The 114,908-nt window shown below is 44.4% G+C and overlaps 1 protein-coding gene across 1 annotated transcript; it reads left to right on the forward strand.

Annotated features, from left to right (window-relative positions):
• Window positions 1–24,448: 24,448 nt before the first annotated feature.
• LOC124607470 (regucalcin-like) lies at window positions 24,449–89,012 on the forward strand. Its single transcript, XM_047139865.1, has 5 exons — window positions 24,449–24,608; window positions 46,103–46,309; window positions 65,132–65,344; window positions 65,424–65,536; window positions 88,788–89,012. Exons 1-5 carry the CDS (start codon window positions 24,449–24,451, stop codon window positions 89,010–89,012), a joined length of 918 nt encoding a protein of 305 aa, XP_046995821.1.
• Window positions 89,013–114,908: the final 25,896 nt, after the last annotated feature.

The raw sequence follows: 114,908 nt of genomic DNA on the forward strand, positions 1-114,908 counted from the left end.
CATAATCAGAAATTTAAAAGGCCAGCCTTATCTTATAACAGTTCTTTATTTAGGCCGAAGGCTCAAAGAATCTGAGATTTCCAGAGCAAACAATTTGTATTCAAAATCCACTGAAAGCCCAACACTTAAAGTAAAACAACATTAATTTAAAAAAAAAAAGCAAGGCCTTACGTAAAACAGTTCTTAATTAGGCAAAACTCAACCAAAACAGAAGTTTAAAATGGAAAGCCTTATCTTAAAACAGTTCTTTAGTTAGGCTGAAGGCCCAAAGACACTCCAAGAGCGAACAAGTTAAATTCAAATCAGCTGTAGGCCCAACACTTAACATTCAACAACATTAAAACCTTTAAAATGCCGAAGGTCTTACGTGAAACAGCTCTTTAAATTAGGCTGGAGGCCTAATGAATTTTACACCTTAACGGCAAGACAACCTTAATTTTAAAAAAATCGGCTAGAAGCCATACAAGTACAAACAACAAAAACAATGAAAAAGGCAATACACCCAAGGGCGCTCAGATGTTCGAGGGGCAGTCCGGAATTCAAACACTAACGCTCGCTTAGGTGAGACAGGCAGTCGGGGCAACCATTCACGATTTGACGACAACCCAACCGACCAAACAGTCAACGGACCCACCGACAAGATAACTTCCACTTCACCCGACCAGGGCACAACAGGGAGTTCAGCGGAACAACGTAGGAGATATTGGCGTCCACAATCAATCATACATGGAGCTGTCAAACTACACACGGTGCTGGACAGCAACAACACAATGAGGAAACTACACTGCCTGAAATTTACGACAACGGCCATGGCAGGTAACTGGAATGTTAATGGCCACAAGGCAGAAGATTCCGCTGGTGCAGTTCAAATAACCAAATACATTGAAACTCCACCGGAGGGTGGCTAGAATTTTCCAACTTGAAAACCACTTTGTTGCTCGTGGGAATATCCCAATAGCCGACAACGAATTCCAAACGACACAATGTGGACAGTCTTGACTTGCTGGTAGGTTACATCAAAACTCAACTTTCGTGTCCAGGGTCGGTGAGCCATTGACCTCTTAGCAATGGGAACAGCCTCACACTCTCCGACACCGCGTAGAGACCGCCAGCGGGCCCCGGCCAAACTACGCCCCGCCGAGAATCCCCTCACTGCTCCACGCCAACCGACTGACTGGTCACACACCGCCCAGCTGGCAACTATTAGCGCCTAGTCAAAGACAGTCCAAGGTGCGAATATCGATACACACCGCTGCTGCCACCCGCGAAAGGAAAGGATAGGAGCATAATCGCGATAACCGCGGGAGACTAAACACAGAATAGCAACGAAGGTTTAATCCAGCGCATAGCATGAGCCAGCCACGGCTCAAATGCATAGAGCGGCGCCAAACCACCTCTCTTCCAATGCACTCCCTCAGCCGGTAAAGTCATGGCGACTGCGACTGTGAAGGGGTTACTCTGTTTGACGTCCTTCCTCATGGTGCAAGCATCAACTTTAAAGTATACTGTGCTACCTTCAGAACATTGAAGAAACAATCTAAGCGTGTTCGTTGCCTCGAAAATGGAAACGAACTTCTCTTTCTCCATGACAGCACAAGGCCTCACACAGCCTGCTCACCCGAGAGGAGCTCACGAAACTTCACTGGAATGTCTTTCATCGGCCCTACAGCCGGGATCTCCACCTTCCGCCTTCCATCTGCGGGTCCAATGAAGGATGCACTCAGCGGGAAGCAGTACCTGGATGGTGTGGAGGTTATTGATGCAGCTGGACGTTGGCTCAGACGTCAACCACCAGAATGGTGCCACACGGGCAGATAGGCCTTGTCATCGCATTGTACAGAGATTATGTTGAAAAATTGGGTTTTGTAGCTAATAGTGGAGAATAATTTGGTGTATTGGAATCCTGAATAAAACCAACCTGCTTTTAGAAACAAATGTGTTGCATTACTTATTGAACACCTCTCGTGTCTGCAATACTCGCATACTACAGAGAAATTCTGGTTAGCGGCAGATGACAAACTGTGGCCAAATATCAGTTGTACTGGAGACGACAAATAGCTACACGAACATCAGTATTTAGTATTAAGGTACATATTTTGTTAATAATGTTATGAATTTAAATACCATGCTAAACATTTACTTACTGTTCGACAAAAAACAACATGAGTACACTGACGATGACGGAACTTAACCGAAACAGGTATGGTTGTTGATGTAGGAAACTATGATTACTGTAGGTGGAAATCTATTTCCAGAATTATAATTGGATAATTACGTATATATACATAAATGGGATCGTACCAGCTCGGACAGCTTTGCATATACACTCAAGCTTATAAATCAAGGATGATGGCAGAATGTGGTGGCACACTACGTGGCACTACACAAAACTGTCGCTAATAGCATAGGCACATAGGGAACACACACGACACAGATCTGTAACTCCACGGTATTGGGGATAAGTTGAGAAAACCGCCCCGAAACGCCATTGTTTCCTGCACATGTACCCCGACATCAACATGGGATGTGATCACCATGCACACGTACACAGGCCGCACAACGGGTTGGCATACTCTGGATCACGTGGTCGAGCAGCTGCTGGGGTACAGCCTCCCATTCTTGCACCAGTGCCTGTCGGAGCTCCTGAAGGGTTGTAGGGGTTTGAGAACGTGCAGCGATACTTCGACCGAGAGCATCCCAGACGTGCTCGATGGGGTTTAGGTCTGGAGAACAAGCAGGCCACTCCATTCGCCTGATATCTTCTGTTTCAAGATACTCCTCGACGATGGCAGCTCGGTGGGGCCGAGCATTATCATCCATCAGGAGGAAGGTGGAACCCACTGCAGCCCTGAAAAGGCGGGCATACTGGTGCAAAATGACGTCCCAATACACCTGACCTGTTACAGTTCCTCTGTCAAAGACATGCAGGGGTGTAGGTGCACCAATCATCCCACCCCACAGCATCAAACTACGAACTCCATACAGGTCCCTTTCAAGGACATTAAGGGGTTGTTATCTGGTTCCTGTTTCACGCCAGATGAAAACCCGGCGAGAATCACTGTTCAGACTATACCTGGACTCGTCTGTGAACATAATCTGGGACCACTGTTCTAATGACCATGTACTGTGTTCTTGACACCAGGCTTTACGGGCTCTCCTGTGACCAGGGGTCAGTGGAATGTACCTTGCAGGTCTCCGGACGAATAAACCATGTCTGTTCAGTCGTCTGTAGACTGTGTGTCAGGAGACAACTGTTCCAGTGGCTGCGGTAAGGCCCCGAGCAAGGCTACCTGCAGTACTCCGTGGCCGTCTGCGGGCACTGATGGTGAGATATCGATCTTCTTGTGGTGTTGTACACTGTGGACGTCCCGTACTGTAGCGCTTGGACGCATTTCCGGTCTGCTGGAATCTTTGCCTTGATCTTGAGATCACACTTTGTGGCACACGGAGGGCCCGTGCTACGACCTGCTGTGTTTGACCAGCCTCCAGTCGCCCTAGTATTCTCCCATAACGTCATCAATATGTGTTATCTGAGCCATTTTCAACACACAGTCAACATTAGCAGGTCTGAAAACGTCTGCACCCTTACTCGCTGCACCGTACTCTGACATGCACCAACACACCTCTGTGTATGTGGACTGCTGCCAGCGCCACCGTGCGACGACCGCAGGTCAAATTCAGCGCATGGTCATAACCGGCAAACCGCCCACCATAGCGTTGTTTCACCATGTATCAGCATTATCCTTAATTTATGAGCATGAGTGTAGTTTATTCACTCCTGACACAGGGAAAAGAGCAGAATCAATGCTTTACCTGCCACCCTTGGTGTGGCCTGCCTGAGTGATTTTCGCAATTCCCTAAGTAGCTGACGGAATGGTTCTCTACATGTGCCCGAGAAACACGCCACACAAACTGTTGAACTGTAGATACGAACTGCAAACGCTGCTACTGGCACACTGAGCGGCAAAATGCAGTTTCAGTTGTGCTTGAAGTTGTGCGACAGTAATGAGCACGTATGAGTTAAGGTACGTTTACAAGCACCATTTCCGCAAGAAAGAAAGAAGGAAGGAAGATCAGGGTCTAACGTTCCGTTGACAATGAGATTATTAGAGCCGGAGCACAAGCTTAGATTGTGTCATGGATGGGGAAGGAAATGAGCCGTGCCTGTAGAAAGAACCATCACGGCATTTGCCTGGAGCGATTTACGGAAATCACAGAAAACCTAAATCAGGATGATCGGACGCGGAATTGAACCGTCGTCCTGCTGAATGCGAGCCAAGTGTGCTAACCACCGCGCCACCTCGATCGGTACTTACTGGTAGTTTGCCGAGGTGTGGCCCAAATATTGCCGGTGTTGTCCGCCGGAGGTGGAGAAAGTCTCTTACGGTTGGTCCATATCTACCTCTACCTCTGCCTCTGTCTTTGTACGTAAGTGCTACCGTTTCATACTGCTCCCTCTTTCTCGCTTCAACAACGGGGCTTTGCCGAGTCCCGTGAAACGACGTGATTTCGAGTTCGAAAGTTTACGTAGATGCATTCGATTTGTTTGTTGTCTACCGGAATGGAGAATCGGAGAAACGAGAGAATCGTCAGTTTCATAAGTGCGGAACATAGACGACCAGAGATAAGAAAGTAGAAACTTCAAGACCGCAATATGGAAAAGACAGTTGGCAAGATGTTGCCGATGAGCACGTAATCACACGTGATTAGTCCCGCAAAAAATTTCGAAGTCTTCGAATATATGTAAAATACGAAGAAAATAGCTGAATCGTCGGTGCTAGCGTCGTTTTAGGAGATGTGCAGCAGTCAGTCATAACTGTGTTCCACAAAAGATCTAAGATTTATAAACTTGTTGTAAGCTTCATTACATGTGTTTCGGTGGTCAGTGACAGCGGTTTGTCAACTGTTATTTTTAATGATTACTTCCATCACCCCATGACACTGATCGTAGATGTCTAAAAATTTCGAAATTGCTAATTCTCTCACAATGAAGTATTAAGATAAACGTTTGATTGATATTTCAAATTTACCATAATGAATTCCTTGAGTAATTCTACGAAATCGTGACAGTCATCTAGTACTGAGCGGCATTTAAATGACAAGTGTACTTCAAACACGTACAGAGTGGTCATAATAAAACTTTTGGTATTTGAGAGGGTCCCCAATAAAAAAAAAGTGACAGTAGGAAATTAAACTTCTCAGCAACATTTGTAAGGACATGCAGATGGGAAATAACGAATAAACCATTGAAAGAAACACATTTTAATTTCCACATGAGACGGTAACATTTGATAATTGTGTACTGTGTTTGTTCCAGGTTAAAAACACTACTCAGTGTGACGATCTTCTGCATCCACGACAGCTTAGAACCTCACTAGATACTGCTTTTCTGCTGCCCAAAACACCTCAGGCGGGATGTTGTCTACCTCCCTCGCTTTGTTTATCTTCAGCCTCCAATGTGTGTTAGTGTCTCGTTGGTAAATATCATATCATATCTTTTCATTTAATTTATTGCATATTTTAAGACTTGTTGCCTGATATTTTAAAAAGCATTTCGTGCATAATACAATTTTACTTGTAATAGTTGACTGAAGGCACGAAGAAACTGGTATAGGCATGAGTATTCAAATACATTGTTTTTAACAGGCAGAGTATGGCGTTGCGGCCGGCAATGCCTATACAAGTGTCTGGCGCAGTTGTTAGTTCAGTTAGTGCTGCTACAATGCCAGGTTATTAACGTTTAAGCGAGTGTGAACGTGGTGTTATAGTCGACGCACGAGCGATGGGACGCAGCATCTCCGAGGTAGCGCTGAAGTAGGAATTTTCCCGTGCGACCATTCACGAGTGTCCCGGGAATACAAGGAATCCGGTAAGAATCAAATCTATAACATCGCTTCGGCTGGAAGAAGGTCCTGCAAGAACAGGACCAATGATGACAGAAGAGAATCGTTCAACGTGACAGAAGTGCAACCCTTCCGCAAGTTGCTGCAGATTTCAATGCTGGGCCATCAACAAGTGTCAGCGTGCGAACTATTCAACGAAACATCATCGATATGGGCTTTCGGAGCTGAATGCCCACTCCTGTACCCTTGATAACTGCACGACACAAAGCTTTATGCCTCGCCTGGACCCGTCAACACCGACATTAGACTGTTGATGACTGGAAACATGTTGCTGATCGGACGAGTCTCGTTCCACATTGTATAGGACGTGCACGTGTATGGAGACAACTCATGAATACATGGAACCTGCATGTCACCAGGGGACTGTTCAAGCTGGTGGAGGCTCTGTAATGGTGTGGGGCGTGTGCAGTTGAAGTGATATGGGACCCCTGATACGTCTAGATACGATTCTGACAGGTGACACGTAAGCATCCTGTCTGATCATCTTCATACATTCATGTCCATTGTGCATTCCAACGGACTTCGGTATTTGCAGCAGAACAATGCCACACCCCCACGTCCACAATTGATATAGAGTGCCCTCAGGAACACTTTGCTGTGTTTAAATACTTCCGCTAGCCACCAAACTCCCCAGGGATGAAAGTTATTGAGCATATCTGGGATGCTTTTCAACGTGCTGTTTAAAAGAGATCTCCACCCCCTCGTACTGTTACGGATTTATGGACAGCCCTGCAGAATTCATGGCGTCAGTTCCCTCCAGTACTACTTCAGACATTAGTCGAGTCCATGCCACGTCGGCTTGCGACATTTATGCGTGGCCGCGGGGGCACTACACGATATTAGGCAGGTGTACCAGTTTCTTTGGCTGTTCAGTGTACATTGGATAAAATTTGTTTTGAGGAATAAAACACGGGTAACAACAATGAGTTTCAAAGAAAATTGAATTAGTTGTAGAAAAGGGGTGTTAAAATAAGAAATGTTAGCAACTTAAAGATAGGAAAGGGACGATCAGCAATTTTTTTGCTTTGTGTCGCTATTCCAGGTGGCAGGGTCTCGGCAGAAACATCGAGCCTACCCACCTAAACTAGCGTGCAAAATTGTGTCTTCTTATATTGCTAAATGAAATACATCGTGAGTGAATCTGTGTACCTGTTTATACTGTCTATGGAACTAGTACTATTTACTACACGTTTTAAGTGCTTATGTAGAGCATACCCATTGCAGTATTTGTCTTCCTTCAACTAAATGTAGTCCTACATATTGTACGGGGTGACAAGTACTGAACTATACGAAAAAACAAACGTAAATTAATTACAAACTACTGCCTGCACACACTTTACTTGACATGTAAACGTCACTACAGATATTCAGATTTAGGTAATGACATGTTCTATATGCCTGCCATCATTGGCGATGATGTGGCGTGTCGTGCTTGTTACGTGAAATTACAATGAAATGAATATCCCTAGCTGCATACAGGCGTTGATGAAAGTCAACGGGGACAGTGGAAAATGTGTGCCCCGACCGGGACTCGAACCCGGGATCTCCTCTTAGATGGCAGACGCTCTATCCATCTGAACCACCGAGGACACAGAGGATAGTGCGTCTGCAGGGACTTATCTCTGGCACGCCTCCCGTGAGAGCCACATTCCCAACTTATTATCCTGCACTATATTCATAGTGCCCCTGCCCGCTATACTCACGCTTGTTGTGTGTCTGTTTGAGAACTGCCGCATGGATTTTTGGTCTATAGGCGTCATGCAATGTTCTTGAAACCTTATCAACGATGTTATCTAGAGCACACCGTCTGGGTCGCGTAACATTTCTTTGATGTCATTATATTCTGTTACAGGTCTTAATGTGTGTGAGGGTATCGCAATGTATTGCCACGTCTTCAGGGGAATCATATGCCCCAGATGTGATCGTAGCGTTGCTAAGGCCCACGCGGTTTAAATGTGCTGGGTACGGGACGTGGCCGGTCAGAAACTGAACCATGTCGCGTGCTTCGGCTGTAGCCGTTCCGTATACTGGGAAAGAAGGAGAAAGCGCGACAGCCTAACGTCGGTCGTCTCCTCTTCCTGCTACCATGTGCCAAGGCGCCAGCCGTTTAACTGACTCACGTCTACTATGTTTTCCACTGTTATTTCTAAGACCTTGTCGTGGCTGCTCCTCTTTAGCCAATATGTCACTACTCTGTGGCATATAGTGAAGTCAGTGGGGCAACTGTCCAGAACCACACACAAGGCTTCTACTGATGCGGCGGCAAAAGCATCCGGCACTCTGAGTAGTATGCTCCTCGCCCCACTACGTTTCTATAAGTCGCCAGACACAGACGGTGCGCCCATGCGCATGCTGCAAAGTATACTATGGCTTTCAACAGAGCTGTGTGATGCGTTCGTAGCGTCGTCAGAGGTAGTCGGTATTGTGTGGTATTAGCCATGCAAGTTTGTGCATTAATTTCGTCGCCTTGTCAATAGCCAGTCTTGTTTGCACACTGAAAATAAGTGACGCGTCAATATGTATTCCTAAATATCGTGTTACTTGTTTCTTCTTTATGTTAATGTTGTCTAGTTTAATAGTTGGGTTCCTTTTCAGTGTCCCTTTGAGTAATAGATATACTGTTTTGTTTGCAGCTATTTTGTGACTGTTTTGGCTACACCAGTTAATTATACTCATGAAAAGTTATGTGGTTTTCGTCACTTAAAACTTCCGGGCTATTACGCCATGGTCGATGATTAAAACTTTCTCCTACCGTTTCCTCTCTGACTGCGGGAGACATCCTCAGAGGTAAAATGGCGAACTGCAACAAGAACTCGAGGGAGCGCCGATTATGTAGGCAGTGTAGAGGGCGCCGCAGTCTGTCTCGTGACGTCGGCTGCAAGATTATCGCTGGTATTGCCAACATTCTCCATTAACAGTAATCGATCGTCAGTACTATGTTGCAATGTTGACATCCAAATTTTGTCTAATTTAACACCTTCCTCTTTTCCATTAAAATTATTATGGTGTTTATAGATCTCAAGGCAAACCTACGTTTATAGCATTTGTAGACGTAGAGAAAGGGTTTGACAATATTGACTGCAATACTCTCTTTCAAATTCTGAAGGTGGCAGGGGTAAAACACAGGGAGCGAAAGGCTATTTTCAATTTGTACAGAAACCAAATGGCAGTTACAAGACCCGAGGGGCATGAAAGGGAAGAAGTGGTTGGGAAGGGAGTGAGACAGGGTTGTAGCCTATCCCCAACGTTATTCAATCTGTATATTGAGAAACCAGTAAAGAAAACAAAAGAAAAATTCAAAGTAGGAATTAAAATCCATGGAGAAGAAATAAAAACTTTGAGGTTCGCCGATGACATTGTAATTCTGTCAGAAACATCAAAGGTTCAAAAAATGGTTCAAATGGCTCTGAGCACTATGGGACTTAACAGCTGTGGTCATCAGTCCCCTAGAACTTAGAACTACTTAAACCTAACTAACCTAAGGACATCACACACATCCATGCCCGAGGCAGGATTCGAACCTGCGACCGTAGCAGTCGCGCGGTTCCGGACTGCGCGCCTAGAACCGTGAGACCACTGCGGCCGGCAAACATCAAAGGACCTGGAAGAGTAGCTGATCAAAATGGACAGTGTCTTGAAAGGAGGATATAAAATGAACATCAACAATAGCAAAATGAGAACAATGAAATATTGTCTGATTAAATCGCGCGATGCTGAGGGAATTAGATTAGGAAATGAAATGCTTAAAGTAGCAAATGAGTTTTGCTATTTGGAGAGCAAAATAACTGATGATGGTCGAAGCAGAGTGGATATAAAATGTAGACTGGCAATGGCAAGGAAGAAGAGAAATTTGTTAACATCGGTATAGATTTGTCAGGAAGTCGTTTCTGAAAGTATTTATATGGAGTGTAGCCATGTATGGAAGTGAAACGTGGACGATAAATAGTTTAGACAAGAAGAGAATAGCTTTCGAAATGTGGTGCTACAGAAGAACGCTGAAGATTAGATGGGTAGATCACATAACTAATGAGGAGGTTATGAATTGGAGAGAAGAGAAATTTGTGGCACAACTTGACTAGAAGAAGGGATCGGTTGGCAGGGCATACTCTGAGGCATCAAGGGATCACCAATTTAGTATTGGAGGGCAGCTTGGAGGTTAAAAATCGTAGAGGGAGACCAAGAGATGAATACACTAAACAGATTCAGAAGGGTGTAGGTTGCAGTAGGTACTGAGAGGTGAAGAAGATTGCACAGGATAGAGTAGCATGGAGAGCTGCATTAAACCAGTCTCTGGACTGAAGACCACAACAACAACAGATCTCAATAGCCTCCCTCCACATGCGCGCACGGTAATTCGATGTTCTCCATATGACACTCGTCTCAGTGAATTTCATTTCGTGATCACCCTCTTGGTAAAGATGTTCCGCTATGGCAGATTTATCTGTATGTCCTAGGCGCAAATTCCTCTTGTTTTCAACGAGACAGGTGTTAACGCTTCTTTTTGTGGCATCAATATAAACCACTCCACAACTACAAGGAATCTTGCACACACCCGGTGTAGCCAAAGGATGTCGTATATCTTTTGCTGATCTTATCTTCCTGGTGAGTGAGAAGGTAGTTTCCACACCGTACTTACTCAACACTTTCCCAGTGCCATCTGTAATCGAACAGATGAATGGAAGTAGAACTTTCCCTTTGGGCTGCCGTCGTTTCTCATTGGTCCTGATTCTCTCCCTGCCTCCTTGTCAGAAGGATCCGACTACAAAGATTTTAAAAATCACTAATCGACTGGTGGAAAGCGTCTTCATTCTCCTGTGACAATAGGAAGCTACTCTGCAAAACGGAAGCGTACCCTCCTAGGCTCTATGAACTACCTAAAGTGCACAAACCACACGTTCCTTTGATGCCTATTGTGAGTGCTCTCCCACCCACGAATTAGCTGGACACCCTGCCTAATTGCTACAACCTTATGTTGGTGGAACGGATAGTCATATTAAAAATTCATATCATGTAGTTGACAAACTAAAAGAAATGCACGTGGGCCAAAGTCATATCCTTGTTAGTTTTGATATCGTGTCGTTATTTACCGCGATTCCAGTGAATGAAGTTATCTCATGTATAGATGATTTTTCCAGCAGATATTACGTAGTTATTCAGACACTGCTTCACCACGACCTGTTTTCAATACAATAATTATTTTTATGAACAGATTTACGGGGTGGCTATGGGTAGTCCTCTTAGCCCAGCTGTTACCAAGTTGTTTATGGAAATCTTTGAACAACAGGCGTTGCAGACTGCTAGAAAAAGGCAGCAAGGTGGTTTCGTAGTATGCGCACACGGTGCAGCGGAGTTCATTGTCTTCCTGGTACATCTCAGTAGTATCAATCCGAAAATACAATGTGCTATGGAGACGGAGAACAACGGCCAGCTAAATTTCTTGACCTCAGCCAACGTGTTTAGGAGGCAGATTGGCTGTATGTTTTGGGTCAATTGGAACCCTGTTCTCTTGTTTCTTGATAATGACCTCGTTGGCTGTTTTCCAAAGAGCAGTTACTCTACCCTATTCTAAAGCGTCGTTTAGCATGTCCATCAGAAAGGGGGTGATCTGTGTGGTTGTATTTTCAAGAGTTTACTAAAGTATTTCATATGGACCGGGCGCCTTTTTATTTTTAAGTCTAGCTATCGCTATCGCTATCGCTAGCGCTACCTCTTCACTGGCGAAAGGGGTGGTAATCCCACCGTTTTCGTAATTTCTAATTTGATCATTAATGCGGTATGGGGTTGTTGGTTTTAGCGTAAAGACTCATAATAAGACGCCACCGCCTTATATGGGGTACCTAGTTATTATTACTGTTGGTACCTGACGTCTACTGGCAAGTATCTGTACTTGTTCTATAGGCGTCACAGCGTCACCTTATGACTGGGAGCAGTTGGTCAGCTGCATTCGTTACGGCTGCATGCGTTTGTTTGTCTCTGCCATCTACAAAAAAAATTGTGGTGTTACGGAAATCAGGGTGCATCGTTGTTCGGAGATGGAGATTTTAACTTCATAAGTGCTTTATTTATTTCGTTTTAATGGTAAGTACAAGTTCTTTCAGTATTTATTCCCTTCCGTACACGCCGGCCGCGGTGGTCTCGCGGTTCTGGGCGCTCGGTCCGGAGCCGCGCGACTGCTACGGTCGCAGGTTCGAATCCTGCCTCGGGCGTGAATGTGTGTGATGTACTTAGGTTAGTTAGGTTTAAGTAGTTCTAAGTTCTAGGGGACTGATGACCAGAGATGTTAAGTCCCATAGTGCTCAGAGCCATTTGAACCACTTCCGTACATCTGTATAGCATGTCATTATGAAGGGAAGTGAAGATGGCGGGGAGCTTAATTTGGGATAGTTAGTGATATGTACGAGGCTTGTTTTTTTAAGTAAGTACCATTCTGAAATTAAAAAAAGACGTGCAAAGATATCTCAATAATTTTATTTTTACATGAAAGCCTGTACCTTAATCTACTTTTCTACATGATTTCCGTCAATATTGAGGTACTTGTCACAACGTTGTACCAGTTTTTGAATACCCTCCTCATAGAAGTCTGCCACCTGACTTGTTAACCACTGCATCACCACTGTTTTGACTTCGTCATCGTCTTGAAGACGCTGACCGCCCAGGTGTTTCTTCAAGTGCAGGAACAGATGGTAGTCACTGGGCGCAAGATCGGGGCTGTACGGAGGGTGATCTAGAGTTTCCCATAGAAAAGATGTGATGAGATATTTGGTCTGATTCGCCACATGCGGACGGGCATTGACTTGCAGCAAAACGATGCCCTTGCTCAACTTGCCACGTCTTTTGTTCTGAATTGAACGGCGCAGATTGTGCAATGTCTTACAGTAAGCTGCTGCATTGATTGTCTCATTACGAGGCAGAAATTCCTCAAGCAATACTGCTTTTGCTGCAAGACAATGCCCGTCTGCATGTGGCGAATCAGACCAATGATCTCATCACATGTTTTCAATGGGAAACTATAGATCATCCTCCGTACAGCCCCGATCTTGCGCCCAGTGACTACCATCTGTTTCTGCACTTGAAGAAACACCTGGACGGTCAGCGTCTTGAAGACGATGACGAAGTCAAAACAGTAATGATGCAGTGGTTAACAAGACAGGCGGCAGACTTCTATGAGGAGGGTATTCAAAAACTGGTACAACGTTGTGACAAGTGCCTCAATATTGACGGAAAATATGTAGAAAAGTAGATTAAGGTACAGGCTTTCAAGTAAAAATAAAATTATTGAGATATCTTAGCACATCTTTTTTTAAATTCAAAACGGTACTTACTTAAAAAACACGCTTCGTAATATGAGGTACTCCATATTTGGAGGAGCTTATTTAGAAATCTATTTTTATGGTCGAATACGTTCTTTATAATATTTTTGAAATGAAGATATAATATATTATATATTTTTCTTATTAAATGGCTTCCCTGAAGGAAATAAGGATTTGGGATAAAGACCAAATGAACGGAACCGTGGAAGTCGTTTTAATGTAAGACATGGACTTCTTAAAAACAGCTAGGCATTTCTGTGTACCACAAACAACGTTAGAAAGCTATTCAAAGCAAAGCCGAGAATCTGACAATGAAAATATTACTACAAAGTTAGGAAGAAAGTCTATATTTGCACCGGATACTGAATGTGACCTGATAAGGCATTGACTGTTAGTGGAGTAGCGACTTCTTGGGTAAACCTGGACTGATTTAGGACGACTGGCTTACCGCTTAGCGGTGACAAATAATATCCCAAATAAGTTCAATGAAGAAACTGAGACTGCCGGTAAAAAGTGGTTGCAGGGATTTCTAAAACGTCGTTCATCAACACTGTCTCTTAGAGTGCCACTGGGAATTTCGATGTCTCGTGTGAAATAGTTTTCTGAGGAGAACGTGAATATGTTTTTCAACATATTTGAACCGGAAATGCAGACAATTAATTTCAATCCTAATGGGATATATAATTGTGATGAAACAGGGATCAGTGCAGTGCAACACAAAAACACTAAAGTGATTTATTTTAAAATGAAAAATGTCAGTGACATCAGCAAGCGTGACTTCCTCATTACTATTGTAGCTTGTACGAATGCTTCTGGACATTACGTTTCACCTTTAATTACATTTACACGAAAATACATGCAAGTAGAGCTCATGGATGGAAATCCACCAAGGTCGATCCATGCCTGCCATATTTCAGGGTGGAGACAGGCAGATATTTTCACGCAGTGGTTCAGACATTTTATCGCAGTGGTAAACCCGACAAAATCAGACCCTGTGGAACTTACAGTTGATGGACACACTCCCACACTAGAAATATGGATGTCATTTAGCTTGGAAGGAAAAATCGTGTTTCAACTGTACGCCTTCCACCCCACACCTCTCATGAGAAGCAACCCCTAGGGTTGGCATCTGTGAAAACGCTCAAGACTTTCTACTGCCAGGAAACTGAGCCGTCGTTAAAATATAATTTCCCTCGCACAGGTACGATACGCCAGATGGGAAAATTATTAGCAGCACATATTCCGCGCTGCAACTCCTGTAACGGCAGTTAACGGTTTTAGAAATAGTGGAATCTATCCGCTGAACCGAGATGTGTTCAGAAGCTGTCACTTTGCCGTATACTCTGGAAATGATGCACTTACCGAACGCCAAGATCAACAGTCACCAGTCACTGATGATAGGCCTACAACTTCAGCAAGGGATATTTTGAGTGCTGCAGACGTGTGTTTCATGCCGTACAATTCTAATGCCACTGCTGACGACTTGGCAGGTTGTTCTAAACAAAACTCAACCATTTCGTTACCAAAAATTCATTCGTAAAGTGGGATAGTGCGATCTGCAGAGTTGTGTCCTCTGCCATCTATTTCTAATGCCGCTGTCCAAAGAAGTTCTAGAGCAGGTTCAGCGAAGATCATAACTTCAACGCCACATATGCAGTAACTGGCAAGCAGTTAAATGAAGAAGATCGTCAGAGTTGATTATCAAAAAACTGCAAGGCCTACACAGACTAAAGGGTCTCAGAAGATTACGAAGAGTTCCTAAGCACAGGGATTGTCAACTAGTCATACCAAACAAATGGAAAAAAGAGGAAGAAAAGTTTTAGATCTTTGAACTCCACCTTCTCCAGAAGAGAATTTCTTCTCTGTTAGAGAATGATGATTGCGGGAACAGAAGCGAAGATGAATCTCGTGCTGAAAGTGTGTATTGTGTAGGGTTATTTTCAGATTATCGGTTAGGTGAAGAGTGAATCCGTTGTCAGAAAGGCCTGAAATGGTCTCACATAAACTGTTCAAGTAATCTGGAAAAGAATTTCATGTGCCTGAAGTGTAAATAACTAAATAATAAACCGTATGTGAACATTTCAGTTTTTTTCCTTTGGTTTACTTTAGTTGATGTAAAGTAAGAAAATAATTTTCATTTAAAAGTTTTTTTTTCCTGCCTGAAAAACTTAAAACAGTGCATTATCTGAATATGGAAACTTCGTTAAACTATTTCTAGTAATAACTGATTTTATTGTCATATTTCTAACTGAAAAATGTAGAAAAAAGGTACCACATTATAGGAGACACCTCCGTATTGGGAACCGTTTCTGGGATTTTCTAAAAATAAACCACAAAAGAAAGATTTACAGTTAACAGGCTAAAAGCCAAATAAACCTAATTTTAGAATCCCATGAGACAAAATCAGAAGCTACCCCATGTTAGGACACTTTTACTCTGTTTCTTCCTCATCAGGGAGGAGCTTGCTCAGCAGAAACTCTGCCGAGCTCTGTGTCGTCGTACTGTCCGCCTGCTTTAATGTTGACAGAACTGTTGGGGTCGTAATTCCTTCTGTCTGTAACTTAAAGTTCTCCGCATATATTATTCTGTAGTTGTGTCTTAACAAAGTCGTGCAAATGGCTTTTTCTTGTTTTGTTTTTTTAAGTTCTTTGTTGTATTTTTGTATCGCCTCACGGCATGGTTCAAGTCTGAGTTGTCTTTTTGGGCTGTCTTGGCTCTTTGATAGTAAATTCTTCTGTCACTTGTTTCCGTAGTCTTGTCAAATCTATAGACCATGGCAGTCCATGTTTCCGTCGGGATTTCGCTCTCTGAATGGCTACTGACTGTGCTCTTTGGAGTAAGCTTGTTAGAACACGCGTTTTGTAGTCTATGCTACCTTGGATAGCGTGTAGTGGAAAATGTCCTGAGGTGACTCTAATTTTCTGCCAGTTTTCCCCGCCTAGAAGATGTGTGTGCTAATGTATGTATCTGTGTGAATGACTGTGACACTGTGGTGACTGTGTGTTGCTTTGTCCAGTACTTCCCATTTTTTTAGGTGTGCTAGTGAGTTGTTTGCTAGTGATACGTCTATGTTACTGACTCCTCCAGAGTTACCACCATATGTTGATACAAAGCGGTTGCACTCATTTATGATGCTAACTACTACATGCCCTCTAGTATGTGTTCTGTCAGCGTACCAGGGATTGGAGCGGGCGTTAATATCTGTGAGTATAAGTAGTCTTCTACCTCTGGAAAATTGTGCAGCTTCTCTGATTAGGTCTGGAAGAGGTTCGATGTCGTAGGAATACTGTGCATACACTGAAGTGATTATCCATGTGTCGCGACTGTGGGTAATTTCAGCTGTGGCTGTGTGCTCCGAAGAGCAGTGTACAAGCATTGTTACCGTGAAGGTCATGTTCGTTGCTTCAGTTGCAGCCTTTGCGTCTTTTGCCCCTGTAACTGTTATGCAATGCTTTGGAAGCTCTGGAATTTTTCCACCATGTTCCTGGAGACAGAGTCCATCCACTCCCACGTTCGATGCGTACTAATGTGCAACTCATACATATTATTGTATATGTTCATAATGATTATTTAGTGTAATCGAAACACTGATATGTAGTCTCTTCGGCGTTGAAAGAGAGGCGTACTTGTACTATTACAGAGTCTTTATAGATTAAGTTCAAGCCCTCTCCTCTCCGTGTACATGCCGCCCCCAAGAGGCTGCAGAGCTCATTTTTGTCGGGTGGAAGGTTTACAGTTTGGAGAATCATCCGATCTGTTTGCTCAGTGGTCGGGTAGCGTACTGTGTGTCCGTTTCGATGGTTGAGACGTGTGACTACGTGCAGTTCTGTTTCAAATATATCTTTATTTTCGAGTCTACAGATACGTAGGTTTGTCTCAATGTTATCATAATCGATTACATTTCCGGATGGTGTTCTTTATCAGTTAGGAGTCGGTCTGTGGAATCTGTATCTGTTTCTGATATTTGCTTGGGATACTCTGTGTCTGCCAATAATATACATAACCCAGATGCTGCAGACTGTCTTTCTTTGCAGTGGTTGTATTGTCATGTGTTTTATATGTCTGTATGGATCTCGTGTCTTTGTATGTGTTTGTGGCATCTACGTGCACTACTGTTGCCTTCCTTCCGACTAACGATTACTGGTGTTGTTTTATCTTTGATTTATTTGTATTCTGCTCGCAAGTTGATGAACTGTCTATTACAGGTGCTTGAATGTGCTGACTGTGTATAGATCCACCATAAGTAAAGCGAACTGGTTTTATGTAAGGTTTACAGTTTGTTGTCACACTCTGATTTTAATCTTGGTGTTTCTGCTGTGAGTAAGTTTGGAATTTGTATTTTATTACTATTCTGAGGCGTGTTAATGTGCATGCGAAGTTAATATGTATCCAGTTTGATGGCTATTTCATTAATTTCGGTGTTCTCATGCTGAGTACTGCAATTATTCCATTGATGATTCGGCGTGTTTACATGTGTGTGAGTGTGTGTGTGTGTGCATTATCAGTATCTAGATGTAAGATTTCCGCTTCAAGCTCCTCGATTCTGAGTAAGATCCCAGTTTGAAAAATGGCTCATTGGTAAATGTAATCCTTGATCTGCCTGGCTACAAAGTCATCTATGGCATCTTGCACACATGCATCGTCGATATACTCTGTGGTATGAAAGTACCTCTGCTGAACTGCATCACACGAATGAAGCGATGGCAGTTTGCCTTTCTCTAGGTCTACATTTGGTACAAGTCCCATCTGTTGCTTCAGGCGACCACGGGATGCCAAGCTCTGTTTCTGGTTGATGGTGACTTATTCCTAACTATAGTTTCAGGTTTACAGTCTGTACCTATGTCTGAGATGGGGGTTTTTGTATAGCTAATGTGGCTATATTCTATATTAGTGAACGTTGTTAGTTATTTTATATTCTGTGCGTTCAATTTGTCGTTCATATAATTCCCTTTATGTTGGGCATTCAGGTCCTCCAGCCTTGTCACAGCCTGTTTCGATGTTTGCACGAAATGCACCCAAGAGCTGCTTCTTCACGGCAATCTGCCCTTCTGTGGTCTGGTTTCGTACATCTCTCAAAGACTTGTTCTCTGTCACAGCGTTTCAGAGGATGGCCTAGGCCCCAGCAGTTGAAACACTTTTGCACTGCTACAAAATCCTTGGTGCCTAGTGCCTCGAACTCTATGTGCACACTCTCAGTTTGTAGCAGCAGAAGAAGGGCCCTCAGGGTGATTTCTAAAATATTGTTAACATTACGTTTTCCTGTAGGTCTCGCGTTAAATTTAATATTTACTTCCTCGTTGAATTCGTCCTTGGCGATGTGTTCACTAAGGCTCATTTCATAGAGCTCTTCGAGGAAGTATGGGTCAGTTACTGTGGTATGTACTTGATATACTGCCAAAAACAATCTGATTTTCCGACGCTCCTCACGACTGATATCTTGTAACAGTGCTGTTTTCTCAATGATTTTCGTTTTGTCTCCCTTCGCTTGTGCCTCTAGAATTATTATTTTTATAGTTGATCTGATAATTTTTATTTTGACTTAACTTGTTTAGAATAATTAATGGTTTTCGTTATAGTATTACACACAGCCTTTGTATCCTGGTTGCTTTTTACTTTGAAAAATAAAACACTGGTCTGCTTTGCTTTTGCTTGGACTTTCCGCTCCTGCACTTTTTTTTTCGGCCTTCTAGCTGAGCCGGCGGCTGCCACTGCTGCAAAAGACATTTATTTATTTCATTAACAGTACAGAGTAACCCACCGCCTTGAAATGTAAGGTCGGTCAGATGCTTCTGAATCTATAGCTAAGACTTCTCATTGCTACAATCTTACTGGTATACAGTTGTTAATGCTTTTTTTAATAATATAAAGAACATAATATATAAAGATTTCTCTGAGGTTACAGCGAATTGAATGCTTAACAATTGTTAAAATGGTTCTATATAATTTGTTGGTACCTAATTGATCAGAATATAATTTATATAATGCAAATGTCAAAGAAAAATAGAAAAAAGAAAATGTAACACAATGAGCGTGGTGAAAATAATTTGTAGTATGTAGAGGGAAGTGATATGGTGTATTTGGATGTGTAATAGAAGAGTGTACTCGGCGACCATTTTCGGATGCGTCCCACTCTCTCTGCCATGTTTGAATCCGCCATTGTTTCATTTGTGTTTTTTTCATAATGTTGGTTCCCGTAATTTCGGTGACTTTATCGAGCCTGTCCCGCTTAAGCCAGTAAAGTGCAACTCTATATCGTATTGTTATGTCTATAGGGCAGGTCCCCATCACAACGCAAAGTGCCTCTAGTGACGTGATGTTAAAGGCTCCGCTCATTCCGCAAAAGACAGCGAGGTGAGCTTGCTTTCGGATACCAACTCTGAGGTAGGCAATTTCCTCTTCAAGACGTACACTGATCAGCCAAAACATTATGGCCACCTACCTAACAGCCAGTATGTCCACCTTTAGAACAGATAACAGTGGCGATGCGTCGTGGCGTGGAAGCAACGAGGCCTCAGTAGGGCGCTGGAGGAAGTTGGCACCACATCTCACAAGTCACCCAATGCCCGTAAATTCCGGGGAGGGTGGCTATGAGCTCTGACGCTGCTTTCAATCACATCCCAGATATGTTCGATCGTGTTCACACTTGGCGAGTTGGGGGGGTTCGGCCCATTAATTGGAACTCGCCACTGTCTTCCTTGAACTTCTCTATCACACTCCTAGCCTTGTGAGATAGCGCATTATACTGTTGAAAACTGTCACTGCCATCGGGAAAAGATCATCGTGAAGGGGTGTACATGTTCTGCAACCTGTGTACGACACTCCTTGGCTATCACGGTTGCTTTCCACGAGCTCCACTGGTCCCAAGGATTCCCATGTCAATGTTCCCTTGATCAAAATGGAATCGACTATGCAACGCTTCGCCACAGCGACAACGACTAGTGCCGATGGTAACGTCTCCATTTCAGTTGTAGTTGCTGATGTCGTAGTGTTAACATTGGAACATGCATGTCATCGTCTGCAGAGGCCCATCATTAGGAGTGTTCGGTGCACTGTGCGTTGGGACACACTTGTACTCTGCCCAGCATTATAGTCTGATGTTAGTGCAGCCACAGTTCGCATATTATCTGTGGCCTAAAGGACATTGTGTATATATTGTATATATATCTCCCTAGCGTCGCCTACCAGCGATTAATGACACTAACACTATTAACAAGACAAATCCTGCAGTACACAGTCTAAACATAATTCCTATGAAGTTGAATACCCATACGGTAAAGTTTTCCGTCTACATTGGCTCATGCAGCGAAAGTTTAATTATAACATCTTGCACATCAAACTTCTGCATGAATCACCACTAACCAAAAGCTGAAGGATGCTTTGGCTGTAACCGGTATACAGTCTCATACATTGGTTTTGGTCTTACCAGTTCCCAGACCAATCGTTTTTGCAAAATGTTCAAAATACTGTCTTGGCGTTTCGGCGATTCCTGGGAAACGATGTACCCAGCACCATTTCACAAGTTGAAGTTCCGGAAGCATGAGTAGCTTAAAGTATAACTCATCCACAAAGCGAGATTTCTCATTTTATTGTTTATTCTTCCTTGCTGAATTTTCTCATTTTCTTCTTTTTTCTTCCTTGTGAAATCCAAACGCAGCACGGAGCTTTCATACCCTATGCCTTCTCTACTGTGTTATCAACGTACACTGTCCAACATATCCCTCCTCGACCTCAACGCTCTTGTCTCCTGTCGGAGCAAAATCCTTTCCGTAGTTCAGCCACTTTCACGATGTCCTCCTCAGTAGGAGGAAACTAACTATGAAATAACCTCCTGCATTGTTTAGATAACTAAATGACATCCACAGGTTCAGACTATAGTTAATGACATATCTACTAAGGCAACAATAATGACTACAATTGTCCCTGTCAGCAATCATTACTGTAGCATATCCTTCTTTCCAGTCGGATCTTTCTCTTTTATCAATATTCACAGTGGTTCAGTTTATTTAAACTTCCTTTCCCCAGAACTTGCTATATTAGAAAACATCTATTTTGCACCTTTAAATCCTTTCCATATCAGTCACGAACATTATTGTTATTATGCCAATATTATTTAGCATGTAGTATTACTTAGTCAGAGGCAACGACCTTGCCGCAGTGGATACACCGGTTCCCAGCAGATCACTGAAGTTAAGTCCTGTAGGGCGTGGCCAGCACTTGGATGGGTGACCATCCCGGCTGCCATGCGCTGTTGCCATTTCTTTGGGGTGCACTCAGCCTCGTGATGCCAATTGAGGAGCTACTCGACTGAATAGTAGCAGCTCCGGTCAAAGAAAACCATCATAACGACCGGGAAAGCGGTGTGCAGATCACACGCCCCTCCTTTCCGCATCCTCAGTTGAGGATGATACGGCGGTCGGATTTTCCCGGTGGGCTGCATGTCGGCTGATGAAAGAGTGCTATTACTTTCTCGCATTATCAGTACAAACAGTCAAATCATTTTAACACTACAAGGGGCGTTCGATAAGAAATGCAACACATTTTTTCTGAAAGTAAACTGATATATTCACGACTCCAGTACATCATACTATTCCCCACTTTTTTCGACAAAAATGTCTATTTTTCGCCTCCCCATCATCAATATACTGTTTCCCGTGGAGCGTATTCTTCATTGGACCAAACAGATGGAAGTCAGAATGTGCGAGATCCGAGCCGTAGGGTAGATGAACAATCCAATAAAGTTTTGTGAGCTCCACTCAGGTGTGAGCCCTTGCGTTGTCATGGAGGAGAGGTTGGTTGGCATTTTTGTGGCGATGGACACTGTCAAGTCGTTTCTTCGGTTTCCTGAGCGTAGCGCAATACGCTTCCATCATGAGGGAGGACATTGAACAGAATAAACCCTTCAGAATTCAAGAAGATCGTTGTCATGGCTTTACCAGCTAAAAGTGCGGCACTGAACTTTTTTCTCGGAGGAGACGTGTTGTGGAACCTCTACGGATCGCCGTTTTGTTTCCGGTTCGAAGTGATGAACCCCTCTTTCATCGCCTGGAATGATGTTCGACAAAAAATTGTCACGACCAGCCTCGTAACGCGCGAGTAACTCCCCACAGGTGGTCCTTCGTCGCTCTTTTTGGTCTCCTGTCAGGCGGCGAGGAACCCAGAAAGCACACACCTTTCACTACCCCAAGTGGTGGATGAGTGTGTCAGCACCACCAACACTGATGTCCGATTGAGCAGAAAAGTATTTGATTGTGATCCGCCGATCACCTCCAATGAGTTCCAACATTGCAGGAGTCACAGCTGTGTGCGGCCGATCGACACATGGGAGATAGGACATACTGCGCGACCTTGTCATGATGATCACAGACACCTCGCCCAACGATTCACCGTGCTTTTGTTCACTGCCAGGTCTCCGTAGACATTCTGCAAGTACCTATGAATATCTGTGGCGCTCTGGTTTTCCGCCAAAAGAAACTCAATTACAGCTTTCTGCTTGGAATGCACATCCATTACAAATGCCGTTTTCAAGTCCATTCACAGGGTCGCCACTTATTCCACGAAGTCCTACAGCAAATTTTGCATTTTTCAAACTTAAGTGTCTGAGAGAAAATGTATTGCACTACATACTGAACGCCCATTGTACAGGGTGACTCAAAAAGAATACCACAACTTTAGGAATTTAAAACTCTGCAACGACAAAAGGCAGAGCTAAGCACTATCTGTCGGCGAATTAAGGGAGCTATAAAGTTTCATTTAGTTGTACATTTGTTCGCTTGAGGCGCTGTTGACTAGGCGTCAGCGTCAGTTGATGCTAAGATGGCGACCGCTCAACAGAAAGCTTTTTGTGTTATTGAGTACGGCAGAAGTGAATCGACGACAGTTGTTCAGCGTGCATTTCGAACGAAGGTGTTAAACCTCCTGATAGGTGGTGTATTAAACGTTGGTATAAACAGTTTACAGAGAATGGGTGTTTGTGCAAAGGGAAAAGTTCTGGACGGCCGAGAACAAGTGATGAAAATGTAGCACGCATCCAGCAAGCATTTGTTCACAGCCCAGGAAAATCGACTCGCAGAGCTAGCAGAGAGCTGCAAATTCCACAATCAACTGTATGGAGAGTCCTACGAAAAAGGTGAACGTTTTCTGTGCCATTTCAGCCAATAAAGTTTTTGGTCTCTTTTTCTTCGAAGGTGCTACTGTAACTGGACTACAGTATCTGGAGATGTTAGAGAATTGGCTGTTCCCTCAGCTCGAACAAGAAGCACAACAATTCATATTTCAGCAGGATGGAGCGCCACCACATTGGCACTTATCTGTCCGTAACTACCTGAACGTCAACTACCCGAGGCGATGGATCGGCCGCCAGGCAGCCTGTGACAGAGCGCTTCATCACTGGCCTCCAAGAAGCCCTGATCTTACCCCCTGCGATTTTTTCTTAGGGGGGTATGTTAAGGATATGGTGTTTCGGCTACCTCTCCCAGCTAACAGCAGCTATCCAAACTGTTACACCTGATATGCTACAGAGAGTGTGGAACGAGTTGGAGTATCGGGTTGATATTGCTCGAGTGTCTGGAGGGGGCCATATTGAACATCTCTGAACTTGTTTTTGAGTGAAAAAAAACCTTTTTAAATACTCTTTGTAATGATGTATAACAGAAGGTTATATTATGTTTCTTTCATTAAATACACATTTTTAAAGTTGTGGTATTCTTTTTGAATCACCCTGTATTTATCACCAAGAAATTGTTATTTTTTAGATAATTGTGATGTAAATAAAGGTAGTATGTGTGTGAAGCCCTGGCCCGATGTAAGAGATACCCTGATGGCCTAAATCAGATCAAGTTAAGTAAATAAAAAGTAATTAAAAAGCGGGAGAGCAACATTAACTTTCACTGCAGTTCACTTTCCTCCATTTCACGGCTATACTGTGTCCGCCTGTGTGATCGTACCTTTTAGGTATTATTCTCGCATCTGGAAATTTTCATTGTTAGGCAGCGTAATTATAACATGTGATTTAGATTGATCGGCAAGCGCTACGTGTAGGACAGTTATAGAGCCTAGAGCACTACCTCACAGTGCCGAAAATCCACTTAAGACTCACATCAAACAGTTCTTCTGTTTCAGTATTAAAAAATATGTCTTTTTGTTCTTATTTCAAGTTGATCCAATTTGGCATTCCATTGACGGAGCCCCTTTCGCGTTGATTAAGCAGTATTTTCCTCACTTTCCAGCCAGGGTACAATGCCAGTGGTGACAGTGGAGAAGATTACCGAACCCTCCAAGTTAGGAGAGGGGCCATACTGGGACGCAGAGAAGAAAGTCTTGTACTTCGTCGACGTCGGGTCAAATCGGGTGCATAAGTACGACCCGGCGACTCGTACTCTGAAGAGCCTCACTCTCGGTAAGTACTGTTTTACTCGTTTGCACACAACACACCGATGAGCCAAAACTTTGTGACCGCATGCTCAGTACAGTCTTGGTCCAAATCTGGAACGCAACACAGCAACTATTGTACGGGGCACTGAGTCGACAAGACTTTGGTGGTTTTCCAGAGGTGCTGAGGAACTTTGATAATTTCCTTTTTTTATTTCGTCCGTCTCAGTTGCATTGATATAAAATTCAGCTGTAGCTGTTACCGGTTTCATGCTGCTACAGTCGTTTTCAAACCACACGTCTGAACATGACTAACTACATGTCATAGAATAATGTGTACAAACAGTATGTATGTCCGTACCGTACGTATTCATATGTTTATAGACATACCTTGTTATTAAACGTAGCTATTCATTCAAAATGTGCCAAAAGGCACAGCATACGGCGGACAACAAGTATTCTCACTGATCTTAGCCTACACGTCCGCTGCTGTCGTCTGGCAAAACCAAACTGACAAATATTATCTACTGTAGTCAACAAGACACCTCTGTAGGTGCTGTCTCATACTTACGCGCTTGTTAGTGTGGCTGCCTGTTAGTTTTCTATGATGCTGCACCAACCATTGTGTTTTTTATTGATAAGATTTGAAAAGCAAGAAGTATCAAATTTACGGTATAGAAAATGTTGACATTTTTGTTTTACAAAATAATGTGGCATCCTCATGAAAATATCACTTTTACTTTACAGGAAATGTTAATTTTTTCTCGGAAATGACGCAGCGTCCAAATGGAACATACAAAGCCAGGAGGATACAAAATAGCGTACCCTCCTGTATACAACCCAATGTTTGTGTAGCAGGGTAAAGTACCAAGCATTACTACCTTGCATACTGACACACACGGCACAGCAGATTTTTGTGTGACCGATGCGTACTGCATCATGCAATCCCTGTGTGAGCGGAAAGCATATATTTTCAGTCTTTGTTCGATTTCTACGTTTGTTACAGGAAATAACTGGATTGAAAAACGTAATGTATGTTGTTCCTCATTGCATTAGACACATACTGTCTAAAATAAAATGAGGAGAAAGACATAACGCAGTTACAGCTTTACAAATTACATTATTGGCGTAGCCTTTGATATCAAACCCAGTAACGCATTAAATAAACGTTACACAGCACCATAGTGAAGACCATCCAGCATAATCATCAAAGGTGCGAAGGCCAATTTCAAAGACATTGATGATACAAACACAATAATCGTAGGTAAAAATATTATATAAAATGTTGATTGTATATCATTACATAGGACTACATTACAAAGACCATGTTACAACTGTTATCCGCCATCACGAGGCGTGCAGATTTTGGTCATACAGACTTGAACAAGAGTATTAAACGATTACGTATGCGCGCACCCTAAGCGCGATAGTAATACAATAACATACGCTTTTCGCGCAGGAAGGGAATAACCACAAGTACCGCTGACACATAAGTCACAGCAAATTTTTGTGTGACCAATGCATACTGCATCATCCAATGCCTGTCTGAGCGGAAAGCGTAAGTTGTCAGATATTTTCAGTCGTTGTTCTATTTACACTTTTCTACAGGAAATAACTGGAATGAAAAACCGGAAATCGGTTATTTCAGAAACCGGTTATTTTCAGCGGTTTTAAGTCCGGTGGTTATAACCAAAAATCGGTTGTTTCGGCCATAACCGGCATGCCTCCATGCTTCGAGCAGCCGTCCGCCTGGATGACGGCGATCAGGACGCGACAATCGAGCTTGGTAAATAAGAAGCGTGGTTCATTCGACCACGCGGCAGTTTTCGAGTGGTACGCCTTCCAGTCTCGAAGATACCTTGCCCCACTGCAATCGCAACTGATGATGTCGTCGGATTAAGATAACACGTCGGGGTCATCTGCTGTGGAATACCATGTTCACCACTGTGCGCTAAGCAGTAAGCTGCGAACGCCTGTACCTGCTCCAGCATTGTATTCTGTAATTCGATCTACCGCGGTTCGGGGGCTGTCTTTCTTTACAGACCGGACAATCCGCCGACCTCCACGTTCCACGATGGGACATGGAAGCCCAATAACTTGTCACCTACTTGTGGTATCACCGTCGCACAACCACATTTTATAGACGATCACGAGAGACTCTGACAACCGATCAGCTTCCCGTTTCCGAGATCCGATTTCCAGCTGCCAGGCCATGACAATCTGACCAGTTCATCAGAGTCGTTTGTGGCAGTGTGTTGTCCCATTTGCAACCCACATCGTCCCTAGAATGACTCCCCATTCGTCTATGCAACCAGTCACATTACAGTGACCGACGCCTATGTTCGACATAAGCATACAATAACCACTTGCACAAGGCAAGTGGCAGTACTAGCAGTGAAAGGGATACAGAGCGTGTTAGAGGGACATGCAAAACAGCACAGTACTTGAAACTTCCTGGCAGATTAAAACTGTGTGCCGGACCGAGACTCGAACTCGGGACCTTTGCCTTTCGCGGGCAAGTGCTCTACCAGTTCTGCATGGTTCGCAGGAGAGCATCTGTAAAGTTTGGAAGGTAGGAGACGAGATACTGGCAGAAGTAAAGCTGGGAGGACGGGGCGTGAGTCGTGCTTGGGTAGCTCAGTCGGTAGAGCACTTGCCCGCTAAAGGGAAAGGTCCCGAGTTCGAGTCTCGGTCCGGCACACAGTTTTAATCTTCCAGGAAGTTTCATATCAGCGCACACTCCGCTGTAGAGAGAAAATTTCATTCTAGCACAGTACTTGTAGTAATGCGGAAAAGGAGCGATTTATCTGACGTCCAAAAGGACATCGACTTTCTTGTAGGGTGGGGGGGTGGGGGGGGGGGGGGAGGAGGGAAGAACAATTTCCGAAACGGCTAAATTTGTAGCAGTTCACGTGGCGCCTTGGTTTAAATATACAGTGAATGGCAAAATGCCTCGACGCAAAACCAGCACCAAGAAAACTTTGATGCACCACGGGCCACAGATGACAGGGGTGAACGATGGCTGTGTAGATTTGTACGGATAATGGAAGTGCTACTGCTGAGCAACTGACCGCCCAGATGAACCAAGGGCCTACCAACAATGTCTCTTCGACGAATGTTCGGCGAACGTTGATGCCAATGGGGCTCAGCAGTAGGCGCCTGGTTCTTGTACCCAAGCTGACGGTTGTTCCGAGCGGTTCTAGGCGCTACATTCTGGAACCGCGCGACCACTACGGTCGCAGGTTCGAATCCTGCCTCGGGCATGGGTGTATGTGATGTCCTTAGGTTAGTTAGCTTTAAGTAGTTCTAAGTTCTAGGGGATTGATGACCTCAGAAGTTGAGTCCCATAGTGCTCAGAGCAATTTGAACCATTTTTTGACGGCTGTTCTTGGGCGACGGAGACTGGAATTCACACGCCAGTGCCGCAACTGCACGTCCACTGATTGGCGACAGGTGACCTTTCCAGATGAATCACGTTTTATGCTCCATCGGACAGATGGCCGTCGGCGTGTAAGGTGTGAAACATCTGAAAGCAAGCAACCTGTGACCAGAAGGGAGCGTTATGCCCTCGGGAATATTTTCGTGGTGTTCCCTGGGTCATCTCCTCATTTCGGATGGCACAATGGATCAACACAAGAATGGATCTAACCACTACATGCGGTTTGTTTTTGCCCTGGCACGATGGCATGTACCAAATGGACAATGCAACATATCACACAGCTCGGAGTGACGTGTGTGATTCGAAGAGCAGCAGGGATGGTTTACCGTACTCCCCTGGCCACCGAACTCTCCTAATTTAAACTCAATCGAGAATCTGTGGGACCATTTCTATCGGGCTGTTCGCGCTATGGAGGAAAGGCGTTGTTCTTTTCAAGGGAACACTATTGAGGACATTTAGAGTACCGGTATTTGAAGCTGACTGCTGGACGATTCTGTTGCCTCCAACATACCTTGCACGCAAGGACCACGGAGATAAGATAGGAGAAATTAGGGCACATACGGAGGCACATAGACAAACGTTTTTCCCTCGCTCCCTCTGGAACATGAAATGAAATGACTAACAGTGGTACGGGGTACCCTCCTCCACGTGCCGTAAGGTGGACTGCGGAGTATCGGTGTAGATATGGATCCTCAAGCGCAGACCTAACGCAGCTGGCCACGACAATAGTGTCGGCATGGCTCCACAACCCTGTCGATACATTCCTCACTAACTCTGCACCTATCGCACTTCGCTATTCGGGCTTTTGAGAGGCGGTCACAACGTGACTGTACACTGCGTTTTCCTCACTGTGTCACGTGGCCGTGACACAATCAGGCGGCATGCAGCCTCTCTATGGACAATGGTTATAATGTATTTGGCTCATCAGTGTATTTTCTAGTGCGATATTTTATCAAGTTGACAGGATGTGTATAAGAGAACGCTGTGAAGCACTCACGACTGTTATATTTTTCAGTAATTATCGAAATAAGAATTACCACTAACCATTGGTGTGAAGCGATCTGCGATATGAGGTTCATTGTTCGAAGTGATCAAAAAGGAATATAGGACGACAGTGACTACATATATTGCTTATGAAATGCAGAAAATAAGTAATTTACAGTAAGACACAGTTTGGATGGTTCAAAGACCAGCTGTTGAGAGGTTTATTGCAAAAACTGGACAAGTCCAAAATTGTCACTTTTCAGGAATAAAAAAAAGAAAACTTCCCCATTTTAAACTGAACCACGAAAAAACTCCAAACGATATTCATAGCATAACAAATAGAAGCATCCTTTTCAATAATTCTCGTTGTTAAATACACAGTCTTTAGTTAATTCCTAGAGAACATTTTTTTCCTTCGGATTTGATCGGTCTTCGTAAAAAATTAAGAGAAAAGCTCTAATATTGTTCACTGGTCTAATTTATGCTGACTGGGAATACGTTACAATGAACACAAGACAGTGCCGTTTTCTTTACAACAAACTGAAAATAGAATTCCTGTTATTCCTATTGTTCCCATATTACGAGGGTCATTTAATAATTAAAGACACAAATTGGTCTGGGGAAAAAACTGTTTCTAGGCCAATTTTGGTACTTTTACGGCTTTAAGTTGGCATCACTGGGATGAGGCATGATCAGCTGATGTATCAACATTGTTTTGTTTATAACCTCAAAAATAACGTTTGAAGATGGCGCCTCCGCTTGAGACGTCCACATTAGTTGAGCAACGTTCTGTTATTAGCTTTTTACTTGCTGAAGGCGAGAAACCAGTGGATATATACCGTAGAACGTCTAAAGTTTATGATGAAGGTTGCATGAATCGTGCAAATTTTTACAAGTGGGTAGAGCAGTTCAAAAATGGTGGCGACTCAGCGACTCATGAACACCATTCTGGCCGATCATTTGCAGTTTCAACTCCCTCACTTGAAAGTCGAATTGGTGACATAATTCGTGCCGACCGCCGTGTGACTGTGGAAATGATAGTTGATAAGGTTCAAGTTAGTACTGGTACAGTTCATATCATTACCTGTAACGAGCTGAAGTACCGTAAAACATGTGCAAGATGGGTCCCAAGGGAGTTGATGCGGCTATACAAGGGAACAAGGTTGAGAGTGTGCACAGAGCTAAAGGAACGTTATGAAAGCGAAGGTGAGCACTTCCGCAACAAAATTTTGACTTGTGATGAAACTTGAATTCACTATTAAGACCCAGAGTCAAATAGACAAAGCATGGAGTGGAAGCACACCAATTCACCTGTCAAGAAAAAATTCAAAACCCAAGCATCTGCAGGAAAAGTCATGTTAATGGTGTTTTGGAATGCTGAAGGTCCAGTTTTTTTCTGATTATCTCGAATTGCAGAGTACGATGAACAGCCAATACCACTCGCATTTTCTTTTAAACAAGGTGAAGCGAGCCATGAGAGAGAGAGAGATGTCGTGGATCTCAGAGGAGAGGTGTGATTCTGCAGCAAGACGACGCACGTCCTCATGTTGCTCAACTAACCCGTGAAACCATCGACAAATTGGTTGTAAAGTATTGCCTCATCCCCCTTAAAGTCCTGATTTGGCACCCAGTGAGTTCCATTTGTTTAGTGCACTGAAGGAGGCATTACGTGGGAAGAGGTTCCAGGACAACGAGGACGTGAAAAAAATTGTGGGAAATTGGTTCAAACATCAAGATAAAGAGTTCTTTGCAGTCGGAATAAAAAAGCTCGTAGCCCGTTGGAACAAGTGCATAAGTGTTCAAGGAGATTATGTTGAAAAGTAGAAAAGGCATTGTTTTGTTGAAATAAACGCTTTTTTTCTCCAGGCCAATTTGTCTCTTTAATTACTGAATGACCCTCGTAGATGCTATTCATCCTCGTACCCATCACTGTTACCATTATCATCATAAACAGTATCAACTTCAGTCTCCTGTTCTTCATTACAATTTTCATCTGGGGTACCATGAAGCAGATCCTTGTAGAAAGCTTTGTTTTCTTCTTCCGTCTGTCTTTAGATGGCTGAATACCTGCGGTCTTGTTGTACAGCTGATGTAGAACAAAATTAGTATAATTTATTCTGTAGTAGGATTTCTCTTAACAATTATGTGTCTATTCCTCCCGTCAAAGTAAGAGCTTCGCCATGAAACACAGAACCTATCTTCCACACCATTGCGAGTCATTCGTACCTGCTGCAGTTTCAGTAGAGGTTTAGGCGTTTTCAGACACTGGCTCAGTAGCACGTTTGATGTCTATGAAATCATCACTTCGCATTATTTTCAGCTACAATGTATGAGGGTGATGTATGGGCTTCAACAGTTTTCCTGACTAAGTTTTAAGAGTATCTGCAGTCTTTGTCTTCCGCTTCTCATGTCCTGTCAATGAGAAGTCTTGATCATTTGCTAAATAGCTGTGCCGTCGCACTGGAAACAAACATGTGACCCTCTTGTAGATCTTCAAGATCTGCACTTGACCGTAAAATAATTGAACCGTAACTATGTTTTGGTCTTCCGCGGACACCCAATACTAAGCAGAACAAGCTCATTTGTTCCATTCTCCAATAGAACGTTGTTTATGTAGTTCTAAATCACGGATGTAGCTCCGTTAGGATCTTTTCTTCGTTCATGTTCGAGATGGATAAAGTAAAACTGAGTCATTTGCCAGAAAGCAAATTCCAAAAAAATTGTACCATAATTGACGTGCACAATAAATGGCATTTGACTGCAAGTGCAGTAGGAACAAGTTTTGCGTGTAATCAAATGAAGTATCGTTAATGAGTCCTTGTTTTGAATTTAGAATATAGTTAGATTTCATGCTTACAAAGTGAGAGACCTTTCCAAGTGTAACGTCTTTTACGCTACTCATTGACTCTTCGCAAAATCTCTTTCCTCAGCTTTTATTTTTCTGTTCAGTGAGTTACATACTGTACATGTGTCAGATCTGGGATATTCCAAACGTACTTTACATTTTAATCTTCTATTGCCCTTTACAAATGTTTTTTTTTTTTACACTCTGTGACTATCAAGACAATTGGTTTGTTTTTAGATACTCTGTGGAAGACTTGTAACATTATCTCTGTCAACTACATCTAAAAACACCTATGCAACTGTTTGTTTATGTAAGTTATTCTCGATGTATAATGAGCGCTGAAAGTTGTGTGTGAAGTTTAACATGTATCAGACTCTGCACAAATGGGCCATAAGAAAACTATAAGTTCTTCGATATTTCGCCAATAACCACACATAAAAATCGATAACTAATTAAAAATTGCACTTTTTTATACATTGCAGTAAAGTCAGCAAAACAAAGCAGAACCTCACACAGCGAAAACATTATGTAAAAATGGCATAGTACAAAGAGAAAACACACTTGAAAATGGCAATCATTTACCTAAACGCGTCGTGTAAAATATGAATGAAAGAAAGTAGTGAGTGGAAGCAGAAAAGTGATTTAAAAACAAACCCATAAAAGTTTTAAACACTGTTCAGTAGTTTTTATATGGAAGAGTGATATAATACCTGTATAAAAATTAAAGATGCTTATGACTTATTGTTAAGTCTCCTAGCAAGTATTTCCAATTTGGATTATAACACAGAGAAGTATGAACGTCTTGCTTTAGCGCACATTAAATGAGATTCAATCACCTGATCAATCAGCTCTGGTATCTTTTTTGGTCTGTTTTTCGTGGGAACCTCATTTGTCTTTTGGAGACTGCCCATGCATTACAATACTGCTCTAGATTCTTTACAGCATGTGCTCGGTTATTCCTTGAAAGCTGAGGAATGCTACTTTACAAATTGGAATATCCCTACCTTCAATTCTCAACTTGAAGGATAATTGAGCTGCATGATTCCTTCTTCGCGTGCAACTCTTGGACACTACCTCTGTTACGTCCCATAGTGCTTAGAGCCATTTGAATCATTTGAACGCTTCCTCTGAATGCGCTGCTTAGTAACAAGTGCAGCAACGTGAGAATAGAAGATGTACAAATCCTGGACTTGCCCGACATTCGTAGAAATAATTAGGGAATAGCCTTTTTTTGTGAAGACCAATATTTTCAAATGGATATTTCTTTGGATCTGTGGGGTTTTTGTAGACGAAACGAATTCCACTGTAAAATATGTGTGGTGACACAGAAGAGCAAGGAGGTATTAGTCAAAAAGTCCTTTTTTGGACTTTTTTTGTAGTCAGTCCCTCAATTAGGTCTCATCTGGGAATGTAATAGGCTCTCCCGGTGCGTGTTGTTTATGAAAAGCTCTCCAGTTTGCAGCCAGGTGACGGTGTTAAAAATACCCCGACGTTTCGACGAGTATCACACTCATCATTTTCTGGCGAAGTGTCGAGATAATGCCCACACAGAGATGCGAACTGCTCACCCGCAGTCCCCGCGGCCGGACAGTACCCGGCTGACTGTAACCAGGTGGAAGGGGACATATTGCCTGTATAATTATTACGTCACCAGAGACTGATGAGGGCGACATTCGTCGAAACGTTGCGGTATTTTAACACTGCCCCCTGGCTGGAAATCCGAGAGCCTTTCATCAATTAGATCTCAGTTAAAAATTTTTAAAACCTAGTGTCTCTATGAAATGCAGAAATGCAACCTTCTATTACACAGCTGTTGAGTCAAGAATCAATGTCGTCACACAAATACAGTGTCTGCTTAGCGATATTAACCCGTTTGATCCCAAGAAGATTTTCCATTCAACTCTTTTAAGAATTCCTTTTTAAATCTTATGTTTGGAGTGTAGATAAACCATAAATACCAGTTTCATGATTGTAACAATATATTTAGTGCAAAAAATTGGAGGTTCCAAAAATGGAGCAGTGGGAGCGGGAGGGTACAGGTACCGTGCATGCAATACTGTGAGAAACGAATGTAAATTTTTTATGTTTACGTTTATTTTTCTCAGTACATATTTTATACAGCTCATTTACAGATTATACAAAATGTGAATATATAACCAAATAAGGAATGCACAGGATTACACTGTGTTTTAGTGAGTTCAGTTTTAACTTGCATGAAACTGCGCAAAACAATTTGCAAGCAAAGGAATTTTACATTTCTTACATTGTTTTGTTGTGTTCCTCTTGGACTGGCCACATCTTAGTTGTTTGCCTAATGGTACAATCAGATGATCTTGTCCATTGTAGCGAACATCATTGAGCACCCTTTTATGTAAGGCTTTTGGATTTCGCACTGGATGGGTAGGTGACTGGTGTGAGCTGTACTTTTGAAAGCAGCATTTGACCACATACCTTGTGAAGCCAAGGAGATCGAGTGGACTGACCTTACACTGTATTGTTTGTCTATATAGCATCCAAGCATTGTTTATTGATGCATTTAGCGGAAAAGCAAGAAGTTGGTAGTACCATTTCTTCGCTCTGAAATTAATCCTGTATTTTCCAATATTTTCATCAAGTCTGTCCACTCCTCCCATGTAAGTGTTGTAGCTAACAACTGCAGCAGGAATTATATCAATAAACTTCTTCGCACTCATACTATATCGGTTGAATCCACTTCTGTTTGAGGCGATGGTAACAATGCTGTTGTCGTGGTAGCGAATAAGTCAATCCAGATTTACTATCGGTTACTTGGTCATACGTTCCTCTTGGAGATTTTTTTATTTTATGAAGGTCTGCAGAGGAGCACCCTCTGTTCTATTTGAGTGAATTGTTCCTGTTCCAGTGCAGCCCTTTTCTGTAAGTGCATCCAAAAGTGACAATGAAGTAAAAAAAGTTATCAAAAAAGAAACCATATGTCTGTTCTTTCTGAAATGGAAGTTTTGATACTAGGTCTAACACAACTGAACCACCTACACCAAGCTCAGGTCTTGTGTTTCCTGTTGCAGCATCCTGGTATGGTTCAGCTTGAACTAGGTACCCTAGTCTTGTGCAAAGACACCAGACCTTATAACCAAACCTAATCGGTTCACCTACCATATATTGCTTTGTTCCATGTCTACTATAATACAGAATCATAGCCTCATCAATACATAGCAGTCTTTCGTTATTGAAAGCTCTTAGCCACCTACCATTCAAGAGTTTCCAAAGGGCTCTCACTTTTGAAAATCTGTCATCTTTGTATAAGCTGTTGTTATCACAGGCATGTATATATTTCACAATTTTTTCAAATCTTCCCCTTGACATTGCTTTTGACGAAGCTAGATTATGGAAATCCTCGTTCATTTCCCAGTATATTCTATCTGTTGGTAAAGGGTTGTAACCTGTCAGAAGAAATATGGCCAATAGTACTCTTATTTCTGCACTTGACACATTGCACGTTGTATCTCCCTGCTGATGAGCATAAATATTTGTGTAATTGTCTAGCATGTCCACAATAATGTCATCATAAAACAGTTCAAATCGCTGTACTGGTGACATTTTTTCCGTAAAATATTCTGGAAGTGTCCATGTCATCATCTGCACTTCATTTGTATCATTCTCAGTCCATCTCCTATCAGCCGTCTTTCTTCTGCCGGTAACAGGAATAGTATTTGATGTGGAACACTCGGCACTGTGAACACTATAAATATGGGCAGCACCAGAAGTTGAACATGATGGCTCATTAGACGCCGTAAGACCTATCTGTAATATAAAACATCAACTTTCTAGAAACTATAAGTAATATTTATATAGTTACAGATAACCAACTTAGAAAATCCTAATAAGTGTATTTCCTAATCAAACTCTTCAATTCATAGTACTGTCTAATATTTAGCTCTTGGGTAACAATTTCCCCCCACAATGTTTTGTAAGTTTTGCTTCTGCTACAGACCTTAGTTGGTTGCCACTTAGATGATTTATTTCACTTTCACACTCGTCACGTGAATCTTCATCTGACGGCCATGGGTCATCAGGGGGATTCATGTACAAATCAGCATAAGAAAAATCAATATCATCTTCCAATAATGCTATAATTTCATCGGCAGTCAAACAAAAATGCAAGTGCCTTACTGTTATTTCAATGTACCCATCAACCCCCTGTTCCAAGCATGGAACAATCAGCTACAATGCATTATAACCCACTGTTGAGAACAGATATGAACAAATAACACACACACACACACACACACACACACACACACACACACACACACACACACTATCATTCTTGTATTTATACGTCATATTTAGAAACTATAATATCGTTATCCACTGTCAAATATAGTAAAACTTACTTGCCCTTTCCTTGTAGTCATTTTTCCATAAACAGCAATTACTACTGCACCAACAATGTTGAGATGCAGATGCTCACAGCACAACAGTTATGTGTAAAAGCAAGGAGCATGTAGAAGGCCAGCAGTGTGACAAACGTACCAAAAACTAAAATCCCTGTGCACAAAAAAATTACAAACTTTTGTCCAAAAATGGAACAGTGGGATAAAATGGGTTAAGTGGAACGACCGCATCCGCTGATTCGAAGCTACAGCAAATGACAACCGTCGATTCACTGGTTGACTATTCGAAACTGTAGTTTCTCTTCCAAAGAGATAGCCTACAAAACAATTTACTGCAGAAATTGAAATATTGTCCTAGTGTGTGGGAGCCATAACAGGTCGGAATAGCTATAGATTCTGGAGGTATACGAACAAGAGCTGTGCAAATGGTGAAAGGTTTGTTTCACGAGCGAAGGAGTATAACAAAGGCGATCAAAAATATTAACTGGCAGCCTCCCAAAGAAAGATACCGAATATCTCGCGAAAATCTGCTTACAAAATTCGAAGAATCGAATTTTACGGCGAAAATTACCAACATTTTTCAGGCTTCTGGGTATCGTCTCGATGCAGATCGGTTAATATACTAGACTAACAATAGGCATCATAGAGGCGTATAAACAATGGTCTTTCCTGTGCTAAGTCAACGATTGGAAACGGGAGGAAATTCCAGGTGGACTAAAAATTTCAATCAGCAATACAGACTACAGTTATTCGCAGAATACAGGGTGTTGCAGGAGGAATGGTCAATATTCATGGATATGACAGGAACGATCATTCGAAGCAAAAAAGTCTACGAAACTAGGGCTGTAAAATCGTACCTCAAGAGCTACAAGCACTCCTTTATTTTAGATAATCTGAAATATTTTTTCTTGTACTGCAAGCTCTTTGCTTTCCATATTTTGTGAGCAGGTAGTATAGACCAAAGCAAGAAAAAATTGTCTCGTAAACGTGCATACGTCAAGAGCTATGAGCACGTGTTTGGTATGAGAGACGTGTTTCATTGTAGCGAAGATGATAAAGTGCTGATAGCTCTTAAGGTATGCACTTTAGAGCAGATGTCTTAAATTTTTTCTTGTTTTAGTCTACACTATCACCTCTCAAAATAAGGAAAGCTCAGAGTTTGTAGTATAAGAGATCTGTCCCACGGTATCGAAGATGAAGAAATACTCATCGCTCTTGAGGTACGTATTTTAGATCCTATGTTTATTAGACTGTTTTGCTTCGAATAATCCTTCATGTCATATCCCTAAATATTGAACATTCCTCCTGGGACAAATTGTATAGATACAGACGGAGAAATAACATGATAAAAGAAATTTCCGCCATTTGACTGTAAATTGGTTATTTCACTCAATCAATTTTTGGCATTATAGCCATTCCTAAGTATATGTTGAAATGTTACATTATATGTCTCCCGTCTGTGACAAAAAATTTACAGTGAAATGCCTGAAGTTTCTCTCAAAAATTTCTACATGGCGAAGAAAAAATCATTAACATATGATAAAGATGAGACAACGAATAGTTGATAAACAGGTAAATCGTAAATTATGTACCTAGAGATGGCACCCTGTTCTTTTGACCCCTGCACGTAAATGTTGGTCATACACCACGTTAAATGATGTTATCCTTACACACGGTAACGTTACTGTTTCCTTAGAAGTCTTCTTACACATAGAAGGTGTGCTTTGGTGTTCGATAGTCACGCATCACCATTTTGTTAAAAATGTTGCTTTATGCCCAGGTCCATAACGTAACAGTCGTCTTCATAACGCTGTTGAAATAGTTCAGTCAGTTGATCCATTAGAACATCCATTTTAATATCGGCCAGTTGCACTTTATATGGTACAGGCACAGGATTTTTTTATACACTTCAAGACAAAAAAAGACGCACCACAAAGAAATTATCCGAATGGGAGGCTGGTCATCGGCGCTCGGCTCGATGCGCGACTAGTCACTGAAACCAAATCTACTCCAGTCAACGAGATTCCAGGCCGAAGACAGCCGTGGGATACCAACCTGATTGTATGAAGCTGGTATCTGTACAGATATCATTGGTGTCGCTCGCCATACAGACCGACAGCCAGGAGCGGTGGTCTGGGGTGCCATGTCTTTTCACAGCAGGACCCCTTTGGATGTCATCTGCGGCGCCCTTACGGCACAGCGGTACGTAGACTATATTCTGCGCCCCGTTTTGTTGCCCTTCATGACAAGCCATCCTGGGCGTACTCTTCAGCAAGATAATGTCCGCCCGCACGCGGCGAGAGTTTTTACTTTTTGTCTTCGTGCTTGCCAGACCCTGCCTTGGCCAGCAACGTCGCCGGAGCCCCTATTCAGAGCGTTTGGAGCATATTATGGGCAAACCCTCCAACCAGCTCTGGATATTGACGATCTAACTCGCCGACTGCAATAACGTGGTACGATATCCATGAGGAGGATATCCAACAACTCTATCATTCAATTCCAAGTCGAATAACTGCTTGTATAGTCAGAGGTGCGTTACTGACTTGCTCGATCTGTGAAGCTCATTCTCTTTAGTAAATTATAGAATTTTTCTGAAATTGTTATCATTTGAACAATTTTAATAAACATTTTTGGAGCAGTGATCAAAAATTTTTAAAAATTTTTCTTTAAAAAATTCAGTCTTGGTCACACCACGTATGCTTCAAGAACATAGGTGACCGGTTTCGGTCATATCACATGACCATCATCAGACCTGTAACCTGTAAATTACAGGTCTGATGATGGTCATGTGATATGACCGAAACCGGTCACCTATGTTCTTGAAGCATACATGGTGTGATCAAGACTGAATTTTTGAAAGAAAAATTTGTAATCATTTGTTTGTCTGTACATGTACGACGGTCGCTCCAAAAGAAATGCACACTATTTTTGTAAAAATACAGTTTTCATTCTGCATGTGTGAAAGTTTTACAATGTGTAGGTACATCCTTCCCGCTTGTTTTCAAACTTAGTTCAACCTGTTCCCGTGAGTGGCGCCGTCACAACATGTCTTTAAGATGGCTACTACACTTGGCGTTCGTCAGAAGCAACGTGCTGTCATAGAATTCCTGTGCTGTGAAAACGAGACAGTGGGAAACACCCACAATAAGTTGAAAAAGGTGTATGGAGATGCTGCTGTCGATTGCAGTACAGTTAGTCAGTCGGCAAGCAGGTTACGTGATGAAAGTGGGCACGGCAATATTGAGGATTGTCCTAGTAGCGGCAGGCCTCGTACTGCACACACTCCAGACAATGTGCAGAGTGTTAACGAATTGGTAACTGCTGACAGAACGCATCACAGTGAACGAATTGTCACACTACGTTGCGATTCGGGAAGGAAGTGTTTGCAGAATACTGAAAGTGTTGGCGTTAAAAATGGTTTGTGCCAGGTGGGTTCCCAGGATGTTGACAGTGGCTCACAAAGAAACGAAAAAAAAGAACGGTAGGCAGCGAACTTTTTTGGAACAGTACGAGAATGATGGAGATGAATTTCTTGGAAGAATTGTGACAGGTGATGAAACATGGCTCCATCATTTTTCACCAGAGACGAAGAGGCAATCAATGGAGTGGCATCATGCAGATTCAACCAAGAAATAAATTCAAAACCACACCTTCTGCTTACAAAGTTATGGCTACGGTGTTTTTCAGTTCCGAAGGACTCTTCTTGTGGACATGATGCCAAGTAGAACCACCATAAATTCTGATGCATATGAGACGACACTGAAGAAGCTTCAAGCTCGACTGAGTTGTGTTCGACCACATCGGCAAAAGCAGGATATTTTGCTGTTGCACGACAATGCACGGCCACATGTCAGTCAAAAAGCCGAGGAAGCGATCACAAAATTCGGATGGACAACACTGAAACACCTGCCCTACAGTCCTGACCTGGCTCCATGTGACTATCATCTCTTTGGGAAACTGAAAGATTCTCTTCGTGGAACAAGGTTTGAAGATGATGACTCCCTTGTACACGCTGCCAGACAGTGGCTCCAACAGGTTGGTCCAGAATTTTACCGTGCAGGTATACAGGCGCTGGTTCCAAGATGGCGTAAGGCAGTTGAGAGGGATGGAAATTATGTGGAGAAATGAAAATATTGTATCTACACACTGTAAAACTTTCAAACACGTAGAATAAAAGATGGATTAAAAAAAAAATAGTGTGCATTTCTTTTGGAGTGATCCTCATACGTCGCATCTACCAATTTCCGTGCCATTCGCATTATCACTTCGTGGTGCATCTTTTTCTTTGTCTTGGGGTCTATAATAATACCATCTTTCCGTCTATGCTTGTTACGGTTATTTGCAACTAACAAAGTATATTGTGAGTTTTTATCAAACGCGTGGATGCATGCCTCGCTCACTTTACCCGTGCCTCACGGATTCAATGCACCATGTGTCGTCGTTTTTCATGTCCTCCTTCCTCCGTCCGTCATGCTTTATTTCGCTGCCTAGGTAACAGAATTCCTTACATTCATCTATTTCGTGATCACCAGTCCTGATGTCAAGTTTCTCGCTGTTCTCATTTGGGCCACTTATCATTGCTTTCGTCTTCAATTAACTTTCAATCCACATTCTGTACTCATTAGGCTGTTCATTCCATTCAGCAGATCGTCACTTGCACTGGGGATAGCAATGCCATGAGCAAATCTTAACATTGATGTCCTTTCACCTTGAATTTTAATTCCCCTCTTTAACCTTTCTTTTATTATGTAAGTACTGTGTGGCGGCCAGCAAGTGAACACGGCAGAAAAGGCTTGAACAGCATGGGTACGTCGCTTGGATATGATGCCTGCTCTGTTTCTCTTGTGAATATGCAATGTTTGTTTCGCTTGCTTGGGAGTTGTACAGTGTCAAGCATTTAAACTGCATTGGGTTACTGGCGCTGGCGCTCAATCACACAAGATGAATGTGCTCTTTACAAACTGTGGCTCTTTATCAGTAGTTGAGACAGGTGTTATCTCGTGCTGCCTGTTGGACGGCCGTCACTGTACGTTAACTCAAGAACATTCAGCAGTTTCAGTTGCTTCTGAGATTCATTTTGATCGATATACAGTTTGTTGGGCCCTTTAAGTTGTGTGATTAGAGTTATACGAGTAGTTGTTAACTTGATATTTAAACTGTATGCTACTGTTACTGTTATCGAGTTAACGGAGTGTCGGCGCCACGTTACTTCCTTAACTTCCTTATTGCCTTAATCTTATTTAATAAATTACTTCCTAAGTAATGGTCTTTTGTATTGTTTAAATTACTGTACATTTGGGAGGGGGGGGGGGGGGGCATTAGGCGATTATAAAATTTTTGAGGGATGGTATTTGTATTCTTTTATATGATTTTACATTTTGGGGGCTTTTTATGGGCTTATTGTAAAATTACAATTCTGTTGGTCACCCCTCGTTTCAGTATTCATATTGAGCAATGTTGTTACGCACACCTCTCGAACCCGGCACTACCGATTCCTCTACCGTACATTATCGCGTCTTTCGAATATGACGACTTCTTTATACTAGTACCTTTAAAAACTAATGCCACTGATGGAACTATTTTTGTTTTCCCTTGCAAGCCTTGAAGTCCAGTTCTGTGCAACAAAGGCCGTGAAAGTTTTCACAAAGCAGTTTTTTGTTAGTTTTTTTCCTTGACGTAATGACACATTTAAACATATCATCAGTGTGATATTTATCGTGTGCACGTCGTCTTCTTTCGCAGCTATTTGAGTCTCATTCCGCTCAACGTTGTGGCCCTCCTTTCGTCGTTTGCTCAGGTTTTAAAAATTAGCTTAAGTGTCGAGTCACCTTTTTCTTCAGGTCTGTCACTCCTTTCCGCTTCTCATCGCCAAAAAATATAACAGCGGTCATTGAGACTAAGGCCCTTTTCGCGATTATTTTCTGTGCTTGCTCTCCGAAGTAACAAACCGCATTACTTTGAACTGAAACATGGATGTACACTGCGAAAGTGGAAGAGGAAACGCAGTGACACTGCACTGGCTGAATGGGGAATGTGTTAGTTCAGCAGTTACAAAATCGAGTCAAAATGACAAAGAATTTGGCAGAATGAGCCCACTTATCTGTATGACACTGCACTACCTCTCCCTTGGATGCATGCACTGATTCGGTTCGGAAGGTGACATGCAGCCGTTGTGCCCTCTCCTGAATCACGTTGGCCTATAACAGTTGTAAGTGGTCCTTTATATCCTAGATACTGGCTTTCGGACGGAACTGACTTCCGAGCCGGTCCCGTCCATGTTCAATTGGGAACAGATCTGAGTTTTTGGCTGACCATGAGAGTACCTCGCATCATGCAGATGGTTCATAGAGAGACGCGCCATGTGTGAACGAGCTTTGTCCTGCTGAAAAATTGCTTCATGATAGTGTCACATGTGAAGTAACACGTGGTGACACAGGCTGTTCTTGATGTACAACTGTGACCGCAAGAGTTCCGTCAATCAATACCAGTCGGGAGCTGAATTCATCCCGATAGCTCCCCACACCTCGACGCCAGGAGTACACAGCTTTGTTTCTCCAAAACACGGGATGTATGGAAACTCCTCCCGGGTAGCCGCCAAAGTTGATGGTGGTCATCTGGGGTAGTGCAGAACAGCGACTCATCGTTGAACACGTCACAACGCCATTCATGGGTAGTCCATGCTTCCCAGTCATGGTACAACTACAAACGCAGCTCTTTGTATAGTGGTGTTAATGGAATCCTACGAATAGGCTGGTAATTCCCTTGCTAGGCTGTTGCTACTCACCGTTGGATGACACGGAATGTTGCTCATAATCCATTACTTGTTCTCAGGGTGTCACAGATGTAGAGGAGTTATCACGTATTTTGTTCGTAATACGGCGATTCTTCCTTTGGTGGTCAGACTTGGTCGACAAGAACCTTGATGGCTTGTATCCCTGTCCTCATGTTCCCGTGGAGTCCAGCACAGGCCACTGTAGCAGGATTCCATCAGTTGGCCAAATGGAGATCCACCATGAGGCCCCTTCCATCTCTTTTACTTGCTGATAACGATGTCTCATACGAGTATGCAGTATCTCCGTGTCCTTCAGAGTCATCACTCATCTGACGCTGTTCACGTCATTTATACAGGGTGACTCAACCTAAGGCTTGCGCCGCAAACATTTCGATATTGGGAGGCTTCATTGATATCTGGATTTCACAGATTGGAATGATAGGCTGGGGCCTGCCTACCCAGCCCATACAGTGTTACGAGTTTCCAATGTGTAGTTACTTACAAAAGATCCATATATTTCATTGGAACAATGTCCATTGACCGTACCACAACGGAAGTAGATTAAATCAGAACGTCATTGGTGTTCGTTGCAGGAGTCTGGGTGCATGTAGTTTACGAAATATCGTAGTTTGCACACTGTGAACACCGACAGTGGTTTGTTCCGTGTTGTAGTACGAACGAAGGTGAATTCCACATAGGTGCATGTCTGCAGTCTTACGTCTCCGAAGTTCTGTTGTTAAACAGGACATTACCTGCGCCAAGCGAAAAACAAAGGTGAATATAGTACATCTGTGGCATCAGACACTTAAAGAACCAATGCACACTCAAAACCTATACTCAAAATGACCACCCCCTGCGTCAATACAAGCTTGCAGAGTGCAACCCAACACTTGCTGCACACCTTCTACACTGAAGCGCCAAAGAAACTGGTATAGGCATGCATATTCAAATACAGATATATGTTAACAGGCAGAATACGGCGCTGCGGTCGGCAACGCCTATATAAGACAACAAGCATCTGGCGCAGTTGTTAGATCGGTTACTGCGGCTACAATGGCAGGTTACCAAGATTTAAGTGAGTTTGAACGTGGTGTTACAGTCGGCGCACGAGCGATGAGACACAGCATCTTCGAGGTAACGATGAAGTGGTGATTTTCCCGCACGACCATTTCACAAGTGTACCGTGCATATCACGAATTTGGTAAAACACCAAATCTCCGACATCGCTGTGGTCGGAAAAAGACCCTGCAAGAACGGGACCAACGATGACTGAAGAGACTCGCTCAACGTGACAGAAGTGCAACCCTTCCGCAAATTGCTGCAGATTTCAATGCTGGGTCACCAGTAATTGTCAGCGAGCGAACCATTAAACGAAACATCATCGATATGAGCTTTCCGAGCGGAAGGCCCATTCGTGTACCCTTGATGACTGCAACATCCAGAGCGTTACTCACCTCCTGGGCGCGTCAGTACCGACATCGGACTGTTGATGATTGGAAACATGTTGCCTGGTTTCACGAATCTCATTTCAAATTGTATTGAGCGCATGGACGTGTAGGGGTATTGAGACAACCTCGTGAACACATGGACCCTGCATCTCAGCAGGCTGGTGGAGGCTCTGTAATGGTGTGGAGCGTGTGCAGTTGAAATGATATGGGACCCGTAATACGTCTAGCTACGACTCTGACAGGTGACACGTACATAAGCACCCTGTCTGATCATCTGCATCCATTCATGTCCATTGTGCATTTCGACGGATTTCCGCAATTCCAGCAGGACAATGCGACACACCACACGTCCGGAACTGATACAGAGTGGGTTCAGGAACGGAGATGCCTTGCAACGTGCTGTTCGGAAGAGATCTCCACACCCTCCTCCCCCTCCCCCCCCCCCCTTGTACTCTTACGGATTTGTGGGCGGCCCTGCAGGATTCATGGGTGTCAATTGCCTCCAGCACTGCTTCCGACGTTAGTCGAGTCCAAGCCACGTCGTGTTGCGGCACTTCTGCGTGCCCGCGGAGCCCTATGCGATATTAGGTAGGTATAACAGTTTCTTTGGCTCTTCAGTGCAGCATTTCAGAGGAAACTGCAGCGCAGGGGGCAGTAATACGCCGTTTCGTATCAAGTGTAATTGTTTGAAGAGGTTGACCACGGTGACATGTGTTAGGATATCTTTCGGCGTACACTGTGCACGAACGACCCTCATGCTTCCTACATTCACCATAAACCATGTGCATGTGCACTTTTTTTGCATTGGGAAATACCATCTTCAAAGCACGTCACTGCTTCCACTATCATAAAATACGTGACAGTACCGCTGCAATGCAATCGCAGTGTACACACAACAAATGCAAACAAACTTAACATTGTTCCATGGTATCCGGTAGATGGTGTACAACAAACAGCTGTCGGTGTCTACGATGTTCACATCACGATAACTCGTAAACTACTTGCACTAGCTTCCTGCAACAGACACCACTGACATTTTCATTTACGCTACTTTTAGGATTTTACTGTCAGCAGGCATTGCCCCATCTAAAAATTTGTAACTGTTGTAAAAAACTGGACTTTTGTCACCGTATCAAAATCTGTGTATTAGGCTGCAAATACGCTCCATTGCCTACAATTCAGTTCTGCGAAAACTAACGATAGTATCTTCTATATCCGAAACGTAGGCTGCACAAGTGTTAGATGATTCACTGTGTATACCACACTAGACCTAACAACAGTAATCACAATCAAAGCTAATGCACTCTGGTCGCCGTTCTACCTGTCATAGTGAATGGTAATTTCAGTGTTTCAGATACCTGCCAATTGTGTGTACTTGTATGAAGTTGCATGATCTGACCATGTCTTCTGGATGCTTGACATTTTTTGTCAGCCAGCATATTTATTGATGTGACCAAGTTAGTTCTCGCGATGCCTGGGTCTGCCATTCGCCCTTTCGAGTTACAGAGCGCCATAAAACTGCAGTGCCGATGACAAGAAGTTCTTTGTAACGCATCTGAAAAAGGATAATAAAATTGACTGATAGCAAGTTTATGATGATGGTCATTTTCTCTGAAGGAAAACCACGCAGAAAGATTAAAACTGATTTTTTTTCTTTATAGATGGCGTAACTTTCATTATTCCAGCTAGAGGCGAGGCAGACAAGTTCGTTATAAGCATGTATCGTGACGTGGTGCTGATGACGTGGAATGGGGAGAGCAGCGAGCCAGCTGCTCTGGAAGTGATCGCGACGGTGCACGACGAGGACGGAAGTCGGGACAACAGGATCAACGACGCCAAGGCGGACGCTGCCGGCACTCTCTGGGCAGGTAAATACTATCATATCGGCCTACTTCGTTTCGCAGTCGTTACAGAAAGTTAATAACTCTTGGAATCTTCTAGAAGTCTGTCAGTGAGTGACTGAGTTAACTGCAGTGAAATATCGGCGAGAATAACAACAAAATGGCCGCCATCAGTGTTACCACGACATCATTAGTCAGAAACGAAAATAAACAGTGTCAAGTGGTGCTGTCAGACCAAACCACCGCCTGTCGCACCGTTCATTCTCCTTGTAACTGCCGGTAACTGCCCTTAAGAGGAGACGTTCATGAAAAACACACACTATCCAAAAGACGCACCACAGCCACAGTTTTTAAGATACGAAGGTCAAATTTTGTACCATTCTTTGCGTGAAATTAACACGTTTACTGTTAAGTTTATTGGATTATATATATTTAACATTTTTACGGTATGTAAAAAATTTATTTCAAAAAAATAATATGTACCTCTTTCACAAAATTTATTCAATAATTTCCTACAAAACTTCCTGTTTAATTTCCTTCCATACAGTTAGCTTCTCTCATGAGGTTTTTTGAATGTATCGAGTAAGAGAATTTTAATGATTTCTTTAGTTGTAATTCTGTAAATATAAGATATATAATATGTGATTCTTGAGTTTCTCCCGGCGTATTTGATAATCAAAATATCCACGGGTATGCTGCCGGTCTATAGTGTCCAACGGGCACAATATTTCGGCGATCATACATGTCGCCATCATCAGGTGAACTGACGGACTGAGCTCCTGTGAACGTGCCGGCACGGAGATCCGTACGCTATGGCTGCTCAGAGGGAACTGGGTTCGGTCGCGGCGGCGGCCGATTTAAACACCCTCCGCCCGCGGCGCGCTCCCTTCGCCGTCCGCGCCCCGCGCCACGGTCGCGCGGTGGAACAGATTGCGACGGCGTCTGAGATGACGTCGGTGTGATGGCTCTGTCCGCCGTGGTCGTCACAACTATACGTTTGCTCGATTTACTCTTGATTAACCCGATCGCTGGTTCCCAAGCCTTGCTAAGATTATAGCCACAGTCACGGTTTATGAGGTCGTCATTGGTGCGAATTTCGATGGCCTCTCTAACAACGCTGTCCCAGTATCTCGACGTCTGTACCAGAATCCTCGTGCGGTCATACTGCATGGCGTGATTTTCCGACAAACAATGTTCAGCGACCGCCGACTTGCTCGGATACATCAGTCGAGTGTGCCTCTGGTGTTCACGGCATCGATCCTCGACGGTACGCATCGTCTGACCAATATACGACTTGCCACATTGACACGGAATCTGGTACACGCCGGCCTTCCTCAAACCAAGGTCCTCTTTGGCGCTCCCCACCAGTGCACGAGTTTTATTTGGAGGACAAAACACAGTTCCGACCCGGTGTTTCTTAAGAATGCGGGCGATTTTCCCCGAGAGTGCTCCTGTGTATTGAATAAATGCAGTGCCTACCTCCTCCCTCGTGACTTCATCCATCTCAACAGGTTGTGCTGCAGTGGTTGGGCGGAGAGCACGTTGAATCTGCCACTCTGAGTACCCATTTTTTCGAAATACTGCGAACTGTATTTCGGAAAAAATGGGTACTCAGAGTGGCAGATTTGTACTCAGGAACCTCTTTCCGTTCAAGGCTTCTCTTTTGATTTCTTATTTTCTGCCTTTGTTCTCTTACCAGGTCTTCAGCCGACATTTCATTTGCAGAGAGGCACAGTAAATCTATTTTTCTTAAGATGTTTTGAGTGAAATTTCCTATTTTAGAGCCTGTTTTCTCTAATACCTTCGCCCCCCCCCCCCACATTCTTATCTTCCAGATAGTCGACGAGGATTATCCCTTGCGAATCCCAAAAGACAGTCGCCATAACCTCTCCGGCCGAAGGAATGGTCTTTGCCTTTTTTGGTGCAGATTCTCCCTTGGCAACCCATTGTTTACAATCTTATTTGGTCTCAGGAGTGTAATAATGGATCCATGTTTCATCCACGTGACGAAACGACGCTTAAAGTCCTGCGGATTCTTCCTGAACAGCTACAAACCATCCTAGCAACACTTCACACGATTCCGTTTTTGGTCAAGCGTGAGCAATCGCAGAACCCATCTTGCGGATAGCTTTCTCATGTCCAAATGTTTATGCAGAATATTATGTACCCGTTCATTTGAGATGTCCACAGCACTAGCAATCTCACCCACCTTAACACTACTGTCATCCATCACCATATAATGGATTTTATCAATGATTTCTGGAGTTGTAACCTCCATAGGGCGTCCAGAACGTTCAGCAGCATTTGTGCCCATATGGCCACTCCAAAAATTTTTAAACCACTTATAAACTTTTGCAATCGAAGGTGCAGAGTCACCGTAATGTTCATCAAGCTTCTCTTCAGTCTCCTGAGGCGTTTTGTCTTTCATAAAGTAATGTTTAATCACCCAACGAAATTCTTTTTCGTCCATTTTTTTTTTTTTTTTTTTTGGCAATCACTCGATTTTCTTGATTCACACGAATGCTAAACACAAAGAAATAGACCAGTATGGTGTGCGCTCTTTCCAAAGATGCTACTAACTAAACATGACCTCGATACGCGCCGATGGTGCCATCTCTCGGACTTTGCACGGACTTTTCAAATGCCCCTCGTAGTTGTGCTGATTCACTGAGCCTTTTTGGATGATGTGGTCACCCAGGGAATGCCACGAAACTTTCTCCAGATCATAACGCTCACTCCTTCGATCCTGACCCTTTGCTTTCTGACATTTATGCGGTACACGCCAATGACCAGCTGTTCCATGGAGCATAATACGTGATTCATCTGGAAAGGTCACGTGTCGCCATTCAGTGGACGTGCAATTGTGGTACAGGTGTGCGTAACCTGGCCTTCATCGCCGATGAAGAGCGGTTAGCATGGGTGCGTTAACCAGGCGCCTCGTGTGCAGGCCAACAACCAGCAACGTTCGCTGAACGGTGGTTGAGGACGCAGCGTTGGACCGTTTGGGTGGTCAGTTGGTGAACAGTTGTGCGTATACTCGCCGGTACATGTCTCCACAGCTGTCATTGACCCCTGTCTTCTATGGCCTTTGATGCACCGTAATTGTTAGTTGTCTCGGTGCCAGTTTCAGATGGGGTCATTTTGCCATGTACGGTATGCTTTGACCATGGCAGCACGCGAACTATTGACAAACTTTGCCGATTCCACCCTTGGCCCGAAAGCCAATGATCATGCCCTTTTGGACAGATAAATCGCTCCCTTGCTGCCATACAACGACTGCTCTGTTTACCACGTCGACTCGCTTTATGTATTCTGCACTTCTGATGCTGCCACTTACCGTCTGTGAGTCGTTATTACACGATGAAGTCGAAAATAGCCCTTGGTCTCATTAATATAACTCGACGGCGTGTACGTATATTAAGATTTTGTGAGTGTATATTCTTTTGTGCCCCCCTTAAGGTTTCTGTTATTTTTGCGTTGCGTGAGCTTATTTTCCTTAATTTTTACGTTATTATCTGGGGTGTTAAGGCATTCGGAAAATTGAGCCCGAATTGCTAGTTTGTTTGGTCGGTCTCGCGGTAGCGTGCTCGCTTCTCGGCGGGGTCAGGGATTTTTCCTGCCCCGAGATGACTGGGTGTTGTTGTGTCGTCTTCATCATCATCATTCATCCCAATTACGGTCGGAGGAAGGCAACGGCAAACCACCTCCATTAGGACCTTGCCTAATAAGGCGGTGCGGGTCTCCCGCATCGTTCCCCTACGCTCTGTAAAGAAGCATAGGACTTCATTTCATTTCATGGGTTCTTTTAGCTGTGCAGTTCACACTGTTAATAAAATTAAATTACAGTCGGCTACAGACCACAATTTGCACAACTCCCAGCCAACAGGGCCGTCCGCTGTGACCGAGCGGTTCTAGGCGCTTCAGTCCGGAACCGCGCTGCTGCTACGGTCGCAGGTTAGAATGGTTCAAATGGCTCTGAGCACTATGGGACTTAACAGCTGTGGTCATCAGTCCCCTAGAACTTAAAACAAACCTAACTAACCTAATGACACTGCGATCGTAGCAGTCGCGCTGTTCCGGACTGAAGTGCCTAGAACCGCTCGGCCACCGCGGCCGGCCGCAGGTTCGAATCCTGCCTCCGGCATGAATGTGTGTGATGTCCTTAGGTTAGTTACGTTCAAGTAGTTCTAATTTCTAGGGGACTGATGACCTCAGATGTTAAGTCCCATAGTGCTTAGTGCCGGTCCCACTGAAATTCTGCACCGAAGTTGAACGTGCCTGCAGTAACTGTGGACCGAGTTTAAGAGGTTTCAGCACCACCTGTATTTAGCACGCGGACAGCTTCACACATTGAAGAGCCAAAGAAACTGGTACACCCGACTTATAACGCGTAGGGTCCCCGCGAACACTCAGAAGTGCCGCAGCGCGACGTAGCATGGACTCGATTAGTGCCTGAAGGTACGGAACTGACACGATGAATCCTGCAGGGTTGTCCATAAATCCGTAAGAGTACGAGGGGGATGAAATCTCTTCTCAAAATGTCTCTGAGCACTATGGGACTTAACATCTTAGGTCATCAGTCCCCTAGAACTTCGAACTAACCTAAGGACATCACACACATCCATGCCCGAGGCAGGATTCGAACCTGCGACCGTAGTAGTCCCGCGGTTCCGGACTGCAGCGCCTAGAACCGCACGGCCACCGCGGCCGGCATCTCTTCTCAATAGCACGTTGCAAGGCATCCCATATATGCTCGATAACGTTCATGTCTGTGGAGTTTGGTGGCCATCTGAAGTGTTTAAACTCAGAAGAGTGTTCCTGGAGCCATTCTGTAGCAATTCTGGAAGTATGGGGCGTCGCATTGTCCTGCTGGAATTGCCCAAGTCCGTCGGAATGCACAATGGACTTGAATGAAAGCTTTACGCCTCGCCTGGGCCCGTCAGCACCGACATTTGACTTGATGACTGGAAACGTGTTGCCTGGTCGGACGAGTCTCGTTTCAAACTGTATCAAGCGGGTGCACGTGTACAGAGACAACCGCATGAATCCCTGGACCCTGCATGTCAGCAGGGGACTGTTCATCCTGGCGGAGACCATGTAATGGTGTGGGGCGTTTGCAGTTGGAGTGATATGGGACCCTGATACTTCTCTGACAAGTGACACAAACGTAAGCATCCTCTCTGATCACCTGAATCCATTGTTCATTCCGACGGACTAGGGAAATTCCAGCAGAACAATGCGACACCCCATACATCCTGACTTGCTACCGAGCGGCTCCAATAACACTCTTCTGAGTTAAAACACATCCCCTGCCCAGCAAACTCCCGAGACATTAACATTATTGAGCATATCTGGGATGCCTTCCAACTTGCTGTTCAGGAGAGATTTCCATTCCCACGTACTCTTACAAATTTATGGACAGCCCTGCAAGCTTCATGGTGTCACTTCCCTTCAGCACTACTGCAGACATTAGTCGAATCCATGCCACTTCGTGTTGCGCCACTTCTGCCTGTTCGGGTGTGTCCTACAGGATACTAGACAGGCGTACCAGCTTCTTTGGCCGTTCAGTATATTTACTGGCCAACCGGCCTCTCCCCTGGCCTACCATTTCAGTGTTACAGCTTGTGAGGCACAGCAGCTCTACAGCCAGCAGCACAGCTCATCGCCCCGACTCACAGCACTGAGCAGGTGGGCTGTTGATGCCTCTAGCCGGTGCCACCTAGATAAAGGCGACCCATGCGCTGAACAGTCCACCTATAACACACATCTCAATAACGCAGGGGCGATTATCATCATCTTAACAATTAGGAACTAATACACTTCTGGCCATTAAAATTGCTACACCAAGAAGAAATGCAGATGATAAACAGGTATTCATTGGTCATATTATACTAGAACTGACATGTGATTACATTTTCACGCAATTTGGGTGCATAGATCCTGAGAAATCAGTACCCAGAACAGCCACCTCTGGCCGTAATAACGGCCTTGATACGCCTGGGCATTAAGTCAAACAGAACTTGCATGGCTTGTACAGGAACAGCTGCCCATGCAGCTTCAACACGATACCACAGTTCATCAAGAGTAGTGACTGGCGTATTGTGACGAGCCAGTTGCTCGGCCACCACGAGCAGACGTTTTCAATTGGTGAGAGATCTGGAGAATGTGCTGGCCAGGGCAGCAGTCGAACATTTTCTGTATCCAGAAAGCCCCGTACAGGACCTGCAACATGCGGTCGTGCATTATCCTGCTGAAATGTACGGTTTCGCAGGGATCGAATGCAGGGTAGAGCCACGGGTCGTAACACATCTGAAATGTAACGTACACTGTTCAAAGTGCCGTCAATGCGAACAAGAGGCGACCGAGACGTGTAACCAATGGCACCCCATATCATCACGCCGGGTGATACGCCAGTGTGGAGATGACGAATACACGCTTCCAACGTGTGTTCACCGCGATGTCGCCAAACACGGATGCGACCATCATGATCCTGTAAACAGAACCTGGATTCATCCGAAAAAATGACGTTTTCCATTCGTGCACCCAGATTCGTCGTTGAGTACACCATCGCAGGCGCTCCTGTCTGTGACGCAGCGTCAAGGGTAACCGCAGCCATGGTCTCCGAGCTGATAGTCCATACTGCTGCAAACGTCGTCGAACTGTTCGTGCAGATGGTTGTTGTCTTGCAAACGGCCCCGTCTGTTGACTCAGGGATCGAGACGTGGCAGCACGATCCGTTACAGCCATATGGCTAAGATGCCTGTCATCTCGACTGCTAGTGATACGAGGCCGTTGGGATCCAGCACGGCGTTCCGTATTACCCTCCTGAACTCACCGATTCCATATTCTTCTAACAGTCATTGGATCTCGACCAACGCCAGCAGCAGTGTCGCGATACGACAAACCGCAATCGCGATGGGCTACAATCCGACCTTTACCAAAGTCGGAAACGTGATGGTACGCACTTCTCCTCCTTACACGAGGCATCACAACAACGTTTCACCAGGCAACGCCGGTCAACTGCTGTTTGTGTATGAGAAATCGGTAGGAAACTTTCCTCATGTCAGCACGTTGTAGGTGTCGCCACCGGCGCCAGCCTTGTGTGAATGCTTTGGAAAGCTAATCATTTGGACATCACAACATGTTCTTCCTGTCGGTTAAATTTCGCGTCTGTAGCACGTAATCTTTGTGGTGTAGCAATTTTTAATGCCCAGTAGTGTATTGGTGAGGGACTAGTCTTGAATAGCTTCTTTTTTCTTTTTTTTTAGAAACTTTCACATTTGTAAATTCTGGGTTGTTGTTGTTGTTGTTGTTGTGGTCTTCAGTCCAGAGACTGGTTTGATGCAGCTCTCCATGCTACTCTACCATGTACAAGCTCCTCCATCTCCCAGTATCTACTGCAACCTTCATCCTTCTGAATCTGTTTAGTGTATGCATCTCTTGGTCTCCCTCTACGATTTTTACCCTCCACGCTGCCCTCCAATACTAAATTGATGATCACTTGATGCCTGTGAATATGTCCTACCAAGCGATCCCTTCTCCTAGTCAAGTTGTGCCACAAATTTCTCTTCTCCCCAATTTTATTCAGTACCTCTTCATTAGTTATGTGATCTACCCATCTAATCTTCAGCATTGATCTGTAGCACCACATTTCAAAAGCTTCTATTCTCTTCTTGTCCAAACTGCTTATCGTCCATGTTTCACTCCATACTTCATACAAATACTTTCAGAAACGACTTCCTAACACTTAAATCTATACTCAATGTTAACAAATTTCTCTTCTTCAGAATCGCTTTCCTTGCCATTGCTGGGTATTACATTCTATAACTATTTCTAGTAGATCCTTGTGAACTTTAATTTGAGCTACTCTAAAGATCTTGGTGTCCGTCCATTTACATTACAAGTGGTTCAAATGGCTCTAAGCACTATGAGACTTAACATCTGAGGTCATCAGTCCCCTAGACTTAGAACTACTTAAACCTAACTAACCTAAGGACATCATACACATCCATGCTCGAGGCAGGATTCGAAACTGCGATCGTAGCAGCAGCGCGGTTCCAGACTGAAGCGCCTGGAACCGCTCGGCCACATTTACATTACCCCACCTATTGTTTCCCAAGTCACGTTATTAAAAAAGCAGGGTTGTTACTCTGAAACGGTCAAATAGATCCCCTTGTCTAATTAACTGACTCAACTGGCGACAAGACGAAAACCTCTACTCGTTTTGTCTTCCTTTCAATTGAGAATCGAGAATCTTGCCGTTAGTGTACTGAACCACTAATCCAGCACCTGATAAAACAGTTCGCCTTTAAATTTCTACTAGCTGTTCGGCTGACATCGTAATAAGCCCCTCATATGTAGTGCTCTGTATCACCAAAAAAAATCTTCTCTAAACACGCCACGTGAAACACACTTAATCACACGGTGTTTCTTTTGTTCCGTATCAGGCTACACTTTCACTGCAAGAAAAGACCTAAAATGAAACAGGAAATAATAAGACGTTGTAAGAAAAAATTCGCTGGCAAGTGTTACATTCATAACCCAATAAGAAATTAGCGTTTAGTGTCCTGTAGCTTCTGTGAATTCAACAAGTACAGTGCTGAAACATTCGTGGAAACTCAAACTTGCGAACCCAAAGACATTAAATCCTTATACAGAGCGTATCTAGAGCAGGGGACACGCTTCATGCATAGTGTTCAGTTTTTAATCTCCCATTATAAAATTTAAGAGATATTGATAACGATGATAAAAATAACGCAAGACTGCCTAAACAGTAAGTCAATGAGTGCTAAGTTATGTGTAAATTTAAGGTCATGCTTCACGTTGTTAACTTCATACTACTGTATAATCATAAAGGAACTTACTTGTCTTTGTTGTTTTGCTGATCGTTGAACTTCTCTTGGGGACAGCCCGTTTCCACTTCTCCTACTTATTGTTCTTCTTTTGGAGATGAAAATACTTGTCCTTTCGATCCTGTCGCATAATCTCCTAAATACGCGCCCACACAATATCTGTAGGGCATTTTGTCTGTTACTAACAATAATTTGAAGTGAGCTTCACGCAAATAATATTTAAAATACTTTAAAGCTCCCACACTCTGCAACATTCAAGTATTTCCAATCTCAACATATAGTTACGCAACACTAGTCGTTTGCTGTTATGACTACTCTTGGTTCACCCATCATCATGCTTTTCGCAGGCAGCGGACAGGCTTGTATTAAAAAGCCGTACCTCGGCTAGCCGCCACTGCTCAGATTTCTTTTTCATAGAGACATTCTACATTGAGCCGTCAAAGGAGCTGGTATAGGCAGGCATAATCAAATACAGAGATATGTAAACAGGCAGAATACGGCTCTGCGGTCGGCAACGCCTATGTAAGGCAAGTGTGTGGCGCAGCTATTAGATCGGTTACTGCTGCTACAATGGCAAGTTATCAAGTTTTAAATGAGTTTGAATGTGATTTTATAGTCGGCGCACGAGCGATGGGACACAGCATATCTGAGGCAGCGAGGAACAGGGGATTTTCCCGTACGACCATATCACGAGTGTACCGTGAATACCAGGAATTCGGTAAAACATCAAACGTCCGACATCGCTGCGGACGGAAAAAGATCCTGCAAGAACGGGAACGACTGAAGAGAATCGTTCAACGACGCAGAAGTGCCTGTTCCGCAAATTGCTGCAGATTTCAGTACTGGGCCATCAACAAGTGTCAGTGTGGTGTCACAGCCAGACACCACACTTGCTAGGTGGTAGCTTTAAATCGGCCGCGGTCCATTAGTACATGTCGGACCCGCGTGTCACCACTGTCAGTGATCGCAGACCGAGCGCCACCATACGGCAGGTCTCGAGAGACTTACTAGCACTCGCCCCAGTTGTACGGACGACGTAGCTAGCGATGCACACTGACGAAGCCTCGCTCATTTGCAGAGCAGATAGTTAGAATAGCCTTCAGCTAAGTCAATGGCTACGACCTAGCAAGGCGCCATTAGCCTTACATAACTTGTATCTAAAGAGTCTCACTTGTATCGTCAAGAGCGATGTATACAAATGATGGATTAAAGTTAAGTATTCCAGAAGCTACGTACTTTTCTTTATAGCATTCATTACGTATCCTGTTTCAGACCTCACGCCAATCTGCGTGAGCTTAACGCGTGCCTTTCGGCTACTTCCGAGTGGCGTGGCTGTCTTGCTACGCTACTACAGTCAGTGTGCGAACCATTCAACAAAACATCATTGATATGGGCTTTCGGAGCTGAAGGCCCACTCGTGGACCCTTGATGACTGCACGACACAAAGTTTTATGCCTCGCCTGGGCCCGTCAACACCGACATTGGATTGTTGATGACTAGAAACTTGTTTCCTGGTCAGATGAGTCTCGTTTCAAATTGTATCGAGTGGATGGACGTTTACAGTCATGGAGACAACCTTATGAATCCATGGATCCTGCATGTCGGTAGGGGACTATTCAATCTGGTGGAGGCTCTGTAATGGCGTGGGGCGTGTGCAGTTGGAGTGATATGGGCCCCCCCGTCTAGATACGACTCTGACAGATGACATGTGCGTAAGCGTCCTGTCTGATCACCTGCATCCATTCTCATTGGCCAATTCCAGAAGGAGAGTGCGACACGGCCCCCGCCCCCCCCCCCCCCCCGTCCAGGATCCAGGATTGCTACAGAAAGGCTCCAGGGACACTCTTCTGTTCTGAGTTTAAACACTTCGCTGACCTCCAAACTCCCCAGATATGAACATTATTGAGCGTATCTGGGATGCCTTGCAACCTGTTCAGAAGAGATTTCATCCCCTCGTACTCTTACGGATAATTAGTCGAGTGCATGCCACGTCGTGTTGCGGCACTGCGTGCTCGCGGTGACCCAACACGATATTAGGTGTACCCGTTTCTTTGGCTCTTCAGTGTCTTTTCTTGTACTTTTCACCTAACTGGTAGAAACCGTTGCAAAATTAGGAGATAGATGAACAAGGTAGATAGTTTTGAAAACTATGATCACGACGAAAGAAGTCATTTTGCCTGGATGCGCGTTGTGTACGGCTTCGGAGCCACCTTACCGTGGCCGCTATCCTGTCATAGAAAACTGTGACGGGACACTGACTCTTCACGTGAAAATGGAAACGAGATTCGTGTTCTTTGGTCGATGTAAACCGACATACATGAGTGCTGAAGACGTCGCCGAACCGCCGCCACTATCGCACGGTCGGTGAGCGCTCGCGTAGCGCAGTCGCATAGTCGGACATGGGCGCAGAGCCGTGCCAGACGTCAAAAGAAGAAGGCGCAGCTCTCACGAAGCGATAAACGCGACGAGTGCTATTCCGTCTGGACCCACGGCCGATCTCATAAAGTAACAATTTTCGTTGGTTTTTCCTTGCAGGAGAGTGATGTGGCTGTCTTGTTGCCCTACGCATCCACGCTGGAGAACTGGTAAAACTGGGACAGGGATTTGTCAGGCACTACGGTAAACTACCTGCTGTTACAACGCAAGTCTGTACCCAGTCGTTGGTCTGACCAGAACTAAGTTCGAAGGGTTGCACTGTATATAGTTTCTCAAATAGAACTGTGTCCTATGAGATACCGTCAAAGCGTGTTTGCACTCCACAGCTACGATGGACCACTGATGTTCTCGACGCCTTCCAGCACTTCCTTAGCTTGCTATTATCTCGCCCCCAGGAACAAAGTCCAACACGATAGGAAAAAAGCGCAGGTTACTCCTGTATATGAGAAGGGTGCTGGAACAGGCCCGTAAAATTGATGATACTGTGGTGTACGTGAGGATGTCGCACTCATGTGACTGTAGGAGCGTACGGGATGAGCTGGACAGAATTTCTGTTTAGTGTGATGAATGGCGTAAAAAGGTAAACTCTGTCCGCAGGCCCATCGACCAACCGCCGTGTCATCCTTTAACATTAGCATCATTGTACGTGTTATGGAGGTGCAAGAGGTCAGCATACTGTTCTTCATCTACGTCCACATGTGTACTCCCCAAGTCACTATATGGGGCGTGATGTAGGGTATCTCGTATCACTTCTAGTCACTTCCCTTCCTGTTCAACTCGCAAGTAGAGCGAGAGGAAAACGATTATGTGTATACCTCCGTACGAGCCCCAGTCTCTCTAATCAGATCTTCATGGTCCTTACAGGAAATCTACGTTGGCTGCAGTAGAATCGTTCTTCAGTCTGCTTCAAATGCCGGCTCTCTATATTTTTTTTCAATACTGTTCCTCGAAAAGAACAGTGGCTTCCCTCCAGAGATATTCGAGTTTCCAAAGCATCTCCGTAATAATTGCGTATTGTTCGAACCTACCAGTAACAAATCTAGCAGCCTGCCTCTGAATTGCTTCGATGTCTCCCTTTAAACTCTGTCTGGTGCGGATTCCAAACACTCAAACAGCAGTCAACAATGTGTCGCACTTGTATCCTACATGCAGTCATCAGTCATCCTTTACGGACGAACGATACTTCCCTAAATATTCTTCCAATGAATCAAAGTCAACCATTTGCCTACCCTACTACAATCCTTACAAGCTTATTTCATTTTGTATTGCTTTGCAACGATGCGCCCAGATATTTAATCGACGTGACTGTCTCAAGTAGGACACTACCAATGCTATATCTGAACATTATGGCTTTGTTTTTTCTACTGTTCTTCATTAACTTACATTTTTCTACACTTTGAGCTAGCTGCCATTCGTCACAGCAACTACAAATTTTGTCTAAATCATCTTGCATCCTTCTACAGTCACTTCATGGCGACTCTTTCTCGTACACCACAGCACCATCTGCAAACAGTCGCAGACTGCTGCCCACCCTGTTCGGCAGCATTTATGTATAGAGAAAATAACACTTGTCTCGGGCGCTCCTGACGATACCCTTGTAGTAACTGATACCAAATGTAGCGGGTGAGTGTCAGGAGGTTCCGTATTAAATCTCGGCCGAGCTTTTCAAATGATTTATTCGTACCCACTACAGTGCTTCGTTGACCTCGGTCCGTGTCACAGGCCCCGCAATGCTGAGGCCCCTGCCCAGTGGCCTGTGCGACGCAACGCTGTGTCGTGCTGGTCTTGTTCGTCAGAGTTCCGATTACGTCAGGATGGCTGCGCCGGCAGCCGACTCAGCGGCCACCATCCCCGTTGACTCCACACTGCTCCGCCGGGAGCCGTAGGCCAGCCCCGCTGATGCTTCTTCCTCGGCTGGCGGCAACGACAGCCCATGATCCTGCGTCGGAATCTGCGGACCCTCGCCACGAAAATCTCCGGCGTATGTCGGGAGCCGAGACGACTGTCCGCGGTGGCGACCCGAAGAGTGGCCCGCCCTGGCTGGCTGTGGACTCCGCGTCGGCCTCTGAGGGTCGAACCAACGACCTGCCGTGGACTGGGACGCTGTCGCCCCATCTGATGCTGCGTGTAGCCCGGCGGTTTGACACGCGCCACCGTCCAGGAGAGCTGGCACACTTGAATCAATCTCGTTACAAAATAACACCTGTTTATACACGGCTGCACGCCTCTGTTTCACTAACGCATCGCTCCGAGTCATGTACGCCCCACACCCCAGGTGCGCCAGTGGGCCCCTTCTGCCTATAGCTTGCGCCATGCGAACCGCTGCGTTTACTCTTTTCAACGGTTCGATGGCCCCGTGGCCTCCATTCCACTTCGCAACTGCTGGTCAGCCTAACTTACTGCAATCCGGACCGCACCTGGCTGTAACTTGTGCGCTCCGAAATATTGCACCAAATCTAACATCCCTATCTTAAACTGTGGTGCCGTTACACCCTTGTCTCTGATGAACACTCGCGTTCGAGCACAACATACTGGGTTCTGTTGCTTAAGAAGTCTTCGAACCACTCACCACACCTATTCCGGTATGCTTGTATCTTCATTAACAGTCGGCATTGTGACACCATGTCAAATGTTTTACGGTAATCTAGGAATGTGGAATCCACCTGTTGCCCTTCATCCACAGTTCACAGTATATCATGTGAGAAAAGAGCAAGCTGAGTTCCGTACGAGAGATGCTTTCTAAAACCGTGCTGATTTGTGGACCAAGGAAATTCATTATATTCGAACTGTTCAAGGGTACTGCAGCGAACCGATGTTAAGGATATTGGTCCGTAATTTTGCGGGTCCGTTCTTTTACCCTTCTTATACACAGGAGTCACTGTGCTTGTTTCCAATCCCTTGGGACTTCGCTCTGGGCGAGAGATTCGCGTTAAATGCAAGCTAAGTAAGGGATAATTTACATCTACATCATACTCCGCAAGCTACCTAATGGTGTGTGGCGGAGGGTACTTTCGGTACCACTATCAGATCCCTCCAACCCTGTTCCACTCGCGAATAGTGCGTGGGAAGAATGTTTGTCGGTAGGCCTCTGTATTGGTTCTAATTTCTAGAATTTTCTCCTCGTGGTCAATATGCGAGATGTATGTGGGAGAGAAGTAATTTATTGTCCTACTCCTTCTGAAAAGTGCCGTCCTAAAATTTCAATAGTAAATCTCTCCGGGATGCACAACGCCTCTCTTTAACGTCTGCCAGTGGAGTTTGTTTAGCATCTCCGTAACGCTCTCTCGCCAGCTAAACATCCCATGACGACAGGCGCTGCTCTTCGTTGGATATTCTCTATCTCCTCTATCAGTCCTACTTGATAGGGATCCCATATATAAGGACAATACTCAAGAATCGAGCGGGCAAGCGTCTTATAAGCGACTTCTTTCGTGGATGAGTCACAGTTCCTTAAAAGTCTTCCGGTGCATATGAGTGTGGCGTCTGCTTTTCCCGTTATCTGTTTTATGCGGTCACTCCACTTAAGGCCGCTCTGGATAGCTACTCCTAGATATTTTACGGCAGATGCTGTCCCTAGCTGTTCGTCATCAATAGTGTAGCTGTACAGTAACCCCCCTACCACTCCTCCCACCAAGGAAATATCCCTGGCAGTACCGAGACTCGGACATGGGTCCTCCGTATGGCTGTCAGTCGCACTGACTGCTGAGTAGCTTCGGGGGCAGTACGTACTGAACGACCGCTAGCTCTAAATGTAGAAAAATGTTAAGTAACGCGGATGAGTATGAAAAACAATTCTCTAATGTTCGAATACAGAATTAATGGCGTGCAACTTGAGGCAATCTCCTCAACTTTTATCTGGGCGCAACGTTGCATTCTGATATGAAGGTGAACTAGCACATAAATCGATACTAGGGAAGGCTAATGATCGGTTTAGTGGGAAAATGTTTAAGCAAGCATGGTTCAACTGTAGAACATTAGTGCGACCTATTTTTGAGTACTGCTCCAGTGTCTGGGACAACCGTCAGGTCGGATTAAAGGAAAACATCGAAGGCGTGCTGGAACTTATGGAGATTATGCCGACTATTTCAACAACAGAAGATGTGGCCGGGACGGTGCTGATGGATCTGCACTTATATCTTGACATTTACCTCGCTACCGACGGCAACTGTCTGTAGAGTGAAGTAAAATTCACGGAGGTGATTTCACATCACGATTGCTTGCATACTAGCAACGTACACTACTGGCCATTAAAATTGCTACACCACGAAGATGACGTACTACAGATGCGAAATGTAACCGACAGGAAGAAGGTGCTGTGATACGCAAATGATTAGCTTTTCAGAGCATTCACACAAGGTTGGCGCCGGTGGCGATACCTACAAGGTGCTGACATGAGGAAAGTTTCCAACCGATTTCTCATACACAAACAGCAGTTGACCGGCGTTGCCTGGTGAAACGTTGCAGTGATGCCTCATGTAAGCAGGAGAAATGCGTACCATCACGTTTCCGACTTTGGTAAAGGTCGGACTGTAGCCTGTCGCGAAAGCGGTTTATCGTATCGCGACATTGCTGCTCGGGTTGGTCGAGATCTAATGACTGTTAGCAGAATGTGCAATCGGTGGGTTCAGGAGGGTAATACGGAACGCCGTGCTGGATCCCAACGGCCTCGTATCACTAGCAGTCGAGATGACAGGCATCTTATCCGCAGGGGTGTAACGGATCGTGCAGCCACGTCTCGATCCCCGAGTCAACAGATGGGGACGTTTGGAAGACAACAACCATCTGCACGAACAGTTCGACGACGTTTACAGTAGTATGGACTATCAGCTCGGAGACCATGGCTGCGGTTACCCTTGACGCTGCATCACAGACAGCAGCGCCTGCGATGGTGTACTAACGACGAACCTGGGTGCACGAATGGCAAAACGTCATTTTTTCGAATGAATCCAGGTTCTGTTTACAGCATCATGATGGTCGCATCCGTGTCTGGCGACATCGCGGTGAACGCACACTGGAAGCGTGTATTCGTCATCGTCATACTGGCGTATCACCTGGCGTCATGGTATGGGGTGCCATTGGTTACACATCTCGGTCACCTCTGGTTCGCATTGACGGCACTTTGAACAGTGGACGTTACATTTCGGGTGTGGTACGACCCGTTGCTCTACCCTTCATTCGATCCCTGCGAAACCCTACATTTCAGCAGGATAATGCACGACCGCATGTTGCAGGTCTTGTACGGGCCTTTCTGGATACAGAAAGTGTTCGACTGCTGCCCTGGCCAGTATATTCTCCAGACCTCTCACCAATTGAAAACGTCTGGTCGATGGTAGCCGAGCAACTGGCTCGTCACAATACGCCAGTCACTACCCTTGATGAACCGTCGTATCTGTAGAAGCTGCATGGGCATCTGTCCCTGTACAAGCCATCCAAGTTCTGTTTGACTTAATGCCCAGGCGTATCAAGGCCGTTATTACGGCCAGAGGTGGCTGTTCTGGGTACTGATTTCTCAGGATCTATGCACCCAAATTGCGTGAAAATGTAATCACATGTCAGTTCTAGTATAATATGTCCAATGAATGCCCATTTATCATCTGCATTTCTTCTTGGTGTAGCATTTTTAATGGCCAGTAGTGTACAAAGTCTATAGTGAAATTTGATCCTGTGTAGCAAAAGGTCGTCTATAGAAAACAGGACGGCAAAACCTTATCAGGTATATGATGCGATCTTCGTTCAATACGACGTAGCAACGCTTGCCAGTTTGTGCAGAAGGTAGAGTGTTAGATTAAAGTACTAGAGGCGGATAGTTCGATTCTGGAAGCAGTCGTATTTGCTACTGTCTCTCTTCTTAATAGTTATATAGAAATTACAGCAGGTCTTGTGCGAAACATGTGGAATCACTTAATTCTAACACAGAAATAAGAGTAAAATCATTATTTTCTGGACAGTTTGATTTTTAGGGCTCACGGTGTCCTCTCACCACGTATTACACTTCCCATCAGCGAGCGAGGTGGCGCAGTGGTTAGTACACTGGATTCGGGAGTACGACGGTTCAAACCCGCGTCCGGCCATCCTGATTTACGTTTTCCGTGATTTCCCCAAATCGCTTGAGGCAAATGCCGGGATGGTGTAAGGGCACGGCCGACTTCCATCCATCGTTAATACGATGGGACCGATGACCTCGCTGATTGGTCCCCTCCACCGAATCAACCAACTAACAGTTCCCATCTACATGACTATTGTGCAATTGCTTGGCAGAAGGTTCATCGCACCACCTTCCAGCTATTTTTCTACCGTTCCAGTCTTTAACAGCTAACAAAGCACGGGTAAAACGAACACTTAAATCTTCCCGAGTGAGCTCGAATTTCATTACAATGATCATTTTTCCCTATGTGGGTTGGCGCCAACAAATTATTTTCTCATTCGTAGGAGGAAGATGCTCATCGAAATTTCGTGAAAAGATCCAGCCGCAATAAGAGATGTTTGTTTTAATGATTGCCATCCCAGTTCGCATACCATATCCGTGGCACTCCCACCCATATTTCGCGATAATGCAGAACGACCCGCCCTTCTTTGAACCTTTATGCCCTCCGACAACCCTATCTGATGCAGATCCCACACGGCGCAGCAATACTCCAGAATGGGACGGACAAGTGTAGTTTAGGGAACCTCTTTAATATATCCGTTGTATCTTCTAAGAGTTCTGTCCTATAAATTGCAGTATTTGGTTAGCTTTCCCCACACCATTATCTATGTGATCGTTCCAGTTTAAGTTATTCATAACTCTAATCATTAAGTATTTAGTTGAATTCAAACCTTTAGATTTGTGATTTATCGTGTGACTGAAACTTAGCGATTCCTTTTAGTACTCATGTGGATGACTTCATACTACGGTTTCTGGACCATTATTAGCTTTGCTCCCCGCTTCTTCAGTTATAGCCCTTCCCCGAAGTAAAAAAGAAAAGAACACCAGTTCCATCCCACTCCTTTTTGGTCAATCCCTCCTTTGTTATCCTGCACGACTGAATTCATATTTCTACTTGGCAATTTCCCTTCAGTCATAAGTATCACACATCACAGGATTCAAGTGCGTTGCTCCGCAGCACCAATATGCAAAATATGTTTAGGAAGACCAAGCTTGAGATGAACCGATGGCCCGAACAGACAGGCCAAATCCGTCAAATACATATTCTACTACATTGGAAACCAAATTATATTGAAAATCGATACTTGTTGATATGTCAGTACCGTGTTGCAAAATAGCCCATCCTTAACAAGTTTTTACTGAAAATAAGAGCAGGACGCATTTTATTAGAGCCTTTTTTTTTTGCACTACTAGAATGCAAAAAAATCTTGCTATGAAGTGCAAGTAGGTGAAATTTTCTGCACCAAATACAATATTGTTAATACACGTTTAAAAAATTGAGGAAGTTCTCTCTAATTCTCTACCATTTCTTATTCTTGCACCACAACTTCATGATTACACGATATACAGGAACCTCCAAAGAGTGCAAGTTATTTGTCAACAGTTATTTAAAATTGTTGATTATTTTTGTTTCAGGGACATTGGGACCAATAGTAAATAATGAGGTCACTCCAGAAAAAGGAATATTGTTCAGCCTTGCCAAGAACAGAAGTACTAAAACGCACGCAACAAAAATCAGCATTTCAAACGGCTTTGCGTGGAGTTCGGACAACAAAACCATGTATTACATTGATTCTCCCACTAGAAAAATAGATGCTTTCGATTTTAATATTACCGAGGGCAAAATAGGTAAATCACACATACAATTCAAGTAACTCTCGTATTCTCAAATTGAGGTTTGTCCCGACTAAAGCGTTTTATTTTGCAGGCAACAGAAGAACGGTTTTCGACTTCAAAGAACAAGGAGTGGAAGGGCTGCCAGACGGGCAAACTATTGATACAGACGGAAACCTATGGGTGGCGTGCTTTGGCGGCAAGCAGGTAGTATTTTCATTTTTGTTGTGTCAGAGACTAACCTTCGTAGCCGAGGTAGCCAAAACACGTGTGTGTGGTGGCTCTAGACTCGAAAGTAGCTCGTTGGAACCTTTCTAGTATAACAAATTTTCGCTGACAGTGTAAGACTGTCAAAGCGAGGAGACGTGACAGCTTGAAGTTCCTGTTCTCTAGACGTGGAGCGAATGTCATGGGTCAAATTCGAAACCTCTCTGCAGTGTGTCGTGGAATGAGGACATGAGACACTGTTAACTGTGATCCGTCATAGTATTACATTCCTCTCATGCCTAGTCCCTAACCCATACTGATACCATGATTGTCCAGAAAGTAAGTTTCGAACGGTCACGAAATGGGAACCACAGTGAAAATCGGAAACTTTCTATTTGCAACACGTTAACTGCATCTTCCAGCAACTTTTCTACACAGTCGCCCCTCCGTAGCGTTATACCAACTTTACAATACCTTCGTTATAGAAGGCAGCCGCCTACGCTTTCCGACAATTCTAAATGCTGGTCTGCAGCACGTTGTCTGTGCCAAAAAGGTTGTCTTCAAAGCCAGTGGTTCATGTCAGCAGAGATGAACGCCAGAGGGGACCAAGTTCGGGCTGTATGGTGGGTGATCTAACACTTCCCATCGAAAACGCTGCAGGAGCGTCCTCGTTGCCCCAGCAGTGTGAGGCCGAGAACTGTCATGAAGAAGGAAATACATCAGTTACGTTACGTGGGTTTGCATGGAAACAGTGGAACGATCTCGGCAGGCAACCATACTTGGCAGGAAACACTGTTTTCTAGGCATTTTTACGTGCTCACTGTCCGCTCAGAACTGCAAAGCGCAACGTGACACGGTCGACTAGCAAACTACAGACCCTTCCCAACACATCTGTGTAAAGCTTCATCGGATTTTCATTGTGGTTTCCATTTCGCGACCGATCGAAACCTACTTTCTCCATATTATAAATGCATAACTAACTCTGTTAAATATTCACAACTAAACCACTGAACGAATTTCGATGGAATTTGGTATAAATATAACTTGAACGCTGAGGAAGGACACAGGCTCCTTTAGAAAGCGTGTGGTAGAGAATATTCAGTGAACTGAAGAGTACAACGGTAATTACGAAAACGTATTTACCCTTAGAAGAAATCTGTTTACTCTCTGAGTTTTAAACTTTATTTTGTGAAAACACTTTTATTGTTTGATATAGTATAGGTCATACGATTCAACGTAATGAATACAATGCATATAGAATTCTCAAAGTGTTTAATTCATACTTCCATATTAATACTGCAAGTGTGAAAGTAGCTATGTTACAATTTCGTGCCTAGAGCGCCGAATCGATTTAGACGACATTTAGTATGGAGATGGCTTGAATCCCAATGACAAACAAAGGCTACTTCAGAAATTAAAAAAGTAACAACAAAATTTTTTAAATTTGTTGTATGATGTACGTGTTGTATAATGTATAGCTATCAGCTGCCGCGCGGTGTAGCCGCGCGGTCTCAGGCGCCTTAGAACGGTTCGCGCGGCTCCCCCAGTCGGAGGTTCGAGTCCTCCCTCGGGCATGAATGTGTGTGTTGTCCTTAGCGTAAGTTAGTTTAAGTTAAATTAAGTAGTGTGTAAGTCTAGGAATCGATGACCCCAGCAGTTTGGTTCCGTAGGAACTTACCACAAAATAGCTATTAATCAACCACAATATTATTGCACCAGGTGCGCCAGGGAGCGAGAGCAGTTTGGCTGCCTTATTATGAGATAGCACCTGATTGGGATTGATAGTATAAGCAAAACTGACTGGAAAGCTTTGATAGTTGGATGAGATTTCCACAGTCATAACTGTAATTGTTTACTCTAACGTCACCGTATGTTTCCGATAACGGCCAAGTGCAATAATATGGTGGCTGAGTAGTAATTGCCGGCGGTTGTGGCCGAGCGGTTCTACGCGCTTCAGTTCGGAACCGCGCTGCTGCTACGGTCGCAGGTTCGAGTCCTGCCTCGGGCATGGATGTGTGTGATGTCCTTAGGTTAGTTAGGTTTAAGTAACTCTAAGTCTAGGAGACTGATGACCTCAGATGTTAAGTCCCATAGTGCTCAGAGCCATTTGAACCATTTGAGTAGTAATTCAGCAGTACAATGCACACACACACACACACGAATCGTCAGCAACGCTTTGTGTGCACTTCATCGTGCACATTGGGGCACTTGCCAGGCGTGCGGGTGGGGGAGGGGAGGGGGGTAGCACATGTCACGAGTTACGCTTCTCGGAACAGCACACTCATGACGGCGGCTGAATTCATTAAACGTACAATAACTTACTCAGCATCGCTCATTATAACAAAACTACTGAGATGTGACTCTACCGCAGGTAGCAGCTAGTATCCTTATATAGCAGCAGATGCATCGCCTGTGACAAATGAGCTTGGTTCCGTACAGCTTTACTGGGTAAACCCTTTCACTGAAGGTGGCAAGCTGTCAGTTTCGTCATGCATTAACCTGATGTGTAAGCATCTAGACTAGTGGTAGCCAAACGGATCGCTACCGCCCACTAATGGGCGTTTCAGCTTTCATGACGGGCAGCATGTGTTAGAGATTTTAAAAACATTTTCATTAGGTTCTTATAAAATTTTGACATAAAGTACTTGGGAAATAATAATTGTTACTAAGTGTTCTAACTTGCTGTAATTCTGCTTGATAAATTTCGTAAAGTAAAGTTCCATCCTTACTTCCTAAATCACCACTGCTGTGGAAACAGTGTGCAATTAGAAAATGTTACTAGTAACAGGGATACAAAAGTGCACGGTTGGTAAAAAAGGTTGACTATCACTAATCTGGACAGTTTCCAACCTGTACCATAATACAATTTCTGATGATCTCCCTCGCAGTTGGTGTTGCAACCACGCTTAGACAGTTAAAGTATGGTTTTTGGTATGATTACGGCTAGCTACCATTATTAAATGAAGAGATGAAATGACGTCACTGTGTGTTTACCACACTGAGAAGTTTACACTAATACACCTCCGATATTAATACACATAACTACTTCGAGAACGGAAAAAGTTTACATTTTTAGTCAGGACGGAGATCTCGCCTGGATCACGCCTAAACGGGAGTGAAGCACTTGGCGCACTACAAAACCTGTTATGTAACTTAGTAAAATTTTGTACCTTCTCGTGTATTCTCTAGCGACTGTCCCCGTCATTTGCTCATCAAGGACATCCTGATATTTTCCATATAAAACTGTATTAATGTTATCATTGTTTATTGTTAAAGTTGTGACAATTTGGCGCCCTTACTGTGGGTCATTCCCACTCTGATCTATATGAAGCACCTAGCGAGTAGCTCCTCACACCACAGACCAACTACAGGCGACATATGGCGCGGTGTATCCACTTCTCAAGCTGTCAATCAGTGGGTACATCTCCCCTCCACAGTTTGGTAACTGTACAAGCCACTGCTTGTGAAAGTATTGGGATGTCTAAACCTCGATAATACTTTTAAAAAATCTAACTAAAGAAAACACGTGGAGGTCCGATTATGACAGTGCACACAACTGTGAGACAGGGAGTTCAATCACAGTGTCACCCTTGGCACTATTTGAGAGGGTGGGCGATGTGCAGGCACCGGCTTTCGCTCTCCTCTCTTCTTCCATAAAAACACTAACACAACACTTTGCAGCAAAGGACACTTCAGTATAAGCAACTGCAAACCACCTCCCAGGGACGTCAATATGGGATGACCTAATGCTCAAGTCCTGAGTGTGGGAATAACTTTGACTTTAAGGCAGAAGGGATGGCAGATACTTCAAACTGGTGTCTTCTTTCGTAAAACGGCGCTGGAGACACCGAGACACTGTCATCAAAACGATGTCTGCTGTAGTATTGTAACACAACGTTGTCATAATCAAACCAGTCATCAGATGGCAGAAGACGATCGCAGCTGCAGATTCATGTATAAAAGCATAGACGTAAAATACCTTGTTTGCTTATCATAATTTCCTTTCCAACGTCGTTCACTCCTCAAAATAAGTGACGTGTTTGTTCTTCACGCTAAGCAGTGGACAATACCTACAACGTGTAGAAAATCGGTGAAAGAAGCAGTAATGTCGAGCAACCACACCTCATTACGGACATAAATGAATAATTCAAAACGACTTAACTGTTTAACAATGGTGTGCGTGATAAAACGTTTGGAAAAAAGGAAGATTCGTGTTTAACTTCCTTTCAAAGACAGTATCATTAGATAACCGATTCATGGAAATAATGGGAAGCCTAAATCCAGATGTCCAGTCGGGGATGCGGGCCTCAGCCAGAATGCTACCTCGGTGTGTAACGCTCAGGGGAAAAGGCAGTCTTCGCCATTATACACTGAGCAATAACTGACCTCTCCATTATGTCCCATAAATGATCGATGGGTTTCATGTCGGGCGATCTGGGTGGCCAAATCATTCGCTTGAGCCGTATGAACGTTCTTGAAACCAAACGCGAACATTTGTGGCCCAATGACATGGCGCATTGCCATCCACAACAATTCCATCGATGTTTGGGAGCATTAAGTCCACGAATGGCTGCGGATGGCGTACAAGTAGACGAGCATATCCATTTCAAGTCAATGATGGATTCAGCTGGATGAAGGGACCCAGTCCATTCCGTGTAAATATATCTCACACCGTTACTGAGCCACCACCGGCTTGCACAATGCCTTGTTGACAACTTCTGTCCATGGCTCGATGGGGTCATGGGGTCTGCGCCTTACTTGAACCCTACCACCAGCTCTTACCAACTGAAATCGGGACTCATCTGACTAGGGCACTGTTTTCCAGTCATCTAGGGTCCAACGGATACAATCACGACCCCAAGAGAGGTTTTGCAGGCGATGTCGCGCTGTTTGCAAAGACAATCGCGTTCATCTGCCACTGCCGCACCCCATTAACGCCAGATTTCGTCGTACAGCGTTAACACATACGTTCATTGTAGGTCCGCGGTTATTTCACGCAGTGTTGCTTGTGTGTTATCACTGACAACTCTATGCAAACGCTGCCCTTATCGGTGATTAAATGAAGGCTTTCGGCGACTCTGTTGTCCGTGGTGAGAGGTAATTTTGGTTTTCTCGGCACTCTCTTGACACTGGGAGTCTCGGAATATTGAATTCCCTAACGATTTCCGAAATAGATCGTCGCGTGCGTCTAGCTCCAGCCACCGTTCCGCGTCATGAGGCCATAAAAACGTTGGAAACCTTTTCATATGACTCACTCTCGTACAAATTGCAGCTCCACCAATGCATGGCCCTTTGATGCCTTGTGTGCTACCCTCTTTATATCTTGTATACTACTGAAAGTATCATGTCCAAAAATTATTTTTAAAAGTGGAAGTATCTAACCCAAAATTGTTTCCTTTTCAATTAGTGAAAGTATCAAAGATAAAATTGTTCCAAAATAATTATTCAACAAACCCGCATCTGACTGCGTCTGCGAACTTGTTTTGTGCACTCCTCCATTTTGCCAGTAATGAAACATGTATTTGACTCAGCAATCAAGTTTAAGAGAATAATGCCGTTTGTTCAAATGGTTCAAATGGCTCTGAGCACTATGGGACTTTACTTCTAAGGTCATCACAAACAAAAAAAAAACAAAAAAATCCACAGGATGAGTCACTAATTGTATTCCCTCCTTTCTATGGTGCCACATCCAGGAAAATAGGCAGTCCTGGGAAGACAAGGTATAAGACCTATTTTCGAACCTCCTAAGAAGATAAAGGAGATGCTACATCTTGTTAAGGACAGTCTCGGCCTTAACATCCCTGGTATTTATAACATCCCTTGTGAGTGCGGAAACAGTTACATCGGTCAGTCCATACGTACCGTTTCCGAATGTTGTGCAGAATATCGATGGCATATTAAAAATCGAGAACTGGAGAAATCTCTGACGAAACAAAAGTTTCGTTTCAGGCTCCGACATACTGGGATTGTGTAATTGAAAAGGCTGTAGAAATAATGTTCGAGGCGAATTTTAACCGTGACAGCAGATGTAATCCTAGCGGTGCATAGAAGTGAACTCTCGATAGAGAAGCAGAGACATTTGTTGCAATGTTTTCGTTATTACAGGAGAGGCGGTGCCACCAACGTAGACGCTGGTACGATTTGCGACAACACTACATAATTAACGACTAATCACAGGCCGTCTATGGACTACATAAAACTACCAGAGCAGCAGTTAGGACAGGCAGTTGTTCTTTAAGAAGACGATTGAGGTAATTGCCGAAAGCTCGAGGTTTTACCCTGAATTGACGCTGAAAGAATTCAGAAGATGTCAATGCAACAGTGCCATCACGAAAGAGTTAATTCTAATATTAAGTAATTTGTTCTCCTTTAGGGTTTGACATCCATATTCAAAATTATTTCTGTAGTATGGACAGACTGGTCAAGAACGTCTTAAATAGCGTCAACTTCCCAAAGCGTTAATCCTCTGTGTACCTCTGCATGGCTGCTCTACAAATCACAATTAAGTGCGTGGCAGGCAGTTTATCCAACCATCTTTACACTAATTCTCTGTTCTTTCACTATCTATCAGCGCACAGAGAAAACGAACACCTATATCTTTTCGTGCGAGCTCCGATTTCTCTTATTTTATTATGATGACCGTCTCTCCCCATGCAGGCTGGCTTTAACAAAATGTTGCCCCGTTCCGACGACAAAGTTGGTGACTGAAATTTCGTGAGAAGATCCCACCGCAACGAGAAACTCTTTTATTTTAATGACGTCCACTACAGATCCTATATCATGTCCGTGACAACACCTCCCCTATTTCTTGATAATACAAAACGTGCTGTCCTTCTTCGAACTATTTCGATGTACTCCGTTAATCCTATAGAGCAAGGATCCCACACCATGCAGCAGTACTCCAAAAGAGGACGGACAAGCGTGGTGTGGGCAGTCTCTTTAGTAGATCTGTTACATCTTCTATGGATTCTGCCGATAAAACAGTGTTTGGTTTGCCTTCCGCACAACGTTATGTGTGTGATCGTTTCAATTTAAGTTGTTCGTAATTGTAATTCCTAGCAACTGAGTAGAATTGACAGCCTTTAAATTTTTGTGTTTTATCTTGTAACCGAAATATAATGGGTTGCCTTATACCCATCTACATCTACATCCACATCCATACTCCGCAAGCTACCTGACGGTGTGTGGCGGAGGGTACCTTGAGTACCTCTATCGGTTCTCCCTTCTAATCCACTCTCGTATTGTTCGTGGAAAGAACGATTGTCGGTATGCCTCCGTGTGGGCCCCAATCTCTCTGATTTTATCCTCATGGTCTCTTCGCGAGATATAAGTAGGAGGAAGCAATATACTGCTTGACTCCTCGGTGTAGGTATGTTCTCAAAACTTCAACAAAAGCCCATACCGAGCTACTGAGCGTCTCTCCTGCAGAGTGTTCCACTGGAGTTCATCTATCATCTCCGTAACGCTTTCAAGATTACTAAATGATCCTGTAACGAAGCGCTCTGCTCTCCGTTGGATCTTCTCTATCTCTTCCATCAACCCCATCTGGTACGGATCCCACACTGGTGAGCAATATTCAAGCAGTGGGCGAACAAGCGTACTGTAACCTACTTCCTTTGTTTTCGGATTGCATTTCCTTAGGATTCTTCCAATGAATCTCAGTCTGGCATCTGCTTTACCGACGATCAACTTTATATGATCATTTCATTTTAAATCACTCCTAATGCCTACTCCCAGATAATTTATGGAATTAACTGCTTCCAGTTGCTGACCTGCTATATTGTAGCTAAATGATAAAGGGTCCTTCTTTCTATGTATTCGCAGCACATTACACTTGTCTACATTGAGTTTCAATTGCCATTCCCTGCACTGTGCGTCAATTCGTTGCAGATCCTCCTGCATTTCAGTACAATTTTTCATTGTTACAACCTCTCGATATACTACAGCATCAACCGCAAAAAGCCTCAGTGAACTTCCGATGTTATCCACAAGGTCATTTATGTATATTGTGAATAGCAACGGTCCTGCGACACTCCCCTGCGGCACACTTGAAATCACTCTTACTTCGGAGGATTTCTCTCCATTGATAATGACATGCTGCGTTCTGTTATCTAGGAACTCTTAAATCCAATCACACAACTATTCTGATAGTCCATATGCTTTTGATGGCTCTGAGCATTATGGGACTTAACATCTGTGGTCATCAGTCCCCTAGAACTTAGAACTACTTAAACCTAACTAACCTAAGGACATCACACACATCCATACCCGAGGCAGGATTCGAACCTGCGACCGCAGCAGTAGCGCGGTTCCGGACTGCGCGCCTAGAACCGCTAGACCACCGCGGCCGGCCCATATGCTTTTACTTTGTTCATTAAACGACTGTGGGGAACTGTATCGAACGCCTTGCGGAAGTCAAGAAACACGGCATGTACCCTGGGAACCCGTGTCTAAGGCCCACTGAGTCTCGTGGACGAATAGCGCTAGCTGTGTTTCACACGTTATCTTCCACAGAGACCTTACACTAGAGACAGACGAGTTACGAGCTAATATAGAAAGGCAAGGCGTACATTTTGTTCAACGTCTACAGAGGGGTTCAAAAGATGATACAGAAACTTCCATCTTGCATTTTCAGGAAAGACCTCCCAGAAAATGCTGAAGTTGTAGTGTGCAGGCGTGACGTGAAACCTTACGTCCCACTGCCCATGAGATATATCTGATGCTTATTATGCTTTGGGCATATGTCATCGTGCTGGATTTTGGTTTTTTGGTCATCAGTCTACAGATTGGTTTGATGCGGCCCGCCACGAATTCCTTTCCTGTGCTGACCTCCCAACGTCATCAATTATTTGCTTGACGTATTCCAATCTCTGTCTTCCTCTACAGTTTTTGCCCTCTACAGCTCCCTCTAGTACCATGGAAGTCATTCCCTCATTTCTTAGCAGATGTCCTATCATCATGTCCCTTCTCCCTATCAGTGTTTTCCACATATTACTCTCCTCTCCGATTCTGCGTAGAACCTCCTCATTCCTTACCTTATCAGTCCACCTAATTTTCAACATTCGGCTATAGCACCACATATCAAATGCTTCGATTCTTTTCTGTTCCGGTTTTCCCACAGTCCATGTTTCACTACCATACAATGCTGTACTCCAGACGTACATCCTCAGAAATTTCTTCCTCAAATTAAGGCCGGTATTTGATGTTAGTAGAATTCTCTTGGCCAGAAATGCCTTTTTTTGCCATAGCGAGTCTGCTTTTGATGTCCTCCTTGCTCCGTCCGTCATTGGTTATTTTACTGCCTAGGTAGCAGAATTCCTTAACTTCATTGACTTCGCGAGCATCAATCCTGATGTTAAGTTTCTCGCTGTTCTCATTTATACTACTTCTCATTACCTTCGTCTTTCTCCGATTTACTCTCAAACCATACTGTGTACTCATTAGACTGTTCATTCCGTTCAGCAGATCATTTAATTCTTCTTCACTTTCACTCAGGATAGCAATGTCATCAGCGAATCGTATCATTGATATCCTTTCACCTTGTATTTTAATTCCACTCCTGAACCTTTCTTTTATTTCCATCATTGCTTAAGCCTCGATGTACAGATTGAAGAGTAGGGGCGAAAGGTTACAGCCTTGTCTTACACCCTTCTTAATACGAGCACTTCGTTCTTGATCGTCCACTCTTATTATTCCCTCTTGGTTGTTGTACATACTGTATATGACCCGTCTCTCCCTATAGCTTACCCTTACTTTTTTCAGAATCTCGAACAGCTTGCACCATTTTATATTGTCGAACGCTTTTTCCAGGTCGACAAATCCTATGAAAGTGTCTTGATTTTTCTTTAGCCTTGCTTACATTATTAGCCGTAACGTCAGAATTGCCTCTCTCGTCCCTTTACTTTTCCTAAAGCCAAACTAATCGTCACCTAGCGCATTCTGAATTTTCTTTTCCATTCTTCTGTATATTATTCTTGTAAGCAGCTTCGATGAATGAGCTGTTAAGCTGATTGTGCGATAATTCTCGCACTTGTCAGCTCTTGCCGTCTTCGGAATTGTGTGGATGATGCTTCTCCGAAAGTCAGATGGTATATCGCCAGACTCATATATTCTACACACCAACGAGAATAGTTGCTTTGTTGCCACTTCCCCCAATGATTTTAGAAATTCTGATGGAATGTTATCTATCCCTTCTGTCCTCCAAAGCTCTTTTAAATTCCGATTCTAATACTGGATCCCCTATCTCTTCTAAATCGACTCCTGTTTCTTCTTCTATCACATCAGACAAATCTTCACCCTCATAGAGGCTTTCAATGTATTCTTTCCACCTATCTGCTCTCTCCTCTGCATTTAACAGTGAAATTCCCGTTGCACTCTTAATGTTACCACCGTTGCTTTTAATGTCACCAAAGGTTGTTTTGACTTTCCTGTATGCTGAGTCTGTCCTTCCGACAATCATATCTTTTTCGATGTCTTCACATTTTTCCTGCAGCCATTTCGTCTTAGCTTCCCTGCACTTCCTATTTATTTCATTCCTCAGCGACTTGTATTTCTGTATTCCTGATTTTCCCGGAACATGTTTGTACTTCCTCCTTTCATCAATCAACTGAAGTATTTCTTCTGTTACCCATGGTTTCTTCGCAGCTACCTTCTTTGTACCTATGTTTTCCTTCCCAACTTTTGTGATGGCCCTTTTTAGAGATGTCCATTCCTCTTCAACTGTACTGCCTACTGCGCTATTCCTTATTGCTGTATCTACAGCGTTAGAGATCTTCAAACGTATCTCGTCATTCCTTAGTACTTCCGTATCCCACTTCTTTGCGTATTGATTCTTCCTGACTAATGTCTTGAACTTCAGCCTACTCTTCATCACTACTATATTGTGATCTGAGTCTATATCTGCTCCTGGGTACGCCTTACAATCCAGTATCTGATTTCGGAATCTCTGTCTGACCATGATGTAATCTAATTGAAATCTTCCCGTATCTCCCGGCCTTTTCCAAGTATACCTCCTCCTCTTGTGATTCTTGAACAGGGTATTCGCTATTACTAGCTGAAACTTGTTACAGAACTCAATTAGTCTTTCTCCTCTTTCATTCCTTGTCCCAAGCCCATATTCTCCTGTAACTTTTTCTTCTACTCCTTCCCCTACAACTGCATTCCAGTCGCCCACGACTATTAGATTTTCGTCCCCCTTTACGTACTACATTACCCTTTCAATATCCTCATACACTTTCTCTGTCTGTTCATCTTCAGCTTGCGACGTCGGCATGTATACCAGAACTATCGTTGTCGGTGTTGGTCTGCTGTCGATTCTGATTAGAACATCATAGTCACTGAACTGTTCACAGTAACACACCCTCTGCCCTACCTTCCTATTCATAACGAATCGTGCACCTGTTATACCATTTTCTGCTGCTGTTGATATTACCCGATACTCATCTGACCAGAAATCCTTGTCTTCCTTCCACTTCACTTCACTGACCCCTACTATATCTAGATTGAGCCTTTGCATTTCCCTTTTCAGATTTTCTAGTTTCCCTACCACGTTCAAGCTTCTGACATTCCACGCCCCGACTCGTAGAACGTTATCCTTTCGTTGATTATTCAATCTTTTTCTCATGGTAACCTCCCCCTTGGCAGTCCCCTCCCGGAGATCCGAATGGGGGACTATTCCGGAATCTTTTGCCAATGGAGAGATCATCATGACACTTCTTCAATTACAGGCCACATGTCCTGTGGATACACGTTACGTGTCTTTAATGCAGTGGCTTCCATTGCCTTCTGCATCCTCATGTCGTTGATCATTGCTGATTCTTCCGCCTTGAGGGGCAATTTCCCACCCCTAGGACAAGAGAGTGCCCTGAACCTCTATCCGCTCCTCCGCGCTCTTTGACAAGGCCGTTGGCAGAATGAGGCTGACTTCTTATGCCGGAAGTCTTCGGCCGCCAATGCTGATTATTTATCAAAATTTAGGCAGTGGCGGGGATCGAACCCGGGACCGAAGACGTTTTGATTACGAATCGAAGACGCTACTCCTAGACCACGGTGATCATGGATAGCGGAACGAAAATATGGAAACTGTGGAGATCGCTTCACGAAGGTCGCCCTTGCAAACAAATGCCTTTGTGTGTGAACAGTACAGAACACGATCCTCCCCGTTCGCCTGCCTGCCCAGTATTAAAAAAAGAAAATACAAGAATATAAATCAGAATGAGAGAAACAATCAAAATACCAACGTTTCTCCAGTCAGTTGACAGTTGATGGTTGGACTGTTGACACAAAAGTTTACAGATAGTCTGCGTGGACCGGTTATGTTGGCCACTGATATGCTGTACATATGGATCGTGTAAACACCTTCAGCATCATCTGCAGTCAAAAAGATAGACATACAAAAACTTGAAGGCCATAATAGGGTTAATGGCGACAGCAAAGAGGACGACGCTCAGGACAGAACCCTGAAGCTGACCGTTCTCCTGTATAAAGGTGTCTGACAAGGCAGAATCCACATGCACCTTGAAGACATTGGTATTTTAAAAATTCCTGAAGAAAATGGAGCATGTGGCCACAGAAGCTCCACGTGTAGAGAGTGCGAAGGATACCTGTCTTCCAGCATGTGTGGTAGGCTTCCTCCAAATCGAAAAACACGGCGACAATTTTGGATTTCCGCAGAAAAACATTTATGACATGGGTTGACAAAGTGACGAGATGGTCAACTGCAGAACGGCGCGCTCGAAATCCACACTGTGCAGTGGTTAGTAAATTGCGAGAATCGAGCCACCACACCAGGCAGGCATGAATCATACATTCCATCACCTTGCAAACACAGCTGGTGAGAGAACTGGGGCGATAACTAGAGGGAAGGTGTTTGTCCTTCCTAGGCTTAGGTATGGGTATGACAGTGGCTTCACGCCAGCGACTGGCAAACGTGCCCTCCACCCAACTGCGACTGTATGTATCAAGGAGAAAGTGCTTGCTCGCAAGAGAAAGGTTCTGCAAACGCTGAACGTGAACATCATCCAACCCTGGGGCGGAGGACTGGGATGAAGTGAGAGCATGATCCAGCTCCCTCTTAGTAACGGCGGCATTGTATTACTCAGGATTCTAAGAAGAGAAGCGTATCGCCCAAGCCTCCTCCACTCGTTTCCGATGGAGGAAGGAAGGATGATAGTGGAAGGAGCTCCAAATCAGCGACATACCAATAGGCTCCACGATGACGCCGTCTGATACTGTCAGGCCGGAAACTGGGGAATGGGCTTTGGTCCCTGAGTGCCATCGGCGGTTGGCCCACGCGATGAAAGACGGAGTGAAACTATTACAAGAACTAGTGAATGAAATCCAGCTAGCTTTTTTGCTATCCTGAAGAACGCGCCGACTCTGTGCACACAAATGTTTATAGCGAATGCAGTTTTCCATCATAGGATGACGGTTAAGAGCGCTTAGAGCACGTCTCCACGAAAGAATAGCGTCGCGGCACTGGTCAGCCCACCAAAAGACCGAGACACAGCGCTGTAAAGAGGAAGTGCGAGGGATGGAACGTTCTGCGGTGGTAAAGATAACGTATGTAAGATATTCTACTTGGTCGTCACAACTGGGGAAATGTGCTACGTCGGAGGCCGCCAGGGAGGAGTAAAGCCTCTAGTCAGCCTTAGAAACCTGCCATTTGGGTGTGCATATGGGTGGGGTAGGAGTCAGCAAAAGGAGAGCACACTGGAAATGGTCGCTCGTGAAGGTGCCACTCGAGACGGTAGGTAGTGCAGAAGGGTAAGTCCAAATGGGAGTACCTGTGAGTGGAGTCTGAAAAGAACGTGGGTGCTCCCATGTTAAGGCACATGAGGTTGAACTTATTGAGAAGGGCAGCCAAGAGGGCGCCTCTCTGACAGGTTCTGGTAGAATCCCGAAAGGGATGGTCTGCATTGAAGTCACTAACCAGCAGAAACGGGTTGAGGTAGTTGCCCAATAAGCTGGAGGAAGTCTGCCCTGGTGACATCCCTTGATAGAGGGATGTAAACGGTACAAAGAGAAAAGGTCAAGCCGGCCGCGGTGGTCTAGCGGTTCTGGCGCTGCAGTCCGGAACCGCGGGACTGCTACGGTCGCAGGTTCGAATCCTGCCTCGGGCATGGGTGTGTGTGCTGTCCTTAGGTCAGTTAGGTTTAAGTAGTTCTAAGTTCTAGGGGACTTATGACCTAAGATGTTGAGTCCCATAGTGCTCAGAGCCATCAAAAGCATATGGACTATCAGAATAGTTGTGTGATTGAGCCAGAAAAGGTCAAGTGAGGGGAGAAAATGGAACCTGCAACAGCTTGAAGCAGACAGTCATGGAGATGGATTTACTATGAACGCCATCCTGGATGACCAGCATGACTCTCTCATGAGATGGAATGCCGACGTCAGGGGGAAGGTCAGAGCAGACTGGGAAGAAGTGTGGGAGGGGAGCTCAAAGCGGATCTGAGAACGCAATTTTGTTTCCTGGAGGCAGAGAACAAGCGGACGCTGCAATTCTAAAAGCAGCTGTAAGTCGACTTTCTTGGACTGAAGGGCGTGAACATCCCATTGGAAGAGAGTCGTGATGAAAAAAAGGGGAGGAGGGAAAACATGAAGTGCTGTTACCTCTGCGTCTGCCGAGTGCCAGCCTTGAAAGACTCACTGCTACAGGGCACAGAGGCTGGAGGATCCTGCTCCGTGGAATCTACAAAGACATCGGCACTCTCCTTTATCGATCTGCAGCGTCCAATGCAGGAAAACACTGACGACATGGAGGTCGGCCAGGCAGGTCGCCACGTGGCGACACCGTCGGAGAGGATCTCCACGTCGGTGAAGGAGAAGACCATTTGCCTTTGCTTGATTTCTTGGAGCCTTTCCAGTTGGGACAGGAAGACTCAGAAGTTTGTTGGCAGGAAGGGCATAGGAAGCCTTTGTGGCAGCATTCCTTCTGTCCTTTCGAGCCAGTTGGTCGTGTAGGAGGTGACTTCGCCCCGTGAGGCGAAAGTTCAGTAGCTTGTTGTACAACTGGTGGAGGAGACAGGGATGCTACCACGACACTGGGCGATTTTACAACCGTGGTGATGAATTTGATGTTGCATGCCTACATGGCTATGTCCTTCGTGGACCGAGAAACTGCAAGAACAGTACTGTAAGTGCCACATGGTAGAACGCAGGGTTTCCGACTGGCTAACAACTTACGAGCGACCGAGTAGGGCATTTTTTCCTTCACCTAGGTGTCCTGGACGGCCCGTTCATCGAGATACACGAGATAATCTCGGGAGGGGGTTGCATGGTCGCTGTTGCAGTTGATTCAGTGGGGAGAAGGACGCAGACAACTTCCCTCATGAGCATCCCTAACACAGGTTACACATCTGGCTGGGTGTTGACATTCAAATTGTTTGTAACGATTGCACTGCTAGCAATGCATCGGGTTCGGAATGTATGGTCAGACTGTGATAACTTGATAACCTGCTTTGATCTTTAATGGAAGAACCATTCTATCAAAAGTGAGAAAAAGAGTGTGTGTGGGCACTAAGAAGGCATCTGCCGTTTTCATCACGTGATGGATTTCAATGACACACTAATCAGAGAGGAATGTTTGGATCTCTGCCTCGGTCAGACCACTGAGCAGCCTAGTGTAAACAACACCATGTGAAGAATTCAGCTTTCGATGGGCCTTGACACGAAAAGGATAGCCATGGAGGAGCGGAACTGCAAGCAGTGGTTGTGTCTGAGAATCAGAAGTAGTCCCCAAAAGCAATGTTCTATTGCATAGACAGGAGCAGGATTTCACAGGACCAGCAGTTGTATCAACACCTTTCTGATAATAAGCGGATTTATCATAGCAAAGGACAGACTTGCAGTATGTGAAACCACGAGGAGCAGCTGGGAGCGTCTTTGAATCTTTAACCTCATTCCGTTTACGTTTAGCAGACAGACTATGAAGATGGCGATACGCTCATTGCGAGAAAATCCTCATGATATCCAGCATTTCCGATTGTGCACTCCTTCCAAGTGGGGGCTCCGCTGAGAGGGAAGGTGCACCCACTTTAGAGGATGGTTCACACCTCAGGCCGCACCACCTGTACCCCTGACGCACGGACCAACTGGCAATTTGTGAAGCTAACAGCTCACGCAGTCACCCTTCCCTGGGCCTCACCTGTACCAGGCGTACATGCGAACCCTATCTGTCGACTCGAGGATAGGAATTACGCGTTACCCAGTCACCTGTTACGCATCAGGCACATGGCCAGCCTTCAGGAGTGCACAGCGAGGAAGAAGAAAAAGAGGAACTTCAAACGCCGAAGCAGAGGAAAAATAGGAGAAGGGGAACGCAGAAAGAAAAAAGAGCAAAAAAACAATGGAGAGGCTGCCTGATGTCAGCCTACTGAAAATGTAGAAGACATTTCCCAAAACATCCCAGACATGTTCCCCAAGGGAAGGGAAAGGAATAGCTAGAGGATAGACGAGCAGCACGGAAGAGAAAAGACGCTGCAAAGGCTGGGGCCCCTTCGTAGCGAAGCATGAAGTCGCCAAAGAATAAGTCCCTGGGGGACTTCATGCTGGTTGGTGACCCCAAGGTAGCTCAATAAGATTCTTTATTTTCTTATTTCGCTTCTGGATATAATGATTTAGAGTGGTTAGGATAAATGTGACATCCTGCATTGCTTCGCACTACATATATCTCGCAGAAAGACGAAGGTAAAATCAGAGAGGTTCAGACAGAAGCTTATCAACAATCTTTCTTTCCGCAGACCATTCATTACTGGAACACGAAGAGGGTGACTTGAGAGAACCACAAACCGGGTATACCTTGACTTCCGTGGTTACCTTTAGCGATCATACACCAGAAGTTTTATAGCTCTCTGCTGGATCTCTGGAATTTGGAACACAGTGTTCAGTGGTAAAACTTCATCCATACATGTTAAATGGTGCCATGTAGTACCGATTTTCTGTCGCAACACTTGGAAAACCTGTTTTGACTTATAGCTGTATACGAAAAAGTGAGTTATAATCAGGTTGCACAAAATCCACCTATGTCATTTAACGGCAAAGAGATCAATGTTTTCAACTAATTTGTGTATGTTACTCGATTAATTCTCTGAACAGATAGTTTTTTCATCACATGTATATATCTTCTACTATATTGCTGTTTTAGACGTGATGTACATGATTTATCTTTTTGGAGATACTTTGACCATTGGTTATTGTTAACCCAGGATTACAGATACACAATTTATTAAACAGTATCAGTATTGATGCCAATGACAGTGTGGAACTTAGGAACACATACATTGGTATATAGACGAAGGCTCATTTGTAATTGTTAATGTCTCTACAACTAAGAAAGACAAAGGTCAGTCATATATTGCTCAAATTGCAAGCTGTTGTGGTTCAGGCAGTAATTCAGCTACAAAATATAACGTTAGTTGTCTCCAGAAACAAGGAATGAAGTTTATTTGGCCACAAGTGCCAGATAAATGAAGAACAGAAGCTTTAATTCTAACTGCATTGGATGTTTTGAAACGAGGATTTAAGTTAAGATGGATGAAATTGAAAGTATTTTGCTCAGCTAAATTTGGATCTATGTTTGTGGTACTCCATCTTAGCACCTTTCATGAAACTTGATAAAGCACTTAAGAAAATTTCGGTGTGGTCAAGGTTTTATTCAGTTTTACAAATATTGACTACAAATGGAATGGTAGCTGACAGTTTTGGTGGATTTTTAGGCCGGTCATTATACACCTCGTATCCATGCTAACTTTGATTACATACATTTTTTCGCATCACTTCCTCCGCATTTTACGAATTTTATTGTACTAATTAGTATGTAATACCTTCATACAAGCCTCTATGTTCACTAATATAAATACCACAGATGTTAAAAAACTTTTGAATTTGAAAATCGGTAAAGAGTACCCATTACACATAACTGATTGATCGATTCACGCATTATATCACGTGTTTAAATACAGCTGTTAAAACTGTCAAAATATACACTGAAGAGCCAAAGAAATTGGAATATCTGCCCAATATCGTGTAGGGCCCTCCTGAGTATGCAGAAGTGCCACAACACGACGTGGCATGAATTGACTAATGACTGAAGTAGTGCTGGGGGGAACTGACACCATGAATCTTTCAGGGCTGTCCATAAATCCGAGGCGGTGGAAATCTCTTCGGAACAGCGCGTTGGAAGGCATCCCAGAATTGCTCAATAATGTTAATATCTGGGGAATTTGTTCACCAGCGGAAGTGTTTCAACTCAGAAGAGTGTTCCTGGATCCACTCTGTAGCAATTATTGACGTTTGAGGTGTCTCATTGTTCTGCTGGAACTGCCGAAGTCCGTCGGATGCACAACGGACATGTATGGAAGCAGGTGATCAGGCGTGTCACCTGTCAGAGTTGTATCTAGACGTATCAGGAGTCCCATATCACTCCAATTGCACACGCCCCGCACCATTACAGAACCTCTACCAGCTTGAACAGTCCCCTGCTGACATGCAGGGTCCGCGGATTCGTGAGGTTGTCTCCACACCCGTACACGTCCATCCGCTCTACACAATTTGAAATGAGACTCGCCCGACCAGGTAACATGTTTCCAGTCATCAACAGTCCAATGTCGTGTTGACGGGCCCCGGCGAGGCGTAAAGCTCTGTGTCGTGCAGTCATCACGGGTACACGAGTAGGCCTCTGGCTCCAAAAGCCCATATCGATGACGTTCGCACACCGATATGGCCCAGCATTGAAATCTGCAGCAATCTGCGGAAGGATTGCACTTCTGTGACACTGAACGAATCTCTTAAGCGTCGTTGGTCCCGTTCTTGCAGGATGTCGTAGATTTTATGTTTTACCAGATTCCTGATATTCACGGTACACTCGTAAAGATAAATGTCGTGTGACTATGGCCTCCCGTCGGGTAGACCGTTCGCTGGGTGCAAGTCTTTCGAGTTGACGCCACTTCGGCGACTTGCGCGTCGATGGGGATGAAATGATGATGATTAGGACGACACAACATCCAGTCCCTGAGCGGAGAAAAATCTCCGATCCAGGCGGGAATCGAACCGGGGGCCTTAGGATTGACGTTCTGTCGCGCTGACCACTCAGCTACCGGGGCGGACTGTACAGTCGTGAAATGATCGTACGGGAAAATCCCCACTTCATCGCTGCTTCGGAGATGCTGTGTACCATCGCTCGCGCGCCGACTATAACACCGCGTTCAAACTCACTTAAGTCTTGATAACCTGCCGTTTTAGCAGCAGTAACCGATCCAACTACTGCACCCGACATTTGTCTTATATAGGCGTTGCCGACTGCAGCGGCGTATTCTGCTGGTTTATATACAGGGTGTTTCAAAAATGACCGGTATATTTGAAACGGCAATAAAAACTAAACGAGCAGCGATAGAAATACACCGTTTGTTGCAATATGCTTGGGACAACAGTACATTTTCAGGCGGACAAACTTTCGAAATTACAGTAGTTACAATTTTCAACAACAGATGGCGCTGCAAGTGATGTGAAAGACATAGAAGACAACGCAGTCTGTGGGTGCGCCATTCTGTACGTCGTCTTTCTGCTGGTTGGTTGGTTGGTTTGGGGAAGGAGGCCAGACAGCGTGGTCATCGGTCACATCGGATTAGGGAAGGATTGGGAAGGAAGTCGGCCGTGCCTTTTCAGAGGAACCATCCCGGCATTTACCTGGAGCGATTTAGGGAAATCACGGTAAACCTAAATCAGGATGGCCGGACGCGGGATTGAACCGTCGTCCTCCCGAATGCGAGTCCAGTGTCTAACCACTGCGCCACCCCGCTCGGTCGTCTTTCTGCTGTAAGCGTGTGCTGTTCACAACGTGCAAGTGTGCTGTAGACAACATGGTTTATTCCTTAGAACAGAGGATTTTTCTGGTGTTGGAATTCCACCGCCTAGAACACAGTGTTGTTGCAACAAGACGAAGTTTTCAACGGAGGTTTAATGTAACCAAAGGACCGAAAAGCGATACAATAAAGGATCTGTTTGAAAAATTTCAACGGACTGGGAACGTGACGGATGAACGTGCTGGAAAGGTAGGGCGATCGCGTACGGCAACCACAGAGGGCAACGCACAGCTAGTGCAGCAGGTGATCCAACAGCGGCCTCGGGTTTACGTTCGCCGTGTTGCAGCTGCGGTCCAAATGACGCCAACGTCCACGTATCGTCCCATGCGCCAGAGTTTACACCTCTGTCCATACAAAATTCAAACACGGCAACCCCTCAGCGCCGCTACCATTGCTGCACGAGAGACATTCGCTAACGATATAGTGCACAGGATTGATGACGGCGATATGCATGTGGGCAGCATTTGGTTTACTGACGAAGCTTATTTTTACCTGGACGGCTTCGTCAATAAACAGAACTGGCGCATATGGGGAACCGAAAAGCCCCATGTTGCAGTCCCATCGTCCCTGCATCCTCAAAAAGTACTGGTCTGGGCCGCCATTTCTTCCAAAGGAATCATTGGCCCATTTTTCAGATCCGAAACGATTACTGCATCACGCTATCTGGACATTCTTCGTGAATTTGTGGCGGTACAAACTGCCTTAGACGACACTGCGAACACCTCGTGGTTTATGCAAGATGGTGGCCGGCCACATCGCACGGCCGACGTCTTTAATTTCCTGAACGAATATTTCGATGATCGTGTGATTGCTTTGGGCTATCCGAAACATACAGGAGGCGGCGTGGATTGGCCTCCCTATTCGCCAGACATGAACCCCTGTGACTTCTTTCTGTGGGGACACTTGAAAGACCAGGTGTACCGGCAGAATCCAGAAACAATTGAACAGCTGAAGCAGTACATCTCATCTGCATGTGAAGCCATTCCGCCAGACACGTTGTCAAAGGATTCGGGTAATTTCATTCAGAGACTACGCCATATTATTGCTACGCATGGTGGATATGTGGAAAATATCGTACTATAGAGTTTCCCAGACCGCAGCGCCATCTGTTGCTGAAAATTGTAACTACTGTAATTTCGAAAGTTTGTCTGCCTGAAAATGTACTGTTGTCCCAAGCATATTGCAACAAACGGTGTATTTCTATCGCTGCTCGTTTAGTTTTTATTGCCGTTTCAAATATACCGGTCATTTTTGAAACACCCTGTATCTCTGTATTTGAATACGAATGGCTATACCAGTTTCTTTGGCGCTTCAGTGTAAAACTGAATGAAATGTCCAGCACTCCATAGTAGCCGTTTTTATTGAACTCTGTTAAATCAACTTCAATAAAAACAGCTACTGCAAACTATTAGACTTTTGATTGAGTTTTATATTTTAATAGTTGTAGCGCCAGTATATACACGGTGGTCCATTAATCGTGACCGGGCCAAATATCTCACGAAATAAGCGTCAAACGAAAAAACTACAAAAAACGAAACTTGTCTAGCTTGAAGGGGGAAACCAGATTGCGCTATGGTTGGCCCGCTAGATGGCGCTGCCACAGATCAAACGGATATCAACTGGGTTTTTTAAAAATGGGAACCCCAATTTTTATTATATATTCGCGTAGTACGTAAAGAAATATGAATGTTTTAGTTGGACCACTTTTTTCACTTTGTGATGGATGGCGCTGTAATAGTCACAAACATATGGCTCACAATTTCAGACGAACAGTTGGTAACAGGTAGGTTTTTGAAATTGAAATACAGAACGTAGGTACGTTTGAACATTTTATTTCGGTTGTTCCAATGTGATTCATGTACCTTTGTGAACTGTGAAACGCACGCTGTTACAGAGTGATTACCTGTAAATACCACATTAATGCAATAAATGCTCAAAATGGTGTCCGTCAACCTCAATGCATTTGGCAATACGTATAACGACATTCCTCTCAACAGCGAGTAGTTTGCCTTCATTAATGTTCGCACATGCATTGACAATGCGCTGACGCGGGTTGTCAGGCGTTGTCGGTGGATCCTTCAACTTTCCCCACAGAAAGAAATCCGGGGACGTCAGATCCGGTGAACGTGCGGGTCGTGGTATGGCTCTTCGACGACCCTCACATAATGCCGCACCATACATTAACCCGCCAAGGTCGCTGATGTTCCACTTGTCGCAGCCATCGTGGATTTTTCGTTGCCCAGTAGTGCATATTACGCCGGCTTACGTTACCGCTTTTGGTGAATGACGCTTCGTCGCTAAATAGAACCTGTGCAAAAAATCTGTCATCGTCCGTAATTTCTCTTGTGCCCAGTGGCAGAACTGTACACGACGTTCAAAGTCGTCGCCATGCAATTCCTGGTGCATAGAAATACGGTACGAGTGCAATCGATGTTGATGTAGCACTCTCAACACCGACGTTTGAGATTCTAGATTCTCGCGCAATTTATCTGCTACTGATGTGCGGATTAGCACCGACAGCAGCTATAACACCTACTTGGGCATCATTATTTGTTGCAGGTCGTGGTTGGCGTTTCACATGTGGCTGAACACTTCCTGTTTCCTTAACCTGCTTCCTTAAATAACGTAACTATCTGGCGAACGGTCCGGACACTTGGATGATGTCGTCGACGATACCGAGCAGCTTACATAGCACACGCCCGTTGGGCATTTTGAACACAATACCCATACATCAACACGATATCGACCTTTTCCGCAATTGGTAAACGGTCCATTTTTAATGTATCACGAAGTAAATACCGTCCGCACTGGCGGAATGTTACGTGATACCACGTACTTATACGTGTGCGACTATTACAGCGCCATCTATCACAAAGCGAAAAAAGTGGTCCAACTAAAACATTCATATTTCTTTACGTACTACACGAATATGTAATAAAAATGGGGTTCCTATTTTAAAAAAAGGCGATATCCGTTTGAGCTATGGCAGAGCCATCTAGCGGGCAACCATAGCGCCATCTGTTTTCCCCCTTCAAGCTAGAAGAGTTACGTTCTTTGTAGTTTTTTCGTTTGATGCTTATTTCGTGGGATATTTGGCCCGGTCACTATCAATGGACCACCCTGTATACACCCGATATAGTGTATGAATTGGTCAATCAGTTATGTGTAACTACCTCAGCTGTGACTGCACTAGTTTTAATATTATCTGTAAAGTATACCTGTTTTACGGCAGTACAAAAATACCTGGCTCGCGGAATAAAGATGCTGATGTAACTTCAGCTGCTTAATATACCAACACATCCCTGTTGTAGCTTCATTTATTTGCTGTCTTTTTATTTTTAATAGGGGCAAGTACTTGCTGGATAGGAGAACAATGATAGCGGGTGTTGCAGGTGATTCAGGTTGACCCACGCACGGGCAGGCTGCTGCGGCGGGTGGAGATCCCGGCGCAGAACGTGACGTCAGTGGTGTGGGGCGGCGCTAGCCTCGACGAGCTGTTCGTCACGACTGCCTCCTTCGGCCTGGACCGCCCCGAAGAGCACCCCATGGCCGGCTGCACCTTCCGCGTCACCGGACTCGGCGCCCGGGGACTCCCGGCGCAGACCGTCGTCCTCTGAGCGCGTCTTCACTCAGTGTTACAGGGATTGGCGGCAATAAATGAAAACCTCGGTGCAGGCCTGATGATACGCTATAAGATCAAACTATTTTTATTCTATTGTTACCTGTGTCCAATTAAACAAATTCTTTTTAAAAAAAATTGCCGAAATTGACTTATTAACCTCAAAAAGTCTTCTAGCTGACAAGATTCATCCAGCAGGTGGCAAAGCAGCGCGTTTCCTAGATTTGGAAATCTTTTTTAAAATTTCAGTTTCTTGGTTTTCGGTTCGAGGACACACAGCCATCTCACTAGTGGAAAAACGATGCGACACTGTGGTTGAAGCAACTTTCGTGTCAGTTATGACCTTACGAATGTAAAGGCAATACGACACTAATTTCCCGAGCAGAGAAAATCTCCGACCAGCTTGGGAATCAAACCCGGGCCCCTTCGGTTAGCATCCAGCCGCTCTGACCCCACAGTTACACAGGAGTACGATCCGTAGAACCGCAACACTCACATAAAACATCTCTTCACAGTGGACAGGTTCCCTCTTCTCCGCGTTGACCGCGCACCGCGACATTGTTCAAGCTCACTGCGACTCTAGGGAGCATGTCTAGATTCTCTGCGATCCCTTCCTTTCTCGCATGTGCATGCAGATGCACTTCACACATGAGCAGTCTACTCAGTAGCGGACTGCTGTTGTACTCGCTTTTCCATAGCCAAGTATAGCAACTAGCCAATAGCAACTGGGGAACCATTATCGTGCGTATTGCAAGTCCTTTCTAGTTGACACCACTTCGGTGACTTGCGAGTCAATGATGATGAAAATGATGATGGAGGAAGCACAACATCCAGTCATCTCGAGGCAGAGAAATTCCCTGACCCCACCGGGAATCGAACCCGGAACCCGTCCGCGGGAAGCGAGAACGCTACCACGCGACCATGAGCTGCGGAAGAAGAATAACGAGAACTAAAATGAGAAGAGGGCAGGTATGTATGAAAGAAGATGTTCAGTACATTGAGACTGGACTGTACCGACCAACAGTTCGAAAGGACCTGGCACATCGACGCTTGTTTCTGGTTTTCGGCTGCTAGCGGGAGTCATTCTCGTTATACCAAATTAGCCAAATATATTATACCTTTCATTTTGGTAGTGTGTCAGTTTATTGAATGGAGTAACAATCTTTGTGCGGTAGCATTTCTTCTCTCCATGAGTTTGATTCCATACTACGCTCTGTTATTTTCTATTCTTTTACCGAGAAGAATCATGTAATACCATTACCTTTAGTTCTGGACCTCTACGGAGGTGTAATTTGATTTAGCGTTATTGGTGTCATTGCTTACTGTTCAAAAATGGCTCTGAGCACTATGGGACTTAACTTTTGAGGTCATCAGTCGCCTGGAACTTAGAACTACTTAAACCTAACTAAACTAAGGACATCACACACATCCATGCCCGTGGCAGGATTCGAACCTGCGACCGTAGCGGTCGCGCTGTTCCAGACTGTAGCGCCTAGAACCGCTCGGCCACTCCGGCCGGCTTGCTTACTGTACAAGTCACTTAATTTCATTACCAAATGTCTCCCTTCACACATGGTGCAGCTTAATCAGAATCTCTATGCGTCTCTATTAATTCCAATTATTTCGTTTAATATTTAAGGAATTTATTCTAGTATACCACGAGCGATCATGCAGACGGTCATTAATTAATTTCAAAAACCTCCCATAAAAGTTGGCGCGCATTGCACTGAGGACAGCCAATACTTCATTTACAGGAACTAGAATTTTCTCTACTTTCGTTTTATTTGAATTAGTGAATGCCTTCAGAAGTAATTTCAGTTTAAAAATCCAAAGATAATTAAAACCTTAATTAAATACTTTACAAATGCATTCTGAAAGATATACCTCCCAATTTTATGCGAAAAATCTTAAAGCTCTTTAAATAAAGCAAACGTTATTAACATTCTACATCTTTATTCTTCACGTCTACATATTATGACCAATGTCCACTGCAAAACTGAATGCTTCCCTGTGGTGTTGCGGGCGGTCTCATGACACAGTAAGGAAAGAAAGTAAGCGGAAGAAAGACGAATGGGCAGTCATTATAGCGAAGATTATGGCCGCAAATGCGGAAATCCAGTGATTTAACCGATTCTAGCAAAGGACAAGGATGGATCGACAAGGTCACAAACGAAGTGGTTCTGGAAAGAGCAGGTGAGAAGAGAAGCTTCTGGAGTTTCGTGAAAGATGTGGGATGTAACACCTATACAGAAATGAAGAGAAAAGCTGAAAGACGCACAGAATGGAGACAAGCTGCCATTGTAGCTGTTGCAAACCAATCCTTGGATTGACCACTACAGAAGAAGAAGAAAAGCAAAGGACACATTGCTACGGCCCTGCGGCTGAAAACAAGAACCTCTGAAACGGGGAATCTGGTCGTCTGTTCGCGTACTACTGTCATGAGCATCTACAGGAAGTGACTGAAGCATGATCAAATAACGAGTAAGCCATATGGTGTTGGACGGCCACGTCTCATGTAAAACATAGAGGTTTGAGGATCCTCCATTGTGTAATCCGGGACAGGCAGCCATCTGTGGTAGATCTGATGAGAGAGTACAATTCTGGTGCAGGCGCAAGTGTTTCGGAGCACACCGTTCAAAGTCCATTCTTGAACATGGGGCTCCACAGCACACGACTCCTACGTGTTTCTGTATTGAGCCAACGACATCATCAGCTACGATTGCAGTGGGCACAAGATCACTGAGCTTGAACTGTGAATGAATAGAAACGTATCGACTGGTCGAAAGAATCGCATTTCATGCTACACCAGGTCGATAGTTTTGTTCTTAGACGCCGTCATGCAGGCGAATAGCTGCCCGAAACGTGCACTGCGCCACAGATGCGGGTCGGTGAGAGCAGAATTGTTTTCCTGGGTGCACTTTGTTGGATTTCCACGGGATCTGGGTTACTAGACGAAGGCGCCATGACAGCAGTGAACTACGTTAACATTATTGCGGACTACCTGCATTCCTTCATGTTCGAAATCTTCCCTGATGGTGATGGTATCTTCCAACAGGATGACTGTCCATGTCGTATTGCCAGAATCGTGTTACAGTGGTTTTGAAGACCATGACAGTGAACTCACATTGATGTCTAGGCCAGCAAATGCCCCTGGTCTGGACCCATTGGAATACATATCGGGCGTCAGGTGCATACCCACAAACCACCATCTTGTAATTTGCCGGAACTGTGTGACCTGTGAGTAGACATTTGGTCTCATAATGCCTCCAGAGACCTATCAAGGACTTGTAGAAGCTATGCAAATAACTTTTTTTTTAGTTATACCAGGTGAGTAACTAAAATGGCTCTGAGCACTATGTGACTTAACATCTGTGGTCATCAGTCCCCTAGACCTTAGAACTACTTAAACCTAACTAACCTAAGGACATCAGACACATCCACGCCCGAGGCAGGATTCGAACCTGCGACCGTAGCGGTCATGCGGTTCCAGACTGAAGTGCCTAGAACCGCACAGCCACACTGGCCGGCGGTGAGTAACTGTCCTGTTTATATCTTACTAGTAGATGAAGAGTGCCACTGTCAACTGACACCCAAACACTTGGAGCGCAAACCATAGGGATTCAAGCAAAGCAAAGGCAATCGTTCAGTGCACCGCCAGTAACTGCGTAAATACATACTGGGAGAAATTTTGCGCAAGTACACTGGAGAGTGTTAATGCTGAGAACATCAGTGAAGTGTATTATGGTATCAAAAGGGGCCAGTGAGCCTACACCGAAGAAGACTGTCCCACTAAACCCTCTGTCGCGTCCAATCGCCTGATAGGCACAGCTGACATGTTTTTGTTCCCCTCACCCCAATTAGGTGGCGTGGGATTTCCCCTCCATCAGTACCTTCCTATCTTCAAATGCTGTTTACAGCCCCCTCCATTACTTTTCTCGCGACTTTCGTGGAAAGCAGATGTGAAGTTAGTGGCTTCTCAAGCTCACTGCACCCGATTACATCTCACTGAAAGAGGTGTGTATTTTTGGTTATTCTTCATCAGCGTTTTTATTTTGCTGACTTGATGGATGAGTAACCCGAATTTTGTGAAAAATTTCAGGCACATTGCACGTGAATACACAAATAACCTCGTGTTCCCTTTTTTACACTTCAGATTCTCCACAGATATAACTCGGAATTATTACAATTTGTCTAACTCACGTCATCTCTAAGGAATACAGGAACTGCTGACGTGACACGATGTTGACACTGACACTGGCTCACAAGACGAGGTGAAAGAACGTGAAGACGATTCTGTAATGGAGCAAGATGGTGAGGATACAGCTGCAGATGAAGGCAACAAAAAAGGGAACTTTTATTTGTGAAGAGATAAGAAGGCCATGTGGGTAAAAAAGCCCTCTGGTAAAACGCATCGCATGGGACCTCAAAACATCATCACTCACCTTCCAGGAGTCATGAGAAATGCTAAAAACGCTAAAAATTTAGTGAAATGTTGGAATAATTTATTCACTGACAACATCCTTGAGACAATGGTCAATGACACAAATCAATACATTCAGACTACGAAGGATCGTTTCTCCAGAGACAGGGACGTCTGTTCCACAGATTTAATTGAACTAAGATCTTTTATCGGCTTTTTGTACCTAGCAGGTGAATATAGAGAGAATTATTAAAGTCTGGAGGAACTCTACGGGACGTAGAGCGACAGCATTGAAAAATTCAGTCTCGTGATGAATGTCAAACGGTTTTTAAGAGTCTGATATGTTGCCTTCGTTTTGACAACCAAGAGTCCAGGGGAAAAATTTGATTGGCTAGTTCTTATTCTTCAAGTTTTCGAAAAGATCATGGAAAATGATCAAAAGAGATGATGTTCTGGGGATAATGTCACAGTAGATGAAATTCTTCCAGGTTTTCGTGCCAGATGTGTTTTTCGGCAGTACGTACCCACAAAACCAAATAAAGATGGAATAAAATATTTTGCTCTTATTGATGCTAAAATGATATACATAGTCAACATGGTGGTCTATGAGGGCTATTCGGAAAGTAAGGAACGATCGGTCGTGAAATGGAAACCACAGTGAAAATTCAATGACGTTTTGCACAGGTGTGTTGGGCAGTGTCTCTAGTTTGCCCGGCGATCGCGTTACGTCGTTCTTTTTAGTTCTGAGCACACAGGGAACACATCAAGATACCTAGAACAATAGTGTCTCCCTCCAAGCTCGAGGGCCTGGCGAGAAATTTCGCCTGAAGCTATGCGGCCAACATCACATAACTGTCATTTCATCTTCAAGACAGTTCTCAGGCGCATTCTGCAAAGATCAGTCTCCTTGCACCTGAACCCAGGAGTCCCAGAATTGCCCCTGACGGAGGGTTGAGGGACAGTCATCACAGATTGTAATCACCAATTGCAACGATGGGTGGAACACTACTTCAGCCTTGACTCACATCCAACCGAAATCAGCCCAAAAGCAAGAGGAGAAATTTCTCAGTTGTCAACTTGCCACGAGCTGCATGCTGTGTCTACTAAGGAGGAGCTTCAGAGAGATGATGTGTGGCTTAAATGTGGAAAATGCTCCGGTAGGGGCGACATGCACCCAGAACTTGTCAGACACCGTTCCTCCTATTGCTGTACGACGTTTCACTGAAAAGTTGAAGTAGGGGGAACTGAGGTACTGTGCCGCTTGGTATGTGCAAAGGCAACATCGTCGCTCTATACATAGATCGCAATGATTGTAATTGCTACCCCAGAATACGTGATACCACGTACTTATACGTTTGTGGCTATTACAGCGCCATCTACCACAAAGCGAAAAAAGTGGTCCAACTAAAACATTCATATTTCTTTACGTACTACACGAGTATGTAATAAAAAATGGGGGTTCCTATTTAAAAAACCGCAGTTGATATCCGTTTGATCTATGGCAGAGCCATCTAGCGGGCCAACCATAGCGCCATCTGGTTTGCCCCTTCAAGCTAGACAAGTTTCGTTCTTTGTAGTTTTTCGTTTGATGCGTATTTCGTGAGATATTTGGCACGGTCACGATCAATGGACCACCCTGTATACAGGTGCAGATACATCCTATCGAGCAACGAACAGAGGAAGTAGCATATGCCTGATGTTAGCATAGCACGTCGCTCGTGAGTCGTGCAGTCTAAGACAGGTAGAAATTTAGCTGGTAGGCCGCTCCCTGATGACACACTGCCATTGGCCAGTGCCAGCTGACGTCACCAGGAAGAAAGCGGTGCCGCGAACTTCAGTTTCCTGTTGAACTGAAAAGGCGACTGTAAAAACTGCCCCGCACTGATTTGGATCAATTGGCAGGGTGTGCAGAACGTCAACGTACGTAGATGGGAAGGCGTAGCTCTCAGCCGCGTTCGAGGATATCGAGCTTGAAAATTTTAGGGGAGTATATTTACTTTTCATGGATATAGGTATTTGATCAATCCACTGCCGAGCGATCAAGCACTTAATTTTATAAGTGCAAGGTTTATGGATCGAATCTCGCTGTCGATACACTTTTTTTCATTCCGACGTAATTCTAACGACAGGTTTATTATGACTGTGCAAATTATCAGTAGCTAATGAATCATTTATTATTTTCATAATCTTTGCCGTGAAAAATCCGATTTTTCTCCAAAATTTTGGGAGTAGTTCCCATTATAACTGTATTCCTGCAGGTACGTTCCAGTCCAACGTAAGCCCGTTTTCCCGCTGTCCGTTCAAGTACGTTTCGACCCACCACGAGCCTTGTTTCCTGGTGCACGCTTAGGTACGGTACCTAAAATGAACCCATTTTCTCGATATTGGTACTTCGTCAGCTAGAGAAAGCGAACTTGATGGAGAAGCTGAATCGCTTTACAATAGTGTTTCAAAAGTGTGATCGAAAAGTCACTCGTGCGTATGAACATCTCTTTTTCCAAACCAATCTCGTCGCTTTAAACCCTTTCTGCAGTAAAAACACAAGAAAACATGGAAACTGATGAAGAAATACTTTGCAGTGCAACTGAAATACTAATGGAGAAACAACTTGTTGGACAAGACGAACTAATAACCCATCAAGAAATCGCCGAAGGAGGTTATGTTTGAAGAAACCGAAGAAGTCGCTTCACCTTTGTCGGCCGATTTCGAAACCAGAAGAGAAGCAAGCAAAAAAGCCAGCGGCTATTTTCTACTGAATTACAAAATTATGGTTTAGCGAGAGAGCATTCAGGATGGAGTTGGCCACTCCTCATAATAAATTAATCGTTGGATACTGATAGTCTGCACAGTCGTATTTGTCGTTACAATTACATGGGAATGAAAAAAAAAATACAGACATCGAGATTCCATGCAGGAACCTCAAGCATATGAAACGAAGCGCTTCGCCCTCGGCTGTGGACTCACTGAATACAAGCGATCATTCAAAGTGTATTCCACGCCAAAAATTTTCAAACGCGATTTTCTCGGGAACTGTTGAGACTTGCGTCTTTCTGTTTACGCATCTTGAAGTCCTAGTGGTGCCCTACACAGCCTGTCATTATGAATCAAATCGGTGAGAGGAAGATTGTACGGACTCCTTGCAAGGTGTCACCGCGATTTGTTCCTCGGGGTATTTTTCATACTGATTGTAAACAAACACACATTTAAGCCTGGAACATTTCAAAACTACTATCATTATTAGGCAAACTGTATAATAACAGGGTTAAAAATAGACTGAGGTTGCTCAGAGTTACAGAACGCCTCTCATTGTTGCGTATCCTTATTGTTTATAACAATGGACAGATCAATGTGAATACCACATTGGCGAATCCAGAAACTGCAAATCCCATGGAATACTTGGCTGAGACAACCCACCGTGATCTCACAAGTTGGGATTGAAAGATGTAAAATAATAATAAAACACTACAGCACTGTCGAGCAGCAGATACTTCCCCTCAGACAGTAATGTGTGCAGTTCCATTTCCTTAATGTCACTGTAGTATTACCCAGATCAGTTTCAACATTGTGCCCCATCACCTAGTATGGTGTCAGTCCAAGTTTGTCCACAAGACATATGCATATTTGTAGAAGATTCAAAGAAGCCTTTGGGATATAGTTGGATGTAGATGACCCACAAGTGTTGAAATTCCAATACATTTCAAAATCTCAGAAAAGCTTCACTTTTTTTGTACTCTAAATACAGAAATATCCCTACATTCCCCTCATATGCAACCTCATAAAAAACCAAATATATCAAACGAGGTGTTGTCATTGTCAGGCACTGGCCTGGCATTCTGGAAGCCAGGCTTCAAGTCTGCGTCCGTCCATCCAGATTGGGGCTTTCCCTAAATCACTGAAAGTGCCGAACAGGACCGCTTCTTTGAAAGGGACGTGGTCAATGTACCACCATATCCTCTCCCAAAGCGAGCTTGAAATCCATTTCTATTGACTTCTTGTAACAATGTCAGCAATAAACGTGAAACAAGGGCAAAGGAAGTAGTAGTATTAAGAGGGGTGATGGTGGGTGTTATTTGATTAGTAAAAGAACGTAAATAAATGTAACATATTGTGTATACATAGGAAAAGAGATCCACTGCTGTGGAACTACACCACTGATGACAAATTTCTGGAAACAGTGTCCGCCCTAAAATATATAGGAGTAACTACCCGGAGCGACCTGAAGTCAAATAGTAGGAAAAGCAGATGCCAGACTGAGATTCAGAGGAAGAATATTAAGGAAATGAAACTCATTCACATGAGGCGCTTGTTCGACCGATTCTTGAGTGTTGTTTGTCAGTATGGGACCGTTACCAGACAGGTCTGATGGAAGGCATAGAGAAGATCCAACGAAAAGCGGTACGCTTCGTCACGGGATCGTTTAGTCGGCACGGGAGCATTACAGAGGTGCTCAACAGGTTACAGTGGCAGACACTGTACGGGAGACGTCGTGCGTCACGGCAAGGTTTACTATTGAAATTTCGGGGGAGTGCTTTCTGGGAAGAGTTGGACACTTTACTTCCTTCCTCATACATCTCACGAAATGACCATGAGAAAATTAGAGTTAACACAGAGGCTTATCGACAATCATTCTTCCTCTGTGCCATCACGAATGAAACAGGGAATGGAGTTCACTCACAAGGGGAGGCCGCCAATTGTGAAATTCAGATTCGATTCATACTGCGCATAATAAAAGCTCATGGCCAGAGGTGTAATGTGGCAAAGCACCAAGATGCACTTCTCAGCCGTTGTCGAGAAAATCGACAGTTAAAAGAAACCGTTGCGGTGAAATACTCTCTACGATTAGTAATTTTCTACAGCGTGGTGGTGCAGCGGTCAGCGCTGGGGTTCGTAATCCGAAGGTCGACGGATCGAATCTCGCTCCATGTAACTTTTTTTTTTAGTATTTGTTTTTTGTAATTCATATATATATATATATATATATATATATATATATATATATATATATATATATATAATTCCCGGCGATCAGTTGCAACAATTATGCATATAATAAGTTGTTGAAAGTCGTTTGTCGTGGAAAAACTGGCGACTTCGAACATCATTATGTTTTCCGCAAACAAAGTTGTATTTCACAAATGTTATTGTCTTCATGATGTTAACCACGTATAGTTAACGGAAGACGTAGAAACGAATACGTATAGCGTAAGTCAAACTTTCGAATTAGAATAGAGACCCCACGAACACAAACTTGCTGTGCCAGGTATGAAATATAAACTCCGTTACTCGCTCGTTAAACTTGAAGGAAAGATGTTGAATGGGCCGAAGCGAGCCGCCCCATAACAGCGTAGTTGCCTGCTAACTTCGAAAGAAGGTAGAGGCGGTCCCTAGCGCAACTTATAACATCGTCGAAAATCAGTGCGGACGGGACAGCTTTGGTACACCCCGTTAAACAAACGGAAAAATGGAGGCGGTACAATTGGAGAGCGATCCGCCTTCACCAAAATGCATAAGCAATTCATTAATAGTATATATATATATATATATATATATATATATATATATATATATATTAATTGCAAAAAACTAATAATAAAAAAATATTGCATGGCGCGAGATTCGATCCGTCGATCTTGGGATTACGAACCCCAGCGCTTACCGCTGCGCTATGACGCTGTAGAAAATCATTAATCGTAGAGAGTATTTCACCGCAACGGTTTCTTTTAACTGTCGATTTTCTCGACAACGGCTGAGAAGTGCATCTTGGTGCTTTACCACATTACACCTCTGGCCATGAGCTTTTATTATGCGCAGTATGAATCGAATCTGAATTTCACAATTGGCGGCCTCCCCTTGTCAGTGGTACTAAAGTATGCTCCGCCACGCACCGCTGGGTGGCTTGTGGGGTACTGATGTAGATGTAGAAAGAGAATACTGACTGAAGAGTCCGCTGAAGGTAGCGCAGGAAAACTACCCAAGTGCAAAACGAATATGAAAGTTTTGTAAAAAAAAAAAAAGCCGGCCGAAGTGGCCGTGCGGTTCTAGGCGGTGCAGTCTGGAACCGCGAGACCGCTACGGTCACAGGTTCGAATCCTGCCTCGGGCATGGATGTGTGTGATGTCCTTAGGTTAGTTAGGTTTAACTAGTTCTAAGTTCTAGGGGACTAATGACCTCAGAAGTTGAGTCCCATAGTGCTCAGAGCCATTTGAATCATTTTTTTTTGTAAAAAATATAAACAAAGTTCTCCGATGGTTGGGATGCAATAATTGAAAACAAGTCACTTCTCGAATGTTGAATGAACAATAACTATGAAGGCTGAAAGCCTGAAAATTTAGGAGTAAGTTAGAATTTCCAGGAGCATACATCCATACTCCAAGAGTGCTACACACAAAGCCCAGAAGAGATACACAAAAATTTAAGCTCGGTTTATTGCTGATGAAAAACAAAGACAAATACAGGGTGTGGCACGTAAAACCGGCCGTTAAAGTCAACCCATGGACGTAAAATGAAATGTAATGTATTGAATATGATTACTCACCTTCACAGTAGGTGCTGAAAGTGTACTCGCCCACTTCAGCGCACATGTGAGCACGCTTGAGGAGATTCGTACATACCCTAGCCAGTTCTTGTATTGTGATGCTGTTGATGGCATCCTGGGTCCTGCCGGCCGCTGTGACCGAGCGGTTCTAGGCGCTTTAGTCCGGAACCGCGTTGCTGCTACGGTCGTAGGTTCTAATCCTGTCTCGGGCATGGATGTGTGTGATGTCCTTACGTTAGTTAGGTTTAAGTAGTTCTAAGTCTAGTGGACTGATGGCCTCAGATGTTAAGTCCCATAGTGCTTAGAGCCATTTGAACCATTTGAACCTGGATCCTGTTCTTCAGTTATTCAATTGCGTGTGGATTTGGTTCGTATACTATTCCATTTCACAGTCCCCAAAAGTGGACACGTCTGTTGACTGAGGAGGCCCCAGGCCTTTGCTGATTGTCCTCTCTGGTGCAAACATCTCACGCACACGGGACAACGATGCAGCTGATGTGCGGAATGTTGAATCGTCCTGCTGACAGTAACATAACTGACGTTCCTCTTCTGTAAAACTTGAATAAAACTCCTCCATGATTCAAAAATGCACGTTACAGTTCACTGTCGTGTCAAACAATACAGACCCCACAACGCGTCTGGCGGAAATGGCACACCAGACAGCAATAATGCAAGGGTACCTGGGGGATCGCGTTTGGATTTTTTGTCAACCAGCACTGGTTGTTTTGGGAATTTATGAACCCAGACAGGAGGAACCACGCCTCGTCACTCAACATGTGCCTCAGTGGGTCTAAGACACCACCGGCAACATTTCTCTACAGCCATGAACAGAAATGCACTCTGTACTGCAGGTCAGGCTCCTTCAGTTCCTGCACAACACCTATCCGGTACGGTTTTAACTTCAGTCTCTTTCAAACACGTGTGCAACTTCTCTCACTCGCATCAACCTGTTGCCTCAATCTCTTCATTGACTTACGAGGACATCTTGTCATTATCTCCTGCACCTACCTCTTTAATCCAGGTGTTAATTCAGGTGTGGTCTGTTCCTAGGAGCATTTTGAACCGATCCTGTACGCCACCACTTTTGAATCAATTCCCGTACGTTGCTTTTTACTGGAACAGAGCGTCCTGGAAATTTCTGCTGAAACAAGTTACGAAACTAGTCATTCCCTCTGATGTGCCGACACTGCGCGGAACTTCGTTGTATAAGACAGCTGCAGCCGCAGCCAGTGAAACTTGCCGAAACTAGTTGATAAAAAGACCTCGTTGGGTGAAGCCAGGTTAATGTGTTTTACATTATTATCGGCGCGCGCACTGGAGCATTATCGTTGCGTACGACGGGCCGGTTTTACGCGCCGCACCCTGTATTACAGTCAAATGGCTGGCCGTAGCTCGAAAGCCGCATAGCTGGCAGCTCCTGGAGGCGTAGGTCGACGTTTACGGCGATTTCAGTGTGAGATTCTAATTGTCGGAATGCTTTCGCAATCGCCACATGGCCCCGATAACTTACTCGCAGTGAACATTCCGAGCGTACCCCGGGTGCTGGTCGAAACACTGCCTGAACACCAGGATGGTGCAGCTATTACTTCCTATGGAGGAGGAAAGGTCCGCAGGGCTTGGTTTGCCGCTTAGCGGCCGGACGATGAGCGACCGTCGCTTGTCTGTCGTTTGAAGAGCTGTTCCCTGTGAGGTCTGTGACCGCATAATCTGTCTGTGACGTTGGTTGCTGGCAGAGAAGATGCAAGGCCTCGACACAGCACTGATGACTGCAGAAATAAAGAAAAAATAAAATGGTAGACTGGCAACAATAGAAGAGACTTTCCTCAAAAAGAAAAAGTTGTTACCGTAGAATGTAAATATATATGTTGGGAAGTCCTTTATGAAGGAAATGCTCTAGATTAGATGGGTAGATCGAATAACTGGTGGTTCTTATGGTTCAAATGGCTCTGAGCACTATCGGACTTAAGATCTGAGGTCACCAGTCCCCTAGAACTTAGAACTACTTACACCCAATTAACCTAAGGACATCACACACATCCATGCCCGAGGCAAGATTCTAACCTGCGACCTTAGTAGTCCCGCGGTTCCGGACTGAAGCGCCTAGAACCGCTCAGCCATAATTGGTGGATGAAGTACCGAATCGAATCAGTGAGAAAAGTAATTTATGGCACAAACAAGAGCACAAGAGCAGGGTTGATAGAATACCTCCTGAGACATCAACAAACTTTTAATTTGGGTATGGAATGGGGACGTGGGGCAGGGGTGGCTTGGGGAGTCTGCAGAAGGAGAAAGCGTCTTCACTACAGTAAGGAAGTTCACATGGATGCAGGTGTCAGTAGTTACCGCAGAAATGATAAAAGCAGCGTGATGGGCTGCACAGAAGAAATTTTCGTACAAGAGAAACTCCAATAAAGAAGCGTCCTGTTGCAGCCTTCTATTGTTCGCCGTTCCCGAGTTGCTTCATTTCAGATTTGTGGTGGTCTTTATGACACATACAGTACAAGTTTAGGCACATCTGTTAATGACCTAGGTTTAAGTGTTCAGACGAAATCGCCGATGATACCAGTGCCGCCAAGTCATTTAGATAGAGACGTACCAGTCATCTGTACTTCATCTCTTATTTGTTAGGACTTTAGACTTGTATCCTTTTTCCGGTAGGACAGACGTTATGTTAGAAGCATATGAATCACTGGACTGTAATCACAATTCAGACATGTCATTTGTTTGTCGACGCGTTTTCTCTAGAAGCGGAGACGAGGCTTTTTACGACTGCAAATAAAATGCTGAAGTACGTACGTATGAAGGTGAAACGAACTGCGCAGTGAGTCGTGGTCACATGAAGGCAACAACCTGCCTCTCCCAGCAGATGTTTTCCCCATAAAAGTATTTCCGGCACGGCAGAACGCTGTGACTGGTTTTTGCCGTCATGAGTCACTCCCTGGCCACTAGCTGAGCTCACTGCAGTCACCGTGGTGAGCATTTCTTTGTCTAGTCCTGTAATGAACTTCAGATGTGCAAATTCTTACCAGATGGCCTATACGAACCGCTTTGTTAATCGCAAGCAAACATTACTCAATATTCGAAACCTGCAGAGCGTAGATAAATGGTGCAGCAACCGGCAGTTGACCCTGAATGTACTGCGCGTAAATAGAAGAACAAATCCGCTACTGTACAATTACATTATTGATCAAGAATTGCTGGAAAATGTAACTACCGCAGAATATAACATTCAGAGCGAAATTAAGTAGAATGAGCATCTAAAACAAATAATAGGTAACTCGGATGCCAGAATGAGAAGACAGATTGTTACTTGGCGTAAAAGAGACACTTCAGGTTGCAGACAGGCACAAGTATAAGACACTTAATAGAAGTTTTCTGCCACAACCTTCATTAGTAAAAGAGAGACACACACCATTCACACACACAGGCAAGCATACCTCATGGCGGTCGCGTGTGCCTGATTATCGGTTTCCATTGAAACCCAAATTGGACGGCACCTCCAGGAACATCCAGCTCACGGCGTCAGCAATCAGTTTTCAGAGCTATGTACACTACCGGCCATTAAAATTGCTACACCAAGAAGAAATGCAGATGATAAACGGGTATTCATTGGACAAATATATTATACTAGAACTGACATATGATTACATTTTCACCCAATTTGGGTGCATACATCCTGAGAAATCACTACCCGGAAAAACCACCTCTGGCCGTAATAACGGCCTTGATACGCCTGGGCATTGAGTCAAACAGAGCTTGGATAGCGTGTACAGGTATAGCTGCCCATGCAGCTTCAACACGATACCACAGTTCATCAAGAGTAGTGACTGGCGTATTGTGACGAGCCAGTTACTCGGCCACCATTGACCAGACGTTTTCAATTGGTGAGAGATTTGGAGAATGTGCTGGCCAGGGAAGCAGTCGAACATTTTCTGTATCCAGAAAACCCCGTACAGGACCTGCAACGTTCGGTCGTGCATTATCCTGCTGAAATGTAGGGTTTTGCAGAGATCGAATGAAGGCTAGAGCCACGGATCGTAACACATCTGAAATGTAACGTCCACTGTTCAAAGTGCCGTCAATGCGAACAAGAGGTGACCGAGACGTGTAACCGATGGCTCCTCATACCATCACGTCGGGTGATACGCCAGTTCTGGCGATGACGAATACACGCTTCCAATGTGCGTTCACCGCGATGTTGCAAAACACGGATGCGACCATCATCACGCTGTAAACATAACTTGGATTCATCCGAAAAAATGAAGCTTTGCCATTCGTGCACCCAGGTTCGTCGTTGAGTACACCATCGAGGCGCTCCTGTCTGTGATGCAGCTTCTAGGGTAGCCGCAGCCATGGTCTCCGAGCTGATAGTCCGTGCTGCTGCAAACGTCGTCGAACTGTTCGTGCAGATGGTTGTTGTCTTGCAAACGTCCCCATCTGTTGACTCAGGGATCGAGACGTGGCTGCACGATCCTTTTCAGCCATGCGGATAAGATGCCTGTCATCTCGACTACTAGTGATACAAGGCCGTTGGGATCCAGCACGGCGTTCCGTATTACCCTCCTGAACCCACTGATTCCATATTCTACTAACAGTCATTGGATCTCGACCAATTCGAGCAGCAGTGCCGCGATACGATAAACCGCAATCGCGATAGGCTACACTCCGACCTTTATTAAAGTCGGAAACGTGACGGTACGCATTTCTCCTCCTTACACGAGGCATCACAACAACGTTTCACCAGGCAACGCCGGTCAACTGCTGTTCGTGTATGAGAAATCGGTTGGAAACTTTCCTCACGTCAGCACGTTGTAGGTGTCGCCACCGGCGCCAACCTTGTGTGAATGCTCTGAAAAGCTAATCATTTGCATATCACAGCATCTTCTCCCTGTCGGTTAAATTTCGCGTCTGTAGCACGTCATCTTCGTGGTATAGCAATTTTAATGGCCAGTTGTGTACATTATTGATAACGAATTGCTGGAAAAAGTAACTAGCGCAGAATATAACATCGAGAGCGAAATTAAGAAGAATGAGCATCTAAAACAAATAATAGGTTAATCAGATGCCAGAATGAGAAGACAGATTGCTGTTTACCGTAAAAGAGACACTTCAGGTTGCAGAAAGACGCAAGTATGAGACACTTATGTAAAGCTTTCGTCCACAGACTTCATTAGTAAAAGAGAGACACACACCATTCACGCACACACAGGGAAGCATGGATCATGGCGGTCGCGTGTGCCTGATTATCGGTTTCCATTGGAACCCAAATTGGACAGCACCTCCTGGAACATCCGGCTCACGGCGTCAGCAATCAGATTTTCAGAGCTATGTAAATGTCTTGAAGGCTGAAATCTGGACCTTCATGCGGGCAATACGACCAGTCTTTCGAGGCCTAGCCAACACCCAGTTCACTGCCTGATTATCGGTTTCCAACTCGAATTATTTATATTCGCGACAAAACTTAAATTTCTCGAATACAAATAAGACAGCAAGAGCCTCTAACTCATATAGGGACTGAGTATTTCTGTTCCGACTCCAACAGACACAGTGTAGCATAAGCAAGTGGCCAGCGCTCACCCTCCTCCTCCTGGAGTAACACAGCAGCATTTCCACTGTTCCTGACATCAGTTTGCATCACAAAGTCTTTATTAAAGTCCGGTTCTTCCAAAACGAGAGCATTAGATACATCTCTCTTCAGGGAATCGAACGCTACCTGTTTTAAATGAGTCCAGCAAAACTTTGAGCTTTTTTGTGGAACTGATTAAGGGGTGTGGCAACCTGAACGAATTTAACAATGAACATGCGGAATAAGTTTATCAACGTCCTTCTTGTCCCTAGGTGGTTTCATATCATAAATAGCCTTAGTTCGACTCTTATCTATCGCTACCCCTGTGCCCGACATGATGCGCCCAGGGAAGGATATTTCACTGTGAACCGACTATAGATGGCTTAAGGGTTACGTCAGCTTCCCTCAAACGGTGTAAAACCTGACTCAGGTGCCACGGATGTTCATCAAAAGTCTTGCAGAACACCACATCATTAAGATAGTTGTAGACGCACCGAAACTTTAAATTCCACAAGACAGAATCAATAACTGCGAAAGAAGCACAGTTCCCATAGTCAGCCCAAAGGGAACGCGACTGTATTCGTGAAGATTGTAATCAATACAGAAAGCGGTAGTAGCTTTAGACTCTTCCGCCAACGGGATTTGATAGTAAGTGTGGTTCATATCAACTTGACTTGGATTAATTCCTTTGGCCCCTATGGGGCATAGGGCATCCAGGAGAACTCACCATCCGTCTCTGTCTTTGGCCATTTGCCTCAATTCTGCCCAGGTCTTGCCAACTCTTCCCCTCCCACTCTCCTCTTCCACGTGCCCCTAGGTCTTCCTCTCTTCCTTGTTCCCTGGGGATTCCATTCCAATGTTTTTTTCTCGATGGCTCCATCTGATTTTCTCAAGATGTGCCCCAACCAACCCCACTTTCTCTCTCCTACCTGGTCTTCTGTAGGTGTCTGGTTTGTTATTCGCGAGAGCTCCTCATTGCATATTTTTTCTGGCCACCAGATATTCATGATGCGTCGAAGACATCTATTTATGAAGCTTTGTAACTGGGATGTTATCTTTATATCCATTTTCCAGCTTTCACTGGGCTACAGAAGGACAGCACATTTGTATTAAAAATACGGATTTTTGTTCTGTACGTGATATTTCTATTTTTCCATATTGGATACAATTGTATGAAGGCAGCATTTGCCTTTTTAATGCGGTTTTTCACGTCATCTCCAGCTCCACCATCTTCTGTCATTATACTACCCAGGTACAGGAATGAGTTGACAGTCTCCACCCGCTGCTCCCCTATTAACAGTGGCACCTCCATGTTCCCTGAATTTACTTTCATTTCCTTTGTTTCGCCTGTATTTATCTTGAGGCCAGCAGCCTCTGCTTCTTCTTTCAGCAAGTTTAATTTAGCTTGCATATCAGTCAGCCTTTGAGCTACTAAAACTATAGCGTCTGCAAAATCCAAGTCCTCCAAACGTTCATGGATCCCCTACTGGATTCCTCGTCTCTTGCCTGCTGTGACTCTTCTCATAACTGAGTCTAAAACAAGTAGAAAAAGTGTTGGTGATAAAATATCAACAACGCTTAAAAAAGCTCCCGAAAACTAAGAGAAACAATTATATAAATCTAAGACTGGAAAGATTCCAGCATCACTTTCTAATTCAAGCAGAATTGTCTATTAGCAGGTTGTATCCTGGCCCACCTGCCTTAGGCACCAGGAAAATGGATGACGCGTAGGAAGAGACCGAGTGTCTAATGCCTCCTCCTTCAAAATCCGATCCGCAAACCTACGTAACTCCATTATCCTCGACGATAATCGATGCGGAGCTTGTCTTAACAGGTGCACGATCGGTATTGAATCTTATTAGTAAACCACAACTTATAGGAGAGTACGTCAGAAAATCTCTCAAGGAGACGTAGCACATGTTCAGACTTAGTTTAGCTTGAATGAGTCGAGTTAAACGTACTGACATCATTATTGACGGCACAAAGTCATTCGTAAATGCTATGCTGACAAAAGGGAACCCTTACCGCCTTCTTAAATTAAAAAAAAAGTAATGTTTACCAGAATAGATTAACATATATCCAGTCTTAGTTAAAAAATCACACCAGAATGTTACCTAAGTAGTCACCCTCTGAAAACCAGAAATTGGAGAGGCCACGAAAACTTATCAGTCTTAACCTTCAAGCGACACTGCCCAACTATTGATAGTACACTACCATTGGCCGTAGAACACTTCCTCTGTGGATGGGTTATTAGGCCAAACGCTCTCACACTACGATGCCGAAAATAGTACTTGCTGTCCAAAAAAAAAAAAAAATACCGACTTGCCAGAATCGACCAGTGGACATACCTGTTCAGAAGATATCGAACTACCAGAATCGACTAGTGCACGTATCTCTTCAGAATTTGGACTGGGTTGACGCCATCGAGAACAGGCGACCACCTTTTCGGTGGTCGCACGCTTTCAACGCTCTAGCACCTGTCTCCTTCCAAGGCTAACTCACGTTTTTGGTCCTCAAACCTAATGTTTTCAACTGCTGACATCGTCTCATACAGATCAGCGAACAAAGTCAGTTTATTGCGTAACATGAAACTGGAGCGATCCCTTGGACGCATTCCCTCAATGAACATGCGTACCATCTCAGCTTCCGATAATTTCACCGATAGCACAATACAAACTTCACGAATACTCTCCACATAAGTACTGAGCCCCTTTTGCGCTCCCAGCACTAGGGAAGCTTACTCATTTATCAGTTCTTGAGTTATACGGACGCGCAACTTATCATGAACAATTTTGCTACGGAAATCTTATTGAAATGCCACGCTCAACAGCTTCAGCCACTAATTTATTTCAGAGTCCTACAGTCACTGAATGCAGTATATGGAAAACATAATTATATGAAAACTGTGAAACGGTCAAGTGCTTCTCTAAATTGACAATTTTATTAATTGGTTTTATTTTATTATTTATGATTCAGCGCAAAGCGTCTAAATGTATGCCACGTAACTACACACGTAGAATATTACAAACAGAATTTCTATCTCAGGGATTTATCACACATGAAAAGAATGAGAAATTAATTATCGTTGGCAATGATGTGGCGCAGAAGAATAGCGAACTTCTGCATAACCCGCTGAAGTGTAGGAACATGGATGCTGTCGACCCTCAAAGGGCTCCTTCAAGGCAGCAAACACTCTCTTGCTTCGATGGTGTCAAGCTCCGTCTTGCATGAACCACATCTTGTCGAAATCAGGACCACTTTGGATAATAGGGATGAAATCATCTTCCAAAACCTACAAGTACTGTTCGGTAGTCACAGTGCCATCAAGGAATATTGCAACAATTATTCCGTGACTGGACATTGCACACCACACAGTCACCTGTTGAGAGTGGCGAGATTTATCGATCGCGAAATGCAGATTCACAGTCCCTTAGATGCGCCAGTTTTGCTTATTGGCGAACCTATCCAAATGAAAGTGGGCTTCATGGCTAAACCAAACCAGACAATTCCCATAACGCCCCGTGGCCAACCGTACAGTTTGAACGTCCTAACGCAAATCGTTCAGAAGTTATGGCGATATTATTTCATATAGTTCAATAATTCACACCCTGTAACTGTGGAACATCACCTTCCATCTCCCCTTGCCAATTCGTTGTCTATTGGAGTGTACACTGAATCTGCGAACAGCAGACGACCGCCATATTTACCAAATTCAAATCCAAGATACAATGGTATAAATGATTACAACAAGCCTGGAAGGGCAACACCTGCCACTGTGAATTACCCACTTGCTCTAAAATTTCAGCACTCTGTGGGCTTTCAAATAAAATTAAATGGTGACGGTGAGGTGGCTCTCAACTACGTACCCTCCGACTCAGTCTTGCAATATTGTTTTGGCTGGTTTCGTTGTCTAGGGGCTGGGATACGTAGTTGGCCCATTACAAGCCAAGTACTGCTGTGTCTACAGTATACAATATGAATACACACATGAATCGAATGGTCGAAGGTTCTTATCAGTCGGCAATTGCGAATTATGAATGTAACATATAAATTTGTAAATGAAAGATTGCAGTTAAATAAAATCTGCAGGTACTATTTTAACGACTTTAAATGATGAGTACAGTAGTCGAAATACTTTTGAGAAAGAGGTATATTTCTACAAAACACTTATTGGTGTCGATGGTCCAGCAATTAAATAAAATATAAGTTGAATAACAGGGAAACAATAGATCCCTAGTGCACGTAATTAGTTATGAACAACAACATAGCTCGCGAGATATTCACTTCTAAACGCACACTACATCTTCAGTGTAGAAGCCACGGAAATCTCACAAGTGCACTAGTCGGCATTTCTATCTGTTGCGACTAAGTGCAAACCGTTCCACATTCTCCAAGTATCTGCCGCGACCGTATGTCTCGGACAGCCCGTCCTGTGCGACCCTCCCTCATGTAGCACTCTTCAGAACTCCCCTGTGTCCTCTTTGGAAAACGATCTTCTTATCCCCCATTCACGAGGGCTGTGATTGGCTAGAGCGTTTCCACCATTTCTTCAAGCCAATGCACACTCACAAACATAATAAAACACTTTTAAAATACTGGATTTACATTTAAATAACTTGAAATTAAATAAATATCCCTACGGCTGGACCATAAACACCCTCTTACACACATTATTAAATACATAAACAAATTATATAGACATATATCAAAGGAATAGCAAGAAAAAGTAGGCCAGTAGCCTAACGTCTCTGTGCTTTCTAAAACACAGTAAATATTTGACCAATTTCTTCATGAATAGTATATATCGGATATAAACAAAGACATAGACGAATAAATTTATTTATTTATTTATTTTATTTATTTTTTTACCGTTTCTTCCTGTAATTGTGGAGTACTTATGGCCTCACGTGATATATAGTAATTGCCCACTTTGACCTCCAATAACTCATGTACTATTCAAGTCTGTAATTTATACGAATTTAGGTTTACACTAATGGCTTTCTAAAAACATGTCGATCGACAAAATCGGATGAACCGTTTAGATTTTGGAAATTCGTTGCCGGGTGTTAGCTGTATAATTTACAGTCAGGTACTAAACTTTAAACTAATAAAGATATTGAAAATCTGATTACACCAACAGAATTGTCGTGCAAATAATAGTAATGAACATGTTACTTTTTGAGGTATCATGATTCATCTGGCTACAATTAATTTCTTTATGAACTGTGAAATGTCTGCCATTAAGGTTTCATAAAGTCTGCCATCTTTGACACTCCCTGCACATCTCCTACATCGACGCAGCGTCACCATGGAATTTCCAGCCATGCGGCCGACAGACTCCGGCTAATGTTCGGCACCCCCTGGCCGCCGACGAGCCGCGGCTCGCCCGCCGAGAGGCCCCAGCGCTGCCACACCAACTCCAAACTTAGAATATTTCCAGGGCACCACAACTCGCCCGTTACCTCACAACTGTCTCTGGCATCACACGACAGCATGGTACAAGCAGTGCAAGCGGTACCCGCCTCCCCGATGGTGTTTACAGAAATGTTAACCAGCCACTCCAAGAGACCACACGTCATGGACTGTGCGGCTGGTCCCGGCGGAGGTTCGAGTCCTCCCTCGGGCATGGGTGTGTGTTTGTCCTTAGGATAATTTAGATTAAGTAGTGTGTAACCTTAGGGACTGATGACCTTAGCAGTTAAGTCCCATAAGATAAAAAAAAGAGACCACACAACCGATGGATAAGTTCAAACAGTACCTTCAGTCATGGTCTCCTGATTCTGATGTTCATGTACCAAATGCGCCTTCTCCAAATACGTTACTCCCAGTACCGTATGGGGTGCAGACTCCATTCTGAAACAGTAACAAAACACCCAGTACCCAAAACTTACACAGGTCCGAGCGTATGCATGTTCCTGCCACGACAAAATTTGCAGCAGTTAAGTCGTTTCGTGGCATTCGATCATGGGACGTTGGGCCACCAACTTGATCCTCATAAGACACAAAGACACTTTTGGTTTGGTGAGATCGCTCCAATGCAGCATAGCTTGCACTGTAGATGAATTTAAAATCTATTTCTCATCTTTTGCATTTAACGATTTCCTCTGTTGTGAATTATTGTTTTTAATTACCTTTTCAAAGCAAATAATTGTGCACATTCTAAAACGTGGTTCTCTTTTTAAAAATCAGGTGGCTTTCAGCTGAACGAATGTTTAAACTTTCCATTATTTCAGCTCTACATTAATGGTAGGCATTGTAAAAATTGTTTTGTAATCGCAAAGTTGCGTCACATGTTTAAGACTGGAGTTGTTCTGAGCTACTTTGCATGGATTCACGTGGTTTTCACTCGAATCCACGTGAAATGAACTATATATCAGTCTACATACTAATGGCGCATTCACACAGTGTTCCCAATGCCTGCTCTAAACATTGTGGGAGGCTGGAGTGTTAAGCAGATTTTGTGCGTCTCATGACTTGTGGGCTACATTCCACTCAGCGATCCCATCAGTGGCCAACGTGCATAACATTGGAGTTTACCGCCCGTCCCCCCTCCCCTTCCCCAGTGCCTGTTGAGACGTCAAGATAGTGTGAGCCGTGGTAGAAAATTGCTGTTTTGAAGAGCGCGCCGCAGCGCGTAGTGTGAAGCATTCGTTCTCCGTTTCTGGCGGTGGCGCCGCTGTGGCAATCGCAGCTTTGGTGTCTCCCTCTGGTGGGAAAGCGGAAAGGTTGTCTGTTCACGTGTATTTAAGGGGCGCTATGAGCTCGGCAAGAGTTTTGTCTCCCTCGACCTCGAAAAGGCCTACGACTATGTCTGGAATCCCGGTCTCCTGTTTAAACTCCAAACCTACGCCCTTCCTGTCAACTACATCCGTCTGATGACCTCCTTCCTCTCCCGCCGCCCCTCCTATGTTACCATCTGTAATGCCAATTCCCACACCTTCTACCCCTCTGCAGGTGTGGCCCAGGATTCTGTCCTCTCCCCTCTCCTCTACCTCCTGTACACGGCAGATATGCCCCAACCCTCCCCCCCCCCCCCCTTTACCAGTACACCTCTTGCACTGCGCCGATGACACCGCATTCCTCGCCTTCGCTCCTACCCTCCAACGGTCCCAACGCCTTCTGACCTTTTTGCCTCATGGTGTAACCAGTGGCTCCTGAAAATCAATCCTTCCAAGACCCAGGCAATCATCATAGGTCGTACCACTCGCTCCTCCCGGCTCCTGGATTTTTCCCTTACCGTCTGTGCCCATCCTGTCTGCCTCTCCCCCACCCTCACCTACCTTGGGCTCACCATTTACTGTCACCTCACCTGGATCCCTCATCTCTGCTCCATCCAATCCAAAGCCCACAACTGTCTCCAACTCCTGGACATGGGGGTTGCACCCCTCTACCATCCTCCACACCTACAAATCCTTAATCCATCCCATCCTCTGTTACGCCAGTCCTGCCTGGATATCTGCCTGGATATCTGCCCCCCCCCTAAAAATTCTATAAGCCCCTCCAGATCCTTGAGCGTCAAACACTCCACCTCGCCTTCCTTATACGCCTCCCATCCCCCACATTGATCCTCTATGACCTCATTCCTTTCCCCATCTGCTCCTATTCCTCGAACATATATGCATACTCTACACTTCCCACCGCCTTGATCCCCCTCACCCCCTGGTTGCTCTTCTCCTCTCCTGTCCCTGCCCCCTTTCACACCTTCACTGTTGTGTCCCCCCCCCTACCCTCCATCTCCACACCCTTCATCTCCTTTCCCAAGGTGGCTTCCATCAACTCCCCCTCCCGAATGATACCCTCTCTCCAACTCTGATCCTCACCCCCCTCCTTTCCTGCATCCATTCCCTGAGCTCCCTCCTCCCCCCCTTTCCATCCTGTTTTCTTCCTGCCTAACCTCTCCCTACCTCCCTTCTCCCCCACCCCCAAAGAGTCCTTTTGTATTCCCCTCCTCTGCCTTCCCCACTCCCTGTCGCATCTGCCCAGCACCCCCCCCCCTACCCCTCTTATGGGTCCACATCCTCCATCGACTCCTTTCCCCCCTCCCCCCTTCGCTTTCCTCTTGTTCCCCCCTTTCTATTTTCCCATCATCTGTCCAGTTTCGCCCCACCTGCTCTCGGCTGTGGTATGTCATATTTGCCAGCTTTTTAGTGCAGTGTTCCAGTGAATGTTCAGTGTTGTTCGTCCTTCCAAAGTGTTGCGAACAGAAACCATGTTGTCACTGGGTGTGAATTTTATGTCTTTTGCGAACAGAAACCAGACTGTCGCCATGTTTTTTAATTGTCTGTCTATTATTTTACCTGTCTGCTTCATATGTATTTTATTAGCATCATCATCCCTTTGTTCTATGTTCTAAGTTCCACGATTTCCCTTTGGGGGGGGGGGGGGAATCGAAATTCAATAAAGAAAAAAAAAACTCGGCAAGAGGTCAGTCCGTCGGTCTGAGTCGGCGAGTCTAGTCTGTTGGTCAGCCAAGTTAGTCTGGGTCTGTCTCTCGTCCGCATTGGTGAGGTGGTTAGTGTCTGACTGTCGTTCGGAGTGCTAGTATGTGTTAGGTCGCCAGTCTGCTCGATTTCTCAGGCAATGGGCATTGTGGTTGGATCGATCGGTTGGACGGTCACGCACTGGGACACAAGATGACTTGTCCGTCTTGAGCGTCGGCGCATGTGAGGTCGCCACGTGAGTCCAGTGGCCGCGCCGTATAGCGAGGAGTAGTGGCTTCGAGGCCGACACGAGACCAACAGGAGTCAACCCACGACGTCGGTCTGGCCGGCCGAGCTGCGACGCCGTGAGACGGGAGGTCGGCGCGCCTTCCTGCGTCCATTGAAGCGGCTGGCAGCGGACGGTCCGGGAGAGCGTTTTGGAGGTGCTGCGCCAGGTCTTCGCCAGAAATCGCAGTTTATTAGAAGTTAAGTGATTCGTCATATGTTGTTTCATTGCTCGTTAAATTCTACTTGCGTTCTTGGTCAGTCTCTCGTCCCTAGCTTGCTCGTCTGTCTCTCGTCCGCATTTGTTAGGCAGTGTCTGTCTGTCTGTCTGTCTGCCGTACGTTAATAGCTGCCCCTGTCATGTCTGTTGGATTCGGTGTTAACGAATTTATTGCTTAAAGGCCTATTCTTGAAATATGTTTTCATCTTGCCTATCATCTTGCGAGGTGGTGTATGTGTAATGTAGAGCATGTTGTACATTTTATGTAAGTCTGCATTTTATGGGTTTTATTTAAATAGTCATTTTAGCTTATAAGGTTGCCACCCTTCCATCGTAAGAGTCCTTTAAAAAATTGCACTTACGGTGGCAAATAATTTGAGTGTTGTACCATTTCCATACCTCTTACGGAGTGCATAGTTTACGTGTTTGTGTGAGTTGTTACAAAATT

The sequence above is a fragment of the Schistocerca americana genome, chromosome 1, assembly GCF_021461395.2.
Source record: "Schistocerca americana isolate TAMUIC-IGC-003095 chromosome 1, iqSchAmer2.1, whole genome shotgun sequence".
NCBI classification, from domain to species: Eukaryota; Metazoa; Arthropoda; class Insecta; order Orthoptera; family Acrididae; genus Schistocerca; species Schistocerca americana.

Excerpts from the sequence above, each read along its gene's own strand:
- LOC124607470 (XM_047139865.1), top strand. The coding sequence starts at position 24,449 with ATGCCAGTGGTGACAGTGGAGAAGATTACCGAACCCTCCAAGTTAGGA. Across the intron at positions 46,310-65,131 it reads TGCCGGCACTCTCTGGGCAG|GGACATTGGGACCAATAGTA; the intron begins GTAAATACTATC and ends TTTTTGTTTCAG. Across the intron at positions 65,345-65,423 it reads TATTACCGAGGGCAAAATAG|GCAACAGAAGAACGGTTTTC; the intron begins GTAAATCACACA and ends TTTATTTTGCAG.